This window comes from Microcaecilia unicolor, chromosome 1 (genome assembly GCF_901765095.1).
Source record: "Microcaecilia unicolor chromosome 1, aMicUni1.1, whole genome shotgun sequence".
In the NCBI taxonomy this organism is placed as follows: domain Eukaryota; kingdom Metazoa; phylum Chordata; class Amphibia; order Gymnophiona; family Siphonopidae; genus Microcaecilia; species Microcaecilia unicolor.
The window spans coordinates 8,697,368-8,841,546 of NC_044031.1; the positions used below are offsets into that span (position 1 = coordinate 8,697,368).

The window sequence follows — 144,179 nt, forward strand, 5'->3', positions numbered from 1 at the left end:
ATTGAAAACAAGGAGGTTAGATTGAGAACACAGCATGAGAGGGAGACCACGCCCCTTCCATTAATTGGTCACAAGGCAGGGGAGAGGAGGCTAAGGTCCTGCCCCTCTGACACTGTGATTTGTCAGATTCCACCTAGGGCGGTCCTAATGGTCCAGGGGTTCCTTCCTGCTTCTCTCTGATTCCCATTTCCCAGATCTGCCCCCAGGGATGAAGGGCAGGAGGATGGCTCTTGGGGTTTGTGCTGAGCAGGTAGGAGACTGGCAGCCCTGGAAACTGTTTTCTCTGCAGCATCTGAGTGAAACATCCGGCCACAGGTGGCAGCAGCTGATGTGTCTCAAGATAAAGAGGGAGTTGGTGCTGCAGCCCAGGAACTGACTCTATGATGTCACTCACAAGCAGGGTAGATTGAGAACAAGGAGGTTAGATTGAGAACACAACATGAGAGGGAGACCACGCCCCTTCCATTAATTGGTCACAAGGCAGGGGAGAGGAGGCTAAGGTCCCGCCCCTCTGACACTGTGATTTGTCAGATTCCACCTAGGGCGGCCCTAATGGTCCAGGGGTTCCTTCCTGCTTCTCTCTGATTCCCATTTCCCAGATCTGCCCCCAGGGATGAAGGGCAGGAGGATGGCTCTTGGGGTTTGTGCTGAGCAGGTAGGAGACTGGCAGCCCTGGAAACTGTTTTCTCTGCAGCATCTGAGTGAAACATCCGGCCACAGGTGGCAGCAGCTGATGTGTCTCAAGATAAAGAGGGAGTTGGTGCTGCAGCCCAGGAACTGACTCTATGATGTCACTCACAAGGAGGTTAGATTGAGAACAAGGAGGTTAGATTGAGAACACAGCATGAGAGAGACTCTATGATGTCACTCACAAGGAGGTTAGATTGAGGACAAGGAGGTTAGATTGAGGACAAGGAGGTTAGATTGAGAACACAGCATGAGAGTGAGACCACGCCCCTTCCATTGATTGGTCACAAGACTGGTGAGGCAGGGGAGAGGAGGCTAAGGTCCCGCCCCTCTGACACTGTGATTTGTCAGATTCCACCTAGGGCGGTCCTAATGGTCCAGGGGATCCTTCCTGCTTCTCTCTGATTCCCATTTCCCAGATCTGCCCCCAGGGATGAAGGGCAGGAGGATGGCTCTTGGGGTTTGTGCTGAGCAGGTAGGAGACTGGCAGCCCTGGAAACTGTTTTCTCTGCAGCATCTGAGTGAAACATCCGGCCACAGGTGGCAGCAGCTGATGTGTCTCAAGATAAAGAGGGAGTTGGTGCTGCCTCTCTCTGCTCTCACTCCTTGCACTGACTCTATGATGTCACTCACAAGGAGGTTAGATTGAGAACAAGGAGGTTAGATTGAGAACCCAGCATGAGTCTCAAGATAAAGAGGGAGTTGGTGCTGCAGGTCAGGAAGAGACTCTATGATGTCACTCACAAGCAGGGTAGATTGAGAACAAGGAGGTTAGATTGAGAACACAGCATGAGAGGGAGACCACGCCCCTTCCATTAATTGGTCACAAGGCAGGGGAGAGGAGGCTAAGGTCCTGCCCCTCTGACACTGTGATTTGTCAGATTCCACCTAGGGCGGTCCTAATGGTCCAGGGGTTCCTTCCTGCTTCTCTCTGATTCCCATTTCCCAGATCTGCCCCCAGGGATGAAGGGCAGGAGGATGGCTCTTGGGGTTTGTGCTGAGCAGGTAGGAGACTGGCAGCCCTGGAAACTGTTTTCTCTGCAGCATCTGAGTGAAACATCCGGCCACAGGTGGCAGCAGCTGATGTGTCTCAAGATAAAGAGGGACTTGGTGCTGCAGCCCAGGAACTGACTCTATGATGTCACTCACAAGGAGGTTAGATTGAGAACAAGGAGGTTAGATTGAGAACACAGCATGAGAGGGAGACCACGCCCCTTCCATTGTTTGGTCACAAGATTCCTGAGGCAAGGAGAGGAGGCTCAGATCCCGCCCCTCTGACACTGTGATTTGTCAGATTCCACCTAGGGCGGTCCTAATGGCCCAGGCCAGGGGTTCTCTTTCCTTTCCTTTTGTTTCTCTGTCCACGAGGAGACCCTGATTCCCATTTCCCAGCACTGACCCAACAAAGCCCAGATCTGCCCCAGGGATGAAGGGCAGGAGGATGGCTCTTGGGGTTTGTGCTGAGCAGGTAGGAGACTGGCAGGAGGTGGGCAGCAGGGGATGCAGTGCCAGGCAATGCCACACACACACAAGAAGAAATGAGCCTGGCACTGCTCAATCCATTCCCTGCTGTAGCCCCTCAGGCTCTTCTTCCTGATTCTCCTCCCCTCACTGGCAGGAGGTGGGCAGCAGGGGATGCAGTGCCAGGCAATGCCACACACACACAAGAAGAAATGAGCCTGGCACTGCTCAATCCATTCCCTGCAGCCCCTCAGGCTCTTCTTCCTCATTCTCCTCCTGCTTTACCAGACTCTCACTTTCTACTTCCTGTCCTCTTGCTTTGTAAAATGTGTTTGCTTGTGGAAGGGGTAGAGGTGAAATGTCCTCTATCCAAAAATACTAGGAGTACAGAGCACTCAATGAATCTGCTAAGTACTAAATTTAAAACAAATTGGAGAAACTATTTCCTCACTTAACTTGTAATTAAAGTCTGGAATTCGTTGCCAGAGAATGTGGTAAAAGTAGTTAGCTTAGCGGGGTTTAATAATTTCCTAAAAGAAAAGTCCATAAGTCATTATTAAGATGGATTTGGGAAGATCCACTGCTTATTTCTAGGATAAGCAGCATTAAATCTGTTTTACTGTTCTGGAATCTTCCCAGGTACTTGTGACCTGGATTGGCCACTGTTAAAAAAACAGGATACTGGGCTTGAAGGACCTTTGTTTTGTCCCAGTATGGCAATGTTTATCTTATGTTTTGGACTGTGGATGGTGATAGTAAGATTGAAATGAGAGAAATGTTTATTGCTCAGGACATAAATCTCAGACAGTAACATTTCTTTTTTTGGATTTACATAAGATTTTGGATCCTAATCAATTTGGTTTTCGTTCCTTTCATGATACAGAGACTTTGTTATCATCATTGTGTTTTAGCAGCGTTTGATTCCACCAATCATGTCATTCTGATAAACCTCTATCCAAAAATACTAGGACTACAGAGCACGCAATGAGTCAGTTCCTATATCGTTCTGTTGAGATAGAAGTAAGATTTTTTACATTGCTGGTCCAGTTTACCGGAATAAGTTGCCAATGCGAATAAGAAATATTAAAGAATTTAAAATGAAGAGCTCGGGACATTGCTATTTATGCTGACTTACAGCTGGGATGATGAATGATGGTTTAGTACTTGTTTCAGCATTTGAAATTATGTTTTTTTAAATTAATAAAGACATAGACGTCTTCCTTTTCTTCTCTGGCAGTAACAGACATGAGTGTGAGGTGATCATCCTATTCCTGAGGAAATTCTGCACAGGGTGAAGCCGGTGCTGAAACTGTCAATGTTGATTCCCCCTGAACTCACAAACTGAACCCTTCTTGCTCTCCCCCCCCCCCTCAAATAATGCACCTGCCCTCCTATGGCGCCACCCTCTTGTTCCATTTAATTTCTTGCCCTCTACCTCTCTGACACTGACCACAGAGGAGAAGGAGAAGAACGTCTACTTGTTGGGTTATGTCCTGCTCCTCTGCCGCCCTGGCTCTGAATTTGAACCATAGGGGCCACCGTAGAGGCTCAAGGTTCAAATTCAGCAGTCAAAGTGAGCGTGGCTGACGTGCAGGATCCAGCATGCAGCGGCTGTCCTTTTCCTCCTGCAGTTGTGTAGGGCATTGGGGAATGAGGGAAATAAGAGGTAATGAATGGGTGAAGTCAAGCAGTGCTGCTGGAGGGTGAAGGGAGAGCTTGTGGAGTGAGAGAGGGGATGAAAAGGGCAAGCTCAGGAGGGGTGTAAAAATGAAAGTGTGGATAGGGAAGGAGGGCAAGCTGGGGATGCTATGGGTGAAACATATGAATGCAGTACCATGGCTGAATTTTGGGGATTGCATAGGTGGGGAGGGGGGGAGTAGATGGGTGTAGGTGGATGTATGTACCGAGGGAGGGAGACAGAGAGCAGAGATGTATTATCAGCGTTCAGAAAGAGCTGCAGGGAGACTGTGATGCTGTGAGTGCTGGGGAGGTTGAGAGAACTGTGGTGGGTGTGAGCTGGGGGTTGTGTGGTGTGTGGGGTATTCTGAGATAACTGTGGAACTATGTTTGCTGGGGGCAAGAGGGATTTCAGAAGGAGAACTAGTGTATATATGCAGTGGGGTAGATATGAGAGAGAGCTCTCGGCATCTTTACTGTGTGTGGGTGGGGGGGAGACACAGATTGACAGAGAGTCATGGGATGTGTGCGCACTGGGCGGAATGGTGAAAGACCTGGCAGAGGAGGTGGGGATGATGGAATGAGGAAAAAGAGGAATAAAGCTCGGTGGGGGGGGGGGGGGGGGGGGGGGTTATCCTTAAGGAGAGGTTCATACTAGTTGGAAACTGAGAATGTGTGTGGGTTGGGGGGAAATCAGGCCTGAGCTGGGAGACAGCTTAGGTGGAATCAGCCCTGGAGCACAGAAGAGCGGGGTGTTTATGCCGGGAGAATTCTACACAAAACGTATTATACATAAAGCAGAAATGTTTTTTTAATGCATGCAAAACAAAGGCCTGAGGGAGGTAACATGTCAGGAGCTGAAATCTAATGCATTCTGAGTATCTCCCCGTGTCCCTGAGTGTGTTTCTGGTTTGTGTTTCAGATGCGGGTGACTTTTGAGGACGTCGCTGTCTCTTTCTCCCAGGAGGAGTGGGAGTATTTAGATGAAGGGCAGAAGGAGCTTTGGAGGGAGGTGATGAAGGAGAATTATGAGACTCTGATGTCTCTAGGTAAGGATTTCCTGTTATTCCCCCTGTTAAAATCCCTTCTCAAGCACATTAAGGAGTGACTGGCAGTGGGTGAGTCTCAGTGCAGGAAGCCAATGTGACTGATAATGAGCAATGGCGAGATGACCCAAGTGGGAATCAGCAATGGAAACCGAACAACGCCATTGAAGAAGTCTAGTGAACCATGGATGGACCTGGGAGGCGAAGTCTTAGACTGAAGGAAGCGGAGTTTATTGAAGGATCCGACACCGTCTGTGTTTCAGCAAATTGCCTGCATCTGGGGTCTATACGTACAAATAAAGCATTAAAACTATTAGTACAGACAATATAAATTATATAGTAAAAACATACATATTGTAAAAAATAAAAACATAATTGTAAAAAAGTGCACATACGATGTTCTCACAGCATAGGACATTTCGAATATCTAGTCATGCCATTTGGCCTTTGTAATGCACCTGCGGCCTTTCAGGAATTCATTAACTTCATTTTTCAAGATCTCCTGTACTCCTCAGTCATAGTTTACCTGGATGATATTTTGTTTTTTTTCTGCTTCTGTTCAAGACCACCCTCGTCATGTCTGTACCGTTCTCCAATGCCTCCGGGACTACCATCTCTTCGCCAAACTAGAGAAGAGCGAAGTTACTTACCTGTAGCAGGTATTCTCCGAGGACAGCAGGTTGATTGTTCTCACTGATGGGTGACGTCCGACGGCAGCCCCAGATCCAGGAGAAATCTTCCTAGCAACAGCAATTGCTAGAGCCTTTGAGCACGCGGGTGCACAGACCGCGCATGCACGGCCATCTTCCTGCCCGTCACGCGAGAGCACCACCTCAGTAAACTTGAAAAGCAAAGACAAGGGAAGAGACAACTCCAAAGGGGAGGAGGGCGGGTTGGTGAGAACAACCAGCCTGCTGTCCTCGGAGAATACCTGCTACAGGTAAGTAACTTCGCTTTCTCCGAGGACAAGCAGGCTGCTTGTTCTCACTGATGGGGTATCCCTAGCCCCGAGGCTCACTCAAAACAACAAAAATAGGTCAATTGGGCCTCGCAACGGCGATGACATAACTGAGATTGACCTAAAACCCAGAAACAACTAACAGAGTGCAGCCTGGAACAGAATAAAAATGGGCCTAGGGGGGTGGAGTTGGATTCTAAACCCCAAACAGATTCTGCAGCACCGACTGCCCAAACCGAGTGTCGCGTCGGGTATCCTGCTGAAGGCAGTAGTGAGATGTGAATGTGTGGACTGATGACCACGTTGCAGCCTTGCAAATCTCTTCAATAGTGGCTGACTTCAAGTGGGCCACTGACGCAGCCATGGCTCTAACACTATGAGCCGTGACATGACCCTCAAGAGTCAGCCCAGCCTGGGCATAAGTGAAGGAAATGCAATCTGCTAGCCAATTAGAAATGGTGCATTTCCCGACAGCCACTCACCTTCTGTTGGGATCGAAAGAAACAAACATTTGGGCGGACTGTCTGAAGGGGCTTGTCCGCTCCACATAGAAGGCCAATGCTCTTTCCATATCATCATGCTGATCAATCCATAGACTGGTGGGTTGTGTCCATCTACCAGCAGGTGGAGATAGAGAGCAATCCTTTTGCCTCCCTATATGTGGTCATGTGCTGCCGGAAACTCCTCAGTATGTTCTCTATCAGCAGGTGGTGGTCACACACAGCAGCAGCTCTGGCTAGGTCTCCAAGCCTAATTTTTAGGTTTTGTTGAGTACTTGGGGTTGAGGGCTCTTCTTGAGCAAGTGCAAACCTGGTGGTGCCAGGTCCCTCCTTTTCTCCCCCCTCCCGCTGGCTCCGTTTAAAAAAAAAAAAAATTTTGGACGTCCTTAAGGGCGTTTATTTCAACGTTTATTGCAGCTGCTCACTGGGACACCAGTTCGTTACAGCTCGGAGCGAGAAGCAGGTAATTTTACCTTTTTATAGCGGGCAGGGGGTTCCCCGTTCGGTCTCCACGTGGCTTATGGCGTCGGACGGCGAGGGCGCGAGGATTCGCTCCCCAGATCCCCCGCTGCTCGCCCACTCCATGTTGGTCGGCCACTCTGCTCGGACGGCTTCTTCTTGGGCCGCCCTTGAGCTGGGAGACGTTAATACTATGGTCGCCCTTGATTCGGGCGACGGAAAGAAAGCGGCCAAAGTTAAGCGCCGTTCTTCCCGTGCGGCTCCTTCTCGGAGTTTCGCGCCGGACACCATTTTGGATGCGCAGCACGTTTCTCCCCCGCTCTCGCGAGCGCCGGTTGAGGGTGCGGCTAGGGCCTTGGCCCAAGATGCAGAAGTGCACAGTTCGGGGGGATTCTCCCCTGAGTTCATTTTGCTGCTGCATCAGGCTTTTCTTATGCAAAACGCTGCCCCTGCCCCTCTGTCTGATAAAGGGGTTGAGGCCTCCGGAAGCAAACGCCCTCGGGTGGATTTCCAGGCCCTAGAGGACTCTGTCTCCTCTGATGTATATGAGGGCAGCGTATCTGAGTTCTCCCAACGGTCCTTTGGGGATTCCTTGGAGGAGACAGATTCCCGCTTGGATGGAGCGGATGACCCCTCTGCAGCGCGGATCTTTCGCTCAGACGATTTGCCCAACCTGTTAGTGCAGGCCATGAGCATTTTGAAGATTTCCTCTCCGGAGGACGTCTCTCCCTCAGCCTCTGTTGGCTCCGCCATTATGCTGGGGACGAAGCGCCCGCCTAGAACCTTCCACGTGCATAAGGCCATGCGCACCTTGATTTCGGCTCAATGGGATGTCCCAGAAGCGAGCCTCAAAGTGGCTAGGGCTATGTCCCACCTCTATCCTCTGCCTGAAAGTGAACGGGAGGCCTTTCTTTGGCCTACCGTGGATTCTTTAATCACTGCGGTGACTAAGAAAACGGCATTGCCGGTGGAAGGTGGCACGGCCCTAAAGGACGCCCAAGACAGAAGATTGGAGGCGGCCTTAAGGTCATCCTTCAAGGCGGCTGCTTTAAGTTTGCAGGCCTCAGTTTGCGGCTCCTATGTGGCCAGGGCGTGCCTGACGATTGTGCAGCTGGCTTCCCCCTCGGATCCTTCCTTGAGGGCTGATTCGCCGGCCCTGGAATCGGGCTTGGCTTATTTGGCAGACTTGCTGTATGATGTCTTGAGAGCCTCAGCTAAAGGTATGGCTCAGACAGTCTCTGCGCGGCGGTGGCTTTGGCTGAAGCATTGGTCTGCTCACCACGCCTCTAAGTCTCGCCTGGCTAAGTTGCCTTTTAAAGGCAAGCTGCCTTTTGGGGTCGAGCCGGACAAAATTGTGACCGATCTCAGCACGTCTAAGGGCAAGAGGTTACCAGAGGGCAGGGCTCGGGCCAGTGGTGCTCGCCCCTGTTCCTCCAAAGGACGGTTTCAGGAAGCCCGTCGGTATCGCCCGGGCAAGTCGGGCTCCTCTGCCCCCTCTTCCTTCAAGAGGAACTTCTCCCCCAAGCAGCATTCCTTTCGCAGACACCGCCGTCCCGGAGGTGCTTCCTCCGGTCCTCCCCCAGGGTCTCGTACCCAATGACGGGGCCCTGGTCCATGGCCCAGTGCAGATTGGAGGACGCCTGTCCTCGTTTCTGGGCGAGTGGACCAGGGTAACTTCAGACGCTTGGGTGCTGGAAGTCATCAGAGACGGCTACAAGCTGGAGTTCTGCCGACCCTTAAGAGACGGGTTTGTGCACTCTCCCTGCAAGTCTCCGGTCAAAGCTGTGGCAGTGCAGCAGACCTTGGACAATCTGATCCACCTGGGTGCGGTCGTTCCGGTGCCAGAAGATCAGCTTGGCAAGGGACGTTACTCCATTTACTTTGTGGTACCAAAGAAAGGAGGTTCTGTACGGCCTATCCTCGACCTCAAAGGGGTCAATCGGGCCTTGAAAGTTCGGCACTTCCGAAAGGAGACTCTCCGCTCTGTTATAGCGGCAGTGAAGGCAGGGGAGTTCCTGGCATCCTTGGACATCAAGGCAGCTTACCTGCATATTCCCATCTGGCCTCCTCATCAACGCTTTCTGCGTTTTGCAGTCCTGGGCCGACACTTCCAGTTCAGAGCCCTCCCGTTCGGGTTGGCTACTGCTCCGCGGACCTTCTCCAAAGTAATGGTGGTCATCGCGGCCTTCCTACGAAAGGAAGGAGTACAAGTCCATCCTTATCTGGACGACTGGTTGATCCGAGCCCCCTCTTATGCAGAGTGCGGCAGAGCTGTAGACTGGGTGATTGCTCTTCTGAGCTCCCTGGGGTGGATCATCAACTGGGAGAAAAGCCAGCTGCGCCCGACTCAGTCCCTGAAATATCTGGGAGTTTGTTTCGACACCCAAGTGGGCAGAGTGTTCCTGCCGGACAATCGAATTGTCAAGCTTCAGGCTCAGGTGGACCAGTTCCTAGTAGCCTCTCCTCTTCAGGCTTGGGACTATGTGCAGCTGTTGGGCTCTATGACGGCCACGATGGAAGTAGTGCCCTGGGCCAGGGCTCATATGAGACCACTACAACTCTCTCTGCTGCAGCGCTGGACTCCAGTGTTGGAGGATTACGCTGTGCGCCTTCCCTTGGACCTAGCGGTGCGCAAGGCGCTGAGCTGTTGGCTGAGGACAGACAAGTTGTCCGCAGGGATGCCTCTTTTGACCCCGGAGTGGGTTGTCGTCACGACGGACGCCTCTTTGATGGGCTGGGGAGCCCATTGCTTGGGAAGGACAGCGCAGGGGCTCTGGTCTCCTGCAGAGGCAAAGTGGTCTATCAACCTCCTGGAACTCAGAGCCATTCGGTTGGCGCTTTTGGAGTTTCTCCCGGTACTGGCGTTGAAGCCAGTACGGGTCCTGTCGGACAATGCCACGGCTGTGGCCTATGTCAATCACCAGGGAGGTACCAAGAGCGCCCCTCTAGCCAAGGAGGCCATGAATCTATGCCAGTGGGCGGAAGCGAACCTGGAACAGCTGTTGGCAGCCCACATTGCTGGAGTCATGAATGTCAAGGCGGACTTTCTCAGTCGCCATACCTTGGATCCCGGAGAGTGGCAGCTATCGGCTCAGGCGTTCTTGGACATCACGAAGCGCTGGGGCCAGCCGAGCCTAGATCTGATGGCGTCATCGGCCAATTGCCAAGTACCGCGCTTTTTCAGCAGAGGGCGGGACCCTCGATCTCTGGGAGTAGATGCTCTTCTCCAACAGTGGCCGACACAGGAGCTTCTCTATGTGTTCCCGCCCTGGCCCATGTTGGGCAGGGTGCTAGACCGGGTGGCAAAGCATCCGGGCCGGGTAATCCTGGTGGGTCCGGACTGGCCCAGACGTCCCTGGTATGCGGACTTGATCAGGCTCTCAGTGGACGGACCTCTGCGACTGCCGGCGGAGCAGGGCCTGTTGCATCAGGGTCCCGTGGTGATGGAGGATCCCTCCCCCTTTGGTCTTACGGCCTGGCTATTGAGCGGCAGCGTCTGAGGAAGAAAGGCTTCTCAGACAAGGTCATCGCCACTATGCTGAGAGTAAGGAAGCGCTCTACTTCTACTGCTTACACCAGGGTTTGGCGTACCTTTGCATCGTGGTGTGAGGCAGGCTCCCTTTCTCCCTTCACTGCTCCAATTTCTTCAGTGTTGGCGTTCCTGCAAGAAGGTCTGGAGAAAGGCCTGTCGCTCAGTTCCCTTAAAGTCCAGGTAGCGACTCTGGCTTGCTTCAGGGGCCGCCTGAAGGGTGCTTCCCTGGCTTCGCAGCCAGATGTGGTGCGCTTTCTCAAGGGAGTTAATCACCTGCACTCAGTGGTACCTGCGTGGAATCTCAATCTGGTGCTAAGAGCCTTGCAGAAGCCGCATTTTGAACCCTTGTCGAGGGCACCTCTGAAAGACCTGACGTTGAAAGCAGTCTTTTTGGTGGCTATCACTTCAGCCAGAAGAGTTTCCGAGCTCCAGGCGCTATCATGTCGAGAGCCCTTTCTGCAGTTCACTGAGGCAGGAGTGTCTATTCGCAAAGTGCCTTCCTTCCTGCCCAAGATTGTTTCTCGCTTCCATGTGAATCAGCAGCTCTGTCTCCCATCCTTTCGCAGGGAGGACTACCCAGAGGAGTACTCTGCTCTCAAATATCTAAATGTGAGACGAGTCATCATCAGATACTTGGAAGTGACCAATGATTTCCGGAAGTCGGATCATCTGTTTGTCCTGTTTGCAGGTCCTCATAAGGGTCTGCAGGCTGCTAAGCCTACAGTGGCAAGATGGGTCAAGGAAGCCATTGCAGCGGCTTATGTGGCTGAAGGCTCACTCCACTAGAGCTCAGGCGGCCTCGATGGCAGAGGCCGGGTCCGTCTCCTTGGAAGAGATTTGCAAGGCGGCAACTTGGGCATCGGCTCATACCTTCTCCAGGCATTACCGCTTGACTGTGGCTGCTCGGGCGGAGGCCCGGTTTGGAGCTTCAGTGTTGCGGTCAGGGATTTCTATGTCCCGCCCTGGGTGAGTACTGCTTCGGTACATCCCACCAGTCTATGGATTGATCAGCATGATGATATGGAAGGTAAAATTATGTATCATACCTGATAATTTTCTTTCCATTAATCATAGCTGATCAATCCACAGCCCCTCCCAGATATCTGTACTGTTTTTATTCTGGTTGCATTTCAGGTTCAAGTTTAGTCTTCAGTTCCTGTTCAGGAGGACTTCGTGTTCAAGTTTTTTCAATTGGATTCTTCAGGAGTTGAGACGATTTTGCGTTACACTGAGCTGCTGCATTCCTCTCCCCTCCGTTTTACGGGGCTGGATTGAGACCTAAATTCTGCCGGTGCTCCCTCCCGCTTCGTGCGGCTGTAGGGCAGCTTTGTACCCCTCCTGCTTCGGCGGTGTTAGGGTCAGTCAGCTCCTCCCGCGGTTGCGGTTGCAGGATAAGCCAGATCCCCCCACATCGGCGGGTGTGGTGTCCCTCCCCCGCTCCGCGGGGATGAGCTGGACAGATTCCTCTCCCCCACTTGTGTGGGGATGAGCTGGGTTAATTCCCCTCCCCCGTTTCGGCGGTGGTGAGCTGGGCAGAGTGTCCCTTTGTGGGTGTAATTCTCTAAGTGCTGAGTCCTGCGGATGGAGCTTTGATATCGACATACTGAGGAGTTTCCGGCAGCACATGACCACATATAGGGAGGCAAAAGGATTGCTCTCTATCTCCACCTGCTGGTAGATGGACACAACCCACCAGTCTATGGATTGATCAGCTATGATTAATGGAAAGAAAATTATCAGGTATGATACATAATTTTACCTTTGCAGTCTAATGTGTGCAACTGACGCTCAGCAGGGCGGGTATGAGGATAGGGAAAAAATGTTGGCAAGACAATTGACTGATTCAGATGGAACTCTGACACCACCTTCAGCAAGAACTTAGGGTGAGTGCGGAGGACTACTCTGTTATGGTGAAATTTAGTATATGGAGCATAAGCTACCAAGGCTTGAAGCTCACTGACTCTACGAGCTGAAGTAACAGCCACCAAGAAAATGACCTTCCAGGTCAAGTACTTCAGATGGCAGGAATTCAGTGGCTCAAAAGGAGGTTTCATCAGCTGGGTGAGAACGACATTGCGATCCCATGACACTGTAGGAGGCTTGACAGGGGGCTTTGACAAAAGCAAACCTCTCATGAAGCGAACAACTAAAGGCTGTCCCAAGATAGGCTTACCTTCCACACGAAAATGATAAGCACTAATTGCACTAAGATGAACTCTTACTGAGTTGGTCTTAAGACCAGACTCTGACAAGTGTAGAAGGTAGTCAAGCAGGGTCTGTGTAGGACAAGAGCGAGGATCTAGGGCCTTGCTGTCACACCAGACGGCAAACCTCTTCCATTTAAAAGAGTACTACTACTACTTAACATTTCTAAAGCGCTACTAGGGTTACGCAGCGCTGTACAGTTTAACAAAGAAGGATAGTCCCTGCTCAAAGAAGCTTACAATCTAAAGGACGAAATGTAAAGTTGGGGCAGTCTAGATATCCTGAATGGAGGTATAATGGTTATGTGCCGAAGGCGACATTGAAGAGGTGGGCTTTGAGCAAGGATTTGAAGATGGGCAGGGAGGGGGCTTGGTGTATGGGCTCAGGGAGTTTATTCCACGCATAGGGTGAGGCGAGGCAGAAAGGGCGAAGTCTGGAGTTGCCGGTGGTGGAGAAGGGTACTGAGAGGAGGGATTTGTCCTGTGAGCGGAGGTTACGGGTAGGATCGTAAGGGGAGATGAGGGTAGAGAGGTAATGAGGGGCTGCAGATCGAGTGCATTTGTAGGTAAGTAGGAGAAGCTTGAACTGTATGCGGTACCTGATCGGAAGCCAGTGAAGTGACTTGAGGAGAGGGGTGATATGGGCATATCGGTCCTGACGGAAGATAAGACGTGCAGCAGAGTTCTGAACGGATTGGAGGGGGATAGATGGCTAAATGGGAGGCCAGTGAGGAGTAGGTTGCAGTAGTCAAGGCGACAGGTAATGAGAGAGTGGACCAGTGTTCGGGTGGTATGCTCAGAGAGGAAAGGGCGAATTTTGCTGATGTTATAGAGAAAGAAGCGACAGGTCTTGGCTATCTGCTGGATATGCGTGAAGAAGGAGAGGGAGGAGTCGAAGATGACTCCGAGGTTGCGGGCAGATGAGACGGGGAGGATGAGGGTGTTATCAACTGAGATAGAGGAGGGAGAGGAGAAGTGGGTTTGGGTGGAAAGACAATAAGCTCGGTCTTAGTCATGTTCAGTTTCAGGTGGCGGTTGGACATCCAGGCAGCAATGTCAGATAGGCAGACCGATACTTTGGCCTGGGTTTCTGCAGTGATGTCCGGTATGGAGAGGTAAAGCTGGGTGTCGTCAGCATAAAGATGATATTGGAAACCATGGGATGAGATCAGCGAACCCAGGGAAGAGGTGTAGATTGAAAAAAGAAGGGGTCCAAGGACAGATCCCTGAGGAACTCCAACAGAGAGCGGGATGGGGGTGGAGGAAGATCCTTGAGAATGTACACTGAAGGTGCGGTGGGAGAGATAAGAGGAGAACCAGGAGAGGACAGAGCCCTGGAATCCAAATGAGGACAGTGTGGCAAGAAGTAAGTTGTGATTGACAGTGTCAAACGCGGCGGATAGGTCGAGGAGGATGAGGATGGAGTAATGACCTTTGGATTTGGCAAGGAACAGGTCATTACAGACTTTAGATAGTGCCGTTTCTGTCGAGTGTAGAGGGCGAAAGCCGGATTGAAGCGGATCAAGGATGGCATGAGAGGAGAGAAAATCAAGGCAACGGCTGTGAACGGCGCGTTCAAGTATCTTGGAGAGGAAGGGTAGGAGGGAGATGGGGCGGTAGTTGGAAGGACAGGTAGGGTCTAGTGATGGTTTTTTGAGAAGTGGTGTGACTACAGCATGCTTGAAGGTGTCAGGGACAGTTGCAGTGGAGAGAGAGAGTTTGAGGATATGACAGATAGGAGGGGTGACAGTAGGAGAGATGGTGTTTAGTAAGTTGGTGGGGATGGGATCAGAGGAACAGGTGGTGCATTTTGAGGAGGAAAGAAGGTGGGTGGTTTCCTCTTCGGTGATATCAGGAAAAGAAGAGAAGGAGGCCTGGGTTGGTTGGTTGAGGGAGTGGGTTAAAGGGTGAAGATGAGGAGGTGGCTTGGTAGTGAATTCAAGGTTGATCTTCTGCACCTTGTCACGGAAGTAGTCAGCTAGTGATTGAGGAGAGAGTGAGGGGGGGGGATGGGAGCAGAGGGCACTTTGAGGAGGGAGTTAAGGGTGGCGAAGAGACGACGAGGGTTGGAGCCGAGAGAATTAGTCAATTGGGTGTAATAGTCCTGTTTGGCAAGGAATAGGGAGGACTGGAAGGAGGATAGCATGAATTTGTAATGAATGAAGTCGGTATGGGTGCGAGATTTCCTCCAGAGGCGTTCGGCAGATCGGGCGCAGGAGCGAAGGTATCGGATGCAAGGGGTCAGCCAGGGCTGGGGATTAGTATGCCTTGTGGGACGGGAGATGGATGGTGCAAGTGTGTCCAGAGCAGTGGAGAGAGTGGCATTGTAAGCAGAGACAGCCTTGTCGACAGACTCCGAGGACATGATGGAAGGGAGGAGATTAGAGATACAAGAGAATAAGGTGGGAGGGTCGACAGCCTGGAGATTCCTGAAAGTAGTGGTTAGTGTTGGGCGGGACTGAGGGGGAAGGTGATAAAGTGTGAAGGTGATCAGGTGATGATCTGAGAGAGGAAGAGCAGAGGTGCAGAAATTGGAGGGTGAGCAGGTAGAGGAGAGGACGAGGTCAAGACAATGGCCAGTTTTGTGAGTAGGGGTGGTGGAGCTCAGCTGGAGGTTGAAGGAGGATGTCAGAGTGAGGAACTGAGAAGCGTAGGAGTCAGATGGGTCATCAGCGTGTATGTTGAAGTCTCCAAGAATGAGGGACGGAAATGAGGGTTCAAGAAAAACGGAGAGCCAGGCGTCAAAGTCGGTAAGGAAGGAAGGGAGGGACTTATCGGGGGGGCGGTAAATGACTGCAACTCTGAGTGGCAGCGGGTAGAATAGACGGATGGAGTGAACTTCAAAGGATGAGAAGCAGTGAGACTGCGGTAGGAGGAGGGGTTGAAAACTACAGGAGGGTGAAAGTAGAAACCCTCCTCCGCGGCCAACTGGGTGGGAAGTGTGGGAGAAAAGATAGCCTCCATGGCACAGGGCCGCGACTGAGGCAGAGTCGTCGGGGGTGAGCCAGGTTTCAGTTAGGGCGAGCAGTTGGAGGGAACGGGAGATGAAGAGATCGTGGGTGAAAGAAAGTTTGTTGCAGACCGAGCGGGCATTCCACAGGGCACACGAGAAGGGGAGGGAAGATGGGGGGAGGAGGGGAATAGAGATGAGATTGGAAACATCCCGGAATCGTTTGCATGGATAGGATGAGGACAGGTGTGGGGGACCTGGATTGGGATTGATGTCTCCCGCGGATAGCAGGAGAAGGAGCAAGAGAATGCGGAGGAGGGTGGGGGAGGTAGGGCGATGAAGGTGACGAAGGCGGGATGCACTTAGGAGGAATGGGGATGGGTTAATGGCAGGAAGGAAGTGATGAAGGTTGAGAGCTAGGAAGGAGGAGGGGGATAGGAGAGATGGTGAGGTGGTGAGGGACGGGGGTGGGTAGGTATTGTAGTAGTGAGCAGGATGGGAGAGGACATGGATGGGCAGTGAGTTCCTGTAGTAGACAGCGGTAGGGGGAAGGGGAAAAGATTAGGAAGGGACAGGGCAAGGAAAAGAATGTGTATAGGGGCCATGAGTAGTGACTGAGGTGTTAAGCAACAGATAGAGTAACTGGGAGAAAAATAGATGTAAAGAGAAAAGCGAGCGGCACCTAGAGCGGAGGCCCTGAGTGGATCGGAGCGGACCTGGGAGTCACCCCAGAGAAGGCTGAAAGGATATGCAGATGAGCTGCAAGTCCTCTACAGCACCTGAAAGGCAGCCAGTGGTAGAACTGGGCACCTCTCAGCTGAGGAAAAGGCTTACCAGGGGTTAGGCCGAAGCCAGCATTCCTCCCCCTGAGGGTCGGCTGGGGTGCCCCACCTCTTCGTGGAATCTTTCCTGGAAGCAAGAAAGACTCAGGAGAAACCCTCAGAAAGACCCAAGGTGGCGAAGTCTACGCTCTCAACATCCAGGCCGTGAGAGCCAGAGACCGGAGGTTGGGATGCAGAAGTGCCCCCTCGTTTGAGTAATGAGGGTCGGAAAACACTCCAATCTCCACGGTTCTTCGGAGGACAACTCCAGAAGAAGAGGGAACCAAATCTGACGCGGCCAGAAGGGAGCGATCAGAATCATAGTTCCGCGATCTTGCTTGAGTTTCAGCAAAGTCTTCCCCACCAAAGGTATGGAAGGATATGCATACAGGAGGCCCTTCCCCCAATGGAGGAGAAAGGCATCTAACGCGAGTCTGCCGTGGGCCTGAAGTCTGGAACAGAACTGAGGGACCTTGTGATTGACCCGAGTGGCAAAGAGATCCACCAAGAGGGTGCCCCATGCTTGGAAGATCTGGTGTACCACTCGCGAGTTGAGAGACCACTTGTGAGGTTGCATTATCCTGCTCAACCTGTCGGCCAGACTGTTGTTTACGCTTGCCAGATACATGGCTTGGAGAAATATGCCGTACTGGCGAGCCCAAAGCCAATCTGGACAGGTTCCTGACACGGGGCGAGATCCGGTGCCCCCATGCTTGTTGATGTAATACATGGCAACCTGATTGTCTGAATTTGAATAATTTGATTGGACAGCTGATCTCTGAAAGCCTTTAGAGCGCTCCAGACCGTTCGCAACTCCAGGAGATTGATCTGAACACCTGTTTCCTGGAGGGACCAACTCCCTTGGGTGTGAAGCCCATCTACATGAGCTCCCCACCCCAGAAGAGACGCATCCGTTGTCAGCACTTTTTGTGGCTGAGGAATTTGAAAGGGACGTCCCAAGGTCAAACTGGATCGAATTGTCCACGAATACAGGGAATTGAGAAAACCTGTGGACAGTTAGATTACGTCCTCTAGATCCCCCGCAGCTTGATACCACTGGGAAGCTAGGGTCCATTGAGCTGATCTCATGTGAAGATGGCTCATGGGAGTCACATGAACTGTGGAAGCCATATGGCCTAACAATCTCAACATCTGCCGAGCTGTGATCTGCTGAGACGCTCGGGCCCAGGAAACGAGGGAGAGAAGATTGTCCGCCCTCGTCTCGGGGAGATAGGCATGAGCCGTCTTTGTGTCTAGCAGAGCTCCGATGAATTCTAGTTGTTGAACTGGAAGAAGGTGGGACTTTGGATAATTGATCACAAACCCCAGTAGCTCCAGGAGTTGAATAGTCATCTGCATGGACTGCAAAGCTTCTGCCTCCGAGGTGTTCTTCACCAGCCAATCGTCAAGATAAGGGAACACATGCACTCCCAGTCTGTGTAGCGACACTGCAATCACGGCCAGGCATTTTGTGAAAACCCTGGGCGCAGAAGCGAGACCAAAGGATAGCACACAATACTGGAAGTGCTGTGTTCCCAGGCGGAATCGAAGATACTGTCTGTGATGTGGCAGTATCGGGATATGTGTATATGCATCCTTTAAGTCCAGAGAGCATAGCCAATCGCTTTCCTGAATCATGGAAAGAAGGGTGCCCAGGGAAAGCATCCTGAACTTTTCTCGGACCAGATATTTGTTCAGGGCCCTTAGGTCTAGGATGGGACGCATCCCCCTGTTTTCTTTTCCACCCTTCCTGTCCCGGTGGAACGGGCTCGACCGCATTGGCGCTGAGAAGGGCGGAGAGTTCCTCTGCAAGTACCTGCCTGTGCTGGAAGCCGAAGGACTGAGCTCCCGGTGGACAATTTGGAGGTTTAGAGATCAAATTGAGGGAGTATCCTAGCCGGACTATTTGGAGAACCCACCGGTCGGAGGTTACGAGAGGCCACCTTTGGTGAAAATATTTTAACCTCCCTCCGACCGGCAGATCGTCCGGCACAGACACTTTTATAGTGGCTATGCTCAACTGGAACCAGTCAAAAGCCCATCCCTTGCTTTTGCTGGGGAGCTACAGGGGTCTGCTGAGGTGCACGCTGTTGACATGAATGAGTGTGCTGGGGCTTAGCCTGAGCAGGCTGTCGAGAAGGTGGATTGTACCTACACTTATTATAAGCGTAGGGAGCATTCCTCCTTCCCCCATAAAAACGTCTACCTGAAGAGGTAGATGCTGATGGCGCCCAGTGGGAGAGCTTGTCGAGTGCGGTTTCCCGCTGGTGGAGCTGATCAACCACCTGCTCGACCTTCTCGTCAAAAATATTATCCCCCCGGCAAGGAGCATCCGTAATCCGCTGCTGGACTCGATTCTCCGGGTCAGAGGCACGCAGCCATGAGAGTATGTGCATCACTATACCCTGAGCAGCAGCCCTGGATGCAACATCAAAAGAGTCGTAAGCACCCCTGGACAGGAATTTACGACATGCCTTCAGCTGCCTGACCACCTCCTGAAAAGGCCTGGCCTGCTCCGAAGGGAGCTTATCGACCAGGTCCGCCAGTTGCTTCATATTATTCCGCATGTGGATGCTCGTGTAGAGCTGGTAGGACTGGATCTTGGACACGAGCATAGCAGAATGATAGGCCTTCCTCCCAAGAGTCCAGAGTTCTAGACTCGCGCCCCGGGGGCGACAAGGCGTAATCCCTAGAACTCCTGGCTCTCTTGAGAGCAGAATCCACAACCGCAGAGTCATGAGGCAACTGGGTCTTCATCAACTCCGGGTCCCCGTGAATCTTGGGAATGGTGGGATTAGTTAGAGGCTTCATTCAGTTCTTCAGCAATGTCTGCTTCAGCACATTATGCTTGGATGTCTCAACGCCATCTGAAGCAAAACATGACCAAAACTGAACTTCTCATTTTTCCTCCTAGACCCACCTCCCCTCTTCCCCCTTTCTCTATCTCTGTTAATGGCTCTCACATCCTCCCTGTCTCCTCGGCTCGTAACCTTGGAGTCATCTTTGATTCCCCTCTCTTCTTCTCTGCGCATATTCAACAAATCGCTAAAACCTGTTGTTTCTTTATCTACAACATTAGCAAAATCCGCCCCTTCCTTTCTGAATATGCTACCAGAACCCTTATCCAAACCCTTGTCACCTCTCGCTTGGATTATTGCAATTTACTTCTCACTGGTCTTCCTCTCAGCCATCTCTCTCCTCTCCAGTCTGTCCAAAATTCTGCAGCATGACTTATTTTCTGCCAAAATCGTTATACCCACACTAGCCCACTCCTCAAGTCACTTCACTGGCTCCCTGTCCGCTTCCGCATACAGTTCAAACTTCTCTTACTGACCTTTAAATGCATCCGTTATGCAGCACCCCATTACCTCTCCACTCTCATCTCTCCCTACATTCCTCCCCGTGAACTCCGCTCACTGGACAAATCTCTCTTGTCGTCCCCCTTCTCCTCTACTGCTAACTCCAGACTGCACCTTATGCCTGGAATAGACTTCCTGAGCCTATACGTGTAACTCCATCTCTACCTGTTTTCAAATCTATGCTGAAAACCCACCTTTTCACCACTGCCTTTGGCTCCTAGGCACTACTCAATTGCCCTCCCCTTGTTCCTTCTCACCCAGTACTTCCCTTGTCTGTCTGTATTATTTTTAGATTGTAAGCTCTTTTGAGAAGGGACTGTCTCTCTATGTCGGATGTTCAGCGCTGCATGCGTCTGGTAGCGCTATACAAATGTTAATAATAATGATAATAATTATGCAGAGGAATAGTGGACGATTCCTTAGGTGGCGAAGGATAGTCCAGGACCTCGAACATCTCAGCCCTGGGCTAATCCTCAGTTACCACAGGGAAGGGAATGGCCATAGACATTTCCCGGACAAATGAGGAGAAAGGCAGACTCTTCGGGGGAGAAAGCTTTCTCTCTGGCGAAGGAGTGGGATCAGAGGGGAGACCGCAAGACTCCTCCTCCGAGAAGTATTTTGTGTCCTCCTCTGCCTCCCACGAGGCCTCCCCCTCGGTGTTGGACACGAGTTCTCTGACTGCAGTCCGAAGCCGGGCCCGTCTCGACGCCGAGGACCGATGGCCTCAATGGTGATGCCGAGAAGTGGACTCCCGCGCCATCGGCGATGAAGCTCCCTCCATCGAAGTCAATGGGGAGTCGACTTGGGTGGCCGCTGAGGCTGATGCCGCAAGCAGCACCGGCAACACAGGCCACACCACAGGCGGGGAGCCAGCTGCCGCATCTCTCAATGGCACCGATGGCGCAAGCACCACCGGTAGCGGAACAGATGGTCGCAGCACTCCTTCCAGAATCCCTGGAAGAATGGCTCAGAGGCGCTCATCAAGAGTGTCTGTCGAGCAAGGCTGTGGGGCCGGTACAGGAGACGAAGCCAGAATCTGCCTAGGGCGAGGAGGTGGTACCGGGCTGTCTGGAGACCTGCGCATCGACACCTCCTGGATGGAGGGTGAGCGGTCCTCCCGGTGTCGACGCTTCACGGGTGCCGAATCCTTTGGCGTCCCGGAGCTCTCGGTACCATGATGGGAAGGTGAACGATGATGGTGCTTCTTCACCTTAGCTCGAAGCATGTCACCGGCACCTCCCGGTACCGACGAGAAGGACTGATTTACCTCTGTCCCAAGGTCACACGGTCATTTGGGTAGTGGTGGATCGATTCTCCCGTATGGCCCATTTCATTCCCATGAAATCTCTCCCCTTGGCCGCTACTCTTGCCAAGAATTTCATCTAGCATATTTTTCGTTTACATGGTCTACCTCTCTGGATCATAAGGGATCGGGGATCTCAATTCACTTCTATGTTCTGGAGAGCACTGTGTTCTGCTTTTTGGCCTCACCACCCTTTTTTCATCCGCATACCAGCCACAGACCAATGGAATGGTGGAATGGGTCAATCAAACTCTCAAGACCTTCCTGTGAATGTATACTAATAACCGACAGGATGATTGGTCCACATTACTCCCCTGGGATGAATTCGCCTATAACAATGGTCTCCACACTGCCTCTCATACGTCACCATTTTTTACATTATACAGGCGCCACCCACGACTACCACTTTGAATCAGTGGCGTTCCTAGGGGGGCTGACACCCGGGGTGGATCGCCGATGCGCCCCACCCCCCGGGTGCAGCGACCCCCCCTCCCCGCCAAAGAACCCCGCCGGCTGCCCGCCGCTGGGGGGGGGGGGTGTCGCGCGCCTGTCCGCTTCGTTCGTTTCCATGCTCCCTCTGCCCCAGAACAGGAAGTAACCTGTTCCGGGGCAAAGGGAGCACAGAACGAAAGTAGCGGACAGGCACGCGGCACCCCCCCAGCGGCGTGCACCCGGGGCGGACCACACCCACCGCCCCCCCTTGGTACGCCACTGCTTCCAATCCCTCAGACCCAAGCCTCGCCTCAGCTCCAACAAACCCTCACTGATATCCGGGACATTTGGAGCAGGGTCCAACAACATCTTCAGCGAGCCGCTGCTAGATACAAGCTTTTCGCAGATCATAAGAGGCGGTCTGCTCTGACCTTTCAACCTGGACAAAAAGTTTGGCTTACTACCAAATACTTGAGACTCCGATTACCCTCCTTCAAGTTTGCTCCCCGATACATTGGACCCTTTTCAGTACGATCTCGGATGGGAGCCATCACTTATCGTCTCCAGTTACCAAGTAATCTCAAGGTCCACAACGCTTTCCACGTGTCCCTGCTAAAGCCATTTTTGACCTCGAAATGGCACCCAGAGCCAAAGAAGATCATTGTTCCTGATTTCGAGCCAGATCCTGAGTTCAAGGTAGATGAGGTTCTGGACTCCAAACGTCAAAGGGGACGGCTGTTCTATTTGCTGTCCTGGAAGCAATTTGGTCCCGAGGATAATTCCTGGGAGCCCGCTGCCAATGTCAATGCACCTGAATTGATCCGGGAGTTCCATACCTGCTACTCATCCAAACCTGGACCTAGGCAGAGGGGAGTCCTTAAGGAGGGGGTACTGTCATGTCCCCTACCTCAACGCAATCAGCGTCCTTGGGCTGTGCAGGGTCCCGTCGACACGCACACTTGACTGGCACAGCCCTGAGCCATGTGTGTGTAGTTCATCTCTGGCTTCAGGCTCCTTGATTGCTTTGCTTCCATGCACCTGGCTCTGCTCTCTCTCTGCCTGGCTTCCAGGCTCCTTGATTGCTTTGCTTCTACCCACCTGGGTCTGCTCTTCCTTTGCCTGGCTTCCCTTCTCTCCTATTGGTCTTCCGGTTCCTCCTTCCCCTGCTCTTGTCCTATGGCTGTGCTCCTTCTCCCTGCTGATGTCAGACGCCAGCACTATATCAGTTGAGCTCTCCCTAGACTCCTTGCTTTGGCTTCTACTTTGGTAGGTGTTACTTGCTCAGTAGTGTGCTTCTCCTCTACTTTGTTCTTTGTTACTGACTCTGCCTGTACCTGGATTACTCTCGTGTCTGCTGCCTGCCTACTGACTCTGCCTGTACCTAGATTACTCTTGTGTCTGCTGCCTGCCTACTGACCTTGCCTGTACCTGGATTACTCTTGTTCTGCTGCCTGCCTACTGACCTTGCCTGTACCTGGATTACTCTCGTGTCTGCTGCCTGCCTACTGACTCTGCCTGTACCTGGATTACTCTTTTGACCTGCCAACTGCCTACTGACTCTGCCTGTACCTGGATTACTCTCGTGTCTGCTGCCTGCCTACTGACTCTGCCTGTACCTGGATCACTCTCTTGCCTGCTGCCTGTCTGGCCGTCTCGTTCATCACCCCGCTTCCTGCTCCATCTCATAAGCCCTGTAGGCCGCCCGCACCTAGGGGCTCAACCTCTGGGGAACGGCAGTCAGCGCAGAACCTGGTCTAAGTACCGGGCTCGGCAGCGCTCTACTTGATACAAGAACTCACAGGTCTGACACCACATGTGTTTTGACAACTTTGAACAGTTTTGTGTCATCTGCACATTTAATTACCTCACTTGTTTCGATTTCCAGATTATTTATAAATATGTTAAGTAGCACCTGTCCCAGTACAGATCCCTGTGGCACTCCACTATTCACCCTCCTCCATTGAGAGAAATGACCTGACCATTTAACCCTACCCTCTGTTTTCTGTCCAATGACCAATTCCTAATCCACAGAAGGACATTGCCTCCTATCCCATGACTCTTTAATTTTATCGGGAGTCTCTCATCAGGAACTTTGTCAAAAGCTTTCTGAAAATCTAGGTACACTACATCAACCGGCTCAACTTTATACCTTTATCCACATGTTTATTCATGACTTCAAAGAAATGAAGCAAATTGTTGAGGCAAGACTTCCCTTGGCGGAACCCATGCTGACTCTGTCCCATTAAACCATGTTTATCTATATGCTCCATAATTTTATTCTTTATAATAGTTTCCACTGTTTTGCCCAGCACTGAAGTCAGGCTTACCAGTATGTAATTTTCTGGATCACCCCTGGATCCCTTTTTAAAAATCGGCATTACAGTGGCTACCCTCCAATCTTCATGTACTACGGACGATTTTAACAGGTTACAGAATGTTAGTAGCAGATCATCAATTTCATGTTTGAATTAGAGAATGACACAGGGATGGAGATCTGCAGTAAACCATGGTAATCTGCGGTAAATCCGTAGTAAAAGAAAAAACACCTGGCTGTTTACCGCGGATGTGGGAGCAAAACCGTACCTGGTCCAGTGTCTCTGTGTCTGCCTTCCTCCCTCCACCTTATTCAGCCAGGCAGTGGTGTGCTGGAGCCGGCTCGCATGATCTGTTTGTTAATTTTTTAAGAATTTTGGGAGCCGGTTGTTAAACTTTAACAATCAGCTTCCAAAATTTGGGCTCAGGTCCCTTCTCAGCATCGTTGTCCTCCTCCTCCCCCTCCTCTTCTGTGGCTTGTTCCAGTGGCATAGCTATGGGGGGGGGGCCTCATGGGCTCAGGCTCCCCAACAATAGTTGCCAGCCAGGTGTTTTTTTTTTTTTGCTTCCTCAGGCTCCATGTGCTCCCTGTCTCAGCAGTCAGGCAGCTGATCTCTCCCTCCCTTCTTTTGGGTCCGGCTGGCGTGTAATCCTGTCCCTTGCCCCTGGGGAGGGGAAAACACTTCAGCCCTAGAGGCTGGAATAAGAGAGACAATCAGAGGATGTGGTCAAAGGAACTGCGATAGAGGGGCTCAAAAGAGGTTTGAAGATGTTTCTGGAGGAAAAGTCCATAAAAATATTATTAGTCAGGTAAACTTGGGAGAGCCATTGTTCTTCTCTGGAAAATGAACCATGAGAATTAGATCTACTTTGTAGGATCTGCCAGGCACTTGTGACCAGACTGGCCACTATTGGAGATAGGATCAAGTGTCACGGTTGTGACTGTGCTCCGGTGTCCAGACTCACCTTTTTCCAGTGATCTGGCTCTGTGGCTTCTCTGGACTGTCTTGTCCCTGCATTGATGCATCTGCTGCCTGGTGTTCCTGCAATCCAAGCCTCATTCCAAGTTGTGACATCATCAATAAAGTCCTTTATAAGCACCTTGGAACTCTCATGCCTTTGCAAGAGGTCTCTTAATTTTGTCTTTGTGTTCCCTGTGTAGATCCAAGCCCTGCTTCGCTTTGTTCCTGCATGCTTTGATTCCAGCCTGGCTGTTCCTGTGAGTCTTGTCCTTGAAGGTCTGTTCTGTGTTTCTATGAGTCTTGTACTTGAATGCTTTGTTTCTGTGTGTCTTGCTTTTGAATCTTGTTCCTGAAAGCCTTGTTCTACAGCCACACCCTGCTCTTGTTGTCTGTAACAGTTTGACTCCTTGCCTCCTACTTTCAGTCTAGCCCTGCTCTTGACTCTTGCTACAGTTAAACCCTGTTTCTGCTTTCTGCTAAGCGAAGCTCTGTTCCTGTTTTCTGTTAAAGCCAAGCTCTGTTCCTGAATCCTGTTCCAGTTGCCAAGCTAAGTCCGTTCCTGGATCCTGTTCCAGTTGCCAAGCCAAGTCTGTTCCTGGATCCTGTTCCAGCTGCCAAGCCAAGTCTGTTCCTGAATCCTGTTCCTGCCTTGTTTATAGTCTTGCTTCTGTTTGTTCTTGTTGCCTCGCTCCTGCCCTGCTTTGCCTGTCTTGTTGTGCCTTGTCTTGTCTCATTCAGTCTAGTCCTGTCCGTATCTAGTCCTTGCCTTGTCCTGGTCTTGCCCTTTTCTGGAACCAGTTTTAATCTAGTTCTGTGTCTTGCCTTGTATTGCCTGGGTCCCAGACCCAGTTTTAATCCAATTCCGAGTCTGCCTGTCCTGCTTGGGTTCCAGTTCTGCCCCTTTGCATTTTTCTCCTTGTCTTGCCTGGATCCAGTCTTTGTCTTGTCCATTGTGCCTTGTTACCTCTGTCCTGCCTTGTTGAGTCTCCTGGTTTATTCTAGTCCTGTCTTGTCTAGTCCAGTCTTGCCTGTTCTTGATTTTGTCTTCAGCCCAGTCTGTTTTGAATCCTGCCTGTGCCAGCCCAGGTGACTTGTCTGCTAAAGCTCCAGTTTTGGTCCAAGGGCTCACCTTACCTGAATCCATGACATCAAGACCCCAATGGTTATTATATCAATGTGGAAAGACCAATAAGAAGCTTTTATATATCAACTTGAGGGAGATCATGTATTTTATTTGCATCTCTGGCATTTTACAAATATAAGTGGTGCTCGGTAGAGTGGGCGTCTGGAATTGCCTATGTTTTAAATGGAGGCATAAATAGCCGTCTGCTAATACAGAAATCTGCATACATCCATTTAATGCCTCAGAATGTTCACATTTTAATGCAGCGGTAATTGGTCAGTGCGCAATTACCGCTGGATGCGCCTACACCAAGCGCCCATGTTACAAAATAGAAAAAATGTTTTCTAACGTGGAAAATGGCACACTGCAAACTCAGAACTACCCCTGGGTATGCCGGGCGGTAGTGCTGATTTCCAACATGGCAACCCTACGGCCCTGAAACTTGTTAAATTATTCTTCTCCTACAATAACAAAGCAGCAATGAGGAGCCAGTAATTATTTCTTAAAAACCTTTAAGGAATCAAAACAGCCTTATAAGTAGTGGAAACTCTAAGTCCAAAGTACTTTTTCCATTAGTTCGTCAGCCCAACATGTTTCGGCATTAAGAGGTAGAATTATAAATTGTAAAATGGACAAAGAATCCCCTGAAAGATAAACAGAAATAAAGGGGTAAAAGAATCTTCTTACAATACCATATGCAGAGAACTAAGACAAAAAAAAGACATACCCTCCACAACCCCCCCTCCCAAAAATATATATAAAATATGTACCTAGGCGGCTTTAGGTGGATTGTTTGTCCATTTTACGATTTCATAATTACTGGCTCATCATTGCTGCTTTTTCCTTGTGATACATTTTGATGGCAGCATTTTCGACCTCTTGTTTTTTGTGTCCTACAATAATACTCAATTCTCTTTCTTTTATTTAGAACAAGAGGATCCTAAAAACAGTAATTCAGAGACACATAACTGGAAGCTCAGTGAGAAGCCTGAAGAAGAAAAGATGTTATCAGAAAGAGACAAAGAGAAAACTTCTTCCAGTTCTGACTGGGGAGAAAAGGAAAAGAATCAAAATAAACAAAAACCTTCACCAGGAGGCTCAGCTCTGTGTGAAAACAGTACCAGTAATATCAAACAGACAGGGGAAGAGGAGAGAAACCAGACGAGAGATCAAAGCTGTTCCTGTGATATTTGTCAGATATTCCTCAGCAATTATTTTGTTCTAAAATCACTTCTTAGATCTGATACTGAAGACAGACCATCTACATGTACGGACAATGGGGGAAACTTCAGTCTAAAGAGAGAACTACAGGGACAACAGAAAACAGTCATAAAAGAGAAACATTTTACAGGTTCTGAATGTGGTAAAGGTTTCCGTAGGAAGAAAGAGCTAATGCAACCCAAGAAAACTAATAAAGAAACTAGAATGTGTACAAGTACCGAACATGGGAACAAAGCAGACATTATAAAACATAAGAAAAACATCACTGATGAGAGAATATCTTCATGGCCTGGATGTGACAAAAGCTCCAACAAGGAAGAAAATTTCCACCAAGGACAGAGCTCAGATTCAAGTGCTGAATGTCAGAAAAGCTTTAGTCAAGAGGAAGCAGTCATAGATCATCAAAAAGCTCAAACTGCTGGGGAACCGGACACTTCTACTAAATCTGAACAAATACTTTGCAGGAAGGCAACACTCTCAAAATGCCAAGAAATCGAAAAAAATGAGAGATTATATACTTCTGCAGACAGTGGTATAAGTGCTTGTTGGAAAGGAAACCTCACAATGCCCAAGAGGCTTAATTCAGTAGTGAAACCATTTACCTCTACTATGTGCGGTAAAAGTTTCACTACAGACAGTCTCCGAGACCACCCGAAAACTGACACTGGAATGAACCCATTTACCTGTACTGACTGTAATGAAAGCTTCAGTCAAAAAGAACACCTCACTAAACACAAGAGAATCCACAGCATTGAGCGATTTCCATGTAGTGAGTGCGGTAAAAGCTTAAGTACGAAGGGAAAACTGATCAGACACCAGAAAATCCATACAGGTGAGAAGCCGTTTACATGTACTGAGTGTGGTAAAAGCTTAAGTACAAAGGGAAAACTGATCAAACACCAGAAAATCCATACAGGAGAGAAGCCATTTACATGTAGTGAGTGTGGTAAAAGCTTTACTGAGAAGAAAACACTGACTGTACATCAGAGAATCCACACAGGAGAGAAGCCATTTACATGTAGTGAGTGTGGTAAAAGCTTTACTGAGAAGAAAACACTGACTGTACATCAGAGAATCCACACAGGTGAGAAGCCATTTACATGTACGGAGTGTGGTAAAAGCTTTATTACAAAGGGAAGACTGATCAAACACCACAAAATCCATACAGGAGAGAAGCCATTTACATGTAGTGAGTGTGGTAAAAGCTTTACTGAGAAGAATACACTGACTGTACATCAGAGAATCCACACAGGAGAGAAGCCATTTACATGTAGTGAGTGTGGTAAAAGCTTTACTACAGACAGTCTCAGAGACCACCCGAAAACTGACACTGGAATGAAACCATTTACCTGTACTGACTGTAATAAAAGCTTCAGTCAAAAAGAACACCTCACAACACACGAGAGAATCCACACCATTGAGCCATTTACACGTAGTGAGTGTGGTAAAAGCTTCACTGAGAAGAATACACTGACCAGACACCAGAGAATTCACACAGGTGAGAAGCCGTTTACATGTAGTGAGTGTGGTAAAAGCTTTAGTAGAAAGGAAACACTGACCATACACCAGAGAATCCACACAGGGGTGAATCTGTTTACATGTAGTGAGTGTGGTAAAAGCTTTACTATGATGAATGCATTGACCATACACCAGAGAATTCACACAGGTGAGAAGCTGTTTACATGTAGTGAGTGTGGTAAAAGCTTTACTATGATGAATGCACTGACCATACACCAGAGAATTCACACAGGAGAAAATCCATTTACATGTACTGAGTGTGGTAAAAGCTTTTCTGAGAAGGGTACACTGACGAAACACCAGAGAATCCACACAGGAGAAAAGCCATTTACATGTACTGAGTGTGGTAAAAGCTTTATTGAGAAGTATTCACTGACCATACACCAGAGAATCCACAGAGGAGAAAAGCCATTTACATGTACTGAGTGTGGTAAAAGCTTTAGAATAATGAAAAGGCTGATCATACACCAGAGAATCCACACAGGAGAGAAGCCATTTACATGTACTGTGTGTGGTAAAAGCTTTACTGAGAAGTATACACTGACCAAACACCAGAGAATCCACAGAGGAGAAAAGCCATTTACATGTAGTGAGTGTGGTAAAAGCTTTACTGAGAAGTATACACTGACCATACACCAGAGAATCCACACAGGAGGAAAGCCATTTACATGTAGTGAGTGTGGTAAAAGCTTTACTGAGAAGAAAACACTGACCCAACACCAGAGAATCCACACAGGGGTGAATCTGTTTACATGTAGTGAGTGTGGTAAAAGCTTTACTATGAAGAAAACACTGAGCATACACGAGAGAATCCACACAGGAGAAAAGCCATTTACTTGTACTGAGTGTGGTAAAAGCTTTACTATGAAGAAAACACTGAGCATACACGAGAGAATCCACACAGGAGAAAAGCCATTTACATCTACTGAGTGTGGTAAAAGCTTTAGTAGAAAGAAAACACTGTCCAGACACCAGAGAATCCACACAGGAGAGAAGCCATTTACATGTACTGAGTGTGGTAAAAGCTTTATTGCGAAGGGAGCACTGACCCAACACCAGAAAATCCACATAGGAGTGAAGTGATTTCTATTTTGTGAGTTGCAAAAGCTTTAGTAGGAAACAAACACTGACCACACACCAGAAAACCCACACCGGACTGAAACGGTACATCCAGTCTGCCCAACAAGATAAACTCAAATGTGCTACTTTATATGTATACCTGACCTTGATTTGTATCTGTCATTTTCAGGGCACTACTACTACTTAACATTTCTAGAGCTTTAAGCAGAGATTTGAAGATGGGCAGGGAGGGGCCCTGGCGTATGGCCTCGGGGAGTTTGTTCCACGCGTTGGGTGAGGCGAGACAGAAAGGGCGGAGCCTGGAGTTGGCGGTGGTGGAGAAGGGTACTGAAAGGAGGGATTTGTCTTGAGAGCGGAGGTTACGGGTAGGAACGTAAGGGGAGATGAGGGTTGAGAGGTAAGGAGGGGCTGCAGATCGAGTACATTTGTAGGTTAGTAGCAGAAGCTAGAATTGAATGCGGTACCTGATCGGAAGCCAATGAAGTGACTTGAGGAGAGGGGTGATATGAGTGTATCGGTTCAGGCGGAAGATAAGACGTGCAGCAGAGTTCTGAACGGACTGAAGGGGGGATAGGTGGCTAAGTGGGAGACCAGTGAGGAGTAGGTTGCAGTAGTCAAGGCGAGAGGTAACGAGAGCGTGGATGAGAGTTCGGGTGGTGTGCTCAGAGAGGAAAGGGCGGAATTTGCTAATGTTATAGAGGAAGAAGCGACAGGTCTTGGCTGTCTGTTGGATATGTGCAGAGAGGGAGGGCACAGACCTGCTCAGCACTAGCCCCGCCTCCCAAACACCGGTGCTGCCACCTAATCTCTGCTAAGCTTCTGAGGATCCATTCTTTATGAACAGGATTCCTTTATGTTTATCCCACGCTTTTTTGAATTCCTTTACCGTTTTCATCACCACCTCCTGCGGGATGGCATTCCAAGTATCCACCACTCTCTCTGTGAACAAATACTTCCTGACATTCTTGAGTCTGCCCCCCTTCAAACTCATTTTATGTCCTCTAGTTCTACCACCTTCCCGTCTCCGGAAAAGGTTTGTTTGCGGATTAATACCATTCAAATATTTGAATGTCTGTATCGTATCACCCCTGTTTCTCCTTTCCTCCAGGGTATACATGTTCAGGTCAGCAAGTCTCTCCTCATACGTCTTGCTACGCAAATCCCATACCATTTTTGTAGCTTTTCTTTGCACCGCTTCAATTCTTTTTACATCCTTAGCAAGATGCAACCTCCAAAACTGAACATAGTACTCCAGGTGGGGCCTCACCAACGACTTGTACAGGGGCATCAACACCACCTTTCTTCTGCTGGTCACACCTCTCTATACAGCCTAGCATCCTTCTGGCTACGGCCACCGCCTTGTCACACTGTTTCGTCAACTTCAGACCCTCAGATACCATCACCCCAAGATCCCTCTCCCTGTCTGTACCTAGACTCTCACTGCCTAAGACATATGTCTCCCGTGGATTTCTACTCCCTAAGTGCATCACTTTGCATTTCTTTGCATTGAAATTTATTTGCCAAACATTAGACCATTCTTCTAACTTCTGCAGATCCTTTTTCATGTTTTTCACTTCCTCCGGGGTGTCCACTCTGTTACAAATCTTGGTATCATCCGCAAAAAGGCAGACTTTACCTTCTAATCCTTCAGTAATGTCACTCACAAATATATTGAACAGAATCGGCGCCAGCACCGATCCCTGAGACACTCCACTACTCACCTTACCCTCATCCGAGTGAATTCCATTAACCACCACCCTCTGGCGTCTGTCCTCAACCAGTTCCTAATCCAGTTCACCACGTCAGGTCCTATCTTCAGCCTGTCAAGTTTATTCAAGAGCCTCCTGTGGGGAACCGTGTCAAAAGCTTTCCTGAAATCTAAGTAGCACGTCCTTGTTTCAATTCTCCGGTCACCCAGAATTCCATGTTGTCTTGGATCTTTAAACTTATTGGCTTCCAGGAAATTTACTATCCTTTCCTTCAGCATCACTTCCATTACTTTTACAATAACCGAAGTAAGGCTTACTGGCCTGTAGTTTCCAGCTTTTTCCCTATCACCACTTTTGTGAAGAGGGACCACATCTGCTCTTCTCCAATCCCACAGAACCTCCCCCGTCTCCAAGGATTTATTAAACAAATCTTTAAGAGGACCCACCAGAACCTCTCTGAGCTCCCTCAATATCCTGGGGTGGATCCCATCCGGTCCCATGGCTTCGTCCACCTTTAGATTTTCAAGTTGTTGATACACACTCTCTTCCGTGAACGGTGCTCTGTCCACTCCATTCTCATATGTACTTTTGCCAGTCAATCGTGGTCCTTCTCCAGGATTTTCTTCAGTGAAAACAGAACAAAAGTATCTATTTAGCAAATTTGCTTTTTCTTCATCATTATCCACATAGCGTTTTGCTGTATCTTTTAGTCTCAGAATTCCCTTTTTAGTCATTCTCTTCACTAATATACCTGAAGAAATTTTTGTCCCCCCCCCCCCTTACATTTCTAGCCAGACGTATATCTCTCTTGGCTTCTTTCAGTTTCATACGGTATTCCTCTCCGTGTTTCTCTTTTTGAGTTTTTCTGTATTTCATGAACGCCAACTCTTTAGCCTTTATTTTCTCAGCCACTTGCTTGGAGAACGATATCGGTTTTCTCTTGCTTGAATTTACTCTCCTTACATAAAGGTTTGTGGCCATATTTATACCTTCTTTCGGCCTGGACCACTGCCCTTCCACTTCTCGTATGTCCTCCTTGCCATGGGCGTACTTTGACTTGTTTCATTTGGTGGGGGGGGGGGGGGGGGCAAAGGATGGGACGGGGCATATTAGCATATTCATTTGTGTGTGTGTGTATATATATATATATATATTACATATTCATTATGGTTATTCCCAAAAAGCCAGCTCTTTCTCCCTTCTTTCCTCCTTACCCAACACTCCCTCTTCCTCTCCAGTAGTATTTCCCTACCCCCTTTCCCATACCTTGTCATTGTTGACCTTAGAAATGCATAGGCTCTATATGTAGATCCTTCAAGAGGTAGTGTGTACCCTTTCTGATGTTTTGGTGCCCCAACTCACCAGATGACCACCGGAGGGAATCGGGGATGACCTCCCCGTACTCCCCCAGTGGTCACCAACCCCCTCTCACCCTAAAAAATAAAATATTTTTTGCCAGCCTCTATGCCAGCCTCAAATGTCATACCCAGCTCCCTGACTACTACTACTACTACTACTTAACATTTCTAAAGTGCTACCAGGGTTACGCAGCGCTGTACAATTTAAACATAGAAGGACAGTCCCTGCTCAAGGAGCTTACAATCTAAAAGACAGGTGTACAATCTAGAGACAAGTGTACAGTCAAAGACAAGTGTAGAGTCCGTCTGATAGGGCATACTATATACTGACAGAAGTATGCAGGTCCCTGGAGCAGTTTTAGCGGGTACTGCAGTGCACTTTAGGCAGGTGGACCCAGGCCCATCCCCCCCTACCTGTTGCACTTGTGGTGGTAAATGGAAGCCCTCCAAAACCCACCCGAAACCCACTGTACCCACATGTAGGTGCCTCCCTTCACCCCTAAGGGCTATAGTAGTGGTGTACAGTTGTGGGGAGTAGGTTTTGGGAGGGATTTGGGGGGCTCAGCACCCAAGGGGAGCTATGTACCTGGGAGCAATTAAAGAAGTCCACTGCAGTGCCCCCTAGGGTGCCCGGTTGGTGTCCTGGCATGTGAGGGGGGCCAGTGCACTACGAATGCTGGCCCCTTCCATGACCAAATGCCTTGGATTTGACCGGGTTTGAGATGGCCAGCTTCGGTTTCCATTATCGCTGAAAACCGATGCCGTCTATCCCTAAGGCCGGCGATCTCTACCATCTCGACCTAAATGTTGAGGTGTGGCCAGCCCCAACCATATTATTGAAATGGAAGATGGCTGGCCATCTTGTTTCAATAACACGGCTTGCCCCGTCTGTTTGCAGAGCCAGCCTTAGAAGCCGGGGATGTTCGATTATGCCCCTCCACACGTCCTGTCTACCATCTGTAGCCCTGTCCCTCCAGTTTTAGCATCTGCCGTCAAAGTGTTCCAATCCACCCCTTAAATTCAGCAGTTTTCCCTCCATCTATATCCAGCATTTCTCCTTACTCTCCTCCCCTCCCCTCCATCCAAGTGCATCTACTTCCTCTGTCTTCCCTCCCCTCCATCCATGTCCAGCATTTCTCCTTACTCTCCTCCCCTCCCCTCCATCCAAGTGCATCTACTTCCTCTGTCTTCCCTCCCCTCCATCCATGTCCAGCATTTCTCCTTACTCTCCTCCCCTCCCCTCCATCCAAGTGCATCTACTTCCTCTGTCTTCCCTCCCCTCCATCCATGTCCAGCAATTCTCCTTACTCTCCTCCCCTCCCCTCCATCCAAGTGCATCTACTTCCTCTGTCTTCCCTCCCCTCCATCCATGTCCTAGCATTTCTCCTTACTCTCCTCCCTCCCCTCCATCCAAGTGCATCTACTTCCTCTGTCTTCCCTCCCCTCCATCCACGTCCAGCATTTCTCCTTACTCTCCTCCCCTCCCCTCCATCCAAGTGCATCTACTTCCTCTGTCTTCCCTCCCCTCCATCCATGTCCAGCATTTCTCCTTACTCTCCTCCCCTCCCCTCCATCCAAGTGCATCTACTTCCTCTGTCTTGTCTTCCCTCCCCTCCATCCATGTCCAGCATTTCTCCTTACTCTCCTCCCCTCCCCTCCATCCAAGTGCATCTACTTCCTCTGTCTTCCCTCCCCTCCATCCATGTCCAGCAATTCTCCTTACTCTCTCCCTCCCTCCCCTCCATCCAAGTGCATCTACTTCCTCTGTCTTCCCTCCCCTCCATCCATGTCCAGCATTTCTCCTTACTCTCCTCCCTCCCCTCCATCCAAGTGCATCTACTTCCTCTGTCTTCCCTCCCCTCCATCCATGTCCAGCATTTCTCCTTACTCTCCTCCCCTCCCCTCCATCCAAGTGCATCTACTTCCTCTGTCTTCCCTCCCCTCCATCCATGTCCAGCATTTCTCCTTACTCTCCTCCCCTCCCCTCCATCCAAGTGCATCTACTTCCTCTGTCTTCCCTCCCCTCCATCCATGTCCAGCATTTCTCCTTACTCTCCTCCCCTCCCCTCCATCCAAGTGCATCTACTTCCTCTGTCTTTCCCTCCCCTCCATCCATGTCCAGCATTTCTCCTTACTCTCCTCCCTCCCTCCATCCAAGTGCATCTACTTCCTCTGTCTTCCCTCCCCTCCATCCATGTCCAGCATTTCTCCTTACTCTCCTCCCCTCCCCTCCATCCAAGTGCATCTACTTCCTCTGTCTTCCCTCCCCTCCATCCATGTCCAGCATTTCTCCTTACTCTCCTCCCTCCCCTCCATCCAAGTGCATCTACTTCCTCTGTCTTCCCTCCCCTCCATCCATGTCCAGCATTTCTCCTTACTCTCCTCCCCTCCCCTCCATCCAAGTGCATCTACTTCCTCTGTCTTCCCTCCCCTCCATCCATGTCCAGCATTTCTCCTTACTCTCCTCCCCTCCCCTCCATCCAAGTGCATCTACTTCCTCTGTCTCTCCTCCCCTCCATCCATGTCTAGGATTTCTCCACTCTGAGAAGTTCTGAGAGAAAAGGACATTTCTCTGGTAAGTGAACCCTATTTTGCTATTTTGCTTTGGGAACTTAAAAATTGGGGTTTAATGGAGGAATTGTAGGTTAGTGATAGGCAAAATAAAAATACAAAAAGCAAATTTTATCAACTAATCTCCATAGTCTTTTCCCCTTAGTTTTAAAAACTTTGTACCACAGCATTAACAGAATCTAGCAGTCACTGCAGGATCTAGTTTAGTCTTCCCACCCACCCTCCTCAACACCCGCCCACCCCTAGGACAACTCTTCAATTATAGTCAGTTATTGTAATAAGGCTAACAAGCAAGGAGTGCTCTTACAGAGTTTTAAATACATTTCATTACCATCTAAGAAGGAAACACTAAATAAATCATACAATATACTATTTAAACTAAAAGACACTTTTATATTAGGTTAATATCCTTAATACTGTAGCAAGTTTTAAATTATTGAAAAACTCAAAAACACTTAGATGGAGTCAGCAGTCCAGCAGCGAGAGGGGTGCTATCCAGTCTTTTGTATTGTCACATGTATGATTATCTCCCAGTTGGTGAGATGTCATATGTGTGTGCCCGATGCAAAGAGCTCCTAGCTCTCAGAGAACATGTCTGTTCTCTTGAGGCTAGAGTTGCAGACTTGGTGTAGTTGAGGGAGACAGGTACATAGAGGACTCCTACAGGGATGTTGTAGAGAAGTTCCACCTCCAGTCTGGTAGCCCTGTGCTACCTTGGAGGAGGGAGGTCTCCTAGAAGGAGAACATCGCCCTGGTGAAGTAGGAAGTACTCCTGTAGCCAGGACCTGCCCACCAGGGGATGTACTATTCTCTTCCAGTGAGGATATGTCTCCAAGTGCTGCCCGGGAGGGAAGGGTTAGGGCAGTTGTTGTAGTTGGTGCTTCGATCATTAGGCATATAGATAGCTGGGTGGCTGGTGGACGTGAGGATCACCTGGTGACTTGCCTGCCTGGTGCGAAGGTGGCGGACCTCACTTGTCACCTAGATAGGATTTTAGATAGTCTGAGGAGCCAGCTGTCTTGGTACATGTGGGTACCAATGACAGTAAAATGTGGGAGAGAGGTTCTGGAAGCCAGATTTAGGCTCTTAGGTGGAAAGCTCAAATCCAGAACCTCTAGGGTAGCATTCTCTGAAATGCTACCCGTTCCACGCACAGGGCCCAAGAGACAGGCAGAGCTCCGGACTCTAAATGTGTGGAGGAGATGATGGTGCAGGGAGGAGTCCTCAGTCTCTCATCACCACCAAGGTTATATCCAGGTGTATCTGCCATATATGGGCCACTTAGCCTCAGTTCCTCCTAAGTGTCACCTTGACATGTAACATGTACTTTCCAGTTACTGAGAAAGCACTCTTGCTTACATGCAGCTGCAGGAAGAAACTCAAAATATGCTGACAACAGCAAAGCAAGGAATACTGAGGGCCATCAGAGCCATATTACAGGCCTAGTATAGGAAGGAATCTCCACCGCAAGACTCGGACAACCACAACATGACGCCCGCCACAGAAGCCTAAGAGAACGTAGAAAGGTTGTTTTACCTGCAGCGCATAATTAAGCTGTGGACGGTACCAGAGGATGTGGTCAAAGGAACTACGATAGAGGGGCTCAAAAGAGGTTTGAAGATATTTCTGGAGGAAAAGTCCATAAAGGGTAGGGAAAGGGAAATGGGACTTGATATACTGCCTTTCTGTGGTTTTCGCAACTACATTCAAAGCAGTTTACATAGTAAGTTCAGGTACTTATTTGTACCAGGGGCAATGGAGGGTTAAGTGACTTGCCCATAGTCACTAGGAGCTACAGTGGGAATTGAACTTAGTTCTCCAGGATCAAAGTCCACTGCACTAACCACTAGGCCACTCCTAGTCAGGTAGACTTGGGAGAGCCATTGCTCTTCTCTGGAAAATGAACCATGAGAATTACATCTACTTTTTGGGATCTGCCAGGCACTTGTGACCAGATTGGCCACTATTGGAGACAGGATCAAGTGTGACGGTTGTGACTGTGCTCCGGTGTCCAGACTCACCTTTTTCCAGTGATCTGGCTCTGTGGCTTCTCTGGACTGTCTTGTCCCTGCATTGATGCATCTGCTGTCTGATGTTCCTGCAATCCAAGCCTCATTCCAAGTTGTAACATCATCAGTAAAGACCTTTATAAGCACCTTGGAACTCTCATGCCTTTGCAAGAGGTCTCTTAATTCTGGTCGCCGCATCTCAAGAAAGATATAGTAGAACTGGAAAAGGTGCAGCGAAGGGCAACAAATGATAGCGGGGATGTGTAGGGGTATTTCCCTGTGATCTTACCTGTGATGGCTTTGGTTCATACAAGCCTAGTGCATCCTGCTACAAACAAGATGGATGCTACAACTTCCAGCTTCAGCTTGTGGAAAAACACTGGCAGATTCGCTGAAGCCAAGGACATTCTGTGTTCCAACCCCCCTCCCTTTTATCATCCTGAGAAGCTGAGAAGGGAGTCAGACTTAGCACCAGAAGTTAACATTTCCAAGGTCACAAAACAAAACAACTCTTCTCGCCCAGGTACTAATTGGACGAGATCATGATTGGATTCCTGGTGTCACCTGACCGAGAGGTACTGGGAAAAGCGGGAACTGAAGAAAGTAGTAAGGCGGAGACCCTCGGAAGAGGAGCAACCTGCCAGAGGACCTGAGAAATCCAGCAAGGCTCAGGGTGAGCCAGAGACTGTGTTTGATACCAACCTTGTGACCTGCATAACTGGTGCAATTACGTGTGGCAGAGAAATTGGCTCTGAGATCCAACGGAGGGATGGAAACCTGCTTGCTGAGAGAGACCTGCTCTACATCTAAGACACAGACAGCTGGGACAGCGTCTGGGGAGATTCTGCTCCGTTCTTATCTGAAGCCGTCATAAGGACAGCGGTAAGATCACAGTCCTGCTTATAATCGAATGAGAAAAACGCCCAAGTTCCGACCTAAATCGGGAGATGGGCGTTTATCTCACAAAAACGAATAAAGCGGCATAATCGAAAGCCGATTTTGGACGTTTTCAACTGCACTCCGTCGCGGATGCGGGCAAAGTTGATGGGGGCGTGTCAGAGGTGTGGCGAAGGCGGAACTGGGGCGTGGTTATCTGCCGAACAGAGATGGGCGCATTTCACAGATAATGGGACAAAAGTATGCGTTTTTAGCTAGAATTTAGGGCACTTTTCCTGGACCCTGTTTTTTCACGAATAAGGCCCCAAAAAGTGCCCTAAATGACCAGATGACCACTGGAGGGAATCGGGGATGACCTCCCCTGACTCCCCCAGTGGTCATAAACCCCCTCCCACCACAAAAAATGATGTTTCACAACTTTTTATTTTGACCCTCAAATGTCATACCCACCTCCCTGGCAGCAGTATGCAGGTCCCTGGAGCAGTTGTTAGGGGGTGCAGTGGACTTCAGGCAGGTGGACCCAGGCCCATCCCCCCCCCTACCTGTTACAATTGTGCTGCTTAATGCTTAGTCGTCCAACCCCCCCCCCCCCGAACCCACTGTACCCACATGTAGGTGCCCCCCTTCACTCCTTAGGGCTATAGTAATGGTGTAGACTTGTGGGCAGTGGGTTTTGAGGGGGATTTGGGGGGCTCTACACACAAGGGAAGGGTGCTATGCACCTGGGAGCTCTTTTACCTTTTGTTCTGTTTTTGTAAAAGTGCCCCCTAGGGTGCCTGGTTGGTGTCCTGGCATGTTAGGGGGACCAGTGCACTACGACTCCTGGCCCCTCCCACGAACAAATGCCTTGGATTTATTCGTTTTTGAACTGGGCGATTTCATTGTCCATTATCGCTGAAAAGCAAAAACGCCCAGCTCACAACTTGGCGAATAAAACATGGACGTCTAATTTTTTCGAAAATACGCTTGGGTCCGCCCCTTCACGGACCCGTTCTCGGAGATAAACGCCCATGGAGATAGGCGTTTCTGTTCGATTATGCCCCTCAGTGATTTACTTCCTAGTCTGGGATTAGTAATTGGTGTTATCTAAACGAGGAAGATTGGTTTATGCCACGTGGAACAGAACTCCCTTTGGTTTTCTCAATTCACCTGCTGAATTCAACATCTTCCTACACAAAACACTTCCAGATGTTGAAGCTCGAGGAACGGTGGTCTATGTGGATGATATTCTGATCAAAAGCCCCCACTTGGCAGAGATTGAGCATGTTTTCACACAGTTGACAGATGCTGGAGCTAAATTGACCCTAGCCAAAGGACAATGGTGCAAGAAATCTCTGAATTACCTAGGGTATGAAATTTTTGCTGAGGGTCTGCGACCTCAGAAGAAGCGAGTTCAGGCCTTACAACAGCTGAAACAACCCACCAATCTCACAGAACTTCGTTCCTTTCTGGGAATATGCAATTATTCCAGACAGTTCATAGCTGAGTATGCGGAGATCACCCGACCCTTGGTCAAGCTATTGAAGAAAGATACACCCTGGGCGTGGGGTCCACAGCAGGAATCTGCTGTGCAGGAGCTGAAGGATCAGCTTAGCTGCTTTCCATGCCTCGCGTACCCTGAGGGGGGTCGTGAGTTCTACGTCAACCTGGGATACTCCAATCACTCCATGAGTGCTGTCCTGTATCAGAAATATGACTCTGATAAGCGGGTTGTGGCCTATGCTAGCAAAGACCTATCGGATGTGGAAAAGAAGTATTCAGACTGTGAGAAATCCTTGTGGACCACGGTATGGGCTCTGCAACATTTCCGGAGTTACATCCAAGGGGAGAAGCTAATTGTGGAAACATGTCATCAAATTGTCAGTTTCCTGAGGAGCGACCGAATCAAATCCAGTCGGGTGTCCAATAGTAGGATAGTCTCCTGGACATTGGCTCTTCAAGGATGGCCTTTAGAGGTAAGGTATGCTCAGAAACATCGTAATGTAGTAGCCCAAGGTATGGCTGAGCTGCATGACTGTGCAGGGCATGATTCCCTTGCAGGTATTTCTGACACAGAGGTTCCCACGCAGGAGAAAGAACCTCATCGGCACCATCTGTATAATGAGAAGATCTGTGACACAATGCCTAAGGTCTATGTGGATGATTGTGCCTACCGCCGTGACACAGACCATGAGTTGGTTGCAGGTGTGGGAGTGGTATGGAACCCAACCATTCCTGAAGAGACTTTGAAGCACAGCTTGGGTTCACAGACAAATCAGTACGCTGAGATTGCTGCAGCTTTGGCGGCAGTACAGACTGCCGTTCAGAGAGGAATTAGGGAATTGGTCATATGCACCGGCTCAGACTATGTGAGACAGAACTTTGTCTCACATTTACCCAACTGGAAGCAGAACAACATGCTAAACTTCAAAGGAAAACCGGTACATCATGGAAATTTGATTCTGGCCCTGGATCAACTGGTACTACTACTACTACTACTATTTAGCATTTCTATAGCGCTACAAGGCATACGCAGCGCTGCACAAACATAGAAGTAAGACAGTCCCTGCTCAAAGAGCTTACAATCTAATAGACAAAAAATAAATAAAGTAAGCAAATCAAATCAATTAATGTGAACGGGAAGGAAGAGAGGAGGGTAGGTGGAGGCGAGTGGTTACAAGTGGTTACGAGTCAAAAGCAATGTTAAAGAGGTGGGCTTTCAGTTTAGATTTAAAGGTGGCCAAGGATGGGGCAAGACGTAGGGGCTCAGGAAGTTTATTCCAGGCGTAGGGTGCAGCGAGACAGAAGGCGCGAAGTCTGGAGTTGGCAGTAGTGGAGAAGGGAACAGATAAGAAGGATTTATCCATGGAGCGGAGTGCACGGGAAGGGGTGTAGGGAAGGACGAGTGTGGAGAGATACTGGGGAGCAGCAGAGTGAATACATTTATAGGTTAGTAGAAGAAGTTTGAACAGGATGCGAAAACGGATAGGGAGCCAGTGAAGGGTCTTGAGGAGAGGGGTAGTATGAGTAAAGCGACCCTGGCGGAAGATGAGACGGGCAGCAGAGTTTTGAACCGACTGGAGAGGGGAGAGGTGACTAAGTGGTAGGGGTCCATGACATGACCATCTATTGGAAGAAGGTCAAGGGTCATGCAAAAGTGGATAGTCCTGACAAGATAGGGAATGATCTGGCAGATCTACTCGCGAAGGAAGGTGCACTCACGGGAGAGCCATGGCGGTTCTCAGAACCGGATACATTGACAGTTCAGGCTGTCACCAGACAGCAAATGAAACAGTCTAATGAGACTCCCATGTTCCAGTGGTGTAGTGATTTGATCTTGTCACAGCTCAGAAATCAGATCCGGTAGTGGGACGATTCTATGAGTACATCCAGAATCCGCAAGAGCATCCCTTGACCAAAGAGGAGTGTCAAGCTGAAGAACTGAGGATACTGTATATATCCAGAGAGAAGTTCAAGATCCACCAGGACCTGCTTATTTGGACGAGTAAGCATGGTATTGAGCAATGGGTTGTGCCTCAGACATATTGTGGCATCATGTTGCAACATGCTCATGATGAACCATGTGCAGGACATCGAGGGGAAGGCATCACGTATGAGACCTTGAAGCAAGTGGCTTATTGGCCCCACATGCGACAGGATGTGCAGCTGTATACTCGAGGTTGTCTGACCTGTTGTCGTTTCCAACTATCCTCGCTGTCACATCAAGCACCACTCAGGAAGAAGGGTATTGCTATGCCCTGGTCAGATATCCAGATCGATTGGGTTGGACCTGTGGTTCAATCCACCTGAGGCAACAAGTACATGCTTACTGTCACCTGCATGTTCACCAAGTGGGTGGAGTGCCTACCTGCACCCAATTGCACCGCAGAAACCACAGCGACCTTACTGCTAAATCATGTGTTCAGCCAGTGGGGTTTGCCGATGCGAGTGGATTCAGACCAAGGATCTCAGTTTACCACAGAAGTGATCCAACACATGTGGAAGATGCTAGGCGTGAAGAGTAAATTACATATTGCCTACCAACCTCAGTGCTCAGGACAAGTGGAAAGAGCTAATCGTACCATCATCACCATTCTGAAGAAGTTTGTGTCATCTTCAGGTAAGGATTGGGACATGAAGTTACCATTGGTCCTCATGGCCATACGTGCCACACCTCATCGGTCTACAGGAGTGTCACCTTTTGAGATGATGACAGGTAGGGAAATGATGTTACCCATTCATTTGCTTTACAGGACTAATGATGTGAACTTGTCTAGTGCTACTTCCTCTCATGAGTACATCACCCATTTGCGTCAACATTTGCAAAGTGCCTTTGCCTTTGCCCAAAAGAACTTGGAAAGTAGTGCTAGAGGTAGAAAAGCCTACTATGATCAAGGGACTACCTCCAAAGAATACCAAATTGGCGACAAGGTATTCTATTTCAATTTTGCCAGAAATAAGGTTAAAGAGAAGAAATTTCTGCCCAGTTGGCATGGTCCTTTCCCTATAGTGGAAAAAGCTTCACCTGTGGCTTACCAAATTCGCCTCAGGAAAAATTCTGAAGGTGAAGATAACCTTAAATGGGTCCACATCAATCAGCTGAGACCATGTCATCCCAGTCATTCGGTTCCAGATATGTGTATTGATGACCTGAACTGTACTAACCAGACCGCAGCATAGTCTGTTTACTTTGTTTTGTAGATGCAGAAAAGAATCTTGATGGTTCCTGATCACCCTACTGATGGGATCCTTGTCTAAGATGATCGAATCTGGCCCCAAGTCGGGAGTCATCCTACAAGATACCCCTGGCTTCCTGATCGCCCAGTCACAGATTGTTACTCAGAAAGTGGTCGTCTCACTTGACCCCATGCATGTTATTTTGAGACATTTTAATTTGACCATGTTAGGAAAGTCCCCCTCCACTCAAACCTGGTTTTTCAATTATATGCAGTATGCCAGAGCCCAAGTTAAGAACATTTTGGCCCAGTTAGAGAAAATAATGGTTCAACCTGTACAACCTCAGAATACCAGATCTAAGTGTTTTGTAGGTATTGTAGGTGGTCTGCTTTTTCTGCCCTCGGTTCATTATTTGGGGCATCCATGTCTATTGCTAATGCCATTTCTGTACGTCAGTTGCAAGCTACCATGAAAGCCCTTGAAGCAGATTTGAAGAATGTGGAAACAAAATTACAATCCCAACAGAACCAGCTTATTGCCCAGGATAAAGCTATTGCAGATACAGTTACACTTGTTAACTTGCATACCCGCAAAATTGAATCAAATACTGTAGAATTGTCTGTAGTTAAAGGTATTTTGAATGATGAACGTTTCTTTATACACCCTGTTAAAGACCTTATGCAAGATTTGTTTAGGGAATTGGATACCAGTGTTAGTAATCTTATGCTAGGGCACATATCTACTTATTTGGTCCCATCTGAAGTTATTAGGGATGCTTTTGCTAAAGTTACACGCCTACCCATTGAACTTGTTCAAATCCAGACTGCCTTTCATTTAGGGTCGGCCCTTCCATTACTTCTAAATATGGAATGCATGGAAATTGCCTTTCTCCTGCATTTACCTTTTATTGTACCCGAGAATGTGTATCAGCTCAAACAAGTTATGAATGTGGGAACTTGGCATGAGAACTTGTATCTCCGTGTTGAGACTCCAGAGTTTGTTGCTTACCAACAGGAGGATCCTCAACGTTATTTAGTCCCGAATCTGGATCTTTGTAGAAAAACTAAAGATATTCATGGGCTCTGCCCAGGTAAACCCTTCTTGAAAGATACCACAGAAGCCCTTTGCGGGTTGTCCACTGAAAATGTTCAAGAGAAATGTAAAGTTAGTGTCCAAATATGATGATTTTTCTGATACCACTGTAGCTGTGGTTGATACTGTGTGGATGGTTAGCACACCCAATACTGAGCTTACGGTTACCTTCTCGCATTGTTATATTCCTTAACGATACTTCGATTGTCTCGCATAACTCTGCACAATGTAATCCATAACCAAGTTGTAACAAATTGTATTTCCATTATTCATATCATATTGTAAGCCACACTGAGCCCGCAAAAAGGTGGGAAAATGTGGGATACAAATGCAATAAATAAATAAATAAACATGATGTTATAAATAGTTTTTATCTCCCTTGCGATGTTTGTATGATTGCTGTACCCAATGTGGGAGGAGTTTCTCTGTTTTACCTCGATACAGATTCTGTTGTATCTGAACTGGAGATCCTAGATGTATTTCGTGGCCACCCCATTGACTTTGCTTTGGACATGATGCCATTTTTACAGTCTAAAGACTCTCATACCGTTGAACTTGCTGTTAACCATGATTCACTTCAGATTGCTGACTACAAGCATCGTTCATCTGATGTTCCCATTGTCAACTCCACCACTCATGTTGTCATTCCACTTCTCTCCATAGCGTGGATCATCCTGGTCATCGCTATAGTTCTCTTGGCACGAGAAGTTTGCGCTCAACGCCGTCTCATTCGCCAATATACATCCCCTGTGGCCTTGGGGTTAAAGGACTTTTTGTAAAATGTTTTTGAGTGTTTCTCCAACACATCAGTTTTACTTCTATTTCTTATTCTGTACTAATATTGCTGATGCTTTTGCCATGCATTTTATAGCGGTACGCTTGAATGTTAATTATAGTCTCGTGTGTTAAGACATAACTGCTAACACCCTATGATGTGTTCTAATATTAGTAATTTGCTGTATTAGCAATTTTGAATTTAAGTTGAACAATGTCTTATGATTTCATGAAGTAATTGCTTCTAGTTGTCATTTATAGAGAGTTAGTTTTGAGTTACTGACATTTACAGTTCTTATCATCTTTTAGGTCTTGACCATGAGTCTTGATGTCAACCCGTCTAGTTGTATTGCTAGTTAGGTTGGAGAAGGCTTTTACTTCTTTGTAGTAAATTCCATCTCCAAGGGGGGTGAATCTGTAGGGGTATTTCCCTGTGATCTTACCTGTGATGGCTTTGGTTCATACAAGCCTAGTGCATCCTGTTACAAACAAGATGGATGCTATCACCTCTGACATGAATCCTACTGTGTCAGTGAGATCCAGCTTCAGCTTGAGGAAAAACACTGACAGATTCACTGAAGCCAAGGACATTCTGTGTTCCAACCCCCTCCCTTTTTTTATCATCCTGAGAAGCTGAGGAGGGAGTCAATCTTAGCACCAGAAGTTCCAAGGTCACAAAACAAAGAACTCTGCTCGCCCAGGTACTAATTGGGCGAGATCATAATTGGGTTCCTACAGTCACATGATCGAGAGGTACTGGAAAAAGCGGGAACTGAAGAAGGTAGTAAGGCGGAGATCCTCGTAAGAGGAGCAACCGGTGAGAGGACCTGAGAAATCCAGCAAGGCTCGGGGTGAGCCAGAGACTGTGTTTGATACCAACCTTGTGACCTGCATAACTGGTGCAATTACGTGTGGCGGAGAAATTGGCTCTGAGATCCAAAGGAGGGACGGAAACCTGCTTGCTGCAGAGAGAGACCTGCTCGACATCTAAGACACAGACTGCTGAGACTGTGTCTGGGGAATCTAATCCTGTCATCTGAAGCCGTCATAAGGAGAACGGTGAGATCACAGTGAATTACTTCCTACTCTGGGGTTAGCGAGTGGTTTATCTAATGTAAGATTGGTTTATGTCAGCTCTTGGTCAGAGAATAAGCTGCTACTGTGTATTTTGCATAAGATGTGTGATTTTTCTCATAAGGATTATTAGGATATCCTTTGTACTGTTCTTATCAGTAAGAGATTTATAGTACAGAGAAGCTTGTGCAGCGTTCTATCTTATCTATTTTCTTACTTCTAATAAATATAATATATATCACTGTGGCTTGTGTTCACTTCTCTAACAAAAACACCTGGAGTGGGGGCCAGAAGCAAGATTCCTATATATATATATATATATATATATATCAAACATATAAACGGCAAGTGACCGACTCACCTGCAAATGCGCAGTAGGGACTTCCCTCTCTGTCCCGCCTCGCGTCAAGACGTGATGACGTCAGAGGGCGGAACAGAGAGGAAAACTGAGTCGGAGTCACTGTTGGACGCTGCCACCTGGAAATGAACATCGCGCGCACCAACCTCCACCCTCCCCCCCAACCCCGCCCCCGCCCTCCTCCATATCGGGCCCCCTGCACTGACCTGACAGCGCCTCTCACCTCCGTGTGGAAGCGCTGCAGGCAGCAGCAGAACGGTCTGCTGCTGCCTGCAGCGCTTTCACACGGAGGTGAGAGGCGCTGTCAGGTCAGTGCAGGGGGCCCGACACGGAGGGGGGAGGGAGCGGCGGCGAGGAGGGTAGCTGGAAATCTTGCCCGTTTTGACGGGCTTAACGGCTAGTATATATATATTAGACACAGTTAGTGAGTTTGTTAGACAGACTTCTGCTTCGGGGAATCTTGTTATAAGTGATCTGTGGGTAACTGTTATCCTAAGGATTATTTATTTACATCCTACAATCCAGCATCGGCCCTTCCCTCGTGGGTTCCGTCACTATTTGTCTGAGCAAGGCGGTTTGGCAGGCATCCATGATGTCTCTACTTATTTCCGGTTCTGCCGATGGGACGTTCCAATCCACATCAGGCCAGTTGAAATCTGCTAACAATAGCACCTCCTCTTTCATACCAAGGTTCTGAATATCTTCTATCAGATCCTTGTCTGGCTTCTGTAGATAACATCCGGCACACAGGAATACATAAATAAATAAAAGCACATTTGTTTGGTCATTGTTAATGTATACGAACGCCAGAATGTGAACAGCGATGTTTGTGAAATAGACCTGCTTGCACCTCCACTGTTTTGCTTAAATTCCACTGCTAAGGTTTTATATTGAAAAATTTAATAAATATTTCATACATTTCACAAATATTTGTTGAACTGGAATAGTGAGACCAGTAACAAGTGTAAAATTGTTAGGAGAGAAACACTACCATTAACTCGAGTCTTATTAAAATGTAGAATTTCCCACAGAAGAGAAGGGGCCAGTCCACATTCAAAACACACCTATGATCCCGGAGTTCATATGTTATTTGCTCCATATTCACAACTCCCCATACTTTACAAAGCCCTTGTGTTACAGGAGGAGGAGTCAGACTTTTCCGGTTTCTCACAATTACACTTCTTTTTGCCCATAACATACCAGAAATCAGTCTTTTATACTTCTGTGGTATTATCCCATCAGGATCGTCTCCCAAGAGCATTCGTAATGCAGAATTAATTATAGGTGTATTAGTAATCTGTGAGTCAATTGGGAGGACTTGTTTCCAAAAGTGTAGGGGCAAGTCCACCACATAAGTTCAAGTGTCCCTACTTTATTCCATTGCCTCCAACATAAACCTGAAGCCTTAGACTCCCATTTCGGCATTTGGTTTCACTTTTGAAAGGATGCTGTGATGCAACGTGAGGTGTCATTAAAGGGCTCAGAATGTAAGTTTCTGTACCTGGAGCTCTTCCATTACGAAAGCTTTTCCCATACACAAAACGTACATATGGTTTTACTCCCATGCGGATTCTCTGGTGCATAGTAAGTTGGGTTTTTTTTTTCTCATCAAAGCTACACCACACTTGCTACATGTAAATAGTTTCACTTATGGGGGCAGTGCGTCCACCTTGGTCAATTTAGAAATGAAACTGACTCTTAAGCTAAATTATGTGGAGTACAACCTCAATGTCTTGAACTTACTCCTATCTTAGTATAGGCAACTTCTCAAAGTGTGTTTGAAAATTTCTTCAAGCCTGTGGCACCCAACGTGATGGGAAATATTACTATAGCTCATTTCCACATTATCTTGGTCTCTGCCTACCAGTGCTTGATACTGGAAGATTTTCTCTCTGTCTCCACACAATTCATAAAGCAATCGCTCAGGACTGACACTTCTATAATCAATCTTATTCTGGTGTTTTCTTATCACTATGGCCGGTTTTCATGCATCCAGCTTTGTATTGGTCAGGATGGGGATATTCCAGGTTATCATAATCTCTTTGCTCAGTTTTTTGAAGGATCATGATCCCGATGCTTTTCCGATACACTGATCTTCTAATTTTATATATTTACAAGAATTTGATATACTGTCCCATTGCATAGTGATATTTCTAGGCAGTTTACATAAAATACATTTTAAAATACAAAATAAGCAGAGAAAAGGAAAGAAAAGAAAACTCAAGAGTTTACAGAGTTTCCAATGAATGAGATGCGCCACCTTGCTATGTCTTTCTGTATAAAACTTTTCTGCCATCAGCACTTCACAGCCAGCTATGAGATGTTGATTGTACCATTTTTTTCTCTATTCGCTGTGAACCATCGAGTCCATAATCCGCAACCCTGGGCTGCACCTATCAATCTCTCATCCATAGTTTTCAGTTCTCCTCTCTTTAACCATTCATGTGTCCGGGCTTGATCCTTGTACATTTCCTGGAGTAACACTTATCTTTCCCACTATATTTGTGCATTCTGACAGAAGCTTTACCACACCCTGTGCATGTACATGGTTTCACTCCTGAAATGGGATATATTTTTTTGGTGTCTTGTTAGTTTTCACTCATAATTGAAGGTTTTACTACACTCAACACATGGAAATGCCTTCAGTCCTGTGTGAGTATTCTGGTGTATTGAAATTTTCCCTTTTCAATAAAGCTTCTGCCACACTCAGTATATGTAAATGGTTTCTTTCCTGTGTGGATTCTCTGGTGTGTGGTCAGTCTCCTTTTTCCCATTAAAACTTTTTCCACATTCATTACATGCAAATAACTTGACTCAGATGGCAGGTGTATGGTCAATGTTGTCTTCTCATTAAAGCTTTTACTACATGTCTCTTGTGTGGATTTTCTGGTGTATGGCCAGTGTTCCCTTCCTCCTAAAGCTTTTACCACACTCAATACATGTAAATGGCTTCTCTCCTGTGTGGATTGTTTGGTGTGAAATCAGTGTTACCTTCTGAATAAAGCTTTTACCACACTCAGTACATGTAAATGGCTTCTGTCCTGTGTGGATTGTTTGGTGTGCAATCAGTGTTGCCTTACAAGTAAAGCTTTTTCCACACTCACTACATGTAAATGGCTTCTCTCCTGTGTGGCTTCTCTGGTGTCTGGTCAGTGCTTGCTTCAAAGAAAAACTTTTACCACACTCAGTACATGTATATGGTTTCACTCCTGTGTGAATTTTCTGGTGGACAGTTAGTTTTTGTTTCACAATAAAGCTTTTCCCACATTCAGTACATGTAAACAGGTTCACCCCTGTGTGGATTCTCTGGTGTATGGTCAATGTTGCCTTCCAAGTAAAGCTTTTTCCACACTCACTACATGTAAATGGCTTCACTCCTATGTGGATTGTCTGGTGTTTGGTCAGTGTTTGCTTCAAACGAAAACTTTTACCACACTGACTACATGTAAATGGCTTCACTCCTGTGTGGATTGTCTGGTGTGTGATCATTGCTAACTTCCGAATAAAACCTTTACCACACTCACTACATTTAAATGGCTTTACTCCTGTGTGGATTCTCTGGTGAGTGATCAGTGCTACCTTCCGAATAAAGCTTTTACCACACTCACTGCATGTAAAAGGTTTCACTCCTGAATGGATTCTCTGGTGTCTTTTGAAGTTTCCCTTCGCTGTGAAGCTTTTACCACACTCAGTACATGTAAATGGCTTCTCTCCTGTGTGGATTCTCTGGTGTATGGTCAGTGATCCCTTCCTACTAAAGCTTTTTCCACACTCACCACATGTAAATGGTTTCACTCCTGTAAGGATTGTATGAAGTCTGGTCAGTGGTTGCTTCATACTAAAGGTTATACCACATTCACTAGATGTAAATGGCTTAATTGTGTGGATTCTCTTGTGGTTTATGAGGTGTTCCTTCTGACTGAAGCTTGTATTACACTCAGCGCAGGTAAATGGTTTTATTCCTGTGTGGATTCTCCAGTGTCTACTGAGTTCTCCCTTCTGACTGAAGCCGTTACCACACTTAGTAGATGTAAATGGTTTCAGTGCCTGATGAAGTCTCTTGATTTCCTGAAATTTTGAAAGGTTTGCCTTCCTGCAAACTATTTTTTCAGATTTAGTAGATGTGTCCGATTCCTCGCCCGTTTGAGTTTTTTGATGATCTGCGACTGCTTCTTTTTGACTAAAGCTTTTTTGACATTCAGTACGTGAAACTGATCTCTTTCCTTGGTGAAATTTTGCATTTTTTGTAAAATTTTCTTCCTTGTTGGAGCTTTTCTCACATCCAGGACATGAAGATATTCTCTCATCAGTGATGTTTTTCTCATGTTTTAAAATGTCTGCTTTGTTCGTAAAGCTTTTCCCATGCTCTGTACTTGTACACATTCTAGTTTCTTTACTAGTTTTCTTGTGTTGCATTAGCTCTTTCTTCCTACTGTAACCTTTCCCACATTCAGAACATGTAAAATGTTTCTCTTTTATGCACGTTTTCTGTTGTCCCTGTCGTTCTCGCTTTTGACTGACGTTTTCCTCACTGTCCGTACATATAGATGGTCTCTCTTCAGTATCAGATCTATGATGTGAGTTTGGAGTTAAATGATTGCTAAGGAACATCTCACAAATATCACATGAACAGCTTTGATCGCTCATCTGGTGTCTCGCCTCTTCCCTTGTCTCTATGATATTACTGGTACTGTTTTCACACAGAGCTGAGCCTCCTTGTGAAGGTTTTTGTTTTTCCTTTTCTCCCCAGTCAGAACAGGAATAAGTCTGCTCGGTCTCGCTTTCTGATAACATCTTTTCCCCTTCAGGCTTCTCACTGAGCTTCCAGTTATGTGTCTCTGTATTACTCTTTTTAGGCTCCTCTTCTTCTAAATGAAAAAAAAAAGAGCATTGTGTATTATTGTAGTAATACAAATCCCCTTTCTAAATTTACTACCCCCTCCCTGATGGAAATACAACATACAAGAAAAGCGGAAGAGACCAAAAGGGCCAGACTGAAGACCGATAGTAAGAGCACCAAAATCATTTTATTAGGACCCAACACGGTCCGTGTTTCGGCCGAAAAGGCCTTCCTCAGGGGTCTTCAAATTGACGTATACAATTGTTGCCTCCAAGGTTGCATGAAATGAAAAGAATGAACTGAGCACAAGACGCTGGTGCTATCCGAAGCGGGGCATAAACACTAATGCTTCTCTATGCAACCTTGGAGGCAACAATTGTATACGTCAATTTGAAGACCCCCGAGGAAGGCCTTTTCGGCCGAAACACGGACCGTGTTGGGTCCTAATAAAATTATTTTGGTGCTCTTACTATCGGTCTTCAGTCTGGCCCTTTTGGTCTCTTCCGCTTTTCTTGTATGTTGCTTGTGCGTTTTGCGGGAGATTTGGACCCTCTTTGGTCAATCTCGGAAATACAACATATCCAAGCTAATCATTACCAGAGGTGCAGACAGAATATATGAACACATTCAAGTTGTTATTTAAAAGTTCCTTTTTGGTCTTTCGACATAGGCATAAGAATAGACATCGAGTCCTGATCCTGTCTCCAATAGTGGTCAGTTACTATCCCCTCTCTGCTGGATATACAACATACCCAAACTGATTATTACCAGAGATGCAGATAAAATAGATGATCTCCAACCTGAAAACTAGAGTGGGGACATCGCTGGACAGATGGCAGGCGCTCCCCATATCACTGATGGGAAGGGTAACATTATACAATATGATTTTGTTCCCAGTCTGGGTTTATGCATACCAAATGATGCCCATGTATCTACGGGGTAAAGACGAAAGGTGGCTGCATGCAAAATTAAATAAATTTCTATGGCAGGGGAAACGGGCGCGCATGACAATAAAAAAAGCAATGTTGCCCCGGGAAAGTGCACTTACTGTCAATAGCGAGCGGCAGGCGCCATCTCTCAGATTGGTTTAGGAACACAGAGTATTTTACGGTCACATCATCAGAAACACAATGGTTCAAAGGGCAGCATTTTGCGAGCTGGCTGCAGGCACCGGGGGGGGGGGGGGGGGGGGGGGGCAGGCGCAGAAGTTGGGCCCAGTAACCCCGATATTTAAACCTCTGCGACAAACCTGGAGATGGTTATGTACATTTTTTGCACTTAACAATTCAACCACCACCATGCTGCCCATTCAGGGGAATCTGGATTTTCCAGCGGGGAGTACTTCAAGAACATTCCAGACCTGGGTAACTAAAGGGGTGAGTTATGTGTATCATGTAGTGAATGAGCAGGGCAAGATAAAGCCATTTACAGAACTTTGTAGAGAGTTTAAATTACCCAAGACAGATATGTTTGCATATCTACAGCTGCAGCACTACGTACAATCACTGCCGAGAGAGGCTCTGACATTGGACACTTGGGAAAGTTTTAATGCCATGCTTGGGTTGGACGCCCAGGCCCGAGAACCACTGACATACTTCCATGCACATCTGAGAGATCAAACAGATCAGTTACACCGAAGTGGCGCAGCAGTGGAGCATGGAACTGGGAATACGAGTTCCCCAAGAGCAACTGGAAACAAGCATTAAGAGGATTTACCAACTAACTGAAAATGTGAATTGGTGGGAAACCCAGTATAAATTCATATTTCGTCTCTACATATCACCACTCAGAGCATTCAGGGACACCCTGAGAGAGACAGATTCTTGCCCGAAGTGTGACATAGTAACATAGTAGATGATGGCAGAAAAAGACCTGCATGGTCCATCCAGTCTGCCCAACAAGATAAACTCATGTATATACCTTACCTTGATTTGTACCTGCCTTTTTCAGGGCGCAGACCGTACAAGTCTGCCCAGCAGTATTTCCCACCTCCCAACCACCAGTCCCGCCTCCCATCACCGGCTCTGGCACGGACCGTAAAATTCTGCCCTCCACTATCCTCGCCTCCCAACCACCAACCTCTCTTCCCCCACCTGCTCCACCACCCAATTTCAGCTAAGCTTCTGAGGATCCATTCCTGCTGCACAGGGTTCCTTTATGCACATCCCACGCATGTTTGAATTCCGTTACCATTTCATCTCCACCACCTCCCGCGGGAGGGCATTCCAAGCATCCACCACCCTCTCTGTGAAAAAATACTTCCTGACATCTTTTTTGAGTCTGCCCCCCTTCAATCTCATTTCATGTCCTCTCGTTCTACCGCCTTCCCATCTCCGGAAAAGATTTTTTTGCGGATTAATACCTTTCAAGTATTTGAACGTCTGTATCATATCACCCCCGTTCCTCCTTTCCTCCAGGGTATACATGTTCAGGTCAGCAAGTCTCTGCTCATACGTCTTGGAATGCAAATCCCATACCATTCTCGTAGCTTTTCTTTGCACCGCTTCCATTTTTTTTAACATCCTTCGCAAGGTACGGCCTCCAAAACTGAACACAATACTCCAGGGGGGGGCCTCACCAACGACTTATACAGGGGAATCAACACTTCCTTTCTTCTGCTGATCACACCTCTCTCTATACAGCCTAGCAACCTTCTCGCTACGGCCACCGCCTTGTCACACTGTTTCGTCGCCTTCAGATCCTCGGATACTATCAACCCAAGATCCCTCTCCCCCTTCACCCCAAGATCCCACTTGGGACATATGTTTTGGACATGCCCAAAAATACATAGGTTCTGGAGAAACATGGCTGAGCATGTATCAGCAATATGGAAAATCCCAGGTGGCATCATTCCCCAAAGCAACTTTTTAACACATTCACTATACAAGGGCAAGCACCTGTTGGAATAAAGGCGTTCCTACAGAGGGCAAGCTTGATGGGGAAAAAAAGCAATCTTACAAGTTTGGTTAACAGAAGAATACCCCACGGTCAGCCGATGGTGCTCATTGATGATCCAAATGTGCTCACTAGAAGGCAAAAGTATAACAGACCTTGCTTCGGACAAAGGGGACTTATTTTGTAAAACCTGGTCTCCATATTGGGACACCCTGACCAGTGACTAGGAGTAGAATACTGAATGCCTGAGACCTGTGGGAGGAGGGAAAGGGAGGGGGGGAGGGAGGGAGGGGAGAAAATATGAAAAACTGTTGGAACCGAGATTTCCAGAAATGATAATGGATGTAGAAATGTAAAGCCTATTGGTTGTAAGTTTCAAGTGCAGAATGAATAATAAACATGATTTAAAAAAAGAAATGGATGATCTCCCTCACTCAAGTTGATATTTAAAAGCTCCTTGTTGGTCTTTCCCAGTGGCGTAGCCAAGGGTGGGCTTGGGTGGGCCCAGGCCCACCCAGTACCAGCATGGCTATAATGTGGCTGGCAGGGATCCCCAAGCCCCACCAGCTGAAAACTCGAAACAACTGTCCCTCCTGCATACCTTGTAAATAGCAGATCTTCGCCTGCAGTGAGCAGTGACTGATGCATACTGCTCGCACCGGCCCCATAGCCTTCGCTCTGATGTATTCTTGCCTAGGCGGAAACAGGAAGTTGCATCAGAGGGAAGGGTATGGAGCCAACATCAGCAGTGTGTATTAGTTGCTGCCCGTTGCCGGTGAAAATCTGCTACTTAAAAGGTATTCAGGAGAGGGAGGATATTTGAGAGACCATATGGCATGCAGGTGAGAGGAGAGACCACATCATCTGTGGGATGAGGCGGGGTTCTTCTGCCCACCCATCTTGGGCCCAGGCCCACCCAAACTTTGGTGTCTGGCTACACCCCTGGTCTTTCCACATTGGTATAACAGCCATCGGAGTCTTGATCCTGTCTCCAATAGTGGGCAGTCTGGTCACAAGTGCCTGGTAGATCCCAAACAGTAGATCTAATTCTCATGATTCATTTTCCAGTGACGAGCAATGGCTCTGCCAAGTCTACCTGACTAAAAATGTTTTTATGGACTTTTCCACCTCTTTTGAACCCCTCTATCGTAGTTCCTTTGACCACATCCTCCATCCCGGTCCACAGCTTAGTTATGCACTGCAGGTAATCGATATTTCAGTTATCATACTGTGGTTTTCTGCAAGATGGCTGAAAAGTTAGTTTACATTGAGGGGAATAATCGAACGGCGCCGGCGATCTCTATGGGCGGCCATCTCCGGTGCCGCAAACGGGTGGAGCCAACCGTATTTTCGAAAAAGATGGCCGGCCATCTTTTTCTTCGATAATACGGTTGGGCCTGGCCAAATGTCAGAGATGGCCAGGTTTGGGATTGCTGGAATCGGTTTTCAGCCATAATGGAAAATAATGACGGTGATCTCAAACCCGGTGAAATCCAAGGCATTTGGTCGTGGGAGGAGCCAGCATTTGTAGTGCACTGGTCCCCCTGACATTGAAACAGGTGGGAAAATCAGGAGACGAAAGGCAAACTTTGGTTCCAAACAAGGCAACTTTATTGCTAGCAAGTGAACAGCACCGAGTAGTCTCGGGACACTGTGTGTCATAAATCATCTGACACTTACATTTATACTTCCCTACTGGGCCTGCGCATTTGGCCCCTTACACATCACAACTGGCATGCGCAGTAAACTTTTGTAGTTCTTACAGTACAAAATTGTAGTCCCAGTACATACTCACGTCATAACACTGAAATGATACTGGCAAGAAAAACGAAACTTAGCAGCTTATTCTTCACACACACACAATGCTCCTTTCTAGCACAGGAGATAAGGTTCGGCTCAGGAATGCAGGGGGTGTCAGCACCCTCCAAGGTCGCGTTGCTACATGCAAGCTAGTCTTGTATAGGCCTTGCAAACTACTGTTACAAGCTATATGTCTAATAGTCCTGCATTCTGTCCTTACATTAGTAAACAACAATCTTTTTTCGTTAGTAACCAGTAAAACTGGATAAGGCACAAATGTCCAGTGCAGTAATAAGGTGTGGCTAAACAGCCAAAAGCAGAGGTAGAGTGCATAAGTCCATCAGTAGGCACAAAACATGAGGTTGTCCTGTTGTTCAGCAGTATTAGGGTAGTATTCGGCGTTCCACTCCTTCATTCCCCCCTTTTGATACTTGAACATCCATTCTGGTGGAGAGTATCACCTCCATGAACCCTGAAAAGGAAAGAAAGGACAAGGATAGTCAGCGAGGGAGGCAACAGGCGAGCCCTAAGCCCTTGCGCAGCCGTTGGTTGCTTCGCCGGGGTTGAGACGGAGGGTCCCTAGAGGAATCCCCCCCCCCCTTTGTAGCCGGTCTTTTGCTGGCACAAGGGTAATGGCCCATTAAGTGACTCAGGGGGTGAAAGGTGCACGTCAGCCACAAGATGCTTCATCGTCAGCTTCATCAGACTGGGGAATGGGAGAGTACATCTGGAGAGCCATAAGTTGGGCAGCAGCACGGCGGTCAGCGATGCTTTCCATGGTGGAGCGGAGACACCTGAAAACTAAGGGAAGAGATAAAGGAATTAGTAAACAGGACAACAGAAACAGGCCACCCATGACAAGGAGGCCTTGCAGGCTCCCGGAGGTTGGCAACCAGCTAGTTAGGGAGGAAGTCCAGTCCCACGCGCTGTTCCAGGTCTGGACGGGGACGTGGGCTAATTTGACCATCCGGTCAGTTATCTCTTTGATGACATGGCTCTGGTCATCAATCTGTAAGCAGCAATTACTGAGGTTAAACTTGCCACACACCCCGCCCTCCTGGGCTAGGAGGTAGTCAAGAGCCAAGCGATTTTGGTAAACTGCGGTAATGAGCTTAGTGTTTTGTCGGGCTAGGATATTGAGGGCAAAGGCCGAATCGTTAGTAAGGATTTCGAGCACGGCCTGTAGGCGAATAATGCGATTCAGCATATAGATAGGGGTGCGGTACCCGTATGTACCATCTTCAGCCCATGTGGCCGGTCCATAGTAATGAATGATGCGTTCTGGCGGCCACTCGTTGTCTTTCCAGTCTCCAATTTGGACTTTGGGCTTGGTGTTTAGAAAGGACCGTTTACGTCTGGCAGGGTTATCTGGCCCTTTTTCCACGTATAGGGGGATACCCAAAGTTTCGCCAATTTGCAGGGGCAGAAGGAAAAAGCTAGGTCGAACAGTGCCCAAGAGACAGGTACCGTACCAGCGGGCCGGGAGCTGTTCGTAGGCCCTGCGCCCACAGATATAGTAGTAGCCCCCCGGGGCTACCCACTTGAGGGAGGCGTTTCCTCCGTATGTCCATGTTGTGTTCAAGGTGGGTTCTGTCCAGATAGGTTCCGGGGCGGGCAGGTTATCCGTTTGCCACCAGGTCGTCCGGCTCCCATTATACTGAAGAACCCCCGTGCAAGCAGAATCTCCCACTGGTACAGAGTACCGCTTCGATGGCGCTCGACTAGCGCAGAGGGTACCTATGATATTTGTTCTCAAGGCCCATTCGTACGGCTTCGGCCTCTGGGGAAAGGTAATGTTAGTGGTGTTAAGTGCATCCCATGTTTGCTGTCGGATCTCTCTCGCTTCCCAGGGCCATTGTTCACCCATGTCGGTGCCTCCACAGACGAAACAGTTGGCAATTCCCAGGGAGAGGGCAATGTTCTCGGCCAAGTTAAGGAACATATTCCGGGCTTCTGGGGAGATGGGGAACTTAGTCTCGGTCTGTTCAGCACGAGCAATTTCATCGAATACTTCTTGGTAGCCGACAACAGTAGTCTGGTAGTGCGTAGGAGGCTTTGTTTCGAGGCTCTGATATATGGTAATATATGTCAAGGGATCCATTCCTCCACCGTCAATGCCAAGGCCCCACGTCCCTCTCCATGGCATATCGTGTCCTCGAATGGGCCAGTCTAGGGACACATAGTTACCAGAACCTCGACGAAACTCGCCTAGGCCGGTGCATCCGGCATATCCTCCTCCCGTATAAGCACATACTCGGTCCCAGCCCGAGGCTCGAGTGTCACCGGCGCATGGGAGCCAAACCCACGGGGAGCAGCATCTCATGTCTGGACTGAAAGGGCAGACATACTTGTGGTCGTTCACATATGCCTGACGCCAACTCTGGCTACCACATTTACGAGACCAAGGGTGTTTGTCCATGGCGGCACAGACGTCGAAGGTTAGGGTTGCTATAGTTTGGATGCCACCAACGAGGATGCGAGTGGAATTTACGTAATATAAAATGCCATCGCCCTCGACTCCCGGGGGCCCGGCCACATACGCAGGGAGTCCTACGCTGAGGGTGACATTGTAGTATCTTGGCTTGGTAGGGCTATGGCAGATAGTGAGATTGCCTTGGAGGCATCTGTGGAACTGTTGGAGGCCATTCGGGGTAATGAGGGCACAAGTCGGGAGAAGCTGGCAACCGCCTTCTGGGGGCTGCGTCTGGTGGATGAGGGTGGTAACCAGGTGATATCCTCCCTCTATACGATGGCGCACCAGGCGCAAACATTCGGTGCAATTCTTGCTCAGGGTGGTAGGATAGCTCGGGACTGCACACAGGAGAAGGAAGATGTTCAGCATTATAGATTTGGTGGGAGGTATCCGAGCTTTTGCAGCAAGAAGATAATGAGGCCCACGATGAAGGCTGCGATAAACAGGGAGCCAAAAACGCAGTGGGTCCAGAAGCTGAGTTCCTGTTGCTGGGCAGGCATGAATCTGGTGGTTCACGTCTTTCTTAAGGTCAGCCGTAATGGAGCGTCTGGATGGTGATGAGCAGTCCAACGCTTCGGGGTGCTGTTAGTGGGAGCGGCAGGTTTCAGTCGGGTCCAATGTATCCACACCGAGCTTCCTGCAATTTTAACAGCGGTTGGGGTCGTTAGGAGAACAAGGGAGGGCCCCTTCCATTTGGGCTTTAGACAGTCAGATTCATCCCACTCTTTTACCCAGACCTCATCTCCTACCCTGAACCGATGTGTGGGACTGGTGAGAACCAAGGGAGCTACTCTTTCAGTGTATTGCTGGATGTCTTGCACTACCTCATGTAATGCTTTCATCTGTTTCACTAAGGAACTCTCGCCCTGTATCTGCAAGGAGTCGGGAAAAGAGGGTAGTGGTGGTGGCCTAGCATACATCATCTCGTAAGGAGTAAGGCCGGTAGCCTTGGGGGTACACCTAAGATGCAGCAAGGCCAGTGGGAGCAGGTCGGGCCATTTGGCTTTTGCTTCTTGGCATAGCTTGGCTAGCTGGTTCTTCAGGGATCGGTTGGCCCTCTCCACTACTCCACTGCTTTGGGGTCTCCAGGCACAATGCAACTTCCAATCGAGGCCCAGTCTGGTACTGAGCTGTTGTGTTACTTCGCTGGCGAAGGCGGGACCGTTGTCAGAGTTTATTTGCTTGGGGAGACCGTATCTGGGTAGGATTTGATGAAGCAGTAGGGAGGTGACTTCTTTAGCCATTTCCGTTCTAGTGGGCTGGGCTTCAATCCATCCGGTGTAGGTACACACGGCGACGAGGATAGCTTTGTAGCCTCGTGCCGGGGGCATGTGTGTAAAGTCAATCTGACAGACTTGGAAGGGGCTAGTGCCTCGGAGAACATGTCCTGGCATAGGACCGGGCCCCGTTCGAGGGTTGTTCCGGGCACAAGCTGCGCATCGGTTGGAAGCATTTTTGGTCCACAGGGACAGTCTGTTGATGTAATAAGTTTTCTCAAGTAGGCGCCCCAGAGCGTCTCTGCCCAGGTGGGTGCGATCATGGGCCTCTTTGGTCACTGCCCAGGCCAGGGCTTCGGGTATCCATATGCGCCCGTCCTGTAGTATCCACCATCCATTGCGTGACTCCAGGCCCTCTTGTCGGGCCCACTCCGTTTCTTGGGGGGTGTAGATAGGGGTCTCTGCGGGGAGCTGGACGACGAGTACGGGGTCAGAAGGATGAGATGAGTAAGGGAGCTGACTTGCCCTTTTTGCGGCATCATCCGCCCGCTGGTTACCACGGGCGATAGGGTCCGTCCGGCCGGTGTGGGCCCTGCAATGCATCACAGCTACTTTCTTTGGCTTCCAGACTGACTCGAGTAGTTGGCAAATCTCAGTGGCATTCGCGAGTCCTTTTCCTTCAGCTGTCAGAAATCCCCTCTCCTTGTACAAGGCTCCATGCACCTGGAGGGTGAGGAAAGCGTATTTGGAGTCAGTGTAAATGTTAACAACTTTTCCTTCAGCCCACAGGAGGGCTTTGGTGAGGGCGATCAGCTCCGCTTTCTGGGCTGACGTTCCGGGCGGCAGGGCCATAGCCTCGATCACGTGGTCCTCAGATACAACAGCATAGCCAGCTCTTCGACTTCCCTCTATTACTTGGCTACTTCCATCGGTGAACAGGGTGATGCCCCCTTGCCAGGGTTGGTCCTTGAGATCAGGTCTGCTAGAATGCACTGTGGCCATTACCTCCTCACAGTCGTGTAATGGCGGTTCAGGGGCCGGGAGGAGGGTGGCAGGATTGAGGTTGGTCGTGTCCAGGATCCGCACCTCCGGATTTTCGCACAGGAGGGCTTGGTATTTAACCAATCGGGAGTTGGTCATCCATCTAGGTCCGTGGCTCTCGAGTAGGCCGCGGATGGTGTGGGGTGTGGTCACAAAAAGTGTTTGGCCAAACGTGAGTTTGTTGGCCTCATGTATCAGCAGACAGGCCGCTGCAATGCTTCGGAGACAGCCCGGCCATCCTCGTGCCACGTTGTCCATGCTCTTGGAGAGGTATGCTACAGGGCGCTGCCAGGTGCCGATCAGTTGGGTGAGGACTCCAAGTGCCAGTCCCTTCTTTTCGTCGACGAACAAGTGGAACGGCTTAGTCACATCTGGCAGTCCGAGCGCTGGTGGGGCCACAAGGGCCTCTTTGAGGTCCTGAAGGGCTTTCAGTTCGTTTTTCTCCCACTGGAGGTTTTGGCCCTCGAGTTCAGGTCCTTTTAGCTTGGCGTACAGATCATGGGTCAGAACAGCGAAGTTGATGATCCATATCCGGCAGTATCCAGCGGCTCCGAGGAGTGCTCGCAATTCCTTCTTATTCACAGGGGTGGGTTGGTTGCGGATAGCTTGGGTTCGGGGGGTACCGAGCCTTCGGGTTCCTTCTCGGAGGCGAAACCCCAGATACTCGACTTCGATCTCGCATATCTGGGCCTTTTTGTGACTGGCTCGGTACCCCTGGGCTTCCAGGGTTTTCAAGAGGTAAAAAGTAGCTTCTGCACAGTCCGTGTACGTTTCCCGGGCCACCAACAGGTCATCCACGTATTGGACGACCGGCCCGTACTCATCTTGGTACCTTTTCAGGTCCTGGGCAAGCTGGTCACCAAAGAGGGTGGGGGAGTTCTTGAACCCCTGAGGAAGCCGGGTCCATGTATATTGCTGCTTGGTTCCCGTCTGTAAGTCTTCCCACGTGAAGGCAAACAACTTCTGGCTGTCGGCAGCAAGGGGGATGGAGAAGAAGGCGTCCTTCAGATCAATGACACTATACCACTTGGTCTGGGATGGCACTTGGGCTAAGATGGAGTAGGGGTTTGGTACGAGAGCAACTATGTCGGCCACCTGGTTGTTGACTTTCCTCAAGTCCTGGACGGGTCTGTATTCGGAGGTTCCTGGCTTCTTGACGGGCAACAATGGGGTATTCCACGCGGATCTGATCGGTTTAAGGACCCCTTGTTGGAGGAGTTTCTGTAGATGAGTTTGCATACTATGCCGGGCTGCATAGGGGATGTGGTATTGTCCTTGGTTGACAACTTGAGCATTTGGTTTGAGTTCAATCCAGATGGGGATAGCGTTAACGGCCAGTCCTCCGGGGTTCACTTCTGCCCATACACCAGGCACTTCATCCATTATGGCTCGCCTCTGCTGGGCAAAAGGGGTATTCTGGTCGTAACGGCAGCTGCCAGGCCCTACGGTTGGGGGAGCGTGTAGTCTCCATTCTTCCCTCACCGGGCAGATAAGTGTCACTGGCCGATCTTCAAAGCGAGCTTCCACTTCACCCGTGGTCTTGAACTTCAAGGTGGCCTGGAGCTTACAGAGTAGGTCTCGACCAATCAAGGGGACTGGACATCCAGGGATGTGTATGAACTGATGAGACACCATTGTCCCTCCGATCTGGACTTGGCGTTCCTTGAGGAGGGGGGCTGCAAGGGATTTCCCGGAGGCTCCCACAATTGGTATAGTTTCTTTCGTGGCTGGGGCTATGGCGGTGGTGATAACAGATCGCTGGGCCCCCGTGTCTAGTAAGGCCTTCATAGACTCTGTCCCCACCCGAATTTCCACCAGAGGGTCAGTGGGGACTCTGCCCTCCCGGTTTCTTCATGCTGTGCTGTCTCGGGTAGCGTCCACAGCCATCTGCCATTCCCTCCGGTCATCCCGTCCTCTATCTCTTCGGCCCCTTCCCCGGCCTCGTCTGGGGGCCCCTGTACGGTCGCCCGTCTCCTCCTCTCTCTGCCGGTCCCATGGTTCCTCTTCTCTCGGGCTGTCCCGTATCTCCTCTGGACAATCAGCCCACCAGTGTCCTTCTTGTCGACAATTTGCACACTGGTTACGTCCTATGGGGGACCGCGTTCCTCTTGTTCTTCTGCCCCTCCCCTTTGGTCTAGACCTCATCCGTTCTTCCAGCACCGTGGCCAACACATCTGCCTTCTCCCGCATCCGCCTGGTCGATTCCTTTCGGGCCTCCGTCTTCTCTTCCTGGTCGCGATATCCGAATACACGATCCGCTATAGCTTTCAGTTGGCTGAGGCTCATCCCTTCGAACCCCTCCGTTCTCTGCAGCTTTCTTCGTATATCCGGTGCCGACTGGCTAACAAAACTCATAACTACGGTTGGGAGGTTCCTGGGGTCTTCGGGGTTTATCGGGCTGTGCCTTCTAAATGCCTCCATAAGCCGTTCCAGAAAATCCCCCGGACTCTCGTCCTTTTGTTGGACTACACTGTGAATTTTCCCCATATTGGTAACCTTCTGTTTCCCCTTCTTTAAGGCGGCCAGGTACGCCTGCTGGTATCGGCGGATAAGGGTTTGGCCTTCAGCGGTTCGGTAGTCCCACGCAGGAGCAGCGAGGGGCGCCTCCGTCTCTATTAGATTCTGTAAGTTGGCATGGGTGGGGTTCGCATCCCGGACAGCTTGCTCCATATTTTGTTGTAACAGGCGGCGTTCTTCAGTGGTCAGGATGTGGGCGCTCAACTGCCTAAGGTCTCCCCAAGTCGGATTATAACTGTATATAATGCCTTCCACCAGCTCCACCAACTGCTCGGGTTTCTGGTCGTAGGACGGCCCATGCAATTTCCAGTTATACAGGTCGGCACTTGAGAAGGGAACGTGGCTATAAACTGTTGATTCAATGGGCTGGCCCCCCCCTTCCGCCGGGTTAGGGGTATAGGTGGTAGATTGTCGAACTGGGAATAGGTTAGTGGCTCCCTCTTTCCTGCTCGAAGGGAGGGCGTTGCGCGGACTCGATTGGGGGAACCGAGTAATGTTCTTCACAACCCGTTTACTCTTCCGTATGGTTGCGGGGCCCGGTAACTCAGGTGAGTCTGGACGGGACGTCTCTCCGGCCTCCGACTCTGACCCGGAAGCATCATCGTTATCCGGGCCCTCCTCCAGGCTCGCGATGTCGGGGTATATCGGGGCATACGGCGGTGGCGCGATGTCGTCTTCGTATGCTTCCGCCGTAGCAAGTATCGGGGCCTTCGGAGGCTTCTTTTTGGGCAAACCCTGAACTTTCCCTAGGGTTTCCTTTGGGGGTTTCATTCTAGAAAGTGTGTTGGTCGTACGGGGCGTAGCTCCTACCTTACCAATGGTAGCAGGGGGCGTGGTCTCAGTGGCTTCAGCGCTAGGGGCGGTAGGCCGTATGGGGGCGGGCCCTGCGGCCTTCTGAACGGCAGCGGTTGCCGAGCTTTGGAGAGCGAAGGCATGGGTCGGCAGGGCCTTAAGTTTAGTTTTCCGGCCCTTTCTCTGCTTTACCACCATGAGGGCGGCCTTTTCTACCTTCCGTTGGGCCCAAGCCGGCGGGTCCCGGACTACATCCAACCACGCTTCTATGTATGGGATGTCCTCGGGACAGCCTGGGTTTCCCTCAACTATGACAATATTCATGACCGCCGCCACTTTTTCATACTCGAATGACCCTCCCGGGGGCCATCCGGCAATTCCAAGCCCTGGCCACATAAATTGACATCTCTGTATCATCCCGGCCCTGCTACATTTATCTTGGTCGAACACTTCGCTAAAGTGTTCCGTCATTAAGTCTAACGGTGAAGACCCACCCCCGCCCATCCTAACCTGAGTGCCAAAGGACAGGTGACGGACAAAGGGGGAAGGGGCGGTGGAGGAGTAAGGGGTCTCGTTCCACCAGACACAAAAGGGTCAACACTCGGCCTGACCAGGACGCGGTCGCCCGGCCTGGAACTGCAAGCCCATTCACACACTTTCATACGCCACAAGAAACCCTCCCGTTCGCCGCTCGGTTTCGTCGCCGGAGCCTAGTGAGTTTCGGGACCTAGTCGTATACCAATAGTCCATATTAGTCACTGGCTAAAAGAGGGTGATCACGCCTCTTCTTCGGTCCTTACTGGGCCGGTCACTACGTAGAGTATACTCGCCTGTCCGCCGGGGTCGCAGGCTGCGCCGTCGTACGCTTCTTTCTGAAATAGAAAAGGTGCCTTGCCGGAACCACACAGCCCCCTCTACAGTCAGGCGGAGTTGATCGACCCTCCTCCGGGAGATGGACGCTGAAATCAGCGGTGGCCACTCACCAGCTTCTCGGGTGGGGATCGATAACCTGACCCGACCACAGTGGGGGAGGGGAAGAATATAATCCGATTCCCCTTTCTACTTCTGTCCCATCTGGGTCGCCAATGAAACAGGTGGGAAAATCAGGAGACGAAAGGCAAACTTTGGTTCCAAACAAGGCAACTTTATTGCTAGCAAGTGAACAGCACCGAGTAGTCTCGGGACACTGTGTGTCATAAATCATCTGACACTTACATTTATACTTCCCTACTGGGCCTGCGCATTTGGCCCCTTACACATCACAACTGGCATGCGCAGTAAACTTTTGTAGTTCTTACAGTACAAAATTGTAGTCCCAGTACATACTCACGTCATAACACTGAAATGATACTGGCAAGAAAAACGAAACTTAGCAGCTTATTCTTCACACACACACAATGCTCCTTTCTAGCACAGGAGATAAGGTTCGGCTCAGGAATGCAGGGGGTGTCAGCACCCTCCAAGGTCGCGTTGCTACATGCAAGCTAGTCTTGTATAGGCCTTGCAAACTACTGTTACAAGCTATATGTCTAATAGTCCTGCATTCTGTCCTTACATTAGTAAACAACAATCTTTTTTCGTTAGTAACCAGTAAAACTGGATAAGGCACAAATGTCCAGTGCAGTAATAAGGTGTGGCTAAACAGCCAAAAGCAGAGGTAGAGTGCATAAGTCCATCAGTAGGCACAAAACATGAGGTTGTCCTGTTGTTCAGCAGTATTAGGGTAGTATTCGGCGTTCCACTCCTTCAACATGCCAGGACACCAACTGGGCACCCTAGGGGGCACTTATAAAAATGTTTAAAAAAAATTAAAATAGCTCCCAGCTGCATAGCTCCCTTACCTTGGGTGCTGAGCCCCTCAACCCCCCCCCCCCAAAACCCACTCCCCTCAACTGTACACCATTACCGTAGCCCTTATGGGTGAAGGGGGGCACCTAGATGTAGGTACAGTGGGTTTTTGGGGGGGGGGGATTGGAGGGTTCCCATTTACCACAATACTCCAGGTGGGGCCTCACCAAGGACTTGTACAGGGGCATCAACACCTCTTTTCTTCTGCTGATCACACCTCTCTCTATACAGCCTAGCAACCTTCTTGCTACAGCCACCGCCTTGTCACACTGTTTCGTCGCCTTCAGATCCTCGGATACTATCACCCCAAGATCCCTCTCCCCCTCAGTACCTATCAGACTCTCACCGCCTAACACATACGCCTCTCTTGGATTTCTACTCCCTAAGTGCATCACTTTGCATTTCTTGGCACTGAATTTTAATTGCCAAACCTTAGACCATTCTTCTAGCTTCCTCAGATCCTTTTTCATGCTTTCCACTCCCTCCCACTCTGTTGCAAATCTTAGTATCATCCGCAAATAGGCAAACTTTACCTTCTAACCCTTCGGCAATGTCACTCCCAAATATATTGAACAGAATCGGCCCCAGCACTGATCCCTGAGGTACTCCACTACTCACCTTTCCCTCCTCCGAGCAAACTCCATTTACCACCACCCTCTGTCGTCTGTCCGTCAACCAGTTCCTAATCCAGTTCACCACTTCGGGACCTATCTTCAGCCCATCGAGTTTATTTAAGAGCCTCCTGTGGGGAACCGTGTCAAAAGCTTTGCTAAAATCTAAGTAGATTACGTCTTTAGCACGTTGATGATTTAATTCTCCAGTTACCCAATCAAAGAATTCAATGAGATTCGTTTGGCACGATTTCCCTCTGGTAAAACCATGTTGTCTCGGATCTTGCAACTTATTGGCTTCCAGGAAATTCACTATCCTTTCCTTCAGCATGGCTTCCATTACTTTTCCAATAACCAAAGTGAGGCTTACCGGCCTGTAGTTTCCAGCTTCTTCCCTATCACCACTTTTGTGAAGAGGGACCACATCCGCCGTTCTCCGTGATTGCAACAACGTCTAAGTCTGCCTCCAACATCAGGGCTTGAAGGTCATGTACTTTATTGCTTAGAGTACGAGCATTTGTGGCCATCGCTTTCCATCTATATTTCCTGGTATGTGTTTCAACATTAGTGATTTGGAGGTGTCTTTTCACCTTCATATCTTTTTGTTCCAACTTTATTGCTTTTTCCTCTGCCTCAGTTTTATTTTTAGGAGCATCACAGTGCTGTAATGGAGCAAAAGAATTCTTTAGTGGCAACACTTGTGCGGGTGGATGCTTCTGTGTCACCTGACGAAGTCTGCCTGAGCCTACTGTGAACCATCTGTTCTTATGTGGTTTTATTCTTTGAGGCAGTGGTGAGAAGTTTTTATTGTGTGCAGTCCTAGAAGCTGCTTTAATTGCATCCAATTCTTGCATTACTTTACTGAGCTCTTGTTGTAAACTAGATAGCTGAAGACAGATAGGACAAGCTTTAAGTCTCCAGATGATTGGCCTTGAAACTAAAGCACCACAATTATTGCAGAGAATAAAAGTCATCCTCATTGGTTGAAATGGGTATGAACAGATTTACTATGTTGTGGTTAACAGTCTGCAAGACTGCCTGTGTATGACTGAGTAAAGTTAATGAGGTTTGGTTTGTCTATAAATGAGTGGAAAACCCTGGGGTGGGTGGGATTATAAGTCTCAATGTGTCAGCTAAATGCTGTTATCAAGGCAATTCTCTGGATGGGACCAGAAATGGTACAGTCTGGTCAAAGAATTTTCAAATGATTTAACTTTCAAAATTGCCCTAGAATATAAAACTTTACTTGTTGTAATATAAATCCAGATATTCCCAATAATTATATCAATTTCAACAATGTAAAATGCACTTTAGAGCCTCAATACAATGCAGTTTAAACAGCCTCCGTCTCTATAAGAGCTTGGCAGAAAGAGAAAGAAAGAAAATAAGAGGTTTCACAGGGCAAATTAATTAATTAAGCAATAAGCATTAAATGAAAGAGAATATCAGGTATCTCACCAATAGCCAGAAAGCTGCCCAAACTGCCTAAAACACAGCAGCCAGACTCATATTTGGAAAAACGAAATACGAAAGCGCCAAACCCCTAAGAGAAAAACTACTCTGGCTCCCACTAAAAGAACGAATTGCGTTCAAAGTTTGCACCCTGGTCCACAAAATCGTTCACGGGGAAGCTCCAACCTATATGTCAGACCTCATAGACCTGCCTACTAGGAACGCAAAAAGATCAGCACGCACATTCCTCAATCTCCACTACCCCAGCTGTAAAGGAATAAAATATAAATCCACATACGCATCCAGCTTCTCCTACATAAGCACGCAACTATAGAACGCACTACCAAGGGCCACAAAAACAATGCACGACCTGACAATCTTCCGAAAACTACTGAAAACCAACTTGTTCAAGAAGGCATACCATAATGATTCACCCTAACCACTAGATAACTAGACTTTACATGAACTAGACAAAACTGAACTCTTTACACTAGACTGACAACCTTCGCTGCTACTACTGAAAGTTACGCAATACGCACTAACGCTTTATTTCTCATGCCGAAATGAACTTTCTATTATAGCTGATTATCTAATTAATTTTGTAATTCACTCTATCATCTAGAAACTTCAATGCAATACCACTGTATTATTCTACTCTAACGCAAAATCACCTGTAATTTTCTATCCGGAAATAGCGATCGCCATTACGGCATAATGTAAGCCACATTGAGCCTGCAAATTGGTGGGGAAATGTGGGATACAAATGCAACAAATAAATAAATAAAATCTTTTTACTGTTTTGGGATCTTAACAGGTACTTATGACCTGGATTAGCCACTGTTGGAAACAGAATACTGGGCTTGATGGACCTTCAGTCTTTCCCAGTATGGCAACGCTTATGTTCATATCCCACTCAGGATTTTGTAGACCTCTACCTTAACCCCACTTTAGCCATGTCTTTTCCAAGCCTTTCCTCATATGAGAGTCATGTTATATTGGTTGCCCTTCTCTGTACCTTTTCTGCTTCCACCACCCTCTACTTTCAACCTGTTAACCACTTCCCAATCCACACCAGAATATCGCCTCCTATCCTATGGCTTTTTAATTTTCTCAGAAGTCTCATGAGGGATTTTGTCAAAAGCTTTCCGAAAATCTAGATACACTACTTTAACCGACTACCCTTTATCCACATGTTTATTCAGGCCTTCAAAATATTGAAGAGGCAAGGTTTCCCTGGCTTTTAGCTTTATCATATCAAACATATGTAAATGAGACGTGACCGACTCACCTGCAAATGCGCAGTAGAGTCCGAACGTTCAGAGCAACAGTCTAGAGGTGCGGCGACTCCGCCCCGAACGCCTGGCGAGTTCCACTCCCCCTCCCTCTGAAGTTTAGACGTCATCCAAAGGCGGGGCGACTCCGCGAGGATGGTGTGAGGGGAGGAGCCATGGCGGCGCTGACGACTGACGTTTCACCCCAAGAGGCGTGGCCCCGGACACCCACGTGAATCGCCTTCCTCGCCTCTGATTTGCGGAGCCCTGAGGGGAGGAGCCGTGGCGGCAGTGACGACTGACGTTTCACCCCAAGAGGCGTGGCCCCAGACGCGGAAATCGAGTGCCGGCGGTTTTGGGGAGAAGGACATGGGGGGAGCAGGGTTGCTGGACATGGGGGGAGGGCAGAGGAGAAAGTAGGCTTGCTGGACATGGGGGGGAAGCCAGGGGAGAGAGGAGGGCTGCTGGACATGGGGGGAGGGCAGGGGAGAGAGCAGAGTTGTTGGTGGTGGGGTGGGGTGAGAGGGGGGGGCCATAGGAAAACCAAAAACTAGCCCGTTGTTACGGGCTTAACGGCTAGTCCTATATAATAAAACGCACCTCCAACCTTCTGCAGCTTACTGCTTTGACATAAGCCTTGAGGCATTCGTGCTTCTGTCTCCCACTTCCGAATGTGTCACCAGCGACAGTGCCCAATCACAACATAGCAGCATTTGGAACGTTGGCGACGCAGTTTCAGCCCTTCACCACGCCCCCCCCCCCCCCCGAGGTCGCTGCCCCTCACCCCTCCACCCCCCCCAGGTTGCCACCGCTCCCCCCTCCCTCCCCCCAAGATCGCCGCAGCCACTGCTCCACCCTCCACCCCCCCCCCCCCAGGTCGCCGCCGCTCCCCCCCTCTGTCCGACATCAGCTCAGCTGCCATTTCCAGCCACTGCTGCTTCTCCTGTTGAGCAGCAGCGGCCGGTACAAAAACAAAAAAAAACAACTTAAACCTGAAAAAATGAGAGTGGGGTTAAATGGGCAGTATTCACAATGGAGAAGGGTAGTTAGTGGGGTTCCTCAGGGGTCCGTGCTAGGACCGCTGCTTTTTAATATATTTATAAATGATTTAGAGATGGGAGTAACTAGCGAGGTAATTAAATTTGCTGATGACACAAAGTTATTCAAAGTCGTTAAATCGCGACAGGATTGTGAAAAATTACAAGAAGACCTTACGAGACTGGGAGACTGGGCGGCTAAATGGCAGATGATGTTTAATGTGAGCAAGTGCAAAGTGATGCACGTGGGAAAAAAGAACCCGAATTATAGCTACGTCATGCAAGGTTCCACGTTAGGAGTTACGGACCAAGAAAGGGATCTGGGTGTCGTCGTCGATAACACACTGAAACCTTCTGCTCAGTGTGCTGCTGCGGCTAGGAAAGCGAATAGAATGTTGGGTATTATCAGGAAAGGTATGGAAAACAGGTGTGAGGATGTTATAATGCCGTTGTATCGCTCCATGGTGCGACCGCACCTTGAGTATTGTGCAGTGCTTTTTTTGTAGAAAAAAAGGTGCCGGTACTCATTGTGGGTGGGGTCACCACATATGGCTCCACCCCTATGATAGCTACACCCACATTGGCCACACCCCTTATAGCAGCCATGGCGCATATAAACAGACATCATTGAAAATATACTAGTATAGGAGAAAGAAATAACATGATTTTTTTCATTATAAATAATTTCTGTAAGCTGCTACAGCTCCAGTATACCCAGTGCAAAATAAGACAACAGATGTAAACACTAAAATGAAAATAAAATGATTTTTTCTACCTTTGTTGTCTGGTGACTTTGTTTTTCTATCCATATTGGTCCCAGCCTCTGATTCTGCTGCTCTCTATCTGTTCTCTTAACTCCATTTCTAGAGCTTCCTTTCCATTTATTTCTTTCCTTTCCTCTTCTTCATTTCTTGCCCTACATCCATAAGTAAAAGCTGGATCCTCCTCTGTGGAATTGACTGGAGGAGGTACAACATGGATCCAGCTTTTGCCTATTTTCTCCATCCAAGTGCAGTTTTTCTCCTCTCTTTCCTTTCCCTCATCTCCATCCATGTGCATCTTCTTTTTTTCTTTCCTCTGCTCCATCCATGTCCAGCATTTCTCCTCTCTCTTCCCTCCCCTGTATCCATATAAAGAAATAATTCTCTCTCCCTCTCCTCCATCCAAGTGCATTTCACCTCTCTCCCCGCCAACCCCTCCATCCATCCATCCATCCATCCATGTCCAGCATGTCTCCTCTCTCCCCTGCTCTCTCCTCCCATGTCCAGCGATTCTCCTCTGTCCCCTGTCCTCCCCTGCCATCCATGACCAGCCATTCTTCTCTGCCCCCTGTCCTCCCCTGCCATCCATGACCAGCCATTCTTCTCTGCCCCCTGTCCTCCCCTGTCATCCGTGACCAGCCATTCTTCTCTGCCCCCTGTCCTCCCCTGCCATCCATGACCAGCCATTCTCCTCTGTCCCCTGTCCTCCCCTGCCATCCATGACCAGCCATTCTTCTCTGCCCCCTGTCCTCCCCTGCCATCCGTGACCAGCCATTCTTCTCTGCCCCCTGTCCTCCCCTGCCATCCATGACCAGCCATTCTTCTCTGCCCCCTGTCCTCCCCTGCCATCCGTGACCAGCCATTCTTCTCTGCTCCGTCCTCCCCTGCCATCCGCGACCCATTCTTCTCTGCTCCGTCCTCCCCTGCCATCCGTGACCCATTCTCCTCTGTCCCCTGTCCTCCCCTGCCATCCATGACCAGCCATTCTTCTCTGCTCCGTCCTCCCCTGCCATCCGCGACCCATTCTTCTCTGCCCCCTGTCCTCCCCTGCCATCCATGACCAGCCATTCTTCTCTGCCCCCTGTCCTCCCCTGCCATCCGTGACCAGCCATTCTTCTGCCCCCTGTCCTCCCCTGCCATCCATGACCAGCCATTCTCCTCTGTCCCCTGTCCTCCCCTGCCATCCATGACCAGCCATTCTTCTCTGCCCCCTGTCCTCCCCTGCCATCCGTGACCAGCCATTCTTCTCTGCCCCCTGTCCTCCCCTGCCATCCATGACCAGCCATTCTCCTCTGTCCCCTGTCCTCCCCTGCCATCCATGACCAGCCATTCTTCTCTGCCCCCTGTCCTCCCCTGCCATCCGTGACCAGCCATTCTTCTCTGCCCCCTGTCCTCCCCTGCCATCCGTGACCAGCCATTCTTCTCTGCCCCCTGTCCTCCCCTGCCATCCGTGACCAGCCATTCTTCTCTGCTCCGTCCTCCCCTGCCATCCGCGACCCATTCTTCTCTGCTCCGTCCTCCCCTGCCATCCGTGACCCATTCTCCTCTGTCCCCTGTCCTCCCCTGCCATCCATGACCAGCCATTCTTCTCTGCTCCGTCCTCCCCTGCCATCCGCGACCCATTCTTCTCTGCCCCCTGTCCTCCCCTGCCATCCATGACCAGCCATTCTTCTCTGCCCCCTGTCCTCCCCTGCCATCCGTGACCAGCCATTCTTCTCTGCCCCCTGTCCTCCCCTGCCATCCATGACCAGCCATTCTCCTCTGTCCCCTGTCCTCCCCTGCCATCCATGACCAGCCATTCTTCTCTGCCCCCTGTCCTCCCCTGCCATCCGTGACCAGCCATTCTTCTCTGCCCCCTGTCCTCCCCTGCCATCCATGACCAGCCATTCTCCTCTGTCCCCTGTCCTCCCCTGCCATCCATGACCAGCCATTCTTCTCTGCCCCCTGTCCTCCCCTGCCATCCGTGACCAGCCATTCTTCTCTGACCCCTGTCCTCCCCTGCCATCCGTGACCAGCCATTCTTCTCTGCCCCCTGTCCTCCCCTGCCATCCGTGACCAGCCATTCTTCTCTGCTCCGTCCTCCCCTGCCATCCGCGACCCATTCTTCTCTGCTCCGTCCTCCCCTGCCATCCGTGACCCATTCTCCTCTGTCCCCTGTCCTCCCCTGCCATCCATGACCAGCCATTCTTCTCTGCTCCGTTCTCCCCTGCCATCCGCGACCCATTCTTCTCTGCCCCCTGTCCTCCCCTGCCATCCATGACCAGCCATTCTTCTCTGCCCCCTGTCCTCCCCTGCCATCCGTGACCAGCCATTCTTCTCTGCTCCGTCCTCCCCTGCCATCCGCGACCCATTCTTCTCTGCTCCGTCCTCCCCTGCCATCCGTGACCCATTCTCCTCTGTCCCCTGTCCTCCCCTGCCATCCATGACCACTGATTATCCTCTCTCCCCTCCCCTCTCCTTCATGTCCAGCAATTTTCTCTTCCCTGCCCTCCCCTTCTTCTCCAGCCCCAGCATCAGACCCTCAGCCCCAAACCTCAGTGTCTGTCCTTGGTCCCTTTTTCTCCCAGCCACAGAGTCAGACTCTTCTCCCTAAATCAGCTCCCTTCTCCCAGCCCCAGCAAAATACCCTTCTCTCTCCTCAACCCCTAGCACCCAGCATGTGCCCTGTTCTCCCATCCCCAGGGTCTGCCATTCATCCAACCCCCACATCAGACCTTCTCCCCACCCGACGTCAAGATCCAGCGCCCCTGCCCCAGCTGCCCGCCCTCTTTGCTTCCCGACAGCCCTGCTTTCCGGTCCAAACCTCCCCCCCCCCCCCCCGCAACGCGTTTCAATCTTTTATTTATTTTTTTTACTTGCAGTCACAGCGCCGGCATTGTTGAGAGGACCAGGCTCGCCTCCTCATGCTTTCCTTCCCTTCGCTGTTCTGATTCGCTGCCTCTCAGTGTCCCGCCTTCCTGTGACGCGTTTCCTGTTTCCGCGAAGGCGGGACACTGAGAGGCAGCGAATCGGAACAGCGAAGGGAAGGAAAACATGAGGAGGCGAGCCTGGTCCTCTCAACAACGCCGGCGCTGTGACTGCAAGTAAAAAAAATAAATAAAAGATTGAAACGCGTCGCGGGGGGGGGGGGGAGGTTTGGATCGGAAAGCAGGCCTGTCGGAAAGCAAAGAGGGCGGGCAGCTGGGGCAGGGGCGCTGGATCTCGACGGGCGGCAGGAACGCAAGTCAGGAACCCTAGGGAAAAAAGGTGCCGGTACGCCGTACCGGCACGTACCGGCACAAAAAAAGCACTGGTATTGTGTTCAATTCTGGTCGCCGCATCTCAAGAAAGATATAGTAGAATTGGAAAAGGTGCAGCGAAGGGCGACTAAAATGATAGCGGGGATGGGACGACTTCCCTATGAAGAAAGACTAAGGAGGCTAGGGCTATACAGCTTGGAGAAGAGACGGCTGAGGGGAGACATGATAGAGGTATATAAAATAATGAGTGGAGTGGAACAGGTGGATGTGAAGCTTCTGTTCACGCTTTCCAAAAATACTAGGACTAGGGGGCATGCGATGAAACTACAGTGTAGTAAATTTAAAACAAATCGGAGAAAATGTTTCTTCACCCAACGCATAATTAAACTCTGGAATTCGTTGCCGGAGAAAGTGGTGAAGGCGGTTAGCTTAGCAGAGTTTAAAAAGGGGTTGGACGGTTTCCTAAAGGACAAGTCCATAAACCGCTACTAAACGGACTTGGAAAACTCCAAAATTCCAGGAATAACATGTATAGAACGTTTGTATGTTTGGGAAACTTGCCAGGTGCCCTTGGCCTGGATTGGCCGCTGTCGTGGACAGGATGCTGGGCTCGATGGACCCTTGGTCTTTTCCCAGTATGGCATTACTTATGTACTTATGTACTTTGTACTCCAGGGGCAGTGATGTCAGAGGTGAGAGGAGGAGCGGATGCAGAGCTGACAGCCGACGACTGCCTGCGGTGACCCACTTCCTTTTTAAAAGCATTTCTGCAGGTTTAATTTGTTTTTATTGTTTTTGTACCGGCCTCTGCTGCTCGACAGGAGAAGCAGCAGTGGCCGGAAATGGCAGCTGAGCTGACGTCGGACAGAGGAGGAGAGCGGCGGCGACCTCGGGGGTGGAGGGGGAACAGTGGCTGCGGTGACCTTGGGGGGAGGGGTGGAGAGGAGGAGCGGTGGCACCCTAGGGGAGGTGGAGGGATGAGCAGCTGTGAACTCGGGGGGGGGGGGGGCCTGGTGGCGATGGCGGCAGGGGTGGGGCCTGAGACAATGGAGGCCAGATGGGGAGGGGGTCCTGAGACCAGAGGGGAGGGGGTCCAGAGACCTAAGAGGGGGAAGGGGGAGGGGGGTCCTGAGACCTGAGAGGAGGGGGGAGGGAGACCTGAAAGGGGGGAGGGATCCTGCAACCACAGAGAGGGAGGGGGGAGGTATCTCTGGCACACACAGTGTCTCTCTCACTCTCATACACTGTCTACTACACACTCTATGTCTCACTCTGTATCACATTCACTCTCTATGTGTCACACAGTCACTCTCAAACACTCTCTAGATCTCATACACTCTCGCTCTCACAGAGAGTCTGTGTATCGCACACATACTCCCTCACACTCTATCTGTCTCACACACTCTCTCACACACTGTATCTGTGTGAAACACACTCTCTCACACTCACTGTGGCTCACATACGCATTCGCACACACTCTCATTCTCACACACACACTCTCTCACAGACACACTCGCACCCACACTCTCTCACAGACACACTTTCACCCACACTCACTCTCTCTCTGTCACACACACACATTCACTCTCTCTCTTTCACACAGTCACTCTCACACACACTCTCTCAAACATACACACTCTGAGGAAAACCTTGCTAGCGCCCGTTTCATTTGTGTCAGAAACGGGCCTTTTTTTACTACCGTAGTATATAGATACTGTATAAATATTTTAGAGGTCCTGAGCAATTCCTCACCATGAGGCCATTTTCCTAAAGCTTAGCTCGTGCTAACTGCTAAGAAGAGTCCAAAGATATAAAATGGGCTTCTCGAAGCTTTAGTTAAAGGGCCCCCAGATATGATGTTTTGTTTCAGATGCTTATTTATTCCACATTTTTAGAGGTTATTTTCACTATTGCAGCTTATCTGTTTTTGAGTATCTTTGTGGCTGAATCATATTCATGAGAATATCGTATGGTATCTGTGTACTGTTTGTTTTCTACAATTGATTTGTATGTTTTTATTTTTTTGCTATTAATTTGTATGCTTTTACCGTATAATTTATATTTTCTGTACTAATAATTTTAATGTTTTATTTATACGTATAGACCCCTGACGTAGGCATTTTGCTGAAACACAGGCCGTGTTGGGTCCTTCAATAAACGTTGCTTCTTTCAGCCTAAGACTTTGCCTCTCAGGTCCATCCACGGTCCACTAGACTTCTTATGTTGTGTTGCTGATTCCCTCTTTCTTTGTTGCGTTGTATACAGAGTGGGTCATCTCACAATCACTCATCAGTCACTTGGGTTTCCTCCACTGAGACTCACCCCCTGCCAGTCACTCCTTAATCTGCCTTAGAAGGGATTTTAACAGAGGGAATAACAGGAAATCCTTACCTAGAGTCATCAGGGTCTCATAATTCTCCTTCATCACCTCCCTGTAAAGCTCCTTCTGCCCTTCATCTAAATACTCCCACTCCTCCTGGGAGAAAGAGACAGCGACGTCCTCAAAAGTCACCCGCATCTGAAACACAAACCAGAAACACACTCAGGGACACGGGGAGATACTCAGAATGCATTAGATTTCACATCCTGACATATTGCCTCTCTCATGCCTATGTTTTGTATAGAACCCCCCCCCCCCCCCCCCCCCCCCCCCCAGCATAAAATCTCGCTCTTCTGTACTCCAGGACTGATTCCACTTAAGCTGTCTCCCAGTTTAGGCTTGATTCCACTGCACCTCCCCTCCAGCAATCTTAGTCTCCAACTAGTATGAACACCTCCCTAAGAAGAATGACTATCCTCCTCCGGCAGATTTCTCTGCTCCCTCCCTTTCGAACAGTCCCACCTCCCCCGCCAGTTCATTCTCCCCAGTGCACACACATCCCATACCTCAGTCCATCTGCTCCCTCTCCTCCCCGTAGCTCCTTGTGAACCTCACCAATACATCTCTCCTGCTCTATGGCTCCCTCCCTCGCTCAGCCCTCCCCCAGCATAATCCCCAAAATTCAGCCATGGTACTGCACTCACAGATTTCACCTGTGGCACCCCCAGCTTGCCTTCCTTCTCTCCCATCAATACTTTGGCTACACCCTTCCTGCAGCACCTTCTCCTCAGCTTCCCCTTTTCATCCCTTCTCTCTGTACTCATTACCCAAACTCTCCCTCCACCATGAGCTTACTCCTGCCCACCTTTTGCACCACCCAACTTCTCCGGTTCATTACCTCTCAGTCATTTCCCTCCTTCCCCAATGGTCTACACAAATGGAAGAACAAGTGGATATGACTGTAGGCCAGACCCTGCTCCTTAGCCGAAAGTCAAGATGGAGAGGGAGAGAGGAAGGAGAATGTAAAGAGATCTCAGGAAGCAGAAAGTGACTGTCAGAGAGAGAGAGGAAGAATGTAAAGGAGAAAGTGAGAGTCTGGTAAAGCAGGAGGAGCAGCTGCTGAATGAGGGGAAGAGAATGAGGAAGAAGAAGAAGAAGAGCCTGAGGGGCTACAGCAGGGAATGGCTTGAGCAGTGCCAGGCTCATTTCTTCTTGTGTGTGTGTGGCATTGCCTGGCACTGCATCCCCTGCTGCCCACCTCCTGCTAGTGAGGGGAGGAGAATGAGGAAGAAGAGCCTGAGGTGCTACAGCAGGGAATGGATTGAGCAGTGCCAGGCTCATTTCTTCTTGTGTGTGTGTGGCATTGCCTGGCACTGCATCCCATGCTGCCCACCTCCTGCTGTGGCATTGCCTGGCACTGCATTCCCTGCTGCCCACCTCCTGCCAGTGAGGGGAGGAGAATGAGGAAGAAGAGCCTGAGGGGCTATAGCAGGGAATGGATTGAGCAGTGTCTGGCTCATTTCTTCTTGTGTGTGTGTGGCATTGCCTGGCACTGCATCCCCTGCTGCCCACCTCCTGCCAGTCTCCTACCTGCTCCATCCTCCTGCCCTTCTCCTGAGCTCGATCTCCAGTACTGGCCCCCTTGGTCCTCTCTACACTTCTGGGGAAGCTTTAAGTCTGAGCCAAGACTTGGCTTCTGTTTAAATAGTGGCAGACAGAGGAGTGAATTAGGGAAGGAGCAGAGAACTGATCATCACTGAAAGCTATGGATGGTTTTAGTAATAACGTCTTTGTGTCACTTCCTGGAATATTTTAGCAAATGTTAAGCACAGAGAGAGGAAACTGCAGCCACATCCTGACCCTGAAACAGGAACTACTCCCTCCAGCCAGATGTTTATATTTTGTGTCATATCGTGCTCCAGTTTACAAATACTCTGATCTTATGCAGAGAAAACAGCTTCTTCCTCTACTGGACATGAGTAGGATGTGTTTTGGTCTAACACAAACGAAATTCTATATATTTCAGGGAGGAAGCAAAATATAAAGAGATTTCAGGAAACAAAAAGTGAGTCTGGTAAAGCGGGAGGAGCAGCTGCTGTGTGAGGGGAGGAGAATGAGGAAGAAGAGCCTGAGGGGCTACAGCAGGGAATGCTGTAGCCCCTCTATCTACACTTCTTCCCTTGGTTCATTAATGTCATCCCATGGCTTTTCCTACCATCTCTATGCTGATGACTCCCAAATCTACCTTTCTACCCCTGATATCTCACCTTGCATCCAAACCAAAGTTTCAGCGTGCTTGTCTGACATTGCTGCCTGGATGTCTCAACGCCACCTGAAATTAAATATGACCAAAACCGAGCTTCTCATTTTCTCCCCCAAACCCACCTCCCCGCTCCCCCCGTTTTCTATTTCTGTTGATGGCTCTCTCATTCTCCCTGTCTCCTCAGCTCGAAACCTTGGGGACATCTTTGACTCTTCTCTCTCCTTCTCTGCTCATATCCAGCAGATTGCCAAGACCTGTCGTTTCTTTCTTTACAACATCCGTAAAATTCGCCCCTTTCTTTCCGAGCACTCTACCAAAACCCTCATCCACACCCTTGTCACCTCTCGTTTAGACTACTGCAATCTGCTTCTTGCTGGCCTCCCACTTAGTCACCTCTCCCCTCTCCAGTCGGTTCAAAACTCTGCTGCCCGTCTCGTCTTCCGCCAGGGTCGCTTTGCTCATACTACCCCTCTCCTCAAGAACCTTCACTGGCTCCCTATCCATTTTTGCATCTTGTTCAAACTTCTTCTACTAACCTATAAATGTATTCACTCTGCTGCTCCCCAGTATCTCTCCACACTCGTCCTTCCCTACACCCCTTCCCGTGCACTCCGCTCCATGGATAAATCCTTCTTATCTGTTCCCTTCTCCACTACTGCCAACTCCAGACTTCGCGCCTTCTGTCTCGCTGCACCCTACGCCTGGAATAAACTTCCTGAGCCCCTACGTCTTGCCCCATCCTTGGCCACCTTTAAATCTAGACTGAAAGCCCACCTCTTTGACATTGCTTTTGACTCGTAACCACTTGTAACCACTCGCAACCACCTACCCTCCTCTCTTCCTTCCCGTTCACATTAATTGATTTGATTTGCTTACTTTATTTTTTTTTTTTTTGTCTATTAGATTGTAAGCTCTTTGAGCAGGGACTGTCTTTCTTCTATGTTTGTGCAGCGCTGCGTACGCCTTGTAGCGCTATAGAAATGCTAAACAGTAGTAGTAGTAGTAGTAAGGGGGGAATTGAAATTAGGTATAAAAAAATTTTTATCCAGCTTATACTGTTTAACTTTTTGAACCGATTTTCTGTTATGTGAATTATTCTGGATACCAATAAACAGATAAATAAATTAAAAAAAAAAGTAATTTTCAGTGACATGTACAATCAAACAAGGCAAAAAAATGTTTTGTTTTTTTAACTTAAGTATATAAATAACATGGAGGGGCATAATTGAAAGAAAACGCCTATCTCCATGGGCGTTTATCTCCAAGAACGGGTCCGTGAAGGGGCGGACCGAACCGTATTTTCGGAAAAAATAGACGCCCATGTTTTATTCAACAATGTGTGAGCTGGGCGTTTTTGTTTTTCAGCGATAACGGAAAATGAAAGCGCCCAGCTCAAAAACGAATAAATCCAAGGCATTTGTTCGTGGGAGGGGCCAGGATTCCTAGTGCACTGGTTCCCCCTCACATGCCAGGACACCAACCGGGCACCCTAGGGGGCACTTTTACAAAAACAAAAAAAAAGGTAAAAGAGCTCCCAGGTGCATAGCACCCTTCCCTTGTGTGTTGAGCCCCCCAAATCCCCCTCAAAACCCACTGCCCACAAGTCTACACCATTACTATAGCCCTGAGGGGTGAAGGGGGGCACCTACATGTGGGTACAGTGGGTTTGGGGGGGTTGGACGACTAATAAGCATTAAGCAGCACAATTGTAACAGGTAGGGGGGATGGGCCTGGGTCCACCTGCCTGAAGTCCACTGCACCCCATAACAACTCCTCCAGTGACCTGCATACTGCTGTCAGGGAGCTGGGTATGACATTTGAGGGTGAAAATAAAAAGTTGAGAAACTTCATTTTTTGTGGTGGGAGGGGGTTAGTGACCACTGGGGGAGTCAGGGGAGGTCATCCCCGATTCCCTCCAGTGGTCATCTGGTCATTTAGGGCACTTTTTGGGGCCTTATTCGTGAAAAAACAGGGTCCAGGAAAAGTGTCCTAAATTCTAGCTAAAAACGCATACTTTTTTCCCATTATCGGTGAAATGCGCCCATCTCTGTTCGGTAGATAACCACGCCCCAGTTCCGCCTTCGCCACACCTCTGACACGCCCCCATCAACTTTGTCCGCATCCGCGACGGATTGCAGTTGAAAACGTCCAAAAATCGGCTTTCGATTATACCGCTTTATTCGTTTTTGTGAGATAAACGTCCATCTCCCGATTTAGGTCGGAACTTGGGCGTTTTTCTCATTCGATTATAAGCAGGATGGTAACATAGTAGATGACGGCAGAAAAAGACCTGCACGGTCCATCCAGTCTGCCCAACAAGACAAACTCATATGTGCTACTTTTTGTGTATACCCTACTTTCATTTGTACCTGTGCTCTTCAGGGCACAGACCGTATAAGTCTGCCCAGCACTATCCCCGCCTCCCAACTACCAGTCCCGCCTCCCACCACCAGCTCTGGCACAGACCGTATAAGTCTGCCCAGCACTAGTCCCGCCTCCAAACCACCAGCTCTGCCACCCATTCTAGGCTAAGCTCCTGAGGATCCCTTCCTTCTGCACAGGATTCCTTTATGCTTATCCCACGCATGTTTGAATTCCGTTACCGTTTTCATCTCCACCACCTCCCGCGGGAGGGCATTCCAAGCATCCACCACCCTCTCCGTGAAAAAATACTTCCTGACATTCTTCTTGAGTCTGCCCCCCTTCAATCTCATTTCATGCCCTCTCGTTCTACCGCCTTCCCATCTCCGGAAAAGGTTTGTTCGCGGATTAATACCTTTCAAATATTTGAACGTCTGTATCATATCACCCCTGTTCCTCCTTTCCTCCAGGGTATACATGTTCAGGTCCGCAGGTCTCTCCTCATACGTCTTGTAATGCAAATCCCATACCATCCTCGTAGCTTTTCTTTGCACCGCTTCAATTCTTTTTACATCCTTAGCAAGATACGGCCTCCAAAACTGAACACAATACTCCAGGTGGGGCCTCACCAACAACTTGTAAAGGGGCATCAACACCTCTTTTCTTCTGCTGGTCACACCTCTCTCTATACAGCCTAGTAACCTTCTAGCTACGGCCACCACCTTGTCACACTGTTTCATCGCCTTTAGATCCTCAGATACTATCACTCCAAGATCCCTCTCCCCATCCGTACCTAGCAGACTCTCACCGCCTAACACATACGCCTCTCTTGGATTTCTACTCCCTAACATAGTAACATAGTAAATGACGGCAGAAAAAGACCTGCATGGTCCATCCAGTCTGCCCAACAAGACAAACTCATATGTGCTACTTTTTGTGTATACCCTACTTTGATTTGTACCTGTCCTCTACAGGGCACAGACCGTATAAGTCTGCCCAGCACTATCCTCGCCTCCCACCACCGGCTGGCTCTGCCACCCAATCTCAGCTAAGCTCCTTAGGATCCATTCCTTCTGAATAGGATTCCTTTATGTTTATCCCATGCGTGTTTGAATTCTGTTACCGTTTTCATTTCCATCACCTCCCGCGGGAGGGCATTCCAAGCATCCACTATTCTCTCCGTGAAAAAATACTTCCTGACATTTTTCTTGAGTCTGCCCCCCTTCAATCTCATTTCATGTCCTCTCGTTCTACCGCCTTCGCACCTCCGGAAAAGGTTCGTTTGCGGATTAATACTTTTCAAATATTTGAACGTCTGTATCATATCACCCCTGTTTCTCCTTTCTTCCAGAGTATACATGTTCAGGTCATCAAGTCTCTCCTCATACGTCTTGTAACGCAAATCCCTTACCATTCTCGTAGCTTTTCTTTGCACCGCTTCAATTCTTTTTACATCCTTCGCAAGGTATGGCCTCCAAAACTGAACACAATACTCTAGGTGGGGCCTCACCAACGACTTATACAGGGGCATCAACACCTCCTTTCTTCTGCTGGTCACACCTTTCTCTATACAGCCTAACAACCTTCTAGCTACGACCACCGCCTTGTCACACTGTTTCGTCGCCTTCAGATCCTCAGATACTATCACCCCAAGATCCCTCTCCCCGTCCGTACCTATCAGATTCTCCCCGCCTAACACATACATCTCCTGAGGGTTTCTATTCCCTAAGTGCATCACTTTGCATTTCTTCGCACTGAATTTTAATTGCCAAACCTTAGACCATTCTTCTAGCTTCCTCAGATCCTTTTTCATGTTTTCCACTCCCTCCCGGGTGTCCACTCTGTTGCAGATCTTAGTATCATCCGCAAATAGGCAAACTTTACCTTCTAACCCTTCGGCAATGTCACTCACAAATATATTGAACAGAATCGGTCCCAGCACCGATCCTTGAGGCACTCCACTACTGACCTTTCCCTCCTCCGAGCGAACTCCATTCACCACCACCCTCTGGCTTCTGTCCGTCAAGCAGTTCCTAATCCAGTTCACCACTTTGGGTCCTATCTTCAGCCCATCCAGTTTATTTAAGAGCCTCCTGTGGGGAACCGTGTCAAAAGCTTTTGGGGGCAGATCCCTAAGTGCATCACTTTGCATTTCTTCACATTGAATTTTAATTGCCAAACCTTAGACCATTCTTCTAGCTTTTTCAGATCCTTTTTCATGTTTTCCACTCCCTCCGGGGTGTCCACTCTGTTGCAGATCTTAGTATCATCCGCAAATAGGCAAACTTTACCTTCTAACCGTTCGGCAATGTCACTCACAAATATATTAAACAGAACTTTTGTTAAGAATTGTATAAGCAGCAATAGTTATATACATGCCAATAAGTCAATTTCCTGCTTCAGACCACATGGGGACAGTATTGAATTAAAATAGAAGCTTCTGCTCAGTGTTGATCAATATTTTATCCCTATTTCCTCCTTGCATGTTATTTTTGCTTTCTGTAAAACAAGAAACCTATAATCCTCAATTTTCTGTCTCATAGACAGTGAGTGTTCAACTAGTGGTTTTGTCTTGATAGCACTGATATTCCTGAGTTGAAACATCCGCCAGAGGTGGCAGTAACTGCCTGTGTCTCAGGTTAAAGAGGGAGTTGGTCCTTCCTGTCTCTGCTGCTCTCACAAAAGACTCTATGACCTAACAGCATGAAACGCAGAGGACAAGATCCCGCCCCTCTGACACTGATTGGCCACCTTTCCACCTAGGGAGTGGTCAGAATGTTCCCGGGGAAGGGGGTGGAGAGGAGAAATTCGTCCTCTCCACCCCCTTCCCCGGGAACATTCTGACCACTCCCTAGGTGGAAAGGTGGCCAATCAGTGTCAGAGGGGCGGGATCTTGTCCTCTGGCTGGCACTGATTGGCCAGAATATTCCTAGAGTGGAGTAAAGAGGAGGGGTTTTAACTGCAGCTGGCGCTGATTGGTCAGAATCCTTTTTGGTCTCTACCTGTATTCAAGAGACCCTGATTCCCAGCACCACCGACCCAGCAAACCCAGATCTGCCCCAGGGATGAAGGGAGGCAGTACTGGAGCTGGTACTCTGGAGAAGGGCAGGAGGATGGCTCTTGGGGTTTCTGCTCAGCAGGTAGGAGACTGGCAGGAGGTGGGCTACAGGAGATGCAGTGCCAAGTTCTTCTTCCTGATTCTCCTCCCCTTACACAGCAGCTGCTCATCCTGCTTTACCTTCTCCTTCCTCTCTCCCCTTCCTTTCTGGAGCTGGAGGTGTGGAGAAGGACATCAGAATGGTTCTTGGGGTTTGTGCTTTACAGGTAGGAGACTGGCAGGAGGTGGGCAGCAGGGGATGCAGTGCCAGGCAATGCCACACACAGAAGAAATGAGCCTGGCACTGCTCAATCCATTCCCTCCTGTAGCCCCTCAGACTCTTCTTCCTCATTCTCCTCCCCTCACACAGCAGCTGCTGCTCTTCTTCCTGATTCTCCTCTCCTCACACAGCAGCTGCTGCTCTTCTTCCTCATTCTCCTCCCCTCACTGGCAGGAGGTGGGCATCAGGGGATACAGTGCCAGGCAATGCCACACACACAGAAGTGAGCCCGGCACTGCTCAATCCATTCCCTGCTATAGCCCCTCAGGCTCTTCTTCCTCATTCTCCTCCCCCTCACTGGCAGGAGGTGGGCATCAGGGGATACAGTGCCAGGTAATGCCACACACACAGAAGAAGTGAGCCCGGCACTGCTCAATCCATTCCCTGCTGTAGCCCCTCAGGCTCTTCTTCCTCATTCTCCTCCCCTCACACAGCAGCTGCTCTTCCTGCTTTACCAGACTCTCACTTTCTGATTCCTCTCCCTCTCCTCTTCCCTTCCCTTCTGGAGCTGGTGGTGTGGAGAAGGGCAGGAGAATAGCTCTTGGGGTTTGTGCTGAGCAGGTAGGAGACTGGCAGGAGGTGGGCAGCAGGGGATGCAGTGCCAGGCAATGCCACACACACACAAGAAGAAATGAGCCTGGCACTGCTCAATCCATTCCCTGCTGTAGCTCCTCAGGGTCTTCTTCCTCATTCTCCTCCCCTCATACAGCAGCTGCTGCTTCTACTTTACCTGTCACTTTCTGCTTCCTGACATCTCTTTACATTCTCCTTCCTCAGACTGTCACTTTCTGCTTCCTGGCATCTCTTTACATCCTCTCTCCCTCTCCCCTTCCTTTCTGGAGTTGAAGGTGTGGAGAAGGGCAGGAGAATGGCTCTTGGGGTTTGTGCTCAGCAGGTAGGAGACTGGCAGGAGGTGGGCAACAGGGGATGCAGTACCAGGCAATGCCACACACACACAAGAAGAAATGAGCCTGACACTGCTCAATCCATTCCCTGCAGCCCCTCAGGCTCTTCTTCCTTATTCTCCTCTCCTCACACAGCAGCTGCTCCTGCTTTACCAGACTCTGCTTTGCATTCTCCTTCCTCTCTCCCTCTCCCCTGACTGTTTCTGGTTTTGTGTTTCAGGTGATGATGAGGTTTGAGGACATTGCTGTCTCTTTCTCCCAGGAGGAATGGGAGTATTTAGATGAAGGGCAGAAGGAGCTTTGGAGGGAGGTGATGAAGGAGAATTATGAGACTCTGATGTCTCTAGGTAAGGATTTCCTGTTATTCTCCCTGTTAAAATCCCTTCTCAAGCACATTAAGGAGTGACTGGCAGTAGTCTTAGTACAGGAAGCCGGAGTGACTGATAATGAGCGATGGCGAGATGACCCACTCTATATGCAATGAAAGCAAGGAAGAGGGAATTGGCAACACAACAGAAGTTTAGTGGGCCATGGATAGAACTGAGAGGCAGAATCTTAGGCTGAAGGAAGCAAAGTTTATTGAAGGATCCGACATGGCCTGTGTTTCAGCAAAGTGCCTATGTCAAGGGTCTATATAGATATAAATAGAGCATTAAAACTATTAGCACAGAAAATATAAATTCCATATCATCATGCTGATCAATCATTAGACTGGTGGGTTGTGTCCATCTACCAGCAGGTGGAGATAGAGAGCAATCCTTTTGCCTCCCTATATGTGGTCATGTGCTGCCGGAAACTCCTCAGTATGTTCTCTATCTCAGCAGGTGGTGGTCACACACAGCAGCAGCTCTGGCTAGGTCTCCAAGCCTAATTTTTAGGTTTTGTTGAGTACCTGGGGTTGAGGGCTTTTCTTGAGCAAGTGCAAACCTGGTGGCGCCAGGTCCCTCCTTTTCTCCCCCCTCCCGCTGGCTCCGTTAAAAAAAAAAAAAAAAAAATTTTTTTAAAACGTTCAAAAAGGACGTCCATTTGCAGCTGCTCACTGGAACAAGTCGTCACTGCTCGGAGCAAGAAGCAGGTAATTTTTACTTTTTATTAGCGGGCAGGGGGTTCCCCGAATGGTCTCCACGTGGCTATGGCCTCGGATTGCAAGGGCGCGAAAAGACGCTCCCCGGAACGCGTTTGCGCGCCTAGCGGGGAAGTGGGGGGCTCGAAGGTAGAGTCGCCTTTTTTGGGCGCCCTTTCGGAGCCAGAAGAGTTCCCCGGTTTTTCCTCCGGCGCGGCGGCTTTTCCCGCCTTAGGCGCCCATCCCCCGCTGGCCGCCCTCCCGGTCGTGACCGGCCACGCTGCTCGGACGACGTCTTCTTGGGCCGTCCTCGAGGGGGGAGATGTTAACAGCTTGGTTGTCCTTGACTCGGGCGACGGTAAAAGTCGGCGAAATTAAAGCGCCATTCTTCCTGCGCGGCTCCGTCTCGGAGTTTCACGCCAGACGCCATTTTGGGACACGCAACACGGCTCTCCCCCGCTCCTGGGAGCGCGATGGAGGGGCGCCTCTAGGGCCGCGGTCCAGGCTGCAGAAATGCACAGACTGGGAGGGTTTCTCCCCTGAGTTCATTTTTGCTGCTGCATCCAGGCCTTCTTTATCGGGGTGATGAGGCCTCTTTGCTTAAGCGCCCTCGGGTGATCTTCCACCCTCGAGGGACTGCGGTCTCCTCTGATGTGGATGACGGCAGCGTGTCTGAGTTCTACCAGAGATCCTTAGCGGCCTCTATGGAAGAGACTGATCCTCGCTCGGATGGAGCGGACCGACCCCTCTGCAGCACGGCTTTTTGCTCAGATGGATTTGCCCAACCTGCTTGTGCAGGCCATGAGCATTTTGAAGATTGCCTGTCCGGAGGAAGGCCCTCTCTCAGCCTCTACTGGCTCCGCCATTATGCTGGGAATGAAGCGCCCGCCTAGAACCTTCCACGTTCATGAAGCCATGCAGACCTTAATTTCAGCGCAATGGGATGCCCCTGAAGCGAGCCTGAAAGTAGCCAGGGCTATGTCCCGCCTGTACCCCTTGCCTGAGGGGGAACGGGAAGCTTTTGTCTGGCCCACGGTAGATTCCTTAATCACTGCCGTGACTAAGAAAACGGCGCTGCCGGTGGAAGGTGGCACTGCCCTGAAGGACGCTCAGGACAGGAGAATGGAGGCGGCCTTAAAGTCGTCCTTTGAGGCAGCCGCTCTGAGTTTGCAAGCCTCGGTTTGCGGCTTCTACGTGGCTAGGGCGTGCCTCACTGTTTTGCAGCGGGCTTCCCCCTCAGATCCTTCCTGGAGGGCGGAATGGCCGATCCTGGAGTCGGGTTTGGCCTACTTGGCACACTTGCTGTATGATGTTTTGAGAGCCTCGGCTAAAGGTATGGCCCAGACGGTCTCTGCGCGGCGGTGGCTCTGGCTTAAGCACTGGTCTGCTGACCATGCCTCTAAATCTCGCCTAGCCAAGTTGCCTTTTAAAGGCAAGCTGCTCTTTGGGGACGAGCTGGACAAGATCGTGACGGAGCTCGGCACGTCCAAGGGCAAGAGGTTGCCGGAGGTCAGGACTCGGGCCGGCAGTGCCCGTCCTGGTTCCTCTAAGGGCCGATTCCAGGAAGCCCGTTGGTATCGCCCGGGCAAGTCGGCCTCCTCTGCCTCCGCTTCCTTCAAACGGAACTTCTCCCCCAAGCAGCATTCCTTTCGCAGGGACCGCCATCCCGGAGGTTCATCCTCCGGCCCGCCTCCAGGGTCGCGTAATCAATGACGGGGACCTGGTCCATGGCCTAGTGCAGATAGAAGGAAGGTTGTCCTCGTTTCTGGGCGAGTGGACCAGGGTAACTTCAGATGCTTGGGTTCTAGAAGTCATCAGAGACGGCTACAAGCTGGAGTTCTGCCGGCCCCTAAGAGACGGGTTTGTAAACTCTCCTTGCAAGTCCCAGGTCAAAGCAGCTGCCGTGCAGCAGACTTTGAACAACCTGATCTGCCTGGACGCGGTGGTCCCGGTGCCAGTAGATCAGCTTGGCAAGGGGCGCTACTCCATTTACTTTGTGGAGCCAAAGAAAGAAGGTATCGCTCGGCCTATTCTTGACCTCAAGGGAGTCAATTGGGCTGCGGTGAAAAAGGGAGAATTCCTGGCCTTCCTGGACATCAAGGAAGCTTACCTACATATTCCCATCTGGCCGCCTCATCAGCGCTTTCTGCGCTTTGCAGTACTGGGCCGACACTTCCAGTTCAGAGCCCTCCCGTTCGGACCTTCTCCAAAGTAATGGTGGTCATAACGGCCTACCTCCACAAGGAGGGAGTGCAAGTCCATCCCTATCTGGACGACTGGCTGATCCGAGCCCCTTCCTACGTGGAGTGCGGGAGAGCTACAGACAGGGTCATTGCTCTTCTGAGCTCCCTGGGATGGGTCATCAACTGGGAGAAAAGCCAGCTGCGCCCGACTCAGTCCCTGGAGTATCTGGGAGTTTGATTCGACACCCAAGTGGGCAGAGTGTTCCTGCCGGACAACCGGAGCGTCAAGCTTCGGGCCCAGGTGGCCCAGTTCCTAGCCTCCTCTAATCTTCGAGCTTGGGACTATGTGCAGCTGTTGGGCTCCATGACGGCCACGATGGAAGTAGTGCCCTGGGCCAGGGCTCATATGAGACCACTACAGCACTCTCTTCTGCAGCGGTGGACTCCAGTCTCGGAGGATTACGCCGTACGCCTTCCTTTGGATCCAGCGGTGCGAAAGGCGCTGAGCTGGTGGCTGAGGCCAGGCAAGCTGTCCGCAGGAATGCATCTTACGACCCCGGAGTGGGTTGTCGTCACGACGGACGCCTGCTTGACGGGCTGGGGAGCCCACTGCCTGGGACAGACAGCGCAGGGGCTCTGGTCTCCTGCGGAGATGAAATGGTCCATCAACCTCCTGGAACTCCGAGCCATTCGGTTGGCGCTTCTAGAGTTTCTCCCGGTACTGGTGCTGAGGCCTGTGCGGGTCCTGTCGGACAACGCCACGGCTGTGGCCTATGTCAATCGCCAGGGAGGTACCAGGAGCGCTCCTCTAGCCAAGGAGGCCATGAGGCTATGCCTGTAGGCGGAAGCGAATCTGGAACAGCTGTCGGCGGCCCACATTGCGGGAGTCATGAATGTCAAGGCGGACTTTCTCAGTCGCCATACCTTGGATCCCGGAGAGTGGCAACTGTCTGCTCGGGCGTTCTTGGACATCACAAAACGCTGGGGCCGGCCGAGCCTGGATCTGATGGCGTCTTCGGCCAATTGCCAAGTGCCGCGTTTTTTCAGCAGAGGACAGGACCCTCGATCTCTGGGAGTTGATGCTCTTCTCCAGCAGTGGCCGGCACAGGAGCTCCTCTACGTGTTTCCGCCCTGGCCCATGATGGGCAGGGTGCTAGGCCGGGTGGCAAAGCATCCGAGCCGGGTGATCCTGGTGGGTCCGGATTGGCCCAGACGTCCCTGGTATGCGGTCTTAGACTCTCGGTGGACGGCCCTCTGCGGCTGCCAGCGGAGCGGGGCCTCTTACAACAGGGTCCCGTGGTGATGGAGGATCCTTCCCCCTTTGGTCTTATGGCCTGGCTCTTGATCAGAAGCGGCTGAGGAAGAAGGGCTTCTCAGACAAGGTCATCGCTACTATGCTGAGAGCGGGGAAGCGCTCTACTTCTACCACTTATGCCAGGGTTTGGCGTACCTTTGTGTCATGGTGCGAGGCAGGCTCTGTATCGCCCTTCACTGCTCCAATATCTTCAGTGTTGGTGTTCCTGCAAGAGGGGCTGGAGAAAGGCCTGTCGCTCAGTTCGCTGAAAGTCCAGGTGGCGGCTCTAGCTTGCTTCAGGAGTCGTCTGAAGGGGGCTTCCCTGGCTTCACAGCCAGATGTGGTACGCTTTCTCAAAGGAGTTAATCACCTGCGCCCCCTCTGCACTCGATAGTGCCTACGTGGAATCTCAATCTGGTGCTACGGACCTTGCAGAAGCCGCCCTTCGAGCCCTTGCCAAGGGCATCGCTGAAGGATCTGACGTTGAAAGCGGTCTTCCTGGTGGCTATCACATCAGCCAGAAGAGTTTCCGAGCTCCAGGCGCTCTCGTGTAGAGAGCCGTTCCTGCGATTCACTGAGGCAGGAGTATCGATTCGCCCAGTGCCTTCCTTTCTGCCCAAGATTGTTTCTCGCTTCCATGTGAATCAGCAGCTTTGTCTACCCTCCTTTCATAGGGAGGATTACCCAGAGGAGTACCCTGCTCTCAAACGTCTGGATGTGAGACGAGTCATCTTCAGATACTTAGAAGTGACCAATGACTTCCGGAAGTCGAATCACCTGTTCGTGCTGTTCGCAGGCCCTCGTAAGGGTCTGCAGGCATCTAAGCCTACTGTGGCATGTTGGGTCAAGGAGACGATTGCGGCAGCTTATGTGGCCACAGGGAAGTTTCCGCCTATTCAGCTGAAGGCTCACTCTACTAGAGCACAAGCAGCCTCGATGGCGGAGTCCAGATCTGTCTCCTTGGAAGAGATTTGCAGAGCAGCTACGTGGACGTCGGCTCATACCTTCTCACGACATTACCGCTTGGATGTGGCTGCTCAGGCCGAGGCCCAGTTTGGGGCTTCGGTGTTGCGTTCAGGGATTTCCATGTCCTGCCCTGGGTGAGTACTGCTTCGGTACATCCCACCAGTCTATGGATTGATCGGCTTGATGATAGGGAAGGTAAAATTATGTATCATACATGATAATTTTCTTTCCCTTAATCATAGCCGATCAGTCCATAGCCCCTCCCAGATATCTGTATTATTTGTGTTCTGGTTATATTTCAGGTTCAAGTTTAAACTTCATTTACTGTTCACGAGGACTTCGTGTTCAAGTTCTTCTAATTGAAGTCTCTTCGAGTTGAGACGATTTTGTGTTACAGTGAGCTGCTGCTTCCTCTCCCCCTGTTTCGGCAGTGGCTGGATTGATAAGTAAATTATGCCGGTGCTCCCTCCCGCTTCGGGCGGCTGTAGGGTAGCTTTGTATCCCTCCTGCTTCGGCGGTGTTAGGGTAAGCCAGCTCCTCCCGCGGTTGCGGTAGCAGGATAAGCCAGTTCCCCCTGCGACGGCGGGTGTGGTTTCCCGCCCACCGCCCCGGCGGTGGTGCGCTGGAATATTTCCCCTCCCCCGCTTCGGCGGTGGTGAGCTGGGCAGAGTGTCCCTTTGTGGGTGTAATTCTCTAAGTGCTGAGTCCTGCGGATGGAGCTTTGATATCGACATACTGGGGAATTTCCAGCAGCACATGACCACATATAGGGAGGCAAAAGATTGCTCTCTATCTCCACCTGCTGGTAGATGGACACAACCCACCAGTCTATGGATTGATCGGCTATGATTAAGGGAAAGAAAATTATCAGGTATGATACATAATTTTAAGAGATTTCAGCATAGGAAGTAATGAGTCATTGATTAAATAAATGTGCACAAGCGCAGATTCACCGTGGGAGTGAAGTGATAATTGTCTTGTCCGCAAGGAAGGTGAGCCCCGAAGGACCTCAAAGGACAGCCGTGCAACCCCAAGTCTTCACCCGCGGCGACCGACGTTCACCAAGGGTTGAGCCCCCAGCTGCAGGTGGTCAACGGGACTTCAGGAGCCGCGGGGTTGACGGACTGGAACCAGGAGAGAAGCGGGCAGGTGAAATAGAGAGTCCACAAACAGGCAACAGATCTGGGCAGGCAGCTAACAGCGTAGTCAGAGTCAGGCAAGAGGTCAAGGCAGGCAGCTAGCAGAGAAAACCAGGAAACAGTCCAAAAGTCCAAAATCAGCAACACCAGGAAATCAACGGAACACAGGAACCACGGAGACTGGCCTCGGGTAACAGAACCTGAAGCAACCTCCTACCTCAGGCTCATTCCTTAAATACTGTTCGGCAGTCAGCCGCCCAGCCCCCGTAGACATAGCCGGCCAATCAGAACTTGGTTATCGACAGAACTCTTCTGATTGGCTCTGACCGACCTCCCAGGCGGATCTATCGTGCTGGCCTTCCAGTCTAACTCCTCTGAGGCGGAGCTTGGGGTTCCCGCGCCCAAGAATGAAGGAGACGCCGGCCATCGCGCCTCGGCGCCATTTCCCTTACTGGCGCAAACACAGCCCCCGTAGCCGGCGATCGAGAGTCCGGCAGCCGCGATCGCCGGCCTCCGGCCTCGGCCCCGGACTGGGCGGCCATCACCACGGCGAGCCCCGGCTCCCCTCCGTGGCCTCAAGAAGGCCGGCCTTTGTCGTGGTGGACGCTGGCTCCTGCTTCCCGTGGAGGAGCAGCCGGCGGGAGCGACGGATGTGACAGTATCCCCCCCGGATGCCCCCCTCCTCCTAGGTCCAGTTTTCTGAGGATATCGATCATGGAAGGCTCGTACCAACTCCGGGGCATGTACATTGGTAGCCGGTTCCCGGGAATTATCTTCGGGACCGAAATGCTTCCATGACAACAAGTAGAGCAGCTTTCCCCGGCGCCTCTTGGAGTCGATGATTTCTTCCACCTCATACTCGGGATCGGGGTCAGTCTCTGGAACCATTGACTCTTTATTCTGTGGATGCCATTTAGACCCCGAAAGATTTTCAGTAGAGAAACATGGAAGGCATTATGGATCCGCAAAGTACTGGGTAGCCGTAAGCGGTATGTCACTGCTCCAATCCGAGACTGGATAACAAACGGCCCGATGTATCGTGGCCCCAGCCTTCGAGAGGGTACCTTGAGCCTCAGGTATTTGGTGCTCAGCCATACCTTTTGCCCTGGCTGCAAAACCGGAGCAGGGCGTCGGTGACGGTCAGCAAACGATTTATACCTGGTGGCTGCTCTCTGTAACTGCTCTCGGGCCATATTCCAGACCTCCCGCAGGTCAGCCAGGGTTTGAGTAACCATGGGCGTAGATGCATCAGAGGGGATGGGCGGAGGAAGTCGCGGATGTTGTCCATACACCATGAAAAATGGAGATTGCCCAGAGGCAGAGTGTTCGCTGTGGTTATAGGCGAACTCGGCCCACGGAAGAAGGGATGCCCAGTTGTCTTGCCGCTTATTGACAAAAGCCCGCAAGAACCCCTTCAACGTTTGCTTGATCCTTTCAACCATCCCGTTGGTCTGCGGATGGTAGGCAGAGGAGAAATGGGTAGCAACCCCCAGAGTAGAACACAGGGCCCTCCAGAATTGTGAAGTGAACTGGGCTCCGCGGTCACTGATGATCCTAACAGGTAACCCATGGAGCCGGAAGATATGTTGGATAAACTGTTGGGCTAACAGTGCTGCCTACGGAAGACCTGGCAGGGGAACGAAGTGTGCCATCCGGGAAAAACAGTCCACCACCACCAAAATCACTATGTGCCCCTGGGAGCGTGGAAGATCCGTGATGAAATCCATCGACAACTCCTCCCAGGGTGCTGTAGGAACGGGCAAGGGCTGCAGATCTCCCCAGGGGCGCCCCACTACTGACTTGGTCCGGGCACAGGTCGGGCAGGTCGTGACAAACTGAAGGATATCTTGGCTCATATGAGGCCATTGGTACTGTCGAGAAATCAGGCGGAGGGATTTTTGGAACCCAAAGTGTCCGGCCCATACAGACGAACGTCCCCAACGCATTACTTTTTCCAGGTCCTGAGGAGGCACCAGTTCCCGCATCGGGGTGACCCCTCCCGGGGCCGCACAGAGGCAGGCCGGATCCAACATAGGATGAGGCTCCTCAAGGTCCTCTGGGGCTTCGAAGGCTCGGGAGAGGGAGTCCGCAGGGGTGTTCTGTGCAGCTGACCGGAACACAAGTTGAAACCGGAACCTGGCAAAAAACAGCGACCAGCGGGCTTGCCGTGGATTCAGCCTTTGGGCCTCCTGCAGATACAAAAGATTTTTGTGGTCCGTAATTACTGTAAATCGATGCTCTGCCCCCTCCAGCAAATGTCTCCATTCTTGCAGAGCTAACTTCAAGGCTAGCAATTCTCTGTCTCCCACAGTATAATTACGTTCCGCCGGGGAGAACTTCCGGGAGAAAAAGAAGCAAGGTTGACGCCGGCCCTTGGCGTTAACTTGAGAGAGGACTGCCCCGGCGCCCAAAGCTGAGGCGTCCACCTCTACCACAAAAGGCTTGTTAGGATCTGGGGCCTGAAGGATGGGAGCGGATTCGAAGGCTTTCTTCACGTGACTAAAAGCTGCTTGCGCCTCGGCCGGCCAGTTCCGAACATCCGCATGCTTCTTAGTGAGCGCTGTCAGTGGGGCTGTCAATTGCGAATAGTGAGAAATAAATTGACGATAGTAATTCGCGAACCCCAGGAACCGCTGCAGCACCTTCAGGCCTTGGGGTTGAGGCCACTCCCGGATAGCGCGAAGTTTGTCTGGATCCATTCGTAGACCCCCAGGTAAAAGAATATGTCCCAGAAACGGCAGAGTCTGCTGGTGGAAGGAGCATTTGCTGAGTTTGGCAAACAGGCGATATTGCCATAGGCGTTGAAGAACAGTCCGAACGTGAGCCACATGCTCCTGGGGATCCTTGGAAAAAATCAGGATGTCGTCTAGGTAAACAATTACCGTTGCATAAAGCAGGTCTTCAAGAGCGAAGTTTATGATTATCTGGAACACTGCTGGGGCGTTGCACAGGCCGAAAGGCATCACCCGGTATTCGAAGTGCCCCTCATGCGTATTAAATGCAGTTTTCCATTCGTCCCCCTGCCGGATACGGACCAAGTTGTATGCTCCACGGAGGTCCAATTTCGTGAAGATCTGGGCCCCCTGCAGCCGAACAAACAACTCCGAAATAAGGGGCAGGGGGAATCGGTCCTTAACGGTGATGGCATTTAGGCCCCGGTAGTCAATGCAGGGCCTCAAGGAGCCATCTTTCTTGGTCACGAAGAAGAATCCTGCCCCGGCTGGGGACGTGGAGGGACGAATAAATCCTTTCTGGAGATTCTCCCGGATGTAGGCCTGCATGACCTTCGTTTCCTCTCGGGACAGAGTAAAGAGTCGGCCCCGCGGCGGCATTTTGTCAGCCATCAGGTTAATAGCGCAATCGAAGGACCGATGTGGGGGTAGCACATCCGCTTCCACGGGACTAAACACATCAGCGAACTCCTGGTACTCCTCAGGTAGAGCAGCTTGACAGACTGACACAGTTCTAGGAGTGGCTACTACCGCGGGACAGCTGGATTCCCGGCCCTTCAAACAGGTCTCAAGACAGGCGCCACCCCAAGCTTGAATCCTCCCTAAAGTCCAATCTGTAACAGGAGTATGACGCCGTAACCAGGGCAGGCCCAGTACCACAGGATGAATGGTGCGGGGTAAAATTAGAATTGAGCGTCCTCCCGGTGGTCTTCCCCTACCTGGAGCCCCAAAAATGGAGTCACCTCTGTGATAGGCTGAGGTAATGCTGTTCCCTGGATGGATGTCACTTGCAAAGCGGGTCGATAGGGCAGAGTAGGCCATCCCATTTGCCGCAATAGTTCCTGACATGAAATTTCCCCCTGCCCCAGAGTCCAAAAGAGCTCGAGTGTGAACCATCGTCTCCTGCCACCGCAGGGTCACCGGGAGAGTTATCAGATGGTCTGGTAGGGGATTTGAGTGCCCCAAGACTCCGCCCCTCAGGGCGCCTTGGGAGCGGCATTTCCCGGCCGCGCGGGGCAAGTGCGGATGAAATGACCGGCCTCGCCACAATACAGGCACAGGCCGCCCCGAAGGCGTTGAGTCCTTTCCGACGGGGTTAACCGTTGACGGCCGATGACCATAGGTTCCTCAGAGGTCGCCCTGGATTCGTTGGAGCCCCGTCGGGGAGAAGGTACCCAACTAGACCGGGGCCCGCCTCCAGACCCCCTCTGCCGGTCCGCACGGGCTCTGGCCCTCTCCTGGAAATGGGTATCCACCCGGACACAGAGCGAGATCAAAGCGTCCAACTGCCCCGGAACCTCCCGGCCAGCCAGCTCATCCTTGATTCGATCCTGAAGCCCCTCCAGGAAGATCGCGGATAGGGACTCCTGGTTCCAGCGCAATTCAGTCGCCAGAGTCCGGAACTGGATCGCATAGTCTGCCACGGTCCCTTCGCCCTGTTGGATCCGCAGCAGCTCGGAAGCAGCGGAAGACGGCCTTCCTGGAAGATCAAACACCATGTGAAATTGGCGTTGGAACTCGGCGTAGTTGTCCAAAAGCGGATCTTGTTGTTCACATAGCGGGGACACCCAGGCTAGGGCCCGTCCCGTAAGTAAGGAGATAACATAGGCCACTCTTATCTGGTCTGAGGCAAAAGCTTCTGGTTGCATCTTGAAGTATAAGTTGCACTGGTTGAGGAACCCCCGGCAGCTTCCGGGGACACCATCAAACCGAGTGGGCTCAGGGAACCGAGGACGGGGAGCCGCTGCGGCGACCTGGTGCGCCGCAGCAGCCTGGTTCTGTGCCTGGACCGTGGTTAGCTGAGAGCAGACATTCTGCAGGGCCCCCGACAGGGCGTTCAACTGCTCCTGCTGCTGCTGGAGAATTTTAGCCAGGTCCCGTAGGTTGGGTTGCGTAGGCGAGCTCATGGCTTCAGGTTCCTGTCTTGTCTGCAAGGAAGGTGAGCCCTTAGGTCCCGTAAGGCCCCGAAGGACCTCAAAGGACAGCCGTGCAACCCCAACTCTTCACCCGCGGCGACCGCCGTTCACCAAGGGTTGAGCCCCCAGCTGCAGGCGGTCAACGGGACTTCAGGAGCTGCGGGTGTGACGGACTGACCTGGACTGGAACCAGGAGAGAAGCGGGCAGGTGGAATAGAGAGTCCACAAACAGGCAACAGATCTGGGCAGGCAGCTAACAGCGTAGTCAGAGTCAGGCAAGAGGTCAAGGCAGGCAGCTAGCAGAGAAAACCAGGAAACAGTCCAAAAGTCCAAAATCAGCAACACCAGGAAATCAACGGAACACAGGAACCACGGAGACTGGCCTCGGGTAACAGAACCTGAAGCAACCTCCTACCTCAGGCTCATTCCTTAAATACTGTTCGGCAGTCAGCCGCCCAGCCCCCATAGACATAGCCGGCCAATCAGAACTTGGTTATCGACAGAACTCTTCTGATTGGCTCTGACCGACCTCCCAGGCGGATCTATCGTGCTGGCCTTCCAGTCTAACTCCTCTGAGGCAGAGCTTGGGGTTCCCGCGACCAAGAATGAAGGAGACGCCGGCCATCGCACCTCGGCGCCATTTCCCTTACTGGCGCAAACACAGCCCCCATAGCCGGCGATCGAGAGTCCGGCAGCCGCGATCGCCAGCCTCCGGCCTCGGCCCCGGACTGGGCGGCCATCACCACGGTGAGCCCCGGCTCCCCTCCGTGGCCTCAAGAAGGCCGGCCTTCGTTGTGGTGGACGCCGGCTCCTGCTTCCCGCGGAGGAGCAGCCGGAGGGAGCGAAGGATGTGACAATAAGGAGCCGTGTTCAGATATATGAGACTCTACCTCACATGAGATTGAGTGACTCCCAATACACTCTCTACTATATTTTTGTGTTACTAAAGTATTTAGGAAGGAGTAGGTGAGAGCCAGCAATTTTTTTGACAGTATTTCTAGGATAAGCAGCATAAAAGGAGTGGCCTAGTGGTTAGCATGGTGGACTTTGGTCCTGGGGAACTGAGTTCGATTCCCACTTCAGGCACAGGCAGCTCCTTGTGACTCTGGGCAAGCCACTTAACCCTCCATTGCCCCAGGTACAAATAAGTACCTGGATATAATATGTAAGCCGCATTGAACCTGCCATGAGTGGGAAAGCGCGGGGTACAAATGTAATAAAAATTAAAATGTATTATACTTTTTTGGGATCTTGCCAGGTGACCTGGATTGGCCACTGTTGGAAACAGGATGCTGGACTTGATGGACCTTTGGTCTACTACTATTACTACTATTTAGCATTTCTATAGCGCTACAAAGCATACGCAGCGCTGCACAAACATAGAAGAAAGACAGTCCCTGCTCAAAGAGCTTACAATATAGCAGTATTTATGTACTTATAATACCTTTCAAGTATGACGAGCCAATAATTGTTTCTTAAAACCCTTTAAGGAATCAAAACAGCCTTATAAGTAGTGGAAACTCTAAGTCCAAAGTACTTTTTCTATTAGTTCATCAGCCCAACATGTTTCGGCATTCAGGGGTAGAATTATAAATTGTAAAATGGACAGACAGTCCCCTTAAAGATAAACACAAATAAAGGGATATAAGAATCTTCTTACAAAACCAAAAAACACATAGCACCCCACAGGCCCCTCCCTTAAAAATATATAAAAAAATTATAGAGAGGAAGTGACGTCACGGAGGCGAATGGCTGCCTAGTCTGTTAGGTCCCGCACTCCCCTACCTTTAAGCAGCACCATTAGCGCTATCAGTGTAAATGTTCGGGCTAGCACCTCATCGGGAGACGAGCTGAATACTCTGCCTACCAGAATGAGTAAGTCCACGGTGTCGTCACAGCAGGGAAGCGAAAGAGCGCCGAGGAAACAGTCTGCGAGGAGCCTTTCGCGCCCAGTCTCGCCCGCGATGTCCGACTCGTAAGCGGCGGCCTCACACGTGGCGCCTAGCCACTCTGTCTCAAACGAACATTTGTCAGCTGATCTCGCGAAATGCCTGGCGGCGATCAGGGCAGAGATAAAAGCATCTCGAGTTGAAATACTGGAACATGTAGATGCCATTAGCTTGGATCTAAGAGAGCTAGGAGGCAGAGTGGAAACCCTGGAGGAACGGGTCGATGAGCAGGAGGAACAGCAAGGATTGCTGAGTTCACGCACCTCAAAGATACAGGAGTATGAAGTGTGGGGGTAAGTCTGGGTGGGGGTTGGCCTCTGGGGCCGCTTTCCTCTAGTTTCCCATGCAATACTGGGAGGTATTGTTTGGTGGGTGGATGGAAAGGGGGGAGGGCGGGAGACAGAGGGAGGGTTGGGGAAGGGGGGATGGGTATGCACCTTTCTTTGAAAATGTGGACAGATCAGAGTTGGTTTAATGGTGGGCTATAAGTTTTTAATTTATAAAGGGCCTAAACTCTCCTTATAAACGGCACGCCCTATGGCGTGAATTGCGATTGGCACAACCACACGTGGTCTTTCTACAAGAAACTCATTTCTTAAAAAAATATGAGAGGGTACTGTTCTCTAAACAGTACCTGCAAGTGATACGTGCTTCGGATGTCTTAGGAGCTAAAAAGAGAGGGGTGGCCATAATGTTTCATAAAAATGTTACTGTGCAGATTCTACATATCAGAAGAGACAGGGAGGGAAGATTCCTTTTTCTTCATGTCAGATTGGAGCAGGAGGAGTACACGTTGGTTAGTGTATACGCGCCCAATGAGAGGCAGGAACGTTTCTTCCTGCGTGTCCAGAGAGAACTACAGGCCTTTGCTAGAGGGAAGGTGCTGGTAGCTGGAGATTTTAATGCAACCATGAAGCTGGGCTTGGATAAGACAGCTCCTCCTGCTCCGGCTGATTGTAGAATTTCTCAGGCACTGAAAAACTTTGTAGAGGGGATGGGGCTGTATGATGTGTGGCGCCTGGGGAACCCCAGAGTTAGGGATTACACCTTCTACTCCCAGGTGCACCTCACCTACTCCAGACTGGATTATATTTTTCTTGATAAAACACTATCTGACGGAGAAGATGAATCTGCTATAGGCCACATCACTATATCAGACCATTCCCCGGTCTGGATTGTTGTTCCTTCCCTGAGGGAGGAAGAGCGAGACAAAAGATGGACATTTAACAATAGCTTGTTGCAGGATCCTGAAACAGTAGCCAGTTTTATTCCAATACTGAAAGAATATTTCAATCTAAATTTGGATTCAGGGCCACCATTGGGTACGGTGTGGGATGCATTCAGGGCAGTCTCTAGAGGACACTTTATTAAATGTGCGAGTCAGAAGGCCCGAGCACGTAGGGTGAGGCTGGCACAATGTATGGAAAGACTGGGTACAATGGAAGATAGATAGAAGATTTCAGGCTCAGTAGCTGATTACCGAAAGCTACAAGTGGTGCGATTGGAAATTGCGGAGTTACATGAGGAGAACCTGAAGTTTGCGAATGCAAGGATGAATCAGATCCACTATGCTTGCACTAATAAGCCTGGACGTCTGCTAGCTACTAAATTACGACAAATGAGAGCTGACCGACAAATTTTGAGAGTTAAGGATGCCAAGGGTGCCATGATGCATAAGTCAGTACAGATCAGGGATCGCTTCGCCCAATATTATGAAAATCTCTATAAAGAGGATGCCGCTGTACAGACTGGGGAAATTGAGGGGTAGTTATAGGCTAGGGGATTGCCAAACCTATCTGAAATGCAGATGAGGGAACTTGAAGACCCGGTGAGGGTGGAGGAGGTCATAAAAGTGGTGAAAGCATTACCAACGGGGAAGGTGCCTGGATTGGATGGATTCACGAATGAGTTCTTTAAGGCATATGTGGTGGAACTGGCACCCTATTTGACGATGATAATCAATGCGGTGAGAGAGGGGGCACCTTTCCCTAGGACTATGATGGAGGCATGGGTGGCGGTAATACCAAAGCCGGGCAGGGACCATACTGAATGTGCCTCATACCGACCCATCTCGATTCTCAATGCAGACGTCAAAATACTGGCAAAGGTGTTGGCTAACCGTTTGGGGAGTGTACTCCCCAGCTTGGTCCATCCGGACCAGGTGGGATTTATTGCCAAAAGACAGGCTATGGACAATATACGTCGTACAATAGATCTTCTATACACAACGCAGATAAAAGCACGGCCCGCGGTGTTACTCGGTCTGGATGCGGAAAAAGCATTTGACCGGGTACACTGGGGATACTTAGACAAGGTTTTACATAGAGTGGGTATTGGACAGCACTTTAGAGCTTGGAACCAAGCTTTGTATTCCTCGCCGAGGGCTTGTGTAAGAGTGAATGGGGGGAACTTGGCAGCATTTGTGCTGGGGCGAGGAACTAGACAGGGGTGTCCGTTGTCCCCGTTATTGTTTGCCTTGGTGATGGAACCCTTGGCAGCAGCTGTTAGAGAGAATAATGATATTGCTGGAGTGCAGGTGGGAGGGCAGGAGTACAAAATCGCGCTCTTTGCAGGTGACGTGCTTTTGTCGCTAACGGAGCCACTGGTCTCATTGCCTAACTTAATGAAGGTAATAGAGGAATATGCACAGGTGTCGGGCTACAGATTGAATGCTAGTAAATCTCTGGGATCAGCTGTGGGAGTACCTCGGGGATTGTTGGAGACACTGAAGATGTCTTTTGCATTCAAGTGGGAGAGTCACGAATTATGTTACCTAGGAGTTAAGATTACGAGCGATCTAACAGAGCTGTTTGAAGCTAATTATCCAGCTCTGAAGAGGGAGGTGCAGAAAGACTTGAACAAATGGGCGTCTATGGGATTATCCTGGTTCGGGAGAATCGCGGTGATTAAGATGAACATTTAGCCCTGTCTTCTGTATTTATTTCAGGTCCTTCCATTGCGGGTGTCTCGAACCTTTCTGTCAGGATTGCAAAATATGCTGATCCGTTTTGTCTGGAATCAGAAGAGACCACAGCTACCTCGAGCCCTTCTGTACAAAAGTAAATGTTTGGGAGGGCTGGGGGTGCCGAACATGGTCTGGTATTACAGTGCGGCACAGTCCAGAGCGGCAGTGGACTGGTTTAGGAAGGAAAGTCATAAGTTGTGGATCGATATCGAACAGGCTCTAGTGGGATCACGGAATGTAGCCCACCTAATGTGGCTTGCTAATAAATATAGGGGAAGAGTGGACAGGTTTCCGCCCACAGTACAAGCAACTTTCTACTATTGGGACCTTATGTTTCCCGAACGTCAACCACCGGTGTCAGGCCTAGCTCCTATAGTAGATAACCCTATGTTTCAACCTGGTAAAAGGAATACTACCTTCAGTAGATGAGCAGATTCCGGATTGGATCTGTTGGGACAGTTACATGTGGGGGGGAAAGTGGTACCATTTGAACAGTTGGTGGATGACTTTGGGATCCGGGTTAAGGATTGTTACGCCTACACACAGGTGCAACACTTTATGACAGGACGGGCCTACATAGGATGTTTGAAGCGGGAACCACACCCAATGGAGGAAATATGTGTAGACTCGAGGATAGAGCGAGGAATGATATCCCTCTTGTATGCTCATCAGGTGGCAAGTGCTAAACCAAATGTGCAACACAGGAGAAGGTGGGAACAAGAACTACAGTTTACCTTATCGGAGACGGGTTGGTTGACATTGGAAAAAAGGATCTTGAAATCAACTCTAGCAGTGAGCATGCAAGAGAACGCTATCAAAGTGTTTTATAGATGGTATCTGACCCCGGTTAGGCTGCACCACATGTTTGCCAAGGTGCCCAAGGAGTGTTGGCAGAACTGTGGGGGAGAGGGGACCATGGGGCACATTTGGTGGTCTTGCCCTAAAGCAAAGGCCTATTGGAAGGGGGTACAAGCCCGTATCCAGGGGTGGGTTGGCAAGTCTGTGAGGTGGCATCCTTTAATTTTCTTACTCGGGCAGCGACCAGAGGGTCTTACGTCAGACCAGTGGCTTCTGTTGAGAGGATCCCTGCACGCAGCTCGTTAGAACTTAGCACAGCACTGGAAGTCTCCACTGGTTCCTTCAATGGTGAGGTGGAATACTAGGGTGAGATACATATGTGAAATGGAGAGATTAACTGCTGAGAGACGAAAAACTTTGCCTACATGGGAAAGGGTTTGGGAACCCTTTCTAAAAAGTTGTTCTGACTAACTGGTTTGTTTACAGAGCATTCAGGAAGGTGGAGGGGGGGAGACTAGAATAGGGGATGTTACACGTATTAAAACTTAAAAAATTGTTTGTTATAACATTGTTTTCCAGTTGTTGCTTTCACTGTTACACACTCCTGGAATGTTTGTGTAGAAGTGTGCCATACTGTATTGTATTGAACTGAGTCGATATTGTACTGGTTTTGCAATGATTAATAAAGACTTCTTTACATTAAAAATATATATATATAAAAATCTAGGCGGCTTTAGGTGGAGTTTTGTCCATTTTACTTTTTACTATTTATTATTATTTATTGCATTTGTATCCCACATTTTCCCACCTTTTTGCAGGCTCAATGTGGCTTACAATACATGTTGAATAGTGGAAAGATATTAGAAAATATACATTTAGTGTTACAGAGGGTCTTTGGCTGTATGATAGTGATAAAACAAGATAATAGTAAAACAAGCAGATATTATGAAACATTTCTGAATATATGTGGAGGAGTTGTGTGTGTTCACATTGGTTGATCATTGTGGTATGCTTTGTTAAAGAGATAGGTCTTCAGCAGTTTGCAAAAGTTCGTTAGTTCTTAAGTCGTTTTTAAGTTTCGTGGCAGTGCGTTCCATAACTGTGTGCTCAAGTAGGTAAAGTTTGACGCGTGTGTTAGTTTGTATTTTAGGCCTTTGCCGTCAGGGTAGTGCAGATTGAGGAATGTACGGGATGATCTTTTGGCATTCCTGGGTGGTAAGTCTATCAGGTCTGTCATGTGGGCTGGGGCATCTCCATGAATGATTTTGTGTACTAAGGAGCATATTTTGAACGGGATGCGTTCTTTAAGTGGGAGCCAGTGTAGTTTTTCTCGTAAGGGTTTAGCACTTTCATATTTTGTTTTGCTGAATATGAGTCTGGCTGCAGTGTTCTGGGCTGTCTGAAGTTTCTTAATTATTTGTTCTTTACAGCCGGCGTAGAGTGCGTTACAGTAATCTATGTGACTGAGCACCATTGATTGTACCAGGTTACGGAAAACAGTCCTTGGGAAGAAAGGTCTTACTCTTTTTAGTTTCCACATTGAGTGGAACATCTTCTTGGTTGTGTTTTTCGCGTGGCTCTCGAGTGTTAGGTGTCTATCAATGGTAACTCCAAGAATTTTTAGGTTGTTTGAGATTGGAAGGTTCAGATTTGTATGTTGATGGCGGTGAATTTATTCTTGTTATGTTGAGAGGTGAGTATTAGGCATTGGGTTTTTTCTGCATTAAGTTTCAGCCGAAATGCATCCGCCCATGAATGTATGATCTGGAGGCTTTGGTTGATGTCGTTGGAAATTTCCTTTAATAATTACTGGCTCATCATTGCTGCTTTTTGCTTGTGATACGTTTTGATGGCAGCATTTTCGACCTCTTGTTTTTTTTTGTCCTACAATAATACTCAATGCTCTTTCTTTTATTTAGAACAAGAGGATCCTAAAAACAGTAATTCAGAGACACATCACTGGAAGCTCAGTGAGAGGCCTGAAGAAGAAAAGATGTTATCAGAAAGAGAGAAAGAGCAGATTTATTCCTGTCCTGACTGGGGAGAAAAGGAAAAGAATCAAAATAAACAAAAACCTTCACCAGGAGACTCAGCTCTGTGTGAAAACAGTACCAGTAATATCATACAGACGGGGGGAGAGGAGAGAAACCAGACGAGAGATCAAAGCTGTTCCTGTGATATTTGTGAGATATTCCTCGGTGATCAAGTAAAATCACATCACAGATCTGATACTGAAGAGAGACCGTCTACATGTACGGACAGTGGGAAAAACGTCAGTGAAAAGAGAGAACTACAGGGACAACAGAAAACAGTCGTAAAAGAGAAACATTTTACAGGTTCTGAATGTGGGAGAGGTTTCAGTAGGAAGAAAGAGCTAATGCAACATGAGAAAACTAATAAAGAAACTACAATGTGTATAAGTACAGAATATGGGAATAGCTTTACGAACAAAGCAGACATTATAAAACATAAGAAAAACAGCACTGATGAGAGAATATCTTCATTTCCTGGATGTGAGAAAAGCTCCAACAAGGAAGAAAATTTCCACCAAGGACAGAGATCAGTTTCAAGTGCAGAATGTCAGAAAAGCTTTAGTCAAGAGGAAGCAGTCGCAGATCATCAAAAAGCTCAAACAGGTAGGGAATCAGACACTTCTACTAAATCTGAACACATATTTTTCAGGAAGGCAACACTCGCAAAATACCAGGAAATCAAGAAAAATGAGAGATTATATACTTCTGCTGACAGTGGAATAAGTGCTTGTTGGGAAGGAAACCTCACAATGCCCAAGAGGCTTAATTCAGTAGTGAAACCATTTACCTCTACTATGTGTGGTAAAAGCTTCACTACAGACAGTCTCAGAGACCACCCGAAAACTGACAGTGGAATGAAACCATTTACCTGTACTGACTGTAATAAAAGCTTCAGTCAGAAAGAACACCTCACAAAACACAAGAGAATCCACACCATTGAGCGATTTCCATGTAGTGAGTGTGGTAAAAGCTTAAGTACGAAGAGAAAACTAATCAGACACCAGAAACTCCATACAGGAGAGAAGCCATTTACATGTACTGAGTGTGGTAAAAGCTTTACTGAGAAGAGAACACTGATGATACACCAGAGAAGACACACAGGAGAGAAGCCATTTACATGTACTGAGTGTGGTAAAAGCTTTAATGAGAAGAAAAAACTGACCAGACATCAGAGAATTCACACAGGTGAGAAGCTGTTCACATGTACTGAGTGTGGTAAAACCTTTAGTGAGAAGAGAACACTGATGATACACCAGAGAAGACACACAGGAGAGAAGCCATTTACATGTACTGAGTGTGGTAAAAGCTTTAATGAGAAGAAAAAACTGACCAGACATCAGAGAATTCACACAGGTGAGAAGCTGTTCACATGTACTGAGTGTGGTAAAACCTTTAGTGAGAAGAGAACACTGATGATACACCAGAGAAGACACACAGGAGAGAAGCCATTTACATGTACTGAGTGTGGTAAAAGCTTTACTGACAAGAGAACACTGACCATACACCAGAGAAGACACACAGGAGAGAAGCCATTTACATGTACTGAGTGTGGTAAAAGCTTTACTGAGAAGAGTAAACTGACCAGACATCAGAGAATTCACACAGGTGAGAAGCCATTTACATGTACTAAGTGTGGTAAAAGCTTTACTGAGAAGAATAAACTGACCAGACATCAGAGAATTCATACAGGTGAGAAGCCATTTACATGTACTGAGTGTGGTAAAACCTTTATTAAAAAGGAAACACTGACCATACACCTGAGAATCCACACAGGTGAGAAGCCGTTTACATGTAGTGAGTGTTGTGAAAGCTTTACTGAGAAGAACACACTGACCAGACATCAGAGAATTCACACAGGTGAGAAGCTGTTCACATGTACTGAGTGTGGTAAAACCTTTAGTGAGAAGAGAACACTGATGATACACCAGAGAAGACACACAGGAGAGAAGCCATTTACATGTACTGAGTGTGGTAAAAGCTTTAATGAGAAGAAAAAACTGACCATACATCAGAGAATTCACACAGATGAGAAGCTGTTCACATGTACTGAGTGTGGTAAAAGCTTTAATGAGAAGAGAACACTGATGATACACCAGAGAAGACACACAGGAGAGAAGCCATTTACATGTACTGAGTGTGGTAAAAGCTTTACTGACAAGAGAACACTGACCATACACCAGCGAATCCACACAGGTGAGAAGCCATTTACATGTACTAAGTGTGGTAAAAGCTTTATTAACAAGGGAACACTGACCATACACCAGAGAAGACACACAGGAGAGAAGCCATTTACATGTACTGAGTGTGGTAAAAGCTTTACTGACAAGAGAACACTGACCATACACCAGAGAAGACACACAGGAGAGAAGCCATTTACATGTACTGAGTGTGGTAAAAGCTTTACTGAGAAGAGTAAACTGACCAGACATCAGAGAATTCACACAGGTGAGAAGCCATTTACATGTAATAAGTGTGGTAAAAGCTTTACTGAGAAGAGTAAACTGACCAGACATCAGAGAATTCACACAGGAGAAAAGTCATTTAAATGTAGTGAGTGTGATAAAAGCTTTCGTAAAAAGGAAAGACTGACCATACATCAGAGAATCCACACAGGAGAGAAGCCGTTCACATGTAGTGAGTGTTGTGAAAGCTTTACTGAGAAGAAAACACTGACCATACACCAGAAAATGCACACAGGTGAGAAGCCATTTACATGTACTGAGTGTGGTAAAAGCTTTACTAAGAAGAGAACACTGACCAGACACCAGAGAATCCACACAGGTGAGAAGCTATTTACATGTACTAAGTGTGGTAAAAGCTTTACTGAGAAGAGTAAACTGACCAGACATCAGAGAATTCACACAGGAGAAAAGTCATTTAAATGTAGTGAGTGTGATAAAAGCTTTCGTAAAAAGGAAAGACTGACCATACATCAGAGAATCCACACAGGAGAAAAGCCGTTCACATGTAGTGAGTAACATAGTAGATGACTGAGTGGAGGAGTGGCCTAGTGGTTAGGGTGGTGGACTTTGGTCCTGGGGAACTGAGGAACTGAGTTCGATTCCCGGCAGAGGCAGCTCCTTGTGACTCTGGGCAAGTCACTTAACCCTCCATTGCCTGCCGCATTGAGCCTGCCATGAGTGGGAAACCGCAGGGTACAAATGTAATAAAAATAAATGATGGCAGAAAAAGAGCTGCATGGTCCATCGAGTCTGCCCAACAAGATAAAATCATATGTGCTACTTTTTGTGTATACCTTACCTTGATTTGTATCTGTCATTTTCAGGGTACAGACCGTAGAAGTCTGCCCGGAACTAGCTTTGTCTCCCAACCACCAGCCCCTGTTCCCCCCACCGGCTCCACCACCCAATTTCGGCTAAGCTTCTGAGGATCCCTTCCTTCTGCACAGGATTCCTTTATGTATATCCCATGCATGTTTGAATTCCGTTACCGTTTTCATCTCCACCACCTCCTGCAGGAGGGCATTCCAAGCATCCACCACTCTCTCCGTGAAAAAATACTTCCTGACATCTTTTTTGAGTCTGCCCCCCTTCAATCTCATTTCGTGTCCTCTCGTTCTACTGCCTTCCCATCTCTGGAAAAGATTTGTTTGTGGATTAATACCTTTCAAATATTTGAACGTCTGTATCATATCACCCCTGTTCCTCCTTTCCTCCAGGGTATACATGTTCAGGTCAGCAACTTGTAAGTCTCTCCTCATACGTCTTGTCACGCCAATCCCTTACCATTCTCGTAGCTTTTCTTTGCACCGCTTCAATTTTTTTTACATCCTTAGCAAGGTACGGCCTCCAAAACTGAACACAATACTCCAGGTGGGGCCTCACTAACGACTTGTACAGGGGCATCAACACTTCCTTTCTTCTGCTTGTCACACCTCTCTCTATACAGCCTAGCAACCTTCTCGCTACGTCCACCGCCTTGTCACACTGTTTCGTCGCCTTCAGATCCTCGGATACTATCACCCCAAGATCCCTCTCCCCCTCAGTACATATCAGACTCTCACCGCCTAACACATAAGTGTCTCGTGGGTTTCTACTCCCTAAGTGCATCACTTTGCATTTCTTCGCATTGAATTTTAATTGCCAAACCTTAGACCATTCTTCTAGCTTCCGCAGATCCTTTCTCATGTTTTCCACTCCTTCCCGGGTGTCCACTCTGTTATAGATCTTAGTATCATCCGCAAATAGGCAAACTTTACCTTCTAACCCTTCGGCAATGTCACTTACAAATATATTGAACAGAATCGGCCCCAGCACCGATCCCTGAGGCACTCCACTACTCACCTTTCCCTCCTCCGAGCAAACTCCATTTACCACCACCCTCTGGCGTCTGTCCGTCAACCAGTTCCTAATCCAGTTCACCACTTCGGGTCCTATCTTCAGCCTGTCAAGTTTATTCAACAGCCTCCTGTGGGGAATCGTGTCAAAAGCTTTGCTAAAATCTAAGTAGATTACGTCTATAGCATGTCGATGATTCAAATCTCCAGTTACCCAATCAAAGAATGCAATGAGATTCATTTGGCACGATTTCCCTCTGGTAAAACCATGTTGTAAAAGTGTTGTAAAAGCTTTTCTGAGAAGAAAACACTGACCATACACCAGAGAATCCACACAGGTGAGAAGCCGTTTAGTTGTACTGAGTGTGGTAAAAGCTTTACTGAGAAGAAAAAACTGAGCAGATATCAGAAAATCCATACAGGAGAGAAGCCATTTATATATAATCAGTATGGTGAAAACTTAAGTACGAAGGGAACACTGACCATACACCAGAGAATCCATATAGGAGTGAAGTGATTTCTATTTTGTGAGTTACAAAAGCTTTAGTCGGAAACAAACTCTGACCACACACCAGAAAACCCACACCGGGCTGAAATGGTCCACCCAGTGTGCCCAAAAAGATAAACTCATATGTGCTACTTTATACGTGTGCCTGACCTTGATTTCTATCTGCCATTTTCAGGGCACAGACCGTAGAAGTCTGCCCAGCACTAGCCCCGCCTCCCTACCACTAGTCCCGCATCCTAACCATCGGTGCTGACACCCAATCTCTGCTAAGCTTCTGAGGATCCATTCCTTCTGAACAGGAAGGTAGAGAATGTTTTGTACTTTTTGGATATTGCCAGGTACTTGTGACCTGGATTGGCCAGTGTTGGAAACAGGATGCTGGGATTGATGGACCTTTGGTCTTTCCCAGTATGGCAATACTTATGTACTTATGTTTATCCCACGCTTTTTTGAATTCCGTTGCCGTTTTCATCTCCTCCACCTCCCTCGGGAGGGCATTCCACTCTCTCCATGAAAAAATACTTCCTGACATTTTTCTTGAGTCTGCCCCCTTCAACCTCATTTTATGTCTTCTAGTTCTACTGCCTTCCCGTCTCCTGAAAAGGTTTGTTTGTGGATTAATACCTTTCAAATATTTGAATGTCTGTATCGTATCACCCCTGTTTCTCTTTTCCTCCAAGGTATATATGTTCAGGTCAGCAAGTCTCTCCTCATACGGTTTGCAACGCAAATCCCATACCATTTTTGTAGCTTCTCTTTGCACCACTTCAATTCATTTTACATCCTCAGCTGGATACGGCCTCCAAAACTGAACACAATGGCCTCACCAACAACTTGTACAGGGGCATCAACACCACCTGTTGGTCACACCTCTCTATACAGCCTAGCATCCTTCTGGCTACGGCCACTGCCTTGTCACACTGTTTTGTTGTCTTCAGATCCTCATGTTCTATTGTGGATTAAAAACTGGTTAAAAGATAGAAAACAGAGAGTAGGGTTAAATGGTCAGTATTCTCAATGGAGAAGGGTAGTTAGTGGGGTTCCCCAGGGGTCTGTGCTGGGACCGCTGCTTTTTAACATATTTATAAAAGACCTAGAGATGGGAGTAACTAGTGAGGTAATTAAATATTCTGATGACACAAAGTTATTCAAAGTCGTTAAATCGTGGGAGGATTGTGAAAAATTACAGGAGGACCTTACGAGACTGGGAGACTGGGCGTCTAAATGGCAGATGATGTTTAATGTGAGCAAGTGCAAAGTGATGCATGTGGGAAAGAGGAACCTGAATTATAGGTATGTCATGCAAGGTTCCACGTTAGGAGTCACAGACCAAGAAAGGGATCTAGGTGTCGTCGTTGATGATATGTTGAAACCTTCTGCTCAGTGTGCTGCTGCGGCTAAGAAAGCAAATAGAATGTTAGGTATTGGGGTCATGTGATGACGTGGAGCTGAGCGGAAGCCTCTCACACCGGCTCCGACTCGAGCACATCAAAATCAGCTGTTTTACCCGCGATCTCCCCCTGAGGTGATCCCCTGTTAGGCAAAATCAGATATCAGAAGGTGAGGGCAAGCTAAAAAGTGATCAAGGAGAGTTCTCCGTTGAATGTGAAGGAGGGTATGCCTGTTAAGACTCTGCGGGGGAAGCAGTGCAACAGTGCGGTGCAGCTCAAGATGGTGGCAGCATCTGAGAAGGCGGTGGTGAGCCCGATACCAGCAGAAATGGTACGGGACCTAGCGCAGCAGATCTCAGCAATGCTAGAGGAAAAACTGTCTAAGTTACAGACGTCGGTAGACCAGATCCTTGAGAAGCTGGAATGCCAGAGCGCCCGCTTGCAGCACGTGGAGGAGAGAGTGTCGAATTGTGAAGACGCAGCTGTGGGTACGAATGAGAGGATAGCGGCACTGGAACGAAAATGTGGGCAGCTGACGCAGAAAGCGGACGACCTCGAAAACCGCAGCAGACGCAATAATCTCCGGCTCGTGGGCATACCTGAAACGGTGAAAACGATGGAGCTCAGAAAATTTGTGGAGCAATGGCTGCCTAAAGAACTGGGCCTAGATCTCAGCAGGAAAACCCTGCAGGTGGAGAGAGTGCACAGAGTGGGAACGGTGCGAGTCAATGAGAGCAAGCCAAGGCAAGTACTGGTAAAGCTGCTAAATTACAGGGATAAGGAAGTCCTATTGCAGGCATATAGAAGTCATACTGGTCTTGCATATGAAGAGGAAAAAATTGTGCTCTTTCAAGATTACTCGGCCATAGTATCGGACCAAAGGAAATTAATAGGCTGCCATTGCAAAAGACTGTATGACAAGGGAGTCCGCTTCGCCTTACTATACCCAGTGAAGGTGCGGGTAATGCATGAGAACAAAACTTTGTTCTTCAGCGACTCGGCAGACCTGGAAAAATTTGTGACAAATTTACCATGAGAGAGAGTTGCTGTACCAGGGACAAGTGGCATATGAGACTGTGCAGAAGGACTGGAGAAAGCTGGGAGCGAGATGCTTTAAGGGTTTTTTCTTTGGCAGAAGTGGTGACGCAAGGGAGAGATAAGTACATAAGTAATGTCACACTGGGAAAAGACCAAGGGTCCATCGAGTCCAGCATCTTGTCCACGACACTGGCCAATCCAGGCCAAGGGCACCTGGCAAGCTTCTCAAACGTACAAACATTCTATACATGTTATTCCTGGAATTGTGGATTTTTCCCAAGTCTATTTAGTAGCGGTTTATGGACTTGTCCTTTAGGAAACCGTCTAACCCCTTTTTAAACTCTGCCAAGCTAACCGCCTTCACCACGTTCTCCGGCAACGAATTCCAGAGTTTAATTACATGTTGGTTGAAGAAACATTTTCTCCAATTTGTTTTAAATTTACTACACTGTAGTTTCATCGCATGCCCCCTAGTCCTAGTATTTTTGGAAAGCGTGAACAGACGCTTCACATTCACCTGTTCCACTCCACTCATTATTTTATATACCTCTATCATGTCTCCCCTCAGCCGTCTCTTCTCCAAGCTGAAAAGCCCTAGCCTCCTTAGTCTTTCTTCATAGGGAAGTCATCCCATCCCCGCTATCATTTTAGTCGCCCTTCGCTGCACCTTTTCCAATTCCACTATATCTTCCTTTAGATGCGGCAACCAGAATTGAACACAATACTCAAGGTGCGGTCGCACCATGGAGCGATATAATGGCATTATAACATCCTCACACCTGTTTTCCATACCTTTCCTAATAATACCCAACATTTTATTTACTTTCCGAGGCGCAGCAGCACACTGAGCAGAAGGTTTCAGTGTACTATCGACGACGACACCCAGATCCCTTTCTTGGTCTGTAACTCACCCCTCTCCTCAAATCACTTCATTGGCTTCCGACCAGATATCGCATACAATTCATGCTCCTCCTCCTTACCTACAAATGCACTCAGTCTGCGACTCCTCATTACCTCTCCACCCTCATCTCCCCCTATGTTCCCACCCGTAACCTCCGCTCACAGGACAAAGCCCTTCTCTCAGTACCCTTCTCCACAACTGCCAACTCCAGGCTCCGCTCATTCTGCCTTGCCTCACCCTATGCCTGGAACAATCTTCCTTTACCCATACGCCATGCCCCCTCCCTACCCATCTTCAAATCTCTGCTTAAAACTCACCTCTTCAATGCTGCCTTCGGCGCCTAACCGCTTGAGAAATATAGAATGCCCTAATCTATCCACCCTATCAGATTAACTGTTCACTTGTCCTCTAGATTGTACACTTGTCTTTAGATTGTTCTCTTGTCTTTTAGATTGTAAGCTCTTTGAGCAGGGACTGTCCTTCTATGTTTAAATTGTACAGCGCTGCGTAACCCTAGTAGCGCTTTAGAAATGTTAGTAGTAGTAGTAGTAGTAATAGTAACTCCTAACGTGGAACCTTGCATGACATAGCTATAATTCGGGTTATTTTTTCCCACATGCATCACCTTGCACTTGCTCGCATTAAACGTCATCTGCCATCTAGCCGCCCAGTCTCCCAGTCTCGTAAGGTCCTTCTGTAATTTTTCACAATCCTGTCGTGAGTTAACGACTTTAAATAACTTTGTGTCATCAGCAAATTTAATTACCTCGCTAGTTACTCCCATCTCTAAATCATTTATAAATATATTAAAAAGCAGCGGTCCTAGCATAGACCCCTGTGGAACCCTACTAACTACCCTTCTCCACTGTGAATACTGCCCATTTAACCCCACTGTCTGTTTTCTATCCTTCAACCAGTTTTTAATCCACAATAGGACATTTCCTCCTATCCCATGACCCTCCAATTTCCTCTAGCCTTTCATGAGGTACCTTGTCAAACGCCTTTTGAAAATCCAGATACACAATATCAACCGGCTCCCCTTTGCCCACATGTTTGTTTACTCCTTCAAAGAATTGAAGTAAATTGGTCAGGTAAGATTTCCCCACACAAAAGCCGTGCTGACTCGGTCTCGGTAATCCATGTTCTTGGATGTGCTCTGTAATTTTGTTTTTAATAATAGCCTCTACCATTTTCCACGGCACCACCGTCAGACTCACCAGTCTATAATTTCCCGGATCTCCCCTGGAACCTTTCTTAAAAATGGGTGTTACATTGGCCACCCTCCAATCTTCCGGTACCACACTCAATTTTAAGGATAAATTGCATATCACTAGCAGTAGCTCCGCAAGCTCATTTTTCATTTCTATCAGTACTCTAGGATGAATACCATCCGGTCCAGGAGATTTGCTACTCTTCAGTTTGCCCCATTACATCCTCCAGGTTTACCGTGAAGTCAGTAAGTTTCTCCGACTCGTCCGCTTGAAATACCATTTCCGGCACCGGTATCCCACCCAAATCTTCCTCAGTGAAGACCGAAGCAAAGAAGAATTCATTAAATCTCTCCGCTATGTTTTTGTCTTCCTTGATCGCCCCTTTTACCCCTCGGTCGTCCTGCGGCCCAACCAATTCTTTTGCTGGCTTCCTGCTTTTAATATACTGAAAATTTTTTTTACTATGTTTTTTTGCCTCTAATGCTATCTTTTTTTCGTAATCCCTCTTGGCCTTCTTTATCTGCGCCTTGCATTTGCTTTGACACTCCTTATGCTGCTTCTTGTTATTTTCAGATGGTTCCTTCTTCCATTTTCTGAAGGCATTTCTTTTAGCCCAAATAGCTTCCTTCACCTCACTTTTCAACCAGGCCGGCTGTCTTTTGGAGTTCTGTCTTTCTTTTCTAATTAGTGGAATATGTTTGGCCTGGGCCTCCAGGATGGTATATTTGAACAGCGTCCATGCCTGTTGTACAGTTTTTACCCTCTCAGTTGTCCCCCTAAGTTTTTTTTCCACCATTCTTCTCATTTTATCATAGTCTCCTTTTTTAAAGTTAAACGCTAACGTATTTGACTTCCGGTGTATAGTTACTTCAAGGTTGATATTAAAACTGATATTATGATCACTGTTATCAAACGGCCCCAGTACCATAACGTCCCTCAGCAGATCATGCGCTCCACACTAAGGACCAAGTCTAGAATTTTTCCTTCTCTCGTCGGCTCCTGCACCAGCTGCTCCATAAAGCTGTCCTTGATTTCATCAAGGAATTGTACCTCTCTAGCGTGTCCAGATGTTACATTTACCCAGTCTATATTTGGATAATTGAAGTCATAGTAACATAGTAGATGACGGCAGAAAAAGACCTGCATGGTCCATCCAGTCTGCCCAACAAGTCACCCATTATTATCACATTGCCCATTTTGTTTGCGTCTCTGATTTCTTTTATCATTTCTGCGTCTACCTGCTCATCCTGGCGAGGCGGACATTAGTACACTCCTATCACCGTTCTTTTCCCTTTTCTACATGGAAGTTCAACCCACAATGATTCAAAGGTGTGATTTGTGTCCTGCTGAATTTGTAATCTATCTGAGTCAAGGCTCTCGTTAATATACAATGCTACCCCTCCACCAGTCCGGTCCACCCTATCATTACGATATACTTTGTACCCCGGTATGACAGTGTCCCACTGGTTATCCTCCTTCCACCAGGTCTCAGTAATGCCTATTATGTCCAATTTTTCATTTGGTGCAATATATTCCAACTCTCCCATCTTATTTCTTAGACTCCTAGCATTTACATATAGACATTTCAGAGTATGATTGTTGTTCCTATTTGCATGATGCTTAGTACTGGACACTACTGATTTGCCATATTTAGTTGTATTTAAGGGCACCTGGTCTATCAGGTACAAATGCTACCGCTGTGGGTGAGAAGGGAGGAGGAAAAAAAGTATAGAAGCATCGAAGGCACCTTTATTTGGCATGCCAAGCAACCCAGGATAGCATTTGCCAAACTGGTTCACGGTACAGCACGAGGAGGTCTTAGACTCCCAGATCTGAGGAGATATAATGTAGCAGCATTGATGTGGTGGATACACAAACTGATCTTGGGGGAGGGGCTGTAGGGGTATTTCCCTGTGATCTTACATAAGCTGGTCTTGGCCTATACAACAAGCCTATGACATCCTGTTACAATAAGATGGCTGCTGCAGCCTCTGACCTGTGCATCTCTGTGTCAGCAAGAACCATCTTCAGCTTGTGGAAAAACACTGACAGGCTCACTGAAGCCAAGGACACTGTGTTCCATCCACCCCCTTCTACCACCCTGAGAAGCTGAGAAGAGAGTCAGACTCATGGCACCAGAAGTTACCATTCTCCAAGGTCACAAAACAAAGAACTCTTCTTGCCCATGTACTGAACTGGACGAGAATATGATTGGTCCGGGCTATCACCTGACCGAGAGGTCTGGAAGAAAGCGGGAAGAGTTGGAGAAGTTAGTTAGGCGGAGACCCTCGGAGGAGTGGTACCTGGTAAGAAGACCTGAGGAATCCAGCAAGGCTCAGGGTGAGCCAGAGACTGTTTGATACCAACCTTGTGACCTGCATCACTGGTGCACATACCTTGTGGCAGAGATATTAGCTCTGAGAACCAACGGAGGGACGGAAACCTGCTTGCTACTGTGAGAGACCTGCTCTACATCTAAGACACAGACAGCTGAGATAGCGTCTTGGGGAGAATCAGCTCCGGTCTCATCTGAAGCCGTCATACAGACTGCATAGTGAGATCACAGAGTTATATTTCCTAGTCTGGGATTAGTCAGTGGTGTTATCTAAGTACGACTGGTTTATGTCAGCTCTTGGTCAGGGGATAAGCTGCTCGTGTGTATTTTGCATAAGATGTGACAAGTTTTCATAAGGATTATTAGGATATCATTTGTACTGTTCTAATCATTACTGTACCTAGTCTCAGGATAATCAGAGTATAATTAAATAATATATTTTGGTAGTGTGCATATCAGTAAGAGATATTATATTGCATATAAGCTATTGCAGAGTGTTTCTATTTTCTTATCTATAATAAATAATATATATATCATCTGTGACATGGTTTCTTTTTGGTAGCGGGGAACTTGGGATAAGCAATCGGTGGGTAATAGTTATCCTAAGTATTATTTATTTACACCTACAAATGACACTGTACCACACAATGAGGTCACTGATGTTGCTAATCAGAGGCTCCAACCAATCAGGTCACGGAATACTGTACCACCTGATGCGGGCACTGGCACAATTGGTCCTATGCTCCGCCCAGGAAGGGCACAGCACAATGCACTACCTGATGAGGTCACTAGTACCATTGGGCCTATGCTCCGCCCAGGAAGGACACAGCTTTCTGTCCCGCCTGATGATGTCACCAGGAACAGTGGGCCTGTGCCCCACCAAAGAAGGTCACAGCCCTCTGCACTACCTGATGACATCAACAGTACACCCGCACCACCATTTTCGTCCCCTACTGGTGAGCAGCGGTATTCCACTCAGACACTTAAAAATAACACTATCTAGGGAACAGCACTCCCAAACAATGAAGATAATTCACACGATGATCAGACCTTTTAAGGAGTCTTCTAAGGTATCAATACATGCTCATTTGCGGTCAGTCCATGAAATCTTTAAGACTTTACAGGTCTATGCAGAGTCAGATAAAATGGCTTTACTTAAGTGAACGTTTGACGAAGAATGTCAGGTGTACTTGGAGGCTATAGTGGAAGACAGCCCAGACTTGTTTACTGTGGAACAAGCTTTAAAGAAGCGATATGGTCTGTTTGCAGATGAGACGGAAGCCAAACAGGCGGCCTATAATATGCTCTGCGGTCCCAAGGAGAGTCCCCGTGTGAGTGAGCCTTTCGCTTGAAGCAAGCCTTTTTCCAGGGGCAGGCCACACCAGACGCAAGGGATCTCGAATTTGGAGAATTCAGAAATCTTTTTGTAAAAGGGCTGCCTGACCGAGTGAGATTTCACTTGACGGGACAACAGAAAGAACCTTATTCCAGACTTCTGAAACAGGCAGATGAGGTTTTTGATATGTATCGCGACCGGCCCACGGGGGAGACACACAAACAAACATCGAAGCATCGCAGCCCGGGGGCTCCACCCAGTGTTTGTGCAGTTACCTCCAACCTTTCACTGGAAAACAAGGTGTCAAGTCCTTTGACACAATCACGGCCTGGCAATACTCAACCTTGCCAGCCAGGTGGCACCGCACAACCTGCTGCGCTTGAAGGACAACAGCAAGACCCGAACAAGAAGCGTTTTAACAAAAGGCAGTGGGCTCAGGACAAGATCCGGAAGCAGCAAGCACAGATTGAGCAGTTGTTGGCGCAACTTCAACGAACAAATTCTGAAACCGCACCCCAGCCATCCTCTTCACAGAACAGAGGAGGCAACTTTCCAAAGCACAAGGAGAAGTCTTCCGGGCCGAGTAGAGTGCTTGGGCAGAGTGTCAAGTCCGTGGAAATATTGGAAGATCCGGTTTCTTTTGACGAAAACCTGGCATGACTAGACTCGGACCCTCCTGTACCACCACCCATGGCCACAGTTCAAGTGGATGCTTTGTCATCCGTCATTGAGGAGTTCGCCATGACCAATGCTGATGCCCAGCCCACGAACCCGGGAAGGCCTCTGTTATGCGACTCAATCAACGAAAACAGGTATTTTCTAGGTAAACTGATTCCTCAAGGTTACAGATATACCGTGGAGCTGTTGATTCAACAGACATTTTCCTGTCAGGGTCTACTGGATACAGCCTCGGAGGTGACTTTGATTACCCAAGGCTTGTTTCAGAAACTCGAGGCATCTCGGGGGGGGGGGGGGGGGAGATCTGCTGAGCGTCAAACCATGCAACTTATCACTGGTGACCTATGGCGATCAGAGCATCGGTACTGTGGGGCAGGTGTGGCTTTCCTTGCAGCTCGGCGAGATGAGTGTCAGTCACCCTGTCATCATTACTACCAGTGCCGGTGAAGAATTCCTAATTGGAAATGATCTGTTAAAAAGAATGCGGCCTGATTTGGATTATTGCCAAGAAGTCATCTGGGCCCAAGTCACCAGTCCCCTTTCATATGGGACAGTGAAACACATGAGCAGAGTCAGTGGCTCTAGCTCTGTGGGGTTTAGGGATACCCGTAATCAAATTAATTTCCAGAGTTCAGAAGACCCTCACACCTGGGAGCTCCAGTTGTGTGGTGCACAAGGGGGGAAAAACAGCGTGGTGAGGTTATCCAAGTCCACACAGATTGGATAGCTGACATTGTGCTGCATGATGACAATTTGGAGATTTGAAGGACTCCCCTCCCCCAGGTGACTCCCCAGATACAGCTACTGACATATCACAAGAGGCATCTTTTTCAATTTCCAGTCCAGATCCACCTTATCCACGCCGGTTGACTGCCAACCAACAGAGGGATGATGTTTACACCATCCCAGTCCAGATAGCTGACGTCCAAACTTTTCAATCCACTTTGCTGTTGCCTAGCGACATTTCTTTCATCAGTGACACTCTGTTTCACAGTCTTCACAAGTCTCTGCAGCTACCCTTCAGCAAGGGTTCTTCCACTTCTGTGCAGGTACCTGGACAAAGGTGCCAAGATGCTTGTGGGAATGTGCAGACTGCCCTTGACAGTGGGACGGAAGTCTTTCACCCACAGCCTCTCGGTTGTCAAAGGCCTACAGGAGTCCTTATGTTTAGGTTCCGATTGCCTCGTACGACTGGGAGTCTATGTGGATCTGGTGAACCTTGTCTTGTGCAGTCGACTTGATGGCAACCCAGTGGAAGCTGAAGCTACGCCTGTTAGCCTGAAGTCTGGACAGACCATACCCCAGGTCTGTGAAGTAGTCTTTGATACAGATGTGACCATTCCGGCCAGAGTGAGGGATTTCTCCCTCAAGCTCCGTCTTGCACAGGGTCAGCGTCTGTTGGACAAAGTGGTGTTCTTCAACCCTCATGCTCATTTTTGAGACCTAGGGTTGTCCACCGGTGTTCTGCCATGTTTGGAGGTATCTGATGCTCTTTTCCACTTGTTGGTCACCAATCCGCAATCAGATGAAGTTGTTGTGTCTAAAGGAGACCCTTTTGGATTTCTGGTGGGAGAGTCTTTTCCTGATGTCGAGGTAAGTTTGCCTATTATTGGCAGGCTGCCTTCCTCTTGGAACACCTTCCGGGGGGGGGGGGGGGAGACTGAGAGTCTGTTTACCTCTCCCAGAGGCCTCATCTCTCTGGAGTTTGTCTGGCCATATGATGCAACGTGTTCACAAGTGCAGTTGGAAGACGACTGTTTGATTTTGGCCAGGAGGATGTCTCTACCCCAGAGGTCTAGAGTGGTGAATGCGGTTGAAACTTCATCCCTGCAGGAGGACATTGAAGAGCAAGTGGAAATTCCATCCAACCAGCCTTTCTCAGAGTTTGAGGCTATGGTGAAAGATCAAGTGGAACAGGCTGATGCTTGTCCTACTGACACAGAGAAGATGCAGTTGACCGAGTTGCTGTACAAATACAAGGAACTTTTTGCTGGAGACTCGTATGATTGTGGGCTTACAGACCTGTATGTTACCAAAGTGCCTACAGAACCAAATAGTATGCCTGTCTTTGTGCGCCAGTATAAGATTCCATTGGCTTCCTATGAGTCCGTGCAAGAGATTCTCAATACCTTGGAGGCCAGGGGCCTCATTAGGCAATGCAACAGCACATACAACTCCCCTCTGTGGCCCATCTTGAAAAAGAACAACAGTTGGAGAATTGCCCTGGATTACCGTCAGCTGAATAAGTGAGTACCGTTGTCCAGGTGGTCTATGGCTCCGCTAGATCAGAGTCTTGCTACCATCAAAGGGGCTAACTTTTTCACCAGCTTAGACTTGGCATCGGGGTTTGGGACCGTACCTGTACATCCACGTGATCAGTATAAACTGGCTTTCAGCTTTGGGAAGAAACAGTACACGTGGAACAGAACTCCCTTTGGTTTTCTCAGTTCACCAGCTGAATTCAACATCTTCCTACACAAAGTACTTCCAGATGCTGAAGCTCAAGGAACTGTAGTCTATATGGATGATATTCTGATCAAAAGCCCTACCTTTCAAGAACATTTGTCAGAGATTGAGCACATTTTCAGACAGTTGACCAATGCTGGAGCTAAATTGACCCTGGCCAAAGGACAATGGTGCAAGAAATCTCTGAATTACCTAGGGTATGAAATTTCGGCTGAGGGTCTGCGACCTCAGAAGAAGCGAGTACAGGCCTTACAACAGCTGAAACAACCTACCAATTTCACAGAACTTCGTTCCTTTCTTGGAATATGCAATTACTCCAGACAGTTCATAAATGAGTATGCAGAGATCACCAGACCATTGGTCAAGTTATTGAAGAAGGATGTACCCTGGACTTGGGGTCCAGAGCAGGAATCTGCTATGCAGGAGCTGAAGGAGCAGCTCAGCCGCTTTCCATGCCTCGTGTACCCTGAGGGGGGTCGTGAGTTCTACGTTGATCTGGGATACTCCAATCACTCCATGAGTGCTGTCTTGTATCAGAAATATGATTCTGATAAGCGGGTTGTGGCCTATGCCAGTAAAGGCCTATCTGAAGTGGAAAAGAAGTATTCAGACTGTGAGAAATCTTTGTTGACCACGGTATGGGCTCTGCAACATTTCCGGAGTTACATCCAAGGGGAGAAGCTAATCGTGGAAACTTGTCATCAAATCATTAGTTTCCTGGGTAGCGACCAAATCAAATCTGGTTGGGTGTCCAACAGCAGGATAGTCTCTTGGACACTAGCTCTTCAAGTATGGCCTCTAGAGGTAAGGTATGCCCAGAAACATCGGAGTGTAGTAGCCCAAGGTATGGCTGACCTGCATGACTGTGCAGGACATGATTCCTTTGCAGGTATTCCTAAAACAGATGTCCCACCACAAGAGGTAAAACCTCATCAACACCACCTGTATGATGAGAAGATTTGTGCTACCATGCCCAAAGTCTATGTGGATGGTTGTGCCTACCGCCGTGATGCGGATCATGAATTGGTTGCAGGTGTGGGAGTGGTATGGAATCCAACCATTCCTGAGGAGACTTTGAAGCACAGCTTGGGTTCACAGATGAACCAGTATGCTGAGATAGTTGCAGCTTTGGTAGCATTACAGTCTGCAGTTCAGAAAGTAATTAGGGAATTAGTCATCTGTACAGACTCAGATTATGTGAGACAGAACTTTGTGTCTCATCTACCCAATTGGAAGCAGAACAACATGCTAAACTCCAAAGGAAAACCGGTACATCATGGAAATTTGATTCTGGCCTTAGATCAACTGGTACATGACATGACATGACCATCTATTAGAAGAAGGTTAAGGGTCATGCCAAAGTTGATAGTCCTGACAAGAGAGGGAACGACTTAGCAGACCAACTCGCCAAGGAAGGTGCACTCACAGGAGAATCATGGCAGTTCTCAGAGTCTGAGACATTGGCAGTTCATGCTGTCACCCAACGGCAAACAAAACAGTCGAATGAAACTCCCGTGTTCCAGTGGTGCAGTGAAGTACCATCATTTGATCTTGTAATGGCTCAGAAATCTGATCCAGTAGTTGGACGATTTTATGAGTACATCCAGAATCCGCAGGAACATCCATTGACCGAAGAGGAATGTCAAGCTGAAGAACTGCGGATACTCTATACATCCAGAGAGAAGTACAAGATACGCCAGGACCTGCTTATTCGGACGAGTAAGCATGGCATTGTGCAATGGGTTGTGCCTCAGACATATCGTGGCATCATGTTGCAACATGCCCATGATGAACCATGTGCAGGACATCGAGGTGAAGGCATCACCTATGAGACCTTGAAGCAAGTGGCTTATTGGCCCCATATGCGTCAGGATGTCCAGCTACTCGAGGTTGTCTGACCTGTTGTCGTTTCCAGCCATCTTCTCCATCTCATCGAGCACCACTCAGGAAGAAGGGTATTGCTGTGCCCTAGTCAGATATCCATATCGATTGGGTTGGACCTGTGGTTCGATCCACCCGAGGCAACAAGTACATGCTTACTGTCACCTGCATGTTCACCAAGTGGGTGGAATGCCTACCGGCACTCAGTTGCACGGCCGAAACTACGGCTACCTTGCTACTGAATCATGTGTTCAGTTGGTGGGGGCTGCCCATGAGAGTGGATTCCAATCAAGGATCTCAGTTTACTGCAGAAGTTATCCAACTCATGTGGAAGATGCTAGGTGTGAAGAGTAAATTGCACTTTGCCTACCGTCCTCAGGACAAGTGGAAAGAGCTAATCGTACCATCGTCACCATTCTGAAGAAGTATGTGTCATCCTCAGGTAAGGATTGGGACATGAAGTTACCCTTGGTCCTCATGGCCATACGTGCCACGCCCCATCGGTTCACAGGAGTGTCACCTTTTGAGATGATGAGAGGTAGGGAAATGATGCTACCCATTCATTTGCTTTACAGGACTAATGATGTGAACTTGTCCAGTGCTACTTCCTCTCATGAGTATGTCACCCATTTGCGGCAGCATTTGCAAAGTGCCTTTGCCTTTGCCCAAAAGAACTTGGAAAGTAGTGCTAGAGGTAGGAAAGCCTACTATGATCAAGGGACTACCTCCAAAGAGTACCAAATTGGCGACTAGGTATTCTATTTCAATTTTGCCAGAAACAAGGTAAAAGAAGTTTCTGCCCAGTTGGCGTGGTCCTTTCCCTATAGTGGAAAAAGCTTCACTTGTGGCTTACCAAATTCGCCTCAGGAAAAATTCTCAAGGTGAAGATAACCTTAAGTGGGTCCACATCAATCAGCTGAGACCATGTCACCCCAGTCATTTGGTTCCAGATACATGCATTGTTTAAATGACCCAAACTAACCATGAAGAAGAATAGCTTCGTCTTCTTTTGTTTTTCAGCTACAGAAAAAAACATAAATCTTGAAGATTCGGTGCAGTTGCCAAACGGATTGATCCTATTCCTGATGTCGTTCTTCAAGATGTTCCTGACGCCCTGCTTCCTAATCCATTGGTGGTTTTCAACATTCCTTCCCTTTATTCCTCATGATTTCCATTGTCTAGTTGGATTTTCTTTTCCCAAGAATCATTCTTATTGTTGGGGGGGGGGGGGGGGGAGGAATTTGTTTGGTTTTATTTTTATTTCAACTGATACAGTGTTCCTGAAAGTGAAGTTTTGGATGTGTTTGTTTGGACATTTCATTGACTTTCTTTTTGAACTGTGTCCAATGCTTATGTTTGAAGATTTTCTTCATCATCACCATTACGTGGACCATTTTGTTCCTGTTTGATGTCTTCTTGATGTGAGAAGTTGTCCATTCACATCTCATCATTTATCAAGGTCCACAACTATTGACTTTGTTATATTTAGTGGAGCCCCACCATGAGTAATTCTCCACTATGCAACATCTTAGTTTCATGATTATATTATGGACTAATTTAGCTAATGCTTTGCCATGCATTATTTAGTATTATGATTTGATGTTGAGTATAATTTCATGTGTTAAGACATACTACTACTACTACTTAACATTTCTAAAGCGCTACTAGGGTTACGCAGCGCTGTACAGTTTAGCAAAGAAGGATAGTCCCTGCTCAAAGGAGCTTACAAACTAAAGGACGAAATGTCAAGTTGGGGCAGTCTAGATATCCTGAATGGAGGTATAATGGTTATGTGCCGAAGGCGACATTGAAGAGGTGGGCTTTGAGTAAGGATTTGAAGATGGGCAACGAGGGGGCTTGGCGTATGGGCTCAGGGAGTTTATTCCAAGCATAGGGTGAGGCGAGGCAGAAAGGGCGGAGCCTGGAGTTGGCAGTGGTGGAGAAGGGTACTGAGAGGAGGGATTTGTCCTGTGAGCGGAGGTTACGGGTAGGAGCGTAAGGGGAGATGAGGGTAGAGAGGTAATGAGGGGCTGCTAACACCCTGTGATATTGTTCTAGTATTCAGTAATTGCGGTATTAGCGTTTTTGAATTTATGTTTGAACAATGTGCTATGATTTCATGAAGTATTTGTAGTAATTGCTTCTAGTTTCATCGATAGAGTATTAGTATTGAGTTACAGACATTTACTGTTTATGCATCTCATTTAGTCTTGACCATGAGTCCTGATATCAACCCGTCTAGTTGTATTGCTAGTTAGGTTGGAGAGGGCATTTACTCCTTTGTAGTAAATTCCATCTCCAAGGGGGGGGGGGGAGGAATCTGTAGGGGTATTTCCCTGTGATCTTACATAAGCTGGTCTTGGCCTATACAAGCCTATGGCATCCTGTTACAATAAGATGGCTGCTGCAACCTCTGACCTGTACATCTCTGTGTCAGCAAGAACCAGCTTCATCTTGTGGAAAAACACTGACAGGCTCACTGAAGCCAAGGACACTCTGTGTTCCATCCACCCCCTTCTACCACCCTGAGAAGCTGAGAAGGGAGTCAGACTCATGGCACCAGAAGTTACCATTCTCCAAGGTCACAAAACAAAGAACTCTTCTTGCCCATGTACTGAACTGGACGAGAATATGATTGGTCCGGTCTATCACCTGACCGAGAGGTCTGGAAGAAAGCGGGAAGAGTTGGAGAAGTTAGTTAGGCGGAGACCCTCGGAGGAGTGGTACCTAGTAAGAAGACCTGAGGAATCCAGCAAGGCTCAGGGTGAGCCAGAGACTGTTTGATACCAACCTTGTGACCTGCATGACTGGTGCACATACCTTGTGGCAGAGATATTAGCTCTGAGAACCAACGGAGGGACGGAAACCTGCTTGCTACTGTAAGAGACCTGCTCTACATCTAAGACACAGACTGCTGAGATAGCGTCTTGGGGAGAATCAGCTCCGGTCTCATCTGAAGCCGTCATACAGACCGCATGGTGAGATCACAGAGTTATATTTCCTAGTCTGGGATTAGTCAGTGGTGTTATCTAAGTACGACTGGTTTATGTCAGCTCTTGGTCAGGGGATAAGCTGCTCGGGTGTATTTTGCATAAGATGTGACAAGTTTTCATAAGGATTATTAGGATATCATTTCTACTGTTCTAATCATTACTGTACCTAGTCTCAGGATAATCAGAGTATAGTTAGACAATATATTTTGGTAGTGTGCATATCAGTAAGAGATATTATATTGCATATAAGCTATTGCAGAGTGTTTCTATTTACTTATCTATAATAAATAATATATATATCATCTGTGACATGGTTTCTTTTCGGTAGCAGGGAACAAAAACCTGGCAAGGTGCCAGAACCAAGGTTCTTGTATCGGAATACCCCTAGACTGAGCTAGGAACCTTGGGATAAGTAATCGGTGGGTAATTGTTATCCTAAGTATTATTTATTTACACCTACAGGGCACTATGCCCTCCCAAGATTCTGGGAGAGTTGGTGCAGCCCGAATGACCCTTTTACGGTGTTAGAGTCCTGGGCAGTGCAAGAAAATAGTGGGGAATCCGTTCGTGGCTGCGTTGCAGCGGGCCTGGAGATGGTGGAGAGGGCATGGGGAAGCGGGCAAGGGGGTAAGTCCAATTATGCCACTAGTTGGGAACATGGCCTTCCCGGCAGGGATGGGTGTGTCAGTATTCGGGAGATGGCAGGAAAAGGGCTGTCGGTTTATAGGTCAATTTAGGAAAGAGGGGGAAGATGCCTTTCCCACATTTGAAACGGTAAAGCATGAACTGCAGATAGCTGGCTCTCAATTCTTCGCATACCTACAACTACGAGACTATGTGTTTAGTGAAGAGCACAGAAACAGGGCTACAGTTCAGTTAATTAAATTAGACCATTTGTTTATGCAGACCAGTCCATTATGCAATGGGTTGTCAAGGTGGCACCAAACGATCAGAGATCATAAAAAAGCGCCCCATATGTCACAATTGGTGGAAGTATGGAGCAGGGATGTGGTAGAAGTAGTCACAGTGGAGCACCTGGGTACAGTCTTTAGAAATGTAGGAAAGATAACTCTGAACACGTCACTGCAAGACATTCAGTATAGGATTCTCTATAGGGTGCATATTACAAAAGCAAGAGGAAAGGTTTTGGGGATGTGAGAGGACGACACGTGCGACAAATGTAAGGGGAGTGTGGGATCATTTCTACATTCCTTTATGGAATGCTCATCACTACATGCATTATGGGCTGGTGCGTTGACACTGATAGAAGGAATACTGCAATGCAAGGTGGAGTGGAAGTACTCGGTTACCTTGATGGGTGTAGGGACTCACTTAAAGAACAGGGACTGGGAGCCGCCCAGACCAAATTTGTATTGCTGGCAATGATAATTTTGAAGAAATGCATATTAAGGGAATGGGTGCATGAGGAGCCCCTGGCCTTGAAGTCGTGGAAGAATGGTATGATGGAAATGGGTAGCTGGGTAAGCACAACATATAAATTCGCAGTGGCACTGAGACACCGTCAGTATCGAGATTTGTGGGGGTGAATTCAAACTCTGTTCTCGCAGCAGCACCTGGATACTGCTTAATAGGGAATGTGTGCTGCGGGGGAAACTCTCAAACTGGGAAAGGGGGGGGTAGTAGGGGGGAGGGAGGGGCGCTGGGGATGGGGGGGCTATAAATAAAGTTATGGAGATCAGAATGATTAGAGGTAAACTTGTGCTGTCTTACAAATGACTTTCATTTGAGAATGTTCTGTTATGTTAATGCTTTAAGATGTATTTTGTCTGATTTCATACAACAATAAAAACAGTTAAAAAAAAAAAGAATGTTGGGTATTACTAGGAAAGGAATGGAAAACAAAAATGAGGATGTTATAATGCCTTTGTATCGCTCCATGGTGCGACCACACCTCGAATATTGTGTTGAATTCTGGTCGCCACATCTCAAAAAAGATATAGTGGAATTAGAAAGGGTGCAGAGAAGGGCGATGAAAATGATAGGGGATGGGACGACTTCCCTTTGAGGAAAGGCTAAAGCGGCCAGGGCTCTTCAGCTTGGAGAAAAGACGGCTGAGGGGAGATATGATAGAGGTCTATAAAATAATGAGTGGAGTTGAATGGGTAGATGTGAAGTGTCTGTTTACGCTTTCCAAAAATACTAGGACTAGGGGCATGCGATGAAGCTACAATGTAGTAAATTTAAAATGTATCGGAGAAAAGCTTTCTTCACTCAACGTGTAATCAAACTCTGGAATTCGTTGCCAGAGAATGTGGTAAAGGCAGTTAGCTTAGCAGAGTTTTAAAAAGGTTTGGATGGCTTCCTAAACGAAAAGTCCATAGACCATTATTAAATGGACTTGGGGACAATCCACTATTTCTGGGATAAGCAGTGTAAAATGTTTTGTACTTTTGGGGATCTTGCCAGGTATTTGTGACCTGGATTAGCCACTGTTGGAAACAGGATGCTGGGCTTGATGGACCTTTGGTCTTTCCCAGTATGGCAATACTTATGTACTTATATATTATCACCCCAAGATCCCTCTCCCTGTCTGTACATATCAGACTCTCACCGCCTAATTATTATTATCTATTGCACTTGTATCCCACATTTTCCCACCTATTTGCAGGCTCAATGTGGCTTACAAAAACCTGTAATGGCCCATTTCAGGGAACAGAAATACATTTGGTGGTACAGAGATATAATAATAACAAGTTAGCAGTTGATCTACTCAAGCAATTATAGAAAGAAAACGGTCAAAGTGAGGGAGGGGTGTTGATGAGTTGTAGTTATGGATTCTCGTGGTAAGCCTTGGTGAATAGATAGGTTTTCAACGATTTGCGAAAGTTTGTTATTTCTTTAATTGTTTTCACGTGGTTTGGAAGAGCGTTCCACATCTGCGTGCTCTTGTAGGAAAAGTTGGACGCATGTGTTAGTTTGTATTTTAATCCTTTGCAGCTGGGGAAATGTAGATTAAGGTAAGTACGGGCAGATCTTTTGGCATTTCTGGGTGGAAGGTCCACGAGGTCAAGCATGTAAGACGTCTCCGTGAATGATTTTATGAACAATCGTGCAGATTTTGAACGTGATCCGTTCATTAAGTGGGAGCCAGTGTAGTTTCTCTCTTAGGGGTTTTGCACTTTCATATTTTGTCCTTCCAAATATAAGTCTGGCTGCGGTATTTTGGGCAGTTTGGAGTTTCTTAATAATCAGTTCTTTACAGCCAGCGTAAAGTGCATTACAGTAGTCCAGGTGACTTAGTACCATTGATTGTACCAGGTTTCGAAAAATGGCCCTTGGGAAAAAAGGTTTTACTCTTTTGAGTTTCCACATGGACTGGAACATTTTTTTAGTTGTATTCTTTACATGGCTTTCAAGTGTGAGATTTCGATCAATGGTAACTCCAAGAATTTTCAGAGTGTTAGAGATGGGAAGGGAGAGGTTAAGGGAGGTTATGGTGGAGAATGTACTTGTGTCGGTGTTACAATCGACCGTAACCTCACACTAGAGAACCAAGTGAAATCTACAACAAAGAAAATGTTTCACTCAATGTGGAAACTCAAACGCGTGAAACCATTCTTCCCGAGGGAAACATCTCGCAACGTGATACTATCAATGGTACTAAGCCATGTAGACTACTGCAACGGAATTTATGCGGGATGCAAAGAACAAATTATAAAGAAACTTCAGACCGCTCAAAACACGGCAGCCAGGCTTATATTTGGAAAAACGCAATTCGAAAGCGCCAAACCCCTCCAAGAAAAACTGCACTGGCTCCCAATCAAAGAACGTATCGCTTTCAAAACCTGCACCTAGGTTCATAAAATTACGGCGAAGCCCTGGGATACATAACAGGCATATCCTACCAACCCAACTTAAATGCCTGTACCCTGCAACACAATGAAACCAAAGCTCGTAATGGACATATAATAACTCTTCCTCTCTACAATTCTCTTCCTCTCTATGATTCCCTAATGTGTCTGTACACACGAACCTTATTCTACCACAACATTACTGTATTTGTTCATAACCGGAATTGGCGAACGCCTTTACGGTACTATGTAAGCCACATTGAGCCTGCAAATAGATGGGAAAATGTGGGATACAAATGTAACAAATAAGTAAAATAAAAATACCTTGGAGGAAAGGAGAAACAGAGGTGACATGATACAGATGTTCAAATATTTGAAAGGTATTAATCCGCAAATGAACCTTTTTCAGAGACGGAAAGGTGGTAGAACTAGAGGGCATGAATTGAGGTTGAAGGGGGGCATACTCAGGAAGTATTTTTTCACGGAGAGGGTGGTGGATACGTGGAATGCCCTCCCACGGGAGGTGGTGGAGATGAAAACGGTAATGGAATTCAAACATGCATGGGATAAACACAAGGGAATCCTGTGTAGAAGGAATGGATCTATTTATTTATTACATTTGTACCCTGCACTTTCCCCCACAATGCAGGCTCAATGCGGCTTACATAGTAAATATAATTACAATTACAAAGTCTTGAAGGAGAATATTATAAGCAGTGAAAGTGGGGTTTTGAGGATAAGTAAGTTGAACATGTAGAGGCAAACAAAGGAATGGATAAGCAAAAGGAAAAGAGATTGGGAGAGGTGAGGAGAGGAGGGATGGAGAGGAGAAGATAAAGGGCAAAGGATGGAGAGGAAAAGATAAGGGTATAAGGAGATTGGGATATATAGACCAAGGTATAATAATAATCAGGACCGGGATTAAGAGGAAGGGTTTAAAAGTTAAGTAGGGTCAATCGGGTAAGCTGTCTTGAAGAGATGGGTTTTCAACATTTTCCTGAAGGGTAGATGGTCATTGATTGTTCAAATGGATCTTGGCAGAGCGTTCCAAAGCTGGCTACCCAAGAAGGAGAAACTGGATGCATAGAAGGTCTTGTATTTAATACCTTTCCAATTGGGGAGGTGTAAATTGAGGTGGGTGCGAAATGAGGATGGTCTATTTCTGGCTGGGAGGTTGATAAGGTTGTTCATGTAGTTGGGGGATTCTCCATATATAATCTTATGAATCATAGTGTAAACTTTAAAATGTATTCTTTCTCTGATGGGAAGCCAATGAAGCCTCTCTCGAAGAGGTGTTGTGCTGTCGAATTTTGACTTACAAAAGATAAGTCTGGCCGCCGTGTTTTGGGTAGTCTGAAGCCTCCTGAGGATTAGAGTCTTACATTCTAGGAAAACACTGTTGCAGTAGTCTGCGTCATAGGAGCCAACTTTTCAAAATGATTGGTGGTGCTAAGCCCAGTGGAAATAACCCCTCCCTGGACACATACAAGGAATTTTCAACCACCCACAGCACCCACAGTGTCGGCTGCTATGGTCTGCATGTATAAGTACTGTGGATTGCACTAAGTTCCGGAAGGTGTTCAACGGAAGATAAGATTTTAATCGTTTCAGAATCCACATCATGTTAAACATGGAATCTTAGCCAAGATTGGGTGGCGACACCAGTAATTGGAGAGTAAAACCAATGCTGGGCGGACCTGTATGGTCTGCGTCCTGATCGTGGCTGAATAGATAGGGATGGGCTGGAGTGTAAATTTTAAGGGGCTTCGATGTTAGCTTCAGAACATTTAGTACAGGAACAGTGCTGGGCAGACTTTTATGGTCTGTGCCCTGAGAAAGGCAGGAACATCAAACTCAGACATACATTTAAAGTAGCACATACCATGTAAAATGAGTTTATCTTGTTGGGCAGACTGGGTGGACCGTACAGGTCTTTATCTGCCGTCATTTATTGTGTTACTATATGAGGCAAAAAAACCAATGTATGTGACCCTTAAGGTTTAACAAAAGTACTTTTCAGTGACATGTACAATCAAAAAGGCAAAAAAATGTTGTTGTTTTTTAAGTATATAAATTAACTTTTGTGTATGAACAACTTGTAAAGCTAAAGGTGGACAAAGCCATGGGACCGGACGGGATCCACCCCAGGATATTAAGGGAGCTCAGAGAGGTTCTGGCGGGTCCTCTTAAAGATTTGTTTAATAAATCCTTGGAGACGGGAGAGGTTCCGAGGGATTGGAGAATGGCGGAGGTGATCCCTCTTCACAAAAGTGGTGATAGGGAAGTAGCTGGAAACTACAGGCCGGTAAGCCTCACTTCAGTTATTGGAAAAGTAATGGAAGCGATGCTGAAGGAAAGGATAGTGAATTTCCTGGAAGCCAATAAGTTGCAAGATCCTAGACAACATGGTTTTACCAAAGGGAAATTGTGCCAAACGAATCTCATTGAGTTTTTTGATTGGGTGACAGGAGAATTGAATCAGGGACGAGCTATGGACGTAATCTACTTAGATTTCAGCAAAGCTTTTGACACGGTTCCCCACAGGAGGCTTTTAAATAAACTGGATGGGCTGAAGATTAGGAACTGGTTGATGGACAGACGCCAGAGGGTGGTAGTGAATGGAGTTAGCTCGGAGGAGGGAAAGGTGAGTAGTGGAATGCCTCAAGGATCGGTGCTGGGGCCGATTCTGTTCAATATATTTGTGAGTGACCTTGCCGAAGGGTTAGAAGGTAAAGTTTGCCTATTTGTGGATGATACTAAGATCTGTAAGAGTGGACACCCCGGAGGGAGTGGAAAACATGAAAAAGGATCTGAAGAAGCTAGAACAATGGTCTAAGGTCTGGCAATTAAAATTCAATATATAACTACTGAAGACTCCAGAACATATGAAAAAAATCTTTTACTTTTTTAACAATAAATATCAATCATCCATACAAACCTACGTACGCTATAATATCTCACTCAGACATTCACACGCTCCTGCCATCCATCCATATACATAACAATAGTGTACAACTACAAGTACATCTCACAAAAATGATACAGCTCATCATAAATCAGTACAATGTACATATACTAGTCTGATACTTATTGATCAACCAATAAGTTCGTCATGAACGCTGGTTCTATAAATGGAAACCTGCGTATGGTCTGTATCCATAGGGGAACCGGCGATTTGATGTTTTCAAACTTGGACACACGTTTCCAGCCTCCACAATTTGTGGGTTTGGATATTCCCAGTGACATTTGTCTTTAATAGGAAACATCATTGTGGCTGGAGGAATATTCCAATTACTTACGTATATGGTGTAACACCTATAAAGCTGTTTCAGCTACATAAAGGACAATGGATACAGACCATACGCAGGTTTCTATTTATAGAACCAGCGTTCATGACGAACTTATTGGTTGATCAATAAGTATCAGACTGGTATATGTACATTGTACTGATTTATGATGAGCTGTATCATTTTTGTGAGATGTACTTTGTAACGCTCCCGGCCGCTGGGTGATGCAGAAATGCAGCCCTCTGCTGGCCGGGGTCTCGCTTACTAGTCTCTTCGGAGTTCCCTTGTCCCCCAAGCCAAGCTATGTATTGCAATTGGCCAGGCAAACTGCTCAGCCACAGACTTCCAATCAAAGCAGTTCACTTGGTGGTAAATCCCTACTAACTCCAGCAAAAACAGCACAGAAGCAAACAGTTCAAACCAGGGGGTTTCCTTTATCTTCCCCCTCCCTTCAGAATAAGTCCAGCAAGCACAGCACCGAAACAAACAGTTCAAAACACAAGGGGTTCCTTTATCTTCCCCACCTCAGCATATTCTTCAACTAAGCTCTCTTCAGGCTCCCTGGTACTTGGCTTCAGGGTAATCTGTAAAGCCATGTGCCCTTCCTGCTCTCTACCCCAGCCTCATTGGCCCGGGGCTCCTGAGCAGGACTTTGGCTGGTCTTCTCCTAGTCACTTGCAAGCACCCACCTCTATATCTGGGGCTTCTGCCTTAGTCAGGGTGACTGCTCAGGCATGTCTTCCTTCGGCTGGGAATCCTCCCCTGTCCCGTTCAGTGTGCCCCGGTCACCCCTCTGATTCACGGGCTGTGACCCCTCGCACTCTCCTGGAACTTCAACTAGGATTCTCCAGCCTTCACATACATGCAAATGAGATAGTCATCAAAATGCAAATTCAATTTATTGAACTATACGGCAGTCTTGTGGAACTCACTTCTTTCCAGCCGTTAGTCATCTTAGTACAAATTCTCTCACTGAGCCCATCTACTGTGGGAGACCTGGGTCTCAGTGTAAAACAGCCACCACCCCTGGATAGGACTTTCTTCACTCACATTGACTGTACAGTCCTATCCTCCACCCCACGGCTGTTTGTTCTTTTAAACACTTCAGTAGCAATCACAATATTTTGGGGACTTCTAACCCCAGGCTTCTGCAGCCTGCTTTACCTTGCCCGTACTAGGGACACACAGTCCCTTGAACACACAGTTCATCTTCTCTGCACTGGGATCATACAGTCCAGGCTTCTGGCCTCCAGGCTCCCATCTTCTCTCCCTTGGGCAAAACTTCTCTCTTTCGGGCAAATCCCTCCCTCTACTGAGAGGAAGCTATTTATGAGGTGTCCACTTAACCTCCCCACCTCTTGAGACCTCGCCCCCTCTGGTTCCAGAAAGATCTGGCCTAGAAGACTCTTCTCACTCCCCCAGCTATCTCTCTGGAGCTCCCCCTACTGGCCCATATATGCCAATACTCATCTCGATCCCTGGAGCTCCCTCTAGTGACCAGAATGGGCATTTTCCCGATTTCAGTGGGAGAGCGCCCTCTGGCGGCCTCCTCCTGTAAGGGCAGACACTGTGTTTATCACAACTTGTAGTTGTACACTATTGTTATGTATATGGATGGATGGCAGGAGCGTGTGAATGTCTGAGTGAGATATTATAGCGTACGTAGGTTTGTATGGATGATTGATATTTATTGTTAAAAAAGTAAAAGATTTTTTTCATATGTTCTGGAGTCTTCAGTAGTTATGTATTAAAACTGACTCTGGTTGGTTCAAAAAATCCCTATAGTTAATTAGTTGGTTAATTAAAATTCAATGCCAAGAAATGCAAAGTGATGCACTTAGGGAATAGAAATCCACAGGAGAAGTATGTGTTAGGTGGCGAGAGTCTGATACGGACGGACGGGGAGAGGGATCTTGGGGTGATAGTATCTGAGGATTTGAAGGCGACGAAACAGTGTGACAAGGCGGTGGCTGTATCTAGAAGGTTGTTGGGCTGTATAGAGAGAGGTGTGACCAGCAGAAGAAAGGGAGTGTTGATGCCCCTGTATAAGTCGTTGGTGAGGCCCCACCTGGAGTATTGTGTTCAGTTTTGGAGGCCGTATTTTGCTAAGGATGTAAAAAGAATCGAAGCCGTGCAAAAAAAAGCTACGAGGATGGTATGGGATTTGCATTACAAGACGTATGAGGAGAGACCTGCGGACCTGAACATGTATACCCTGGAGGAAAGGAGAAACAGGGGTGATATCATACAGACGTTCAAATATTTGAAAGGTATTAATCCGCAAACAAACCTTTTCCGGAGATACGAAGGCGGTAGAACGAGAGGACATGAAATGAGATTGAAGGGGGGCAGACTCAAGGAAAATGTAGAAAGTATTCCTTCACGGAGAGAGTGGTGGATGCTTGGAATGCCCTCCCGCGGGAGGTGGTGGAGATGAAAACTAGGGTTACCATTCGTCCGGATTTCCCCGGACATGTCCTCTTTTTGAGGGCATGTCCGGGGCATCCGGCGGATTTTGCCCGCGCCCACGTTTGTCCGGATTTCTGGACAAACGTGGGCGCGGGTGCGGGCAGGCGCGTGCGTGTGGTGGGCGTGTGGGCGGGCGATCGGCGCCGTGGGTCTGGTCTCCCGTCCCCTCCCCTTCCTTACCATGTTCCCTGGTGGTCTAGTGACGTCTTCGGGGCAGGAAAGAGCCCCCTCTTTCCTGCCTGGAGTGCTGCCTCCCCTGTCTATCATCCTTCTCGGTCTGGCTGGGGATTCAAAATGGCCACCGAGAGTTGAACTCTCGTGAGGCCGCTTCAATTCTCGGTGGCCATTTTGAATCTCCAGCCAGACCGAGGAGGATGCAGCAGGCAAGGGCAGGCAGCGCTCCGGGCTCAGGGGGAGGAATGCTGGCTTCGGCCTAACCCCTGGTAAGCCTTTCCTCAGCTGAGTGGTGCCCACCTCTACCACCGGCTGCCTTTCAGGTGCTGTGGAGGACTTGCAGCTCATCTGCATATCCTTACAGCCTTCTCCGGGGTGACACCCAGGTCCACCCCGATCCACTCAGGGCCTCCGCTCTAGGTGCCCAGCGCTCCCACCAGGTGCTGTGGAGGACTTGCAGCCCTTCTGCATTTCCTCACAGCTGTATCCGGGGTGACTCCAGTTCCACCCCGATCTTCCCAGGGCCTTCTCTCCAAGTGCACAGAGTTTCCAGGTGCTTTTTGGCTAGGATCAGGCGACCCTCAGGGGGAGGAATGCTGGCTTCGGCCTAACCCCTGGTAAGCCTTTCCTCAGCTGAGAGGTGCCCAGCTCTACCACCGGCTGCCTTTCAGGTGCTGTGGAGGACTTGCAGCTCATCTGTATATCCTTACAGCCTTCTCCGGGGTGACACCCAGGTCCACCCCGATCCACTCAGGGCCTCCGCTCTAGGTGGGGCATTTTTCTCTTTGTATCTAATCTTTTTCCAGTTGCTAAAGTACCTTAATCGTTTATGGCCCCTATTCACATTCTCTTCCTAGCTCTGTCCCTTCCTAATCTTTTCCCTCACCCACTACCTCTCTCCGCTACAGGAACTCACTTCCCATCCATTGACTTCATCACCTCACCTTCTCTCCTACCCTCTTCCTCCCTCTTGGCTTTTAATCTCCGTCTCTTTCTTCCCTCCATTTTTCCTTCCCCATTCCACCTAAATACCTCTCGCCTTCGTGGCCACACCTCTCCTACTCTCCTCCGCTCTCTTTTACTCCTTCTCTTACTCTCAGCTGGTGACATCAATCCCAATCCTGGCCCTCCTCACCAACTATTATCCAAACTCTACAGATCTCACCGTGACCTCTCTACCTCATCTCTATTCCTCTACTCCCCTCCTCTTCTCTGCCCTTCTCTTGCGCCCTATGGAATGCCCGCTCTATCTGTAACAAACTCCCCTATATCCAGGACCTCTTTATCTCGCGTCACCTCCATCTGCTCGCCATAACAGAAACCTGGCTCTGCCCTGATGACTCTGCTTCAGTCGCAGCCCTGTGCCATGGCGGTTATCTATTTTCACATACTCCTCGCCCTGCTGGCCGTGGGGGCGGTGTTGGACTACTTCTCTCGCCCTCCTCCAGATTTCAACCCCTTCTTCCACCTCAATCTCACTGTTTTTCCTCCTTTGAAGTCCACTCTATCCGCCTTTTCTCTCCTCTGCCTCTTCGAATAGCGGTCATTTATCGTCCCCCTGATAAGTCCCTTTCATCCTTTCTCAGTGACTTTGACGCCTGGCTTGCCTTCTTCCATGATCCTTCCTCCCCCTTTCTCATCCTTGGTGACTTTAATATTCCTGCTAATGATCCTTCCAACTCTTATATTTCCAAGTTACTCGCTTTAACGTCGTCCTTTAATCTCCAACTATGCTCCACCTCCCCCACTCATCAAAATGGTCACTGTCTTGATCTCATCTTCTCCTCCAACTGTTCACCTTCTAGTTTCCTTGCCTCTGATCATCCCTCCTCTGATCACCATCTTATAACTTTCACACTTAAATCTCCTCCCTCCCAGTCCCGTCCTATCCTATCTAATTTATTTAGGAATCTTCACGATATTGACCCTTCATCTCTATCCTCCCATGTTTCAAACCTCCTCTCTACTGTGGCACCATCCACGTCTGTCAACGAGGCTGTTTCTTCTTACAACAATACTCTATCCTCTGCCTTAGACACTCTTGCACCTTTGATGACCCGCCCTGTAAGGCGTACAAAACCCCAACCTTGGCTGACTTCTAATATCCGCTACCTACGTTCCTGTACCCGCTCCGCCGAATGCCTCTGGCGGAAATCTCGGGCCCTTGCTGATTTCTTACACTTTAAGTTCATGCTGACCTCCTTCCAATCTGCTCTTTTACGTGCCAAACAGGATTATTATATCCAACTGATCAACTCTCTTGGCTCTAATCCTCGACTTCTCTTCACCATATTGAACTCTCTCCTCAAGGTGCCCCCTCCCCCAACTCCCCCTTCATTATCTCCTCAGACCCTTGCTGAATTCTTTCACAACAAGGTTCAAAAGATAAACCTTGCTTTCTCTACCTCACCAGCTCTCCCCTCCACTAGTTCGTTCCCCTCTCTCTCCTTCCCCTCATTCCCTTTCCTCCTTTCCTGAAGTTACTATTGAGGAAACTACACTTCTCCTTTCTTCCTCAAAATGTACCACCTGTTCCTCTGATCCCATTCCCACCCACCTTCTTAATGCCATCTCTCCTACTCTTATTCCTTTTATCTGTCACATTCTCAACCTCTCACTTTCCACTGCGACTGTCCCTGCTGCCTTTAAACATGCTGTGGTCACACCTCTCCTTAAGAAGCCTTCACTTGACCCTACTTGTCCCTCTAATTACCGACCCATCTCCCTCCTTCCTTTTCTCTCCAAATTACTTGAGCGTGCTGTTCACCGCCGCTGCCTTGATTTCTCTCCTCACATGCTATTCTTGACCCATTACAATCTGGTTTTCGCCCTCTCCACTCAACCGAAACTGCGCTTACTAAAGTCTCCAATGACCTATTACTGGCTAAATCCAGAGGTCAATATTCCATCCTCATTCTTCTTGATCTTTCCGCTGCTTTTGACACTGTCGATCACAGCATACTTCTCGATACCCTGTTCTCACTTGGATTCCAGGGCTCTGTCCTTTCCTGGTTCTCTTCCTACCTCTCCCTCCGCACCTTTAGTGTTCACTCTGGTGGATCCTCTTCTACTTCTATCCCTCTGCCTGTCGGCGTACCTCAGGGTTCTGTTCTTGGTCCCCTCCTCTTTTCTATCTACACTTCTTCCCTTGGTTCATTAATCTCATCCCATGGCTTTTCCTACCATCTCTATGCTGATGACTCCCAAATCTACCTTTCTACCCCCGATATCTCACCTTGCATCCAAACCAAAGTTTCAGCGTGCTTGTCTGACATTGCTGCCTGGATGTCTCAACGCCACCTGAAATTAAATATGACCAAAACCGAGCTTCTCATTTCCCCCCCCAAACCCACCTCCCCGCTCCCCCCGTTTTCTATTTCTGTTGATGGCTCATTCTCCCTGTCTCCTCAGCTCGAAACCTTGGGGTCATCTTTGACTCTTCTCTCTCCTTCTCTGCTCATATCCAGCAGACCGCCAAGACCTGTCGTTTCTTTCTTTACAACATCCGTAAAATCCACCCCTTTCTTTCCGAGCACTCTACCAAAACCCTCATCCACACCCTTGTCACCTCTCGTTTAGACTACTGCAATCTGCTTCTTGCTGGCCTCCCACTTAGTCACCTCTCCCCTCTCCCCTCTCCAGTCGGTTCAAAACTCTGCTGCCCGTCTCATCTTCCGCCAGGGTCGCTTTACTCATACTACCCCTCTCCTCAAGACCCTTCACTGGCTCCCTATCCGTTTTCGCATCCTGTTCAAACTTCTTCTACTAACCTATAAATGTATTCACTCTGCTGCTCCCCAGTATCTCTCCACACTCGTCCTTCCCTACACCCCTTCCCGTGCACTCTGCTCCATGGATAAATCCTTCTTATCTGTTCCCTTCTCCACTACTGCCAACTCCAGACTTCGCGCCTTCTGTCTCGCTGCACCCTACACCTGGAATAAACTTCCTGAGCCCCTACGTCTTGCCCCATCCTTGGCCACCTTTAAATCTTTAACATTGCTTTTGACTCGTAACCACTTGTAACCACTCGCCTCCACCTACCCTCCTCTCTTCCTTCCCGTTCACATTAATTGATTTGATTTGCTTACTTTATTTATTTTTTGTCTATTAGATTGTAAGCTCTTTGAGCAGGGACTGTCTTTCTTCTATGTTTGTGCAGCGCTGCGTATGCCTTGTAGCGCTATAGAAATGCTAAATAGTAGTAGTAGTAGTAGGGCAGGAAAGAGGGGGCTCTTTCCTGCCCCAAAGAGAAGACGCTACTAGACCACCAGGGCTAGATAGTGAGGGGGGGGGTATGTGACGGGGGAGGGGACTATGTGACGGGGGGAATAGGGGCGGAACGAGGACCCAAAGGGGGCGGGGCAGGGGCGGGTCATGAGGCAGGGCGGGGTAGGGGGCGTGACATGTGTCCTCTTTTTCAGAGGACACAAAATGGTAACCCCTAATGAAAACGGTAACGGAATTTAAACATGCGTGGGATAAACATAAAGGAATCCTGTTCAGAAGGAATGGATCCTCAGGAGCTTAACCGAGATTGGATAGCAGAGCCGATAGTGGGAGGCGGGGCTGGAGGTTGGGAGGTGGGGATAGTGCTGGGCAGACTTATACGGTCTGTGCGTAGGGTATACACAAAAAGTAGCACACATGAGTTGTCTTGTTGGGCAGACTGGATGGACCGTGCAGGTCCTTTTCTGCCGTCATTTACTATGTTACTATATGAGGCAAAAAGAACCAATGTATGTGACCCTTAAGGTTTAACAAAAGTAATTTTCAGTGACATGTACAATAAAACAGAAGGCAAAATAATGTTTTTTTTTCTTTTTACTTATTTTATTTATTTATTTATTTGTAGCATTTGTATCCCGCATTTTCCCACCCATTTGCAGGCTCAATGTGGCTTGCATTATACTGTAATGGCGATCGCCATTTCTGGGTCGAGAGTTACAAATGATGTTACCTTAAGGCGCATACATGGTAAAATATGATACAATTTGATATTGCATAGAGGTTCCTGAGTGATAGAGTTAATTATAGCGTAAGTTGGATAGTCAGCAATAGAGAGTTCGTTTCTAACATAAGAAATAAAGTCATAGTGCATGTTGTGTAATATTAACTTTTGTTAAGAATTGTATAAGCAGCAATAGTTATATACATGCCAATAAGTCAATTTTCTGCTTCAGACCATATGGGGACAGTATTGAATTCAAATAGAAGCTTCTGCTCAGTGTTGATCAATATTTTATCCCTATTTCCTCCTTGCATGTTATTTTTGCTTTCTGTAAAACAAGAAACCTATCATCCTCAATTTTCTGTCTCATAGACAGTGAGTGTTCAACTAGTGGTTTTGTCTTGATAGCACTGATATTCCTGAGTTGAAACATCCGCCAGAGGTGGCAGTAACTGCCTGTGTCTCAGGTTAAAGAGGGAGTTGGTCCTTCCTGTCTCTGCTGCTCTCACAAAAGACTCTATGACCTAACACAGCATGAGACGCAGAGGACAAGATCCCGCCCCTCTGACACTGATTGGCCACCTTTCCACCTAGGGAGTGGTCAGAATGTTCCCGGGGAAGGGGGTGGAGAGGACGAATTTTAGCCTCCTCTGGCACTGATTGGTCAGAAGATTCCTAGAGTGGAGTAAAGAGGAGGGGTTTTAACTGCAGTGAGACCAAGGAATTTCACGTTTTCCAACGCTCCTTCTTGCTTTGATCATTTTCCCCTCCTGTATTCAAGAGACCCTGATTCCCAGCAAACCCAGATCTGCCCCCAGGGATGAAGGGAGGCAGTACTGGAGCTGGTACTCTGGAGAAGGGCAGGAGGATGGCTGCAGGGATTTCTGCTCAGCAGGTGAGGTGGGCAGCAGGGGATGCAATGCCACACACACACACAAGAGCCTGGCACTGCTCAATCCATTCCCTGCACCCCTCAGGCTCTTCTTCCTCATTCTCCTCCCCTCACTGGCAGGAGGTGGGCAGCAGGGGATGCAGTGCCAGGCAATGCCACACACACACACAAGAAGAAATGAGCCTGGCACTGCTCAATCCATTCCCTGCTGTAGCCCCTCAGGCTCTTCTTCCTCATTCTCCTCCCCTCACTGGCAGGAGGTGGGCAGCAGGGGATGCAGTGCCAGACAATGCCACACACACACAAGAAGAAATGAGCCTGGCACTGCTCAATCCATTCCCTGCTGTAGCCCCTCAGGCTCTTCTTCCTCATTCTCCTCCCCTCACTGGCAGGAGGTGGGCAGCATGGGATGCAGTGCCAGGCAATGCCACACACACACAAGAAGAAATGAGCCTGGCACTGCTCAATCCATTCCCTGCTGTAGCCCCTCAGGCTCTTCTTCCTGATTCTCCTCCCCTCACTGGCAGGAGGTGGGCAGCAGGGGATGCAGTGCCAGGCAATGCCACACACACACAAGAAGAAATGAGCCTGGCACTGCTCAATCCATTCCCTGCTGTAGCCCCTCAGGCTCTTCTTCCTGATTCTCCTCCCCTCACTGGCAGGAGGTGGGCAGCAGGGGATGCAGTGCCAGGCAATGCCACACACACACAAGAAGAAATGAGCCTGGCACTGCTCAATCCATTCCCTGCTGTAGCCCCTCAGGCTCTTCTTCCTCATTCTCCTCCCCTCACTGGCAGGAGGTGGGCAGCATGGGATGCAGTGCCAGGCAATGCCACACACACACAAGAAGAAATGAGCCAGACACTGCTCAATCCATTCCCTGCTGTAGCCCCTCAGGCTCTTCTTCCTCATTCTCCTCCCCTCATACAGCAGCTGCTGCTTCTACTTTCCCTGTCACTTTCTGCTTCCTGGCATCTCTTTACATCCTCTCTCCCTCTCCCCTTCCTTTCTGGAGTTGGAGGTGTGGAGAAGGGCAGGAGAATGGCTCTTGGGGTTTGTGCTCAGCAGGTAGGAGACTGGCAGGAGTTGGGCAGCAGGGGATGCAGTGCTAGGCAATGCCACACACACACAAGAAGAAATGAGCCTGGCACTGCTCAATCCATTCCCTGCAGCCACTCAGGCTCTTCTTCCTCATTCTCCTCCCCTCACTGGCAGGAGGTGGGCAGCAGGGGATGCAGTGCCAGGCAATGCCACACACACACAAGAAGAAATGAGCCTGGCACTGCTCAATCCATTCCCTGCTGTAGCCCCTCAGGCTCTTCTTCCTCATTCTCCCTCTTTACCAGACTCTCACTTTCTGCTTCCTGACTTCTCTTTACATTCTCTTTCCTCTCTCCCTCTCCCTCAGAGTCAGAGGGAGAGAAGAAGGAGAACTTTCTCTGCTTCATAAATTGAATAAATAGGACTGAATTAATTACTATGCAGAGACATATAAAATACCTTAGTATTTGTCCCAGGCATATATATCCTTCTACACAATGCAGCAACAAGATTATTCACCTTTCAAAATCCCATCATGTACTTCTCCAACTGTTTTACAAAATTTTATAACAACTTTTCAACATTTCGATATTGTTCTCATGAGGATCATCAGAGTTCACAGCATCAATGTTGCGTTAGCTAGACATATTTCAGAGCAACGATGCGCAAATCTTCATTGATCCATCACATTTATTTTTTAATTCAGACTTCATCTTGATAACTGGTTAAATGTTATCAGATTTTGTAGAGTTTACTTAAAAAAAAAGCTAACTTACAGCTGTTTTCAAAACCTCCACCGACATGGCCAGGCTTCGTTACTTCCTCAGGGAACAGGTTCAATTCTCCATGGCTTGTATATTGTCTCGCTTGTGGCTGCATTGTATAAGGATATATATGCCTGGGACAAATACCAAGGTACTTTTTGCTTCATGGCATCTCTTTACACTCTCCTTCCTCCTTTGTAAAATTTGTTTGCTTGTGGAACAGGTAGAGGTGAATAGCTTTTTTTTTTACTGTTTCCAAAAATAGAAGGAATAGGAGACATGCAATTTTTTTTTTGTTACATTTGTACCCCACGCTTTCCCACTCATGGCAGGCTCAATGCGGCGGGCAATGGAGGGTTAAGTGACTTGCCCAGAGTCACAAGGAGCTGCCTGTGCCGGGAATTGAACTCAGTTCGCCAAGACCAAAGTCTACCACCCTAACCACTAGGCCACTCCTCCACAAACCAGAGAAAACATCTCACTCAGAGCTACCACGTGTGTCTGTATTATCCTGAAGACCATGGAGAACATCGGTTACTAGTAAGCAATTACCCTTTCTTTGTGGGCAGGATAAATACAGACACACCTGGTAGCCCTTCATCGCTATTATTAAGATGGAGTTGGGAAAACCCACTGAGCTGGGGGCTGTGCAGGGTGGGGGGGATTCCGAGATAACTGTGGAACTATGCTGGGGGCAAGAGGGATTTCAGAAAGAGAACTGCAGTGGGGTAGATAATGAGAGAGAGCTCTGGGCATCTTTATCGGGGGGCGGGGAGGGGCAGATGGAAAGAGGAATGGATGTGTATGCTCTGAGAACAATGGAGAAAGAACTGGCGGGGAAGGTGGCATTGCTGGACTGGGAGGAAAGAGAAATAAAGATTTTTTGGGGAGGAGGAGGGAGCTGAGAAATCTGCCAGGGGAGGACAGTCATTCTTCTTAGGGAGGTGTTCATACTAGTTGGGGACTGAGATTGCTGGGTGGGGTGCAGTGGTGAGGAATCAAGTCTAAGCTGGGAGAGAGCTTAAATAGAGTCAGTCGCTAGGGAGATTCTACACCAAACATACTATAGATAAAGCAGAATATTTAAAAAAATGTGTGCAGGTACCACCCCTAAACAAAGGCATGAGAAAGGTAACATGTCAGGAGCTGAAATCTAATGCATTCTGATCATCTCCCCGTGTTTCTTGTTTGTGTTTCAGATGCGGATGACATTTGAGGACATCACTGTCTCTTTCTCCCAGGAGGAGTGGGAGTATTTAGATGAAGGGCAGAAGGAGCTTTGGAGGGAGGTGATGAAGGAGAATTATGAGACTCTGATGTCTCTAGGTAAGGATTTCCTGTTATTCCCCCCTGTTAAACTACCTTCTCAGGCA

The 144,179-nt window shown here is 48.5% G+C and overlaps 2 protein-coding genes and 1 pseudogene across 2 annotated transcripts; 2 read left to right on the forward strand and 1 right to left on the reverse strand.

Moving 5' to 3' along the window:
* Positions 1-4,838: 4,838 nt before the first annotated feature.
* Positions 4,839-29,759, forward strand: LOC115462857 (zinc finger protein 420-like). Its single transcript, XM_030192912.1, has 4 exons — positions 4,839-4,874; positions 26,716-27,840; positions 27,925-28,311; positions 28,393-29,759. The coding sequence occupies exons 1-4, from the start codon at positions 4,841-4,843 to the stop codon at positions 29,607-29,609; spliced, it is 2,763 nt and encodes a 920-aa protein (XP_030048772.1). The 5' UTR covers positions 4,839-4,840; the 3' UTR covers positions 29,610-29,759.
* An 18,554-nt stretch (positions 29,760-48,313) lies between these two features.
* LOC115462867 (oocyte zinc finger protein XlCOF6-like) lies at positions 48,314-76,325 on the reverse strand. The gene is made up of 2 exons (XM_030192924.1): positions 76,290-76,325; positions 48,314-50,972 (listed from the first exon to the last, which is right to left on the reverse strand). The coding sequence occupies exons 1-2, from the start codon at positions 76,321-76,323 to the stop codon at positions 48,967-48,969; spliced, it is 2,040 nt and encodes a 679-aa protein (XP_030048784.1). The 5' UTR covers positions 76,324-76,325; the 3' UTR covers positions 48,314-48,966.
* Positions 76,326-85,437: 9,112 nt separating this feature from the next.
* LOC115460719 lies at positions 85,438-109,195 on the forward strand (annotated as a pseudogene).
* The last annotated feature ends 34,984 nt before the right edge of the window (positions 109,196-144,179 follow it).

What these genes read in the sequence shown, in the direction of transcription:
- LOC115462857 (XM_030192912.1), top strand. Translation starts at nt 4,841, where the DNA reads ATGAAGGAGAATTATGAGACTCTGATGTCTCTAG. An exon ending in TGAGACTCTGATGTCTCTAG is followed by an intron (nt 4,875 to 26,715) that starts GTAAGGATTTCC and finishes TCTTTTATTTAG; the next exon opens with AACAAGAGGATCCTAAAAAC. An exon ending in ACACCAGAAAATCCATACAG is followed by an intron (nt 27,841 to 27,924) that starts GTGAGAAGCCGT and finishes AAATCCATACAG; the next exon opens with GAGAGAAGCCATTTACATGT.
- LOC115462867 (XM_030192924.1), bottom strand. Translation starts at nt 76,323, where the DNA reads ATGAAGGAGAATTATGAGACCCTGATGACTCTAG. An exon ending in TGAGACCCTGATGACTCTAG is followed by an intron (nt 50,973 to 76,289) that starts GTAAGGATTTCC and finishes TTTTTCATTTAG; the next exon opens with AAGAAGAGGAGCCTAAAAAG.